General features: G+C 26.0%; 3 protein-coding genes across 6 annotated transcripts; 1 reads left to right on the forward strand and 2 right to left on the reverse strand.

Moving 5' to 3' along the window:
• Nucleotides 1–1,778: 1,778 nt before the first annotated feature.
• LOC129964078 (cysteine protease ATG4A-like) lies at nucleotides 1,779–23,883 on the reverse strand. Of its 2 annotated transcripts, none has more exons than XM_056078753.1 (13): nucleotides 23,844–23,883; nucleotides 19,296–19,397; nucleotides 17,362–17,439; nucleotides 16,068–16,166; nucleotides 11,856–11,954; nucleotides 10,456–10,528; nucleotides 10,193–10,272; nucleotides 8,598–8,803; nucleotides 7,669–7,747; nucleotides 7,063–7,193; nucleotides 6,630–6,686; nucleotides 6,454–6,550; nucleotides 1,779–2,173 (listed from the first exon to the last, which is right to left on the reverse strand). In XM_056078753.1, exons 1-13 carry the CDS (start codon nucleotides 23,866–23,868, stop codon nucleotides 2,112–2,114), a joined length of 1,188 nt encoding a protein of 395 aa, XP_055934728.1. In that variant the 5' UTR covers nucleotides 23,869–23,883; the 3' UTR covers nucleotides 1,779–2,111. The 2 variants fall into 2 exon arrangements, with proteins under 2 accessions (XP_055934728.1, XP_055934729.1); XM_056078754.1 differs by lacking the exon at nucleotides 23,844–23,883 and adding an exon at nucleotides 22,975–23,131.
• A 10,103-nt stretch (nucleotides 23,884–33,986) lies between these two features.
• On the reverse strand, nucleotides 33,987–67,957 carry LOC129963047 (serine/threonine-protein kinase Pak-like). Of its 2 annotated transcripts, XM_056077064.1 has the most exons (15): nucleotides 67,837–67,957; nucleotides 59,013–59,087; nucleotides 57,990–58,072; nucleotides 55,527–55,633; nucleotides 49,254–49,413; nucleotides 46,851–46,877; nucleotides 45,618–45,694; nucleotides 43,478–43,591; nucleotides 42,416–42,651; nucleotides 40,563–40,749; nucleotides 39,678–39,770; nucleotides 39,014–39,113; nucleotides 37,465–37,661; nucleotides 36,282–36,419; nucleotides 33,987–35,656 (listed from the first exon to the last, which is right to left on the reverse strand). In XM_056077064.1, exons 2-15 carry the CDS (start codon nucleotides 59,069–59,071, stop codon nucleotides 35,567–35,569), a joined length of 1,668 nt encoding a protein of 555 aa, XP_055933039.1. In that variant the 5' UTR covers nucleotides 59,072–59,087; nucleotides 67,837–67,957; the 3' UTR covers nucleotides 33,987–35,566. The 2 variants fall into 2 exon arrangements, with proteins under 2 accessions (XP_055933039.1, XP_055933041.1); XM_056077066.1 differs by lacking the exon at nucleotides 46,851–46,877.
• Nucleotides 67,958–68,232: 275 nt separating this feature from the next.
• Nucleotides 68,233–93,085, forward strand: LOC129963085 (UV radiation resistance-associated protein-like). 2 transcript variants are annotated; one of them, XM_056077126.1, is made up of 15 exons: nucleotides 68,233–68,557; nucleotides 69,631–69,764; nucleotides 70,383–70,497; nucleotides 71,600–71,634; nucleotides 71,722–71,785; nucleotides 72,946–73,040; nucleotides 74,746–74,832; nucleotides 75,446–75,543; nucleotides 76,384–76,616; nucleotides 79,371–79,543; nucleotides 86,202–86,265; nucleotides 86,353–86,518; nucleotides 88,086–88,164; nucleotides 88,273–88,364; nucleotides 89,749–93,085. In XM_056077126.1, exons 2-15 carry the CDS (start codon nucleotides 69,693–69,695, stop codon nucleotides 90,431–90,433), a joined length of 2,058 nt encoding a protein of 685 aa, XP_055933101.1. In that variant the 5' UTR covers nucleotides 68,233–68,557; nucleotides 69,631–69,692; the 3' UTR covers nucleotides 90,434–93,085. The 2 variants fall into 2 exon arrangements, with proteins under 2 accessions (XP_055933101.1, XP_055933102.1); XM_056077127.1 differs by having other exon boundaries at nucleotides 69,637–69,764.
• The last annotated feature ends 25,518 nt before the right edge of the window (nucleotides 93,086–118,603 follow it).

A 118,603-nucleotide genomic window follows, 5' to 3' on the forward strand; every position in this document is an offset into this window, starting at 1 on the left:
ACTTTTTTTTTAAAACAAATTACAAATTATCTCTGAAAAATAACTAGAATAAGCAGATAAATGAGCATTTCAATAGAAGATGAATGGCAAAAATTTACTGCATCAGCAGCTGCAAAATTAAAAGAAGTTTTTTTTTTTTTTTTTTAAAGACAGAATAAGAAATAAAACTGGTACCACTGAAAGCTAATTTTTTAATTTTAAAGAGATGTAATAATACATTTTGTATGATGACGTTTTTAAATTGCCAAGAAAATCCTTTGAAGTTTGATCATTTTTTTAAATAAAAATCTAAAATTTTAGAAAAAAAAAGTTATTTATTTAGTAACAGATGCTTTGTATGAGCAAAATTTTGTAATTCTGTGTGTAATAATTTGCCTTACAGAGTGCTTTAAAATGAGTTTTACATCATGAAATTTAAAATGAGTTTTACATCATGAAATTTAAAAACAACAAGATGACCTAAAAATGTCAAAAATTTGTCCAGGTTTGAAATGAATTTTTGAAAAAAAGTAGATGTATAATATGATGGTAGATTTCTTAAAATCGTCTTAGCTCAGCTGTAATTTGAGATACGGCATTTCTTTTCGGGTCTTAACTTATCTTTGATTTTCTTCGCAATATGGTATTTCATTTATCATTGCTTGTATTAATAGATATTGATTTTTTTTACAGAAATGTTCTCATTTATTGTCTGTTTTTCTGCCCTGATTTTTCAGTGCCAAATTTGCCAGTAACTTTCACCAAACGGTTCATGATTCAGCAAACATTCAACAATAATTTTTGTTATTGGCATACTAAAAATTTCTCTTTCTTGATGATATCCAGGACTTTTGATCAATCACATAGTAACAGTAATTTTTAGCTAGTTTTTTTTTTTTTTTTTTTTTTTTTTTGTACGAAGTTCAAAATCCATTGCTATAATTAATTTTTATTTTCTGTCATTAGAAATTATTTTGATAATGTGTTTTTATACTATTGATACTGATTTTGATAAAGATGGAACTAATATAGTACACATGAAGAGAAATTAATACAGTCTACAGCCCTTAATATTCAAACTTCTAAAAATCCATTGATTTTCCTATTTCATGTAGATGAACATAAAAAGAAAGTCATTGAGATTTTCAAATCATGGAAATAACATCTCATAATTTATAATTTATTTTTTGTAATTTTTAAAGTAATTTATAAATTAAAATTAGTATGTCGATTAAATATTTCGAACATTATTTGGTTAGAAATATTTTTCAGTTGTTAAAAGTGAAAATTTTCAAATCATTTTTATGTTTTGTTTTTATGTTTCATTAGTGTTAATCCACAATTTAAAATTTTTTTCATGTATAACTTCCATGGTAAAATAATATATGGTTATTTCTACTGCCTTTTTCTCTGTATAGATTTCAATTCATTTTTCTCATTCAAATGTAAGATAATATTTTAGATAGTAAGCTCAAATGACAGTGATCTTTCTAAACTTTTGCACAGCAAATAAATTGCATACATAGGATAACAAAGTGGATTTTATAAATCACCACCCATATGTAAGAGATGAAAACTAAAAAAATTTTCTATGAGGCAAAAAAAAATCAATATTTCAAAATTAGGATATACATGCAAATCTTATTAATAAAATAAGGAAAAAGTTTTCCAAGAAAAATTATTGTAAGTTTCTTACATTCTTTTAATGTTAGTATTCTGAAAATACTCTTTTTGGTGCTGAAGAATAACCCTGAAAATGAACAGGAAACTTAAACAGTCAAGCTAAATAGTATATCACATAAAAATAAATATATTTTTTATTGATAAAAGGTAAAGTTATCTAACTTTCTAAACATTTTTGTTAGTTAAAATTGAAACAAAAATAATAATAAAATGACTTTAATTTTTAATTAGTGATGAATTTACAATAACTTTAAAGCATAAGATATACAAAAAATTTCACAAATTATAAAACACATGAATGATTTACAAATACTGCACAAGTCGTATATACAATTTCTTATTTCGCCAGTATGTGAAAATTTTTTTATGCAATATTTAATAAAATCTTGTCAAATCCACACTTTAGAAGCTTTGGAAGGCACACTAATTTTGTCACAATTTCTTTGTTCTCACAAAAGTTCAAATTCTTCATCAGAGGTATAGATTCGTTCATTATGGTTTAAAGGAGCATCTATAAAAAATATTTTAAAGTTTACAGCTCAAGTAATATCTATATGAATAATATTTATCAATTTTACATCTCTTAACTTCATTACTGATAATACTCTTTAAAAGAAATATGACAAAGGCTTCCTATTCCTTTGCATATGCAGTGCAAGGGGATATCAGCAATTTTTTTAGAGAAATTAGTAATTCTAGTTATGGCATTTTAAATATATAAAGACCAACTAATATTCTTTTATCCATACTCAGTTAATTTTACATAAATATTCATGTACTCCTATAGAAAATAAAAGCTTCAAAACGTTTTTCCCAATCCTGGTGATATAAAGTTAATAAATCAACAATCTTGCTCAAAATAAATAAAAAATTTTAAAAAATCATTATGTTATATGCATGGGATGAAAACTATAGCATTTACTAGTAGAAATGGCTTTAACTATTAGCTGTATTATGCAGTTTTGCAATCAAGGCAAATCACTGTTCATATTTAAAATAGTATTAAAGTTTATTTTGACAATTATTTCTATTACATACAGAAGAATCTGATCATTAAGATTCAATCAAATTATATTTATCAGGGCTGCCACTCAAATCTGGAAAAAAAAAAGAAAAACTCCCTGTATTTTTTCTGTACGCATATGCAACATAAAGGAGAATGTGCAAACAGCACTTATGTGCTAGTCATATTAGAATAACAATGCTCCATAGTTTTAATGAGTGGGAAAAGGTAAAGTAGCAACAATTTAACATTATTCAAAATAATAGTATATTAAAAGAATGGTTATATTCACATACTATATTATATATATATATATGTATGTATATGTGTACATTATATATATACCATTTATTATCTAGAATTTAGAAAAACAAAGTTTTCATATTAATGGGAGGGGAGATATTTATCACTTCTAATGCTCTTTTAATTGTTAGTCACACAAGATTAAAGACTTAGTTGAAATAAAACTCAACGCTTTCATTATCATGATATAAAATACAAATTATTTAAAGATTACTTAACCAAAAAACATTATAAAGCAAGTTTATATTTCAATTTTTATTAATTTTTGCCAATTTATATATTTGGGCACCAATTTTTGCAGATTTTCCAGTCCTCAGTTTAATTTATTTTCTTTCGTAACAATTTCATTTGCAATGCTGCTTTGCTTTTGTTGAAATCCTTTTCTTTCCCCTGAATTTTTTTCTTTTTTCTACACTTCTAAAGCCTTTTCATACCTTGAACATGCTCATTTAGCATACTGAAGCAAATCTTTGGAAATCGGAAAATTTAAAACACTTCCGTAAAAGTTTATGATATCATACATAGTTCTTGGATTAATTAAAAAATCTTCTTTCAGTTTTTCAACAAGTATATCCATGTTGATATTAAATCCACTTTCCATAGCAATGCTACCATCTGACAACACAAGAATTATTTTTAAAACTTCCCCAAAATCAGGAAATTCTTTATACTTTAAAGTATTAAAATAGAAATCATCTAAATGAATTTTTTCATTAAAGAATCAAGCATTCTTTGTATATATTTTTTTAGTTTTTTTCAGAAAAATCTCAGATTAGATCTTTGCACATTCTGAATATGCCAGGGAAATTTGTGCTTTGAATACAGAAGATGAAGCAAGTCAACCATTCGCTTTTCACATAATAATGCATTGCTCTTCAATAACTACAGATAAACAAGATGCAGTTTTTAAAACAGCAAATTTTTTAGATATGCTTTCAAATACTTTTTTTTATAGTTTTCTTCACAATTATAAAACACCCAACAAAAACAGCCTCTATTTTTCAGTTTCAGTAACTCTACTAGTAACCAAGTAACTTGTAGTCACTATTCTAGTATCACAATTTTTTTTTCTCCATCTTGGATTTTTAGAATCATTAAACTCTATAAAAAGTACAAAGTCTAAAGTTTTTCTCTTTCGATTATGCTTCTTTTAACAATATTTTTCAATAACTGTTTAACAAGACTTAAAAGATTTTCATATAAAAAAGGTACTATTGGTTAAAACTTCTGAAATTTTTTGAGAAATAGCTGAAAACTATTAGCAATATAAATGAAGCTAACTTTAGCCAGAATCAATTTACCCTGACAAGCATTTATCATATTATCACTCAAGGCAGACCCAAGCAAAAGAAATTTTTTTAGTGAAATCTCTATATTTCTTTTCATACTGTCAAAAACTTTTAGAACATGTTCGCAAGCATTAAAATTTTCTGCCCAGTAGATAGAAAATTACTTCAATTTGAATTTCAGAAGAATCTGTAACTTCCAGGAAATTGGCATGTCTGGCAGTATTATTTTTTAAATTATATATTGCTCTCGGAGTAACATCTATCCATCGAATAGATGTCCCTATTGAAACATTCCATGGATTATGTATAGTCAAAAAGTACCTAGATCTAAAATTTTATAACTATTTTTGTGCAAAAGTTCATCTTTGACACATTTTAAAAATTAATTAGTTTAATAATTAATAAATTAATTTTAATTCATAAAAGTAACTATATGTCCAAACATAATACAACTTCTTTAAAATTCTCACACAGTTCTTGAGTAGTGGTATGTCTTAAAAATATTGAATTACAATACCTTGCGAATACTTTTGGTTGATTCTGACCAATAATTTACAAAAAGATCCATTTGGCATTTTTATGAAATGTGGTACAGATTTCTTAAGAGACTGTTGGGAAAAATGAAACTAATCTGTAACAAAAAATATACATTTTTGTAGGACCTATTGTACATTTGTTGGTTATTCCACTAATGAACATATGTGAAAATATTTTCGATATATCATTATCATTTCAACATATTAAAAAATGAATGTAATTCAACAAGTTTTAATGCCCATAAAAGTTCAGCTTTAAATGACTATTCTTGAATTAAAATGTTCAAAATTGGCTTATTTCTGAACATCAAATTTGATGCTTTCGGACTTGTGATGTCATCTCTTGTATTCCTTTCAGACACAAAATTCAATATCAATGATGTTTTTTTGAACTGGCACACAATTTTATATGGTTTCCTTTTGTGACATGGCTAATAAGTGATTTTTTTTTTCGTATTATTTAAGCTTATTATCTTCTGATAAACCAAGCAGTTCATAACCAACGGATTTTGCGGAACTTATTTAAACCGTTCATCGAAGTCAGGATTGATATTTTAATCTATACATCAGTATTAAATCTGGATTTTGAGCAGCTCATTGTTTAAAAAAAATTCCTTATCTACTCTGTACAAGTTCACATTTTTTCAAATAATAAACAATTCAATGAAGTCATATGCGAGAGAATAAATACTTCCTGAGCTATGCTTCCAGAGATTGAATGTTACTCTCTTCCCACCAGAAAAATGTATTCCCTTCTCTCATGTAGTTCTTGCAATCGCACACATCTTCATTAGTTACAATCCGGGAATTTCAAGGAAAGACAACAACAATCTTTGAAATCGAACTTAAACTGATCTATACAGAAAAAAGGAGCAAGAAGAAAAGGGGCAAGTTTCTGCGATTACACGATTATTTCATTTTCAATGCTGTGGCTACGATCTATTATTCTTGTAGTGTTCAGAGAGTGGTATTTTCTAGATTAAAAAAAAAGGAGGAATTAAGGAGCTTAAAATTCTCTGTATTTTCCTGGTTTTTATAGAAATTTTAATATTTCCTTACATTTTCCCTGTTTTTTAGACGATTTTTAAATTCCCTGCATTTTCCTGGTGTTGTGGCAACCCTGTTTATGATTTTAATAAATTATTAATAATTTAAAACTAAATACCAATTAATATCCCATTAAGGACAATTTTCAGCATTTCATTATATATTGAGAATTATCCATCCCCAATATCTGTGGGTGACACAAATATTCACTTACAATTATCAAATTTATTTCCAACTGTCTATGAATACAACATTATAATATGTCATACACTACAGAAATAATGAGAGAAAGAAAGAATTCAGGTAGAAAGAAATAAAAATTCAGTCTTTCCATAAAATAAAAAATTTATATCAAAATAAAGACCGATAAATAAAAATAAGATAAACAGTAATAAATAATAATAAAAAAAACAATAAATAAGAGTAAATAAAAATAAAAACAGTATTTAACAATAATCATTTAAATAAATTAAAAAAAGAGAGATCAATTGTTATGAGTATTAATTACTTGAAGTACCCATTCAACAATATAAATTATTTTTGCAAAAGTTCTGCTTAAATTTGAAATAAGTAGCCATTACAGTTAATAATAAAAGTATTTAAAAATTCTTACATAAATCTTCTTCATCATCAATGTCAACATAAGGCACCATAGGAATGCGCTTTTCTAAGAGTTCGAATATTGCATCTTTTTCCGGTTCCAAAACATCCTATAAAATGGGTCATTTTTTTTAAATTTTAAATACCAGTCTGTAAGAAGTATTAAAATTATTTAAGTAATTCAATTACCTTTCTAACTTTTTCACACCAATCTAGAAAATCAGCATCATTTTCAAAATAAAAACACTGAAAAAAAAATGAACATTATTAATCATTTAATGCAATTCTTCATTACAAAAATTAAAACTTAACCGATTTAGAATTTTAAAAAATTAAGTAAGAAAGCTCTTTCATCACTGTTTAGTTATTTTAACTACAATGGAACAATCATATAATGAGATACCATATTTCAAAATTTCCAGACCAGAGGAATCCCTCCTCCCTAAATATATCGAAGATTACCTGTCTCTCCACATTTTTTTAAAAAAGAAAAATATGCTGCTTCGGTGTATATTGTCTATCAGTATATATAACCATTTTTTTTAACAATCTTGAAATAATAGACATAGATGTGTGACCATATATAACAAATAATCTGGAAGAATTTGGATTTGTATCTTACCAAAGCTGTAGAGGGATCCAAGTCAGAAAATTTCATTCGACTAGGGTTATCACAGTGGTATGTTAGATCATCCATTCCATTTTCTCTATATGGCTGAGTAGTATGAGGATCTAAATTAATTAATTCATTTCCTAAAGGAAATAAAGAAGAATGATAATCAAAATTCAGAAGAGTATCATTCCAGTTTTCTAATAATAAAACAGTAAGGGAATGAATAATTTGAAACAGTATATACAAAGCTTAAGTAATTTTATCACAGTTGAATGATGTTTTTATATAACTCAAGGCTATGAAAAAAAAATACAAGAGATTAAACAACTATTTTTTATTTAAATATTGACACAATGATAAACTCTAACAAACTGATTTCCGGGTTCAATGTGCTAATCTTTGCTACAAAATTCAAAAGTCCATCATATATATATATATTAATTACCCAAAATGAATTTTTCTTCAGGTGACATTGTTATTTTTACAATAGAAAATTAATGTAGAATTTTGGAAAGTATATAAACACAAATTTAGAATAAACTTACATATATTAAAATAATTTTAAAAAATGATACAACATAACCAAAAAGCAGAGGAAATAAGAAAATTTCTTACCGACATAACCAATAAAATAAGATGCATGATTAGTTCGGCCTCCTATCATTCCAATAAACTGCTTCAGTTTAATAACTTCCTAGATAAATAATAATAATAATAATAAAAGATGAAAAATTTGCAGGTAATTCGCAAAACTGAAAACAATTTAGAAATAGTTATTAAAATCTTGTCTTGATTAAAACTTCCAAAGTTTTAAAGAAACATTTAAAGTAGTTAAAATGATAACTACTTTTAAATATATAAAAACTTTTTAATAATTCTAAAAAAAAAAAAAAACACTTTTATGATTTACTTATTTTTTTTATGTGAATGAAAATTATTAATAAGAAAATTAATATTTTTATCTAACAAGACATTCACAAAACCATGTCAAAAGTTAATGAATGGATACAACTGCAGAATTTTCTAAGTAAAAAAACCTTCTTAAAAAAAGTTTAAACCATTGGAATTTTTATTATTATAATTATTTGTTCAATGTTTAGTAAAAGTGATAATTTTTATATGAAAAGTATAACTTTTATAAAAAGTTTTAAAAAGCTCAAGAAATACACATTAAATAAGATCAAGATTTATAAAATTGATCTGTAGCATTTACTTTTATTACTGTAGATCAAATTTTTTTTGTCATTTATTAGATATTTTGATTATGGAAAAAAAAAATTGTCACATTCAAATAAATTTGAAAATATCATCTAGACAATATTTAGTAAATCTCTTCATTTCTTTTTAACATTTACAATCTTTGTTATGCTTATACTCTTTAGATATTACTCAAAATGAGTGATGCTTTGTTTTTAAAACTCAGATCATTCTACATATTTATGTAGATATGATATGGCAATTATTATAAGATCAGGAAAATTAAAAATAAAATGCTAACAATTATATCAAAAATTCAATATTACACTCTGCTGCAATATACTAACCTTCAGTCTATCAAAAAATGATGGTAAAATTTCTGAAAGCCCTAATCTCAATGGAATAGTCAATACAACAGGAGTTTCTTTCTCACTAGATACAAGTTCATTCGAATGCTCCCCTGTGTCGCATTGAGAAATGGAAGAACAAGAATTTTCAGTGCTTTGTGATTCAGGATCATAGCTTCCCGTACTTTTCCTCCTGAATAGTTTTCCTAAAAAGTAAATGTTTCTTTCTTAATTAGCAAAAATTATTAATATATAAATTCATTATAATATCTAAATTTCCTTAATGCTTAATTTATCAAAATATGATGGAATATCTTAGCGATATATAATTAGATCTCATATTTCTAATATACATAGAAATGTTCCGAAATTAATTTTTAATCTTTATAAAAATAAAAAAAAAATGCTTATAAATTCTTTTATTTATAAATCTTCCATAAGTATAACCCTAGTATAAATTCTTTTATTCGTATATCTTCTAGAAGTATTTCCATAGATAAGAATATATTGAAACTTGGCATCTAATTTCATAAAGACTTGCAATAAAATAACTCATCATAATTTTAGAAACTTAAAAAGGGACAAAAATATTGAAATTGCTTATACAACATATTCTAGAAATATGCATTAGTGTGCATGTTTCATTATCAATACATAAATTTTTATATTATTATAAAGTACTATGAAAAATAAGAAGAAGCACTGGAATAGTGATAATTTCTGTTAATGGTTTCTTAATCTTTTTTAAAATTTTTTCCTTTTTATTGAAATAAAACTCCATAATGAATGAAGGACAAAAAAGCATAATTTCTTTTCAAATAGTTTATTATAAAGATTATTTCTATTTTTCCCACAAGTGATTTTCTCTTATCTTTTCAAAAAATTAGTCTTAATAAAATATGAAAATATAATCTCTTCTTATTATCTGAAATAATTTGTGCTAATTTTTTTTTCCAGATATAATATATTTATATTTTAGGATAAAAACTAAGTACATGAATTTAACAAAATATTAAAAATATTTTGGAATATTTTACAATAATAATTTTTAAATCTTTTTCTATCAAAATATAAAATCTAAACTTTAAAACTTTCAGTAATGTCTTAATATTATTAAGGATAAATTTCTAAAAAACTAAAATAAGAAAATTTTCAAATTTGCCTTTAGATTTATTTAGTAAATTGGAAAGTAACTATCCAATTCCTTTAAATAAAATATAATGCAAATAAAAACCAAATTCTTCTAGATATATTTTGTTTAAAAATTAATGTTATAAAAATACGGTTTTATATATATATATATATAGGCAAAAAGCATTTTAGATAGCTTCCTGATTTTAAATTGTAAATACAAGTATAGTCATAAGTTTTGAATAATTCTCAGATTTACTAAAAAGATTAACATCAAAATCAAATTGAGATTTTATGTAATAAATATAACTAAGTAATTAAAAAAAATGAGTTCACTTATTATCTGAATAATTCTACGAAATAATAACTTGAATAAATTAATTAATAAATATTAATTAAAGAATTTCAAATGCTTCCAATATATAACATACTTTTGACTCATTTATGATAAAATTCAAACATACTGATATCACTTTTAATAACCATGTTATCCATGGACACATGCAAAATTATGTCTGTTTCTGGATCATCTTCAATGAGTTTTCTAAAAAATAAGTAGAATAATTTAATGTGAAAATTGATAGAGAATCAAAATATTTAAAACCAGAAAATTAAAATTTCAAGAAGTTTCAGAAATAACAAGTTATGAGATATTCATAAAATACTGAAATTCATATTTAAGAAATATAAAAAAAATTTAATTTTAAATTATAATGCACAACCATACTTTAAAACCTGGACAATAGTATTTGGCCCAAACCATTGTCCAATTCTCTTTTCCATCAAATAGCCCATCATAGCTACAAGAAAGAAATATACACATATTACTACTATTCATATTTACATTTTTTAAAAAGATTTTTAACAGTATCTTAAACATGTTTTCAAAAACAAATACTTAAATACAAATAAATGTTACAAATCGATTTGAAAGTTTTTGATTAAGCATGCAGCTTATTTAATCTTTTTTATTTATCAAATTTCCTTAATAGTTACACAAAAAAGTTGAATGGGGAGAAGAGAGAGGGGGAAAAAAACAAAAAAACACCTGAACTTAAAAAAAAGAAGAAAATCACGAAAAAATTGCCTAAGTTAATGAAAGCCTTTCTACAAATGAATAAATTCATTAAAATTATGATATACTCTGCAACAGCTTTAGAATTCAAAAGTTAGAAATGGATCAAAATAATAAGTGACAAATTGCAAATTTTACCAATAGATGATTGTGCTAATTATGTGCCATTGGCAATATCTGTTAATATGCTTTTTCAACTACTTGAAGCATGTCATGCTTCTGTATTGCTCCTAAGCTGTAAACACTGATATATATTATATTTTGGTGAAGAGGGGTGCAAGAAAAACAATTTTTGGCACTTATTTTGTTTTAATTTCTAGTAATCAAATAATAAAATAAAATGTAAAGCATAAATATTGACTTCTTTTCACAAAATGTTTTGAGTGGTAAATTAAAAGATCTTTTTCGACCTAATGTTAACTTGAATGGTCTTACCTTAATTTTCTGAGTCACTTAATTAAAAGACTTTTTCGATCTAATGTTAACTTGAATGGTCTTACCTTAATTTAACATGTGTTTAATATATAATTAAAACTTGCAGTACAAGGAACAATTCATTTATTTATTTTCAAATGAAAATAATATAAATGCATTTAGGTTATGAGAAAGATCAATCTCAAATTTAAAAAAAAAGCAACTAAGAGTATAAGACTCAAACTCATTCAAATAAGAATCGAGACAAAGTTTACCTCAAAAACTCACCAATTAATTACATTTAAACTAATATTTAGCAATATCCTTTAATTGCTGATTCTTAAAAAAATGAAATGCTACTTGAATGAGTTAATTTTTCTTTTATTGCTAAATGCATACAACTCTTTTATTTCTCATTAAAATCTTGATGCATGAATCTCTGCTAAAAGATCCCTTTTAGAGTAATAAATTGAAGTATGATTAAAACTTTACAAAAAAATCTGCAATTAAAAATAGTAATTCAAAACAAAGTAAATATGTGCTTGAATTTTTATTTAAACAAGATTTTGCTGGAGTTTTTAAAAAGTAAATATTACATCATATACAAATTTACAAAAGAGGCATTAAATACAACTTACCAATTTTGTGAATAGAAAATGGACATTCAGGTGTGTCATTAAATTTGGATAAAATGTTTTTATATATTTCACCAGGATCAGATGGATTCCATCTCCAATCTGTAAAAGAAAAAATTTTTACGACCAAATTTGTTTAACTTGATCTCACATAGTAAAGCAATTTCCAAAAAGGGGATGAAAATGAGTTTATATATATATATATATATATATATAAACCCAATAAGTTCAATAAGCTCACTATACATTGTAAAAAAAAAGAGGAAATTAGTTTAACTTTTATACAACTATAAATTAATCATCAGCAACATATTTTCTAAAACAAAGTATAGAAATCAATATAATTAATCTGTTTGAATACGGAATAATTTTATGTATATTGATTTTAAATGTTGATTAAAAGAAAATAAAAATTGTAATAAAACTGTATCTCTAAAAGAAAGAAAAATATCAAAATAAAAACCATCAATACAATGCTTTTATATGAAAAAAAAATATCATTATAAAATTCATACTACATTACCTAGGAAAAAGTTTTAAAAAAATTATTAATGTAAAGTGGATTAATCAGGAAAATGAACACAAAAATTAAATATGATTTGAAAATATTTATTAACATAGGAAATTAAGGCAAAACATTTAAGTGTAAATAAATTTGCATCAAAGTAAATTCCCCATGATATAGATATTGATACAAGATAATTGAGATAAGATACAAGATTTTTCACACATGAGTCAAACTGATATGTCAGATTCAAATTTTTGATTATTGCAGAAAATTATTCGAAATTAAAACGAGAAACATGTTTTGATGGCTGCATCTGAGTCAAGCTAGTTCATCATAAAATTACTTATACTACACTAATAAAGCACGTCATTAGTGTAGGTCATGTTTAATTATATTATATCTTATATCACAGAAATGGTCATGTTTAATTTTTAAATAAATTGTAGATTTAACCAATATAACTAATAATCTAATCATCTTAATTAATCTCATGAATTGTTTTCTTGTATCTTATCTCATTATATTATATCCTATATCACAGTTCTCAGATATAATCAAATTTTATACTTTTCCCCTGAGTATAAACTTCTATAAAACATTATCTAGTTGTGAATAATATGTTTTGATTGTCTGTCTTACAATAACAATTTATAAAATTGTATGAAAAATAGCTCTATTTCTATATCTTGCAAACGATTCAAAACCTATAAACTTGAAAAGGAGAATCCAGTCGAATTTTCAAAATTCAATAGAAATCAAAATATTTCACAAATTTTCAAGCAATCTTGGTTTGGACACCTCTTCTTCAATCTTTATTCTACTTGCACAGAGATTTTGTGATAAGGCGATAAAATCATCCTTTAAGAGTTCCTGGAACTAGAATGTTACATGCAGTCGCAACTTTCAAACCATATAGAAATATATATGTGTGGCACAAAAAAAATGTTGATGATTCATTATTATAATGCTTTGACATATCTTCTAGTAAATTGTTAATGAAAATATGTTGTTTTTTTCTGACTGATAATACAATGTGATTATTTGACCAATGCTTTTAGTAATTAAAATTCAATCAGTGCCCTGTTCAATAAAAATTTTAAATAAAGATGAACAAACAGACAAAGCAAAAGTCTCCAATTCAGTAATTTTCTCCTCTTTAATTTTTTTTTATAAATTCATATCATTTGATACATACATCTGTACAAAATGACCCAGAAATCAATATATTTATGAATTTATAAATAATATATGAAAATATATAACCATAACTCATTGACTATATGAAATCTAAAATTTTCAACATTTGAATGCACAAAAAATTATTTTCTATGTCCCAGCTGGTTGAAGGATTGATTGTAAGAGAAGATAGAGCAATTTATGTATAACAAATCAGAATCATTGAAAATGCTCAAAGTAAGTTGTTCTTTGTTTGCATATATACAGTGGGTAAAAAAAGTTTCCGTACGTAAGACTAAAATAAAAATAAACTAGCATAATTTCTAATCTTTGCCTTTTATATTTATAAACTACTTATATATTGTTAATGTGAATCTTTAAAAAGGATTTTCATAATAAATTTCTCTTTTTTACAAAACTCAGCAAGTCCGTTAGCAATTTTTAAGATAAATGACAAAGTATCATGCAAAAATAGTTTCCGTACGCAATATGCAAATTTCTCCTGACTTGCTCTACAACTAATCCACAGTAAATATTCGAAGTTTGATGGTTTGTAAGAGTAAAGAATACGACATAACAAAAGTTGTTTAATTCCAATGTTTCGCTGATCGTCTTAAAATGGAAATTCAGAAATCCATTCGAGAGTTAGTGATTCGGTTGTGAAAAAATGGATTATTTATGAAAAAAAATCAGTGAAATGACTTACAAACCAAAGTCTACAGTGCAGTATATTATTGAAAGATACAGTGATGTGTAAAAATTTGAGGATAGAGATCGATCCGGAAGAACTCTGAAGTTAAATAGCTTGCATAAAAGAAATATCATATGTAAGGTGCAAGATAATCTGTCGGATTAGTGCATTTCAACTTGCAATTGATTAAATGGTTAATTAAAACATTAAATTCGCATCTTAAATTGTGAGAAATATCATTTAAAAAAAGGTTATAATGGATGTGGGGCCCCATAAGAAGCCTGTTATAAGTCTCTGCTACAGAAAAAGAGTCTCGAGTTTACAAGAAGCATATATGCAAGCCTCTATCTTTTTGAGAATCGGTCCTTTTTAGTGATGAATCGAAATTTAATATCTGTGAGTCAGATGGTAGAGTTATGATCTGGAGGGAATCAAAACAGCATATATTACGTAAGAACTTATGTGGAATTGTAAAGCACGGTGATGGTTGGAACATGGTATGAGGGTATATAAGTGCTGTTGGTGTCGGAAATTTTTGTTTTATAGATGGAAATATGGATAGGTACATGCATCTTGACATTCTAAAACAAAATGTTTTAACCAATACAGAAAAACTGATACTTTATATGGACTTTACTTTTCAACAGGACAACGATCCTAGGCACACCTCCAAGATTTGTCAAGAGTAATGTCTCTATCATGTTAAAAAACAGCTTCATAGCCCTCCTCAGTCTCCCGATTTAATCCTTATAGGACATTTATTGGAAGAAATCGGTCGTGAACTAAAAATATATGACATAAAGAACAAGACTGAACTCAAAAGGGTCATTCAAGACATTTGGAGTAGTATTTCTCCAGAAACAACAACAACAAAACAAAAAACTGATTAGGATTATGCCAAAAAATTTGAGAGAAGAGAAAAAGGCCAAAGGAAGGCCTACCGATCATTAAATGCAAGTTGGCCAACAAAAAAAAGGTTTTTCATGTAATATGTAAATATCGTACGGAAACTTTTTTGTTCCTTATTAGCGGCATTTTTTTATTCTTTCAATTTAAGTATTTAATTTTCTTCATATTTTTCCCTTTATAATATTCATAAATAATAAATGTAATTGTGTTAAACCAATTTTAAAATTTTCATTTTCGTAACAAAATATTTTGTGCCAAAAATTAAACTTTTATTAACAGTCATAGCTGCGTACGGAAACTTTTTTTACCCACTGTAAATATGGCCATTCCTTATCAGAAATATGTTGCATCATATTCTGTGTTAAGGCATTAAGTTCCAATACAAAATTTTCTTACAACACCTCAGTAATGAGGATATTATTTACATATACTACAATCCTACTTTATTCAGGAGCTTTAGGAAAATGTTATACCACAAGATAATGCCACTCCACAGGACAGTTGCAGTGCATCCCAGTTAACATGATCTGGCATGTTAAAATATGTAAACAAAAAATACATTATATTTAGAACATTTACCGCAATTCTAATTTGTTACAAATGGATTGATCTACATTAATTCATAATTGCAAGAATGTTGATTTTCAGATCATAAATACATATTTGATTATACATACATACATACATACATATACAGATATGCTGTAAATTTTATAATAATAAATTTTTTTAACATATTCCATGGAAGAAGTCCACTATATTTATTAAATATATATGACATATCTAATGAATATATTAGACATGTCATATAGAATCAATTAAACACAGGTTATGAATAAATATACATTCTATTAAAACAGTTTATAGAAACATTTTGTAACAAATGTCAGATAATTTTCATGAGATAACAATTTTTTCAAGAAATACAAACCTCTGCCCAAGTACCGTAAAACAAAGGCTTGTGCAAGGATCATTTGCCCACATCGATGCATACAGCCCCATCCAGAATCAGATGTCCAGGATGTGTCTCCTTAAATGATTTTTATTCTTCATTAAAAAAGTGAATGAATCAAATTGAAAATTGAATTTTTAAAGAAGTAGCAAACTGCAATGTATAATTTTTTAAAAATTCTAATACAAACAAGAAATTTTTTCAATTTTTCAACTCTAATATTCTCTTATAAAATATTAAATAATTTTTTTACGGGAACTTTTATCCAATGCTTTTGACATGATAAAAAATAATGTCAAAAACTTATAATTAACAGCTCAAGGAATTTAATTCTTTAACTATTTTAAATATTCATTCTTTCAATGATGCTTTGTATAATTTTGATCATATGTTTTATGCTTTTATGATAATTTATTTTCTAAGAAACGAAATTGAAAAAAGGATCTAAAGTGTTAAAAAATGTCGCATAAAAGCTGGACTACTGTTATTTCAATATTAAAAGTTGAATTTTTTTACAAAAAGAATACAGATGTTAAAGGAAAAAAAAATGGAAAAAAAAATAAAAATTGATTCAAACTGCAAGTTTTGAAAATCCAAATTATATCTTTCTTTTTAATAAAGCATCAAAAAAAAAAAAAAAAAATGCATAATTAAGTTGCTGGCAGAAGGAAAAATTTAAATGATAATTAGATTGTAAACATTTCGAACATCAGTAATTTTCAAATGATTTAACTACAATAGAATACAAAAATTTGCAACAAGATTACAGATTATATTATGCAGAAATATAATTCATAAAATGATTTTAGATAATATTTTGGACACCTCTTTTTAATATGCATCAATGATTTGACAGTGAATAGAAAACTAAATTTTTTTCAGCAAATAACAAAGAATATCAAGAAATATATAAAATATGACATAAAATAACATGTAATAATATATGTGCCTATTCATATAATGAGTTGAAAACAAAAACGTGCCATTCAAAATACATATACTAATAAAACAATAATCATATAGTTATGCATAAAATTAATTTTCTATAAACTAAATTTTTAATATCTTCATTCATCTTCTAAATTATATTAAGGAATTATAAATTATTTAAAAAATATTAATGAAAAAATGATAATTATCAAATTAATTTTGTTTACTGGAAATGAAATTAATCAAAATTCTAATATTTTCATTACTTTTTTTTATAAATATATTAAATAAGACAACAAAAGAGAGAGAGAGAGAGAATACTAATGAACTGATAACCATTTACCTATAGGAGAAAACTGTTTTCTATATGTAAACCAAATCCGACTTCTAATATCTTCATTCATTTTTTGAAAATCGTCGTCTATAAGAATAAGAATACAGTTTTAAAAATAAGCACTTCTGCTTTATAATGACTGAAAATATTAAAAATATAAGAATCATACATATCATAATATGTTTACAATAGGACAAAAACAACAATGCCATTCATCATATCCTACATAAAATACTTTGAGATTATTACTATATTTACAACTCTTTGTTTTTCAGCAAGCTAAATAAGATACAAAATAAAAAAGTATATTGATTTAGAGGATTAAGTGAAATGTCAAATAATTTTCCAAGTACATGTTAATTTCTTCACCTTCTAATAGTCACTGAAAAGTAAACAAAGTAAAAAAGTATATTTATTTAAAGGACCAAGTGAAAGGTTAAAAAATTTTTTAACTATTAAAAACTATTGCTATCAATCAGTTAAAGTTATAGAACACTTAATTTTAGTATAATATATCAAGCAATAAAAAATTGAAATAAAAATTAAGCATATAAATTATTACAATAATATTGCAAGGAAATTTAACAGATATTATAATTAGAGATTGCTTATAAGATATAAATTCATTTCATGCTACATGCTTAATTTTAGCATTTTGTTCCCAGTTATCATGTATATTAATTTACAGACTTACAATTAATTCTGGTCAAATTTTTTAATGCAAAAATTCAAGATCCCTGTGCATTATTTTAGATTGAATTTACTTTTGTTTTAAAAAAACAAACAAACATGGAATTTGGTGCTTTTAAATATGGAAAAGAAAGGCTTCAGTTGCGGAAAAAAAAAAAATTAAACAGAAATAAATTAAGAGAAATTTATTCTAATAAAGTTAACCAAATTCTAATTAAACAAAAAATGCTCATGAAAAAATTCAAAATATTTTCTGCAAATACAATATTTTGAATCTAATTTTTTATTAAAACTGCCAGTAGCATAATTGAATATTACCAATATACATAGTTGTGCAAGTTTAGCAACATTTCTTAATATCATATAACTGAAACATGAAGATTACAACCCACTTTCTAAAAACCGAAAACATAGCAATCCACTTCACCTCCAGCACAATTTTTTTTTTTTTTAGGTACAGACAATTCTTTCGAAAAGAATTTTATGGGCAAAAATGGAATTTTGGTAATATATATATTTGGAATCTGAACTAACGCAAGTTGCTTGTTTGCATATTGCACTCCCCTTCCCCCACACACTAATTTTACTAACATGTGGATTGATGAAGATCAGAAATTAAGATTATGCTTTCCAAATTGAACAAAGGTACATATACGAACAAGGTCTTGTTGCGATCCACCAAATATTTACTTGAAAATCACAATTTGGAAACCCTTGCACTACAGAGTTCTACAATCTGAATAATTATATTCTAGAGTGTCAAAGGAAGAAATTTAAATATTTAAAAGGACTGCCACTTTTACAGCATAAAGTAGAAGAGTTTCTGCCATCTCTACCAAATGTGAAATGCATAATTTTCGTTACACTCAAAACTCTTCAAATAAGCAATGAGCCTTAAAAATATTAACTAATGGGTGAAAAAAAAAGAATTTCTTTGTTACTTTAGTTTAATAGATATGAGTTACATTTTTCTATTTACATAAAAGTATTTAATTGAGATTTAAAAAAATTAACAAATAAAATTTTAAAAATATTCTCTTTTACAAAAACACTTTTTCCCCCCATATGGAATTAATCTTTCAATAATCAAATAAAATGAAAAATGATTTTTGATCAAATAAATAACTTTAAACTTAATCATGGTAAATTATGATCATAATATAAAGTTATAATATGACAGCTATGCATTTTCATATATATACTACACTTATTGAAAGTAGATAACTAAGGAAAAAATTAAAGATAAATCTTACCATCATCTTGAATATTGTATTCTTTACCTAATATCCACACAGGTTCTTTGACTTTTTTGAACTCTGAGTAGTCAAGTAAACATGGTTCGTAAGCAATACATGCTGGAAAAATAAAAGAACAAATAAAAGAACAAAATATTTTCTTTTCTTTTTTTCGTATCATAATAGATTACACTGCACATAATATAGTCAGAACATTTTATCAGAACTCCAAAACAAATAAACAGTGAGGTCTCATTTCATGCATATTTTTTTCAAAATATAAAGGTCAAGCAATAGATGTATGGATCTATTCCTACAGAAAAAATTAATTTGGGACCAAAAATTAATTTTTTTTTTGTAAGAATTTCAACTTGGGTCAATCAGGTCATTCTGCATCTCATAACAATTCACTCACCATATTATATATTATTTAATATTGTTAGTACTGATAGGTAAAATAAAAATTGCAAATCACGATATAAAAAAAGATGTTTTAATACAAATGACTGGATGATATGATTAACAATGATTGATAAAACTCGAAATTATAGCTTCAGCAGCAAAAATCTAAAAGCACATTTTTTTTTTTTCTCTTCTTAGGGTGACGATTCCCGATAATTTATAGTTTTAAAAAGTTATATTAACACAAAAATAAACAAATAATCTTGTCTTGAATAAGTAAATGTGTAAAAATGCTTAAAGTAAATTATACTTTTTACAGGAAATTCAAAATATACTGATGAAGCATGATCTTCTTAAATTTCAGATCTAGCCTATAAATGCAATATTAAACATGCATCTAAAAGATATATTGCATTTATTTTCATTTCTTATCACTTAAGAACATGAAATTTTTTTAAAGAATAAGTTACAAGATTTATTAAGTATAGCATTTCCTAAATATGCATAAAGAAATCTGAAGACATGCAATTCAATTTCTCCCTTCTCTTCAACCAATACAATTGCATTACAAATCAGTCTCTATTAGCATAAGACACAATTTTCGTTGGAATACCTTGTTAAATATCAAATTGCATCTTTCTCAGATACTAAGTCGCTAAGGATAATTCTAATCAACTTCGCTAAGGATTATACAATTCTTTAATTATAAAATTAATATTTATAAAATTTTATTATTTTCCAAGGAAATATTAAAAAAATATTTGTTCCCTTGATTTTTGTTGAGTAATTTGATAACACTACCTATCAATTTTCTATTAGAATAAAAATAGAAAATTCTATGAATTATTTAACATTTTCATCTACTTTGAAACCGTGTTTTCATTTTTTTTTTCATTAGTAGCTATCTGATTCACCTTAAATATCAGCTGCTTTCAATTATAAGCAAATTTTTCATACAAACTGCGATAGCCATGATTTACTCAACTGAGCCCGATTTAAACTTCAATTTGAAGTAGCTGACGATTTAAATGTAGCTTTTTAATTTTTTAATTCTGAAACTTTATACTTGTTCAGTTCATTGTAATTATGACTCTCCACAATAAAGTCAAATTAAATGATAATCAAAATTATATAAAGACAATGTGCACTTCACAACATTTTCTTTTCCCACATATAAAATACGTAGCAAATACCAAATATTAAAATAGCATGCAACATTTTACTTGTAATATGCATTACATATTTGACTGAATATTAGTTCATTTACGACAAATAGCAAGTCTAATTATTTAATATATTAAAGATAATGTGCATATTTTATGGTTTTGCTTATCAAATACATAAAAAAAATGATAAAATAAGAAAGAAAAATTACATTAGTACAATGCCAAAAAAATATGAAAATATATTATAAAATGTTCATTTTTTTTAAAGCTTTTAACAAGGAAGAACAAATACTTAAATATTAGACAAAACAATAGTGATAGTTTACCTTTCCTTTTATAACAATGAAAGCATTCTTGTAAATTATACGTAAAAATATTTTTAAAAATCTATCAAAATTAAAGAAAAAGTTATACAATTAAATTGTTATCAATTATTATTTTTAATTTTAAAATAGTATTAAAATTTTACAGAATAATAATTTCAAAAATTAGTTTTTAAAAAAGTCAATATCTTGTTTTTTCAATTAAAATTATAATTATATATATATATGAAAGTATATATTTGCATTCATCAAAGTATATTTGTAAAAAAAATTAACTGCTCAAGGTGAAATAGTCTGCACAGTACAATGCCAACAGATACACATATTTTCCTTTATTATTAAGAAAGATAAAAAAAATATAACAGGATGTGGAATACTACAAATGGGAAAATCTTTGTACACTATAAGGCAATTATATATATATAACTGTACTTTCTAAGAACAAACTTTGATACATAAAAAATATCTTGTCTTCATTATATTTATATAAATTTATCCCATAAAAATTCAAAAGGAAATATTTATTCATTCACAAGAAATCAAATGCATCATTATCAAAAACAAGGACGGGACAGAAATAATGTAAAATTAATGATTTTGATCTTTAGCTTCATGCTAAGCTATGTAAATCTGGAAAACTATGAACTTTATTAGGTATTTTGCAGAAATGCTATCAGTACTTTTACACTTCTTATGCATTAACTTTATTTTTCTTATGCTGTAGGTTTTGAGCTGATAATTCGTTTCAATTCAAAAATTTTCTATTGGACTAATATTAAACATGGATATGATTTATGCAATTGTAACTCTTTATATAGCAGCAATAAATAGCAGTCCATGCTGCATGGTTAGGTTCATTACCATGCTAAAAGATGAAATGCAATATTATGGAGAATTGATACATTAAAGAATATTTTATTTTTTGTTGAAGGAAAGCAGTAGAAGTGAATCAGCAGCAAAAGCATGATTGCAAATTAATTCAAATTTTGAGACACTTTAAAAATTTAAATTTCCTTACATGATTATTTTCCTGTCTTTATCGTTAATTATTCTACAAATTTTTAAAAAAAAAAATTTCCTCATATAATCATTTTTCTTTCTGAAAAATTTTGTACCATTTCAAATGGTTCGAGTTCATTTTTAACTTAAGGGCAATAAAAAGAAAAATAATAAGTACAGTTACAATTTTATTTATAATCTCTTTTTTAAGGAGCAAATAAAAAAAATGCTGCTAAATAATCTTTCTATTACAGTTATATGGTATATATCTTTACTATTGCAAATATAAAAAATATTGAATAACATTTTTTAGATAACTATAAAAAATAAGAAAAACAACCTTATGGTCCAAAGACTTAAAGAATAGAATCTGACATTTATAGTCAAAATGAAAAAAATTGAATCTGACATTTATAGTCAAAATGAAAAAAACTGAATCTGACAATTATAATAGTCAAAATGAAAAAATAGAATTTGGCTAAATTAGTCAAAATAGAAAAAAAAAAAATGAAATTTAACAGTTGAACTGAAATCCATTTAAAGTAAGTTCATAAAATTACAGTATAAGAAATGCCACTTTAATTATTTTACGTAATATGGAACAATATACTACTTTGATTCAAGGTGAAATTATTCCACTTTCCACCACAATAAAAAACTGTATCATACTTCTCCCCCCAAAAATAGGGGGCAAGTTTGAAAATCTGAAAACGATTAACCCAGATGTGATTGTCATATTAATAAACTTAGTTCCTTTCTTACCAGAATAATAAACATATTTATAAGTCAATGCACAAGAAAGCTCACCGAAAATTTCTTCCATCCTGTATTCTGAGTAAACTTGAATGAATATAGTTTTCAATGAATAATGATATAAATATAAAAAAAATTTCAACTAAGATTCCAAATCACATAACGATGACCAATATGTAAACAGATACGAAAACAAAAAGTGTAGCACATCATTATTTCAGTTCAATTCATTTTTTTTGCAATTTTGATAAATAAACTTTACTAACAAATAAAGTCAAAATTTTTTATGATTTCAAACCCGAAAAAAAAAGAACAGCAACAGTGTTTTAATTCAAATCATTAGAATTAGTTGTAGACTTAGGATTTATTTGTAGGTTTTTAAAGCAAGTACTTTTTTTCAGTTGTAATTTCTCCAAAGCTGTTTAGGAAACGAACTGCAAAATCGATGAACATAGAAGTCGATACTACAAAGTACAAACTTCGATTTTTCTGTACATCGAAAATGTAGTTAATCTTTCATGTTTTTTTTTTTTATTATTATTTATTACCAAAGTATAACAATTTGATGACCAGTAATGTGAACAGATTCGCAGCGAAAAGAAATGAGGATGGGTTAATGAATTAAATAATTTCATAAACAGCACAAATATGAATCAAATTACAAAAAAAAAAAAGTAATTCGTTGATTTGATATTTTTTTAAATCTTTCATTTCAAAGAAAAATATTACTTTAAAAGATTCTCATTCTCAAGAATTTGTCATTGAAAAACAGTGCTAACGAAACCACATTAAGAAAATGACAAACGAAAAGCATCTTTTTAAAATGCAATGCATTTTATATTCAGTTTATTTATTTATTTTGAAAAAGAATTTTTTGCGAACTTGCTGTATTACTTAATTTTGTCTATTTTCAATCATCTTACCGTAAGCATCATACATTGTCTGCATCTTTGCTAATTGAGGAGGCAATGGCTTTTACTTTCTTCAGTTCCTGATTTGTAAACAAAAAGTTAAAATGAGAATGTAAACACTATGTGCATCTTTCACGACCATGAAATAGTATCCAATTTATATTTCAAATATATTCGGTGTGAAAGCTTCCCTTGCGGCATCTTAAAAACATTAACAAGAGAGATATTTTTCAATTGAATTTTCGCAAAGTGAATGACAAATATCTAAACAAATATCAAAGCATCTTCTTCTCATTTTAAACGCAAATTAGAGTAAATTCAATTACTTTTGAAAATACATGAAAGCAGGGGATGTCAACGGACATGCTTCTTTTTCAAATCAAATGAAAAATAAAATATCGATTCGCCAAACCTCCACTTCATATTAACATGACTATTAGCACAAGATGATATTATGTGACGATACCTTGAATGTCATACAATACCATGAATATATCAGAAAAGTATTGTTGCTCATTTACTTACAGGGAAGGATATTCAATCCCCACTTATATAAATGTCAGATCATAATGGAATCAGGCTTGAAATAAATTGTTTCCGACAACTTCGGGTAATTAATATCTCAAAAGACAGAAAATAATGCAGCAAAATGGTGGTTTAATAATGATCTGAAAATTATGTAAAATATATTGGAGCATTTTCGCATAGATTAGAATGTCATCAATTGCTATTCTTTTCTGTGCTATCTTGGAAGTATCAAAGCCGTCTTTTTACACCGAGCTTCCATTACATCGATTCCATTTATTCACCAAATTAAATTGCGTGCGAACAATAAGTTTTCCCAAAATAATCATATTAGACTTGTAACTCTCCGAAATACAAACTTTACGCAATTATTAAACAAAACCAATAATAGACGGTCTGGGGTATTTCCGTACAGGCGTTGTAGACGGTCGCCTTATGACGCGAGAGTTGGGTGGGGGGGGGCTCAAAATCTATATCGTAATGCTGAATTGGCAGTAATTTTTTTCCTTGCAGATTTTTACACAATATCCCCCCTTCCTTTACTCAGAAAAAGAAAAGGAAAAGAAAAGAAAAAAGATTTTCAATAAAAATGAAGAATCAAACGAAACATAGGAGGAAATAACTATGAATGAAAAAAACAATAAATAAATAAATAATTTCAAAAGTAGTGATATTCGGGAAATTTCTAAGATATAAAAACTATAAAATATTCGGAAAAAACTCGAAATATCAAAACCATTTGTTCCAAATAAATTGCAATATGATTAGCAAAATCATATGACTTGAATATTATTAACAACTGAAGGATATATGGCCTACCGGAACGATCTAAATGCCTTTTTTTTTTCGGAAATAAATAAGAAATTGTGTTTTATTTATTTGATTTGAATCTGTCAAATTTCACAATATTTCTCTTAGAATTTATTTATTTCAAATACCATCTTTCTTTCGTTGAGATCCATCTTTTCTTTTCGTTGGCCAATTGACTAAAAAGTCAACAATTCACAGCTAACATAAGATAAAGGGGGGGGGGTCCCTTTTTACAAGAACTATCAATGCCACCGACACCCTGCACCAACAAAAGGGTGTGACATTGACCTCACCCTTGACCTTAAGCCAAGGGGATGACATTGTTTTGTAGTGATTTCTGTGTATTTTCGTTTCCTGTCATGTAGGAAAACAAATGCAGTTTTTAAAAATTAAGAAACAATTTTTCTCAGCTATTATAAATACTTATTTATTGCTATTTTTGAACGATTCAAAGAGAATTCCTTCTATAGGTTCTGTATGTGCCAATTAAATAAACAAAAGATTGAACGTAATTTATAAAAAAATAAAATGGCTATTTTAATTTTTTGGCTTTTCATTTTTTTTTTATTAATTTAATATTTTCAAGTAAAAGAAAACATTTATAAATTCTTATTTAAGTATTTTCCAAAGTAAATAAGGGATATATAATTATTCGAGTTCTCACAGTTGAAATTTTCTGAAAACGTACTTAACAAAAAAAGAAATGCTTGATAATTATAAGATGAAGGCAAATGTGGGGGGGGAAACCCCACACATTACGAAGATTGTAGTACGGAAGATCTTGTACATAGGTGAAAGAGAAAACTAAGAACAAAATTGTCAGATATGTTACATCCAGAACTTTCGTAGCGTTTCTTAGCGTATTTTAAAGTTTGTTCAATATTTGGTTAATTTTCGAAAAAGAACGAACATCAAAATAAAGTATCTGCTCAAAAATTTAAAGAACATTATTTATAGAATATCGGATCTGAATTTGCTGATGGTACATTTTAAATTCTACATGTCGCAACTTCTCGATATAAACGAAGAAAAAATAGTACCTGCAAAGAATTCTTATGAACTGATTTATGGTAATATGGTACAATCAAATTTCCCGAATGTAATGGCTGTGTTGAAAATTTACAAATGCTTAAAGGTCAAACATGCACAAAACTAAAGCTGCTAAAAAGTTATTATAGTTTGTCGATAATTCAAGAATGTCTGAAATTTCTAGCTATCATGGCCAATAAATATGATATGTGAAAAACTTTGATTTCCAAGATTTAAAGAATACGTGAAATACGTTTAAAAGAATACGTGAAAAACAAACTGAGGTAGGTTACAACATGTGAGATTGTGTTTAGTATAATAATAAAAGATATAAATATAAAATATGAATTGTTTTATAATTCTATCATGTAATGTTTTAAATTTCAAAGTTTTGATACCTTTTTACTAAATAATATATTTCGATTTTGGCACCTTTACTAAAAGATACAGTTTTGCACCTTTACTAAAATAAAATATTTCAATTTATTCTAACATTTTTTTTTTTTTTTTTGCTTAAAAATTCTTAATGAAAAATTTTTGAGTCAACAATTTTTAAATAGCTTTAAATTATTATTTTAATAAATTTAATAACTTAATTTTAAACTTTAGTATTAATTAATTAAAGTAAGATAATAATACTAATTTAATTATTTCAATATGCATTTTCACTTAAAAATATTTAGATACAAATATACAGTTGAATGAAAAACTGAATATATATATATATATATATATATATATATATTCCTCTCCATGTGCGCTCTGTAAATATTGTAATGAATTTGATGAATCAAAAAAAAATGTCAATAGAGAAGGAAATCTTTTATTCGAAGATAATTTCCTCCATAAATTATGTTTTTAGTTTAAGGTGACCATTCGTACCGATTTTACCAGTACAGTACTGGTTTTCAGGGCATAAGTCCTGGTTAGTCATTAAAGAAAAACCAGTACACGAAAAGTACTGGTTTTAGATTAGAAAATATTAAAACAAAAAAAGTAATAAAATAAAAATAATAAAATTAGAACTGGCAATTCTGATAATTCCATGTGATATCGTCAGGTGTCGCATAAGCAGGACCGCCACGAGTAGGTGGATTGAAATTTTTAAAGCCTTTAAAGAAAATGATGTGTCCAATAATATTGGCAAATTGGTAGAGTATTGCCTGTGTATGCCAGGAACTAATGCACCGACCGAACGGGATTTTCCTTTATTAAACAACATCTGGACTAGTAAGAAAACCCAACTGAAGTGGAAACTTTGAAATCCTTGTTGATTGTCAAAAATAATTTAAATGCAACCTGTATGGAATTCTATGAAAATATATAGGAAAACAAAAATTTGTTAAAAGCAATTCATTCCTCAGAAAAATATATAAAAAAAAAACTAAATTAAATAATTCCTTATGTTTTATTATGTTATTATATTAGGTATGGCTTATCATGTTATGTTATGTTTATTATGTTTTATTTTTATATTGTAAAATCATATTTTAGTTTTCACATTTCTTGTGTTTAAATAAACGCAACATTTTTTGATATCTATAAGTTTTTTATTTACTTAGGTATACAGGTTGGCCGTTGGGTGAATTTTTGAAAAAAATTTATAAAATTTGGGCGTGGCTGGTCAAAATTCATATTGTCCTGGTTCCAGGTTAAAAAAAAAAAATGGTCACCTTATTTTAGTTTCGACAGGGGCACAGCATCCCCGATAAGGAACTTTACCCCTTCTGAAATACCGTCCCTCCTATACTCCCTATGCAATGTATCCCTTTATATTCAAGCTTCGATATCATCACAACATAAAAATAGTTATTGTATTTCAGTACACAAAAGAAATTTGGTGGAATCGAGCACGAAACTGCGATGCGTTGAGTATGTAATTTGTATTCTGCAAGCTTTAGATGATCCAAATATCACGCTTATTTTAGGTAATGAATAAAAAATTATTGCGAAAGTATTTTAAAACTTTCGATGATAATTGGTGCGTTTACACTGCATTTTTTTTTGAGTGAAGACCCTGATAATTATCTAGATTTCGGGAACTCGGCATCAATTTTCGTGTTTTTCTGAAAAAATTTGTTTTTCGTATATTCTTCGTGGAATTCCTACATTGCCTAGGTTTATCAAATAACTTCTGACTTTAACTGCGGACTTTAAACCATATCTTAATGTATTCTGGTAAAGCAGTGCAAAGAATTATTACGAGGGCAGAGGAAGGTTCATGAGTAGAATTAGACTTAACAATAAAAAATTAAATTCTTTATCATTATTATGCTGTAGTTTATTAGACAATTGTACCAGCCGAGTTTGAGCTGAATATAGAAGATTAAGAATATATATGTGGCATTTTACCAAATAACATTGGTAAGAAATGGGGTTTCAATTTTTTTTTTTTTTTTTTTTTTTGTCTAGTTTTAAGAATTGGAATGAGTACACGGGGTCCAATGTTGTCAAGACAACTTTCCCTTATCTTGTGAACTTTATATTCGGAATGTTTTTGTGTCTATTGATACGTTGCTTAATATTGCTTTGAATAAGGAATGATGAATCTGTTCGAATTTTAGAGATATATATATATATGTCGTGCACAATTATATGTGGATCATTTCATATTACCTTTGGATATACTTTCATATTACCTATCTAGATAATAAGTTCGTTAGTGGATTTTCACTTTAAAAAATTGCCTTTTGAGTGAGGATGCACATTGACGTTGTAGCACCTTGCATTACTGAAAAAACAGAAAATTTTGAATGAATTGAGTTCAACTGTATAAAAATTAAACAGCTTCAATAAATAAAAAAAGAATTAAGAATGATATATATATATTACAGAATGAGCACTCTAATCGGGATCCAACACTTAATTTGTAATTAGTTAGAATTAGACACATAATATATCTAATAGGAAGAATGGTCTAAATGAAACACAGAATATTTTATGTGGGTGTGATGGGTTTTAATGCATCAGTCCACTTGGATTAGTTTAATCTTTTTATTCTTGATTAACAAATGAGAATTCAATGATGAAGGGATTTATATTACATGAAGATGGACAGTTGATGTTCAAAGGATCTTTCCCACTTACGCGTGGTACACTGGCATTCCAGTTTCGGCCTTTTTTTAGAGTATCATGTCTTCTCGATTTCCGGTCGCACCCTTCTCGGCAAACGTCCGTTCTCTCCTCTCGGCTAGTGAACTCTGCCCTCTGACTATCACCGAAAGAACGCAGAGCGCCCTCTCGTGGAGTTAACTTACCACATTTATGCATTTTGAGTCTCTACATGTTCTGATGAATTTTATATTTTGGTACAAACTCTCGGTTCTATGAATCATATTTAGTAAAATATTCTTGTGTTACTAAAAATCTAAATCAAAAGAAAGAAAAACTTTAATGCGACTAAAAGTAAAAAAAAAAAAAAAAAAAAAAAAAAATTTTTTTGAATATTGCCATATTCTGAAAACGCACGATTTTAGAAAATTCCAGTGATGGTTTCGAGAAAGATACGTACACCAGCGCTCGAGTTTCTCTAAGACTGACAAACTTAAAATAATGTGAATGTTAATTCTTCAAAAATACTAATATTCAAAACTTCATAACTCGGTCAGATTTGATAGGTGAAGATTGAAACGTTTTTTTTTTGGGGGGGGGTTAAAACTTGGAGTATCAAGAACCTTTTTCTGAATATGATTCTTTAGACCAAAGCACTGTATAAAATTTAGACTTCCTTTTAAAAGTATAACTGTAAATTTAATTTTACGACAAATTGATAATCTTATGAATTAATAATTCTTGGAGATATTGCATAAATTTAATAAAAATTAATTCACATAAAACTTTAATGCTGATTGATTTAATGCCTCATAACTCGTACGGCTGAATCATAATTTCCTGTACTAATAAAAAATTGGTTTGATTACATCAAAAACGTTTCTGCATTAATAAGCTTAACTACTTAACGCCTAAACCCGAGTACGATTCGGGTACGAATCACTGGCAACTTTGTGCAATCACGAGTTCAGCTCGGGTACCTAAAATTTTATGGTTCCACTTCTATGCAGCAACGAACGTAGCTCGGACATATACGTAAAATATAGAATCTGTAATAAATTATTAAGTTTTCATGAAAAAAAAATGCACGTTAATGAACAGAATGGCACAAGGCTTCTGTAATCGTATAAATTATATACCTGTCAAAATTCGGAGCTTAAAAATATTATTACTGAGCATTCATCCCATCGAATCACTTGGTCACCAAAAGTCGGCTAGTGTTTAATAAATTCCTATTTAAATAAAACAGGATTTTCGGGGGAAAAAAAAAAAGAAAAGAATTATAGGTTTTTTTTTTTTTTTTTTTTTTTTTTACAGAAAAATGACACAATAGACTATTAACTTGTCATGTACTTTTAATAACAGAAATTATAAATTAAGAACATTCATGTCATTAAATAAATACAGCATACAAAAATTAATCTCAAATCATATATATATTATACATTTTACTATACATGCCAGGAAAAAAACACACACAGCAATAATGGAGCTTATTTCAACCAACCCACAGTTTCTAAATTACATAATCTAATTATACACAACTTTGAAGGCTGTTTATTTCGGAACATTCTCTTTTTTGAATTTGCAGACAAGTTTTAAAGCAAATTACCTGATGATAATAAAATATATTTAAATACATTGAAGGACAACACAAATTAACAAACAAACAAAAAAATCTTTTGCTAGAAAATATGATTGCATTCCCCCACTCGAGAAATTAGGGGGAAAAAAAGGTGAGGGGGTGGCTGCAGAAAATTAATTAGCAATGAGTCTCAATAATGGAGAGGGAGAATTAAAAATATAACTGTCAAGATTTGATACTGAGGATTAAAATATAATTGTAAAAGTTAGGGATTGATATGAAGCAAAGAATCCAAAAATTTAAATAAATAAATAAATAAAAAATTGCATATATTAGGGTGTGTGCATATTATAAATATATATATACACAAAATTCAAATGTTAGATAATTAATCATGGAGAAACTGGATATTTTTAATTGGAATGAGTTCCATTTTACCTATAATTCAATAATATTGTTACAGAAATTTTCCAATTCATTCTAAAAATCAATGTCATTTTGATTGATTTTTATTTTTAGTCACAATTACTACAGTTATTTCATTGAATTCACTGGCAAGAAATATCTGAAACAAAACCTATATTTTGATTAGCATTTCTAAACAATGCATTTCAAAATTATTAGTTATATTTGATTGAATTACACTGACACTATTCTTTATATCAGAAATGATCTTTTCCTATTTCTCTTCAAAATTTAAACTTACTACTGAATGTAATTTTGAATTAAAAGAGTTATTTCAATATAATAATAGTTTTAGTTAACCTTTACATGAAGTTCAGAAATACAAATTGGGCAACTAACTTCACTAAAAAACTGTCGCTAATAAATTCAACATTAAGACAGAAAAACAGTCACAATGAATTTTCGATGGGGGAAGAGGGAAATCATCTTTTTTTTTTTTTTTAAGTTCGAAAATTATTTGTTAAATATCTCAAGACACAATATCTAGCACAAATACTGCATAAAATCAAGAATGTGATACATTCATATCAGTAATAAAATTTATATTTGCTTTATTTCTACAAATCTAAAGAAAAAAGTGATATATAAAAAAAATTGCAACATCTACACAGTTAATGCAGTTTACGCATATTCTTTTCCTTACAAGTAAAGAATATACGTAAGATTAAATTTATTTAATGGTCATTTGTGAACAGAATGATACTAAGAAAAGTAGAAATATCTAATGATATTTCTGAATGACAATAGCACCTTTGCTTAAAGCATCAAGTATATATTTTTTTGTTCTTTAGAAAGAAAAGTTACTTATTTTCAGACATATACTCATTGCAAAAGAATGAAGAAGAAAAATTTGGCTATAAAATGTTTGCATCAAATAACATTCTAATATTAAATACATAAGTGTCTATTTTTCAAAAAATCTATTACAACATTGGAGTAAAATCAAAATTTACAATCATATTATTGTAAAAAAGTTAAGTAGTATGCATGATTTATCTAACATCTAACCAAATAAATGAAAAATTATAGAAATCTGATTTACTGATAACAATTTCAAATGAATATGTCCACCACTAAGCTGGAAAAAAAATGTTTAAAAAATGACACTAACAAAAATACATTTTAGATTACCTTATACATTTCCCCCTTAAAATTGCATTTAAAATTTAATATGCCCTTTTCAAAAGTTTAATTAATAAAATTAGAAATGTTATTCATCTTACTTATGCAAAGTACATAAATACTGATAATGCAAGATAATAAAATGCTTCACATGACATATGATCAAACTCTGAAAGCTATATATTTTGCAAAAGTTATCTTTGTTGGCGTTTCTTTGAGACATAAATAGTGTCTTTACATATCACATTACATAGTTAAATTCATTATGTCAGGTATGATTTACATTTCACTTTATCAAACAGCTAAAAATAATTTCTTCTGCTGACATATTTACAAAACAGTAAATGATCTCAATATTCTAAACGTACAGATTGGAAGTTTGCAACTTTGAATACTAATTTGATCAGAATTTGCCATGCAATTAAGGGTTAGTTATTTTTATTTTTCACTCTTGTAAATTAAAAAGGTTTGGAGAATGGAGTGCCAACTCAGGTTTTCATTAGCACAGAATGAAAAGAATATAAATTAAAATAAGAATTATAACCATGATAATTTGTTTTTCTTTTCTATATTAAAGTATTAAACTATTTCATCAAAGATGTAAAAAACAAAGATAATAAAAATTTTAATGTTTATTTTTAAATATGTCACCTCTAAATTTTCAATATCCTTTTCAACCAATTTAAAAATATTAGATAAAAATATATTAAACATTTTCAATATAAGAGAAAATATACATTATTTCTTTCTTAAGCAAGAAAATGTTCTTATGATGGCACATTAACAAATTTTGAATTGACATGGCAATTGAGGAAGGGAGGGGAGAAGCTTTCACAAAGGTATGCCAAAATAATTTTACATAGCTATCACAATACACACATTGTACATACATACATACATAGAAACATCTTAAGTGTTATATAGGATTTTATGATTTTGCAAGTGAACATATAGAGCGAACAGATATGTCCTTACATCACATATATTTAAATAAAATTAAATTGATGAAATATTTAATTAATTCATAAATATTTTTCACAGAGCCATTTAACAAAAATATTATTAAAATGCTATAAAAAAAAGACAATATGTGAACACAATAACAAAAATGAGCTCATGCTAAACAAAAGTATAATTAGTACAAAAATGATACAATATGTGATCATTCAAAATAGTAATCACATCTTTTGAATAAAAATTTAGATACCACTGAAATCACTTATTGTAAAGGGGAAAAAAAAAGCTGCATTTTTATTTAATGCAAATAGCTAATTTCGAAAATGAAACAATAAATCTACTGTAACAGTACATTAATAAAATATAGAGGATAACATTAGTACACTAGAACAGCTTGTGCCAGATTTAGTAAATCTGAGTCTGCAATTCAAACTGATATAAAAAAATATTTTCTTATCATGCATTCTATGCTAGATAAGATCATCTACAATTTAAAATACTTTTAAAACCAAAATAGAATTTCATTAAAAAATCATTCATAAATGCAATTCTTAGTTAGATTAAATGTTTTACAAGTCAATGAAAAGATGAAATTATTCATACTAAATTGCCTTGAAGGAATAAAATTCTCATCATAAATTCAAGACAGTTAAATGAGTGATACAATAATAATATTTTCTGAGCTAAAATCAGTCAGATAAAACACCTGATAGTAACTCATTTTCAATGGAAGGGCTTGATTCTGTTATTTTAATTCCCTTTAAATTTACATGGTGGGTTTTTTCTCTAAAAATGAATTCCTTTTTCAATACACAAATGAAAGTGCTTATCAAAACTTTCTATAATGCAATCTATCAAGTAACATCTTTGAAAATCTTTTTAAAATGTGTGTGGAATAAATCTAAAATAATAGGTGTTTAAATCATTAGTGAACGATTCTGGTAATTATTTCAATACAATTTAGAGGACATAACTTGGAAAAGGATATAAATATCTTTGTAAATTATATGTAATCACAATATACATAAACTATACAGTATCCACAGACTAAATTTTCAATAGTTCCACTGCTTTAAAAAATTAAACAATAAATAAGGAACATGTGCAGAAAATTATGATTTTTATTTAAAAAGGTTAACACTGGCCATACTTGTCAGTACTTATAAGTACATAAAATCTTCAAAAATGGAAATCAAAGTTTTTATAGATATAATACAAAGCAGGAAAGACTTTTATAAATAAAAAGGAATTAATAAAATCATGCAATGAATGAAATAAACTTTCTTTTCAATAAGTAAAAAGGATTTAAAAATTTTAAACAATCACATGCATTATTTTTAATTATCATAACTTAAGAAAAAAAAATTAGAAGAATAAAAAGTCACACCAACTGAACTTATACAAATTAAATATCAATTTATTTTTGAATCAAATTTATAACATAACCAACACTCAAACAAGCAGTGAAATATACTAAAAATTTCTTCTATCTTGCATTTAAACAATTAAATTAGAACCAGTAACTACTACCTTCACTTTGAAAGGATATCCATTGACAAAAATGTGATGGTGTTAAAAATAAAAAATTGCACTGTGAACTGATTTACACTAAGCCCAAGATGAACTAGTGTACCACAAAAAAATTAAACATGCTTAAGACAACGTGATAACAATCATTTGCAAACACTATTTATTCCCTTGGTATTTAGAGGACCGTGGAATGTTTCAAGCTCCTATTTGCAAGATTTTTATGCTGATTTTGAGTGTCCAAAACATGATATATTTACATAAAACTACAATAAACCACTGTCTGATTGTGTAGAACTGGAAGTCTCTTGTCACACTCTAAAACTAAATGGGAAGTAACACAAATTAAAAAACATTTCTTCATTATAATCCTGGGTTGGCATTCACGCCTCGAGACCATTCACACTTTTTTTAAAATATATCTTACAAGCTGTCTTGATGCGACTTACACATTCTGCCAGAAGATTCCTCTTGTTAAATATATCACAAAAGTCTTTTGTTATGGCCACAGACCAGCCACAGCTTTAGCTGTAGGGTTTCCCTTAGTTGATGCCTAAGGTGAGTGGCAATTAGTTAAGAGTGAAGCTTGCTTCCGAACGAAGGGCTATTATAAAAATGTACTTTAACCCTGAGGCACAGTAGTTTGAGTGATGGGCAACTTATTTTATTTATATTTACACCTTACGGCCTCTTTTGCAGCCATTATGAGGTCATAAAGACTTGCTAAGGGTTGAGCCAACTTCAGGAAGGGGTGCTGAAAAATGATAACGGAAGAAGTAAGCATTATGCTAGCAATATTTTCAATGAATGAATATGATAAATAAAAGTCAACAAAACAATTCATTATCTTTACAAAGCACTTTCAACAAATAAAAGAAATTACAATTAAATAAACATATTATAAACATAATCTAAATATAAATTTGAGATTCAAGTAACAATCTCACTATTAATATGATTATTGGGATGAATATGAAAATACATAATAAAGAGAAAATTTTAAATATAAATAAAAATACAAGATTTTTTTTTAAAGCAAAATAAGCACATAACATTGACAACTATGGAATAATACTAAATTTAATTATCATATTATGGAGCACCCAATTACTATCATTAATCAAACAGTTCTCTATACTTAATGTAACTTTTCAAAAATGTAGACTTGTATGTATTTTTTAAAATTTTGCAAAGAAAAATAAACAAATAATTAAAATTTATCTTGCTATTGCAATTTTTTATTAAGTTTAAGTCCTAGTTCCATATTTAATGCCGAATGTTGATTTTTATTGTTTAACAGGCAAATACACATTTTGTGAGCAACAACAATACATTGACAAGGCTAAAAATAAAGCTAATAGAGAGAAAATGTAACTAACTTTGAGTAACTCATCAGCAGTGCTACGATTGTCTACATCCACCTCTAGGCACTTGTCAAGGAAGTCCTGGAAAATTGGAGAGATTTTGTCTTTCTCCTTAAGCTGGGGCTTGCCATTAGTGGCAATCAGATACAAGGCCTAAAAAAAGTATAAGAATTCATACAATTAGATCAAAACTAATTTAAAGTATTCAAAAGCTCAATGTTTGAGATGTGTATTATAATGACAACCACAAAAACTATTTTCTTAATATGAATCTTAAATTAAGCAATTTTTAATTTAAGATAAAGGAGAGAGATCTCAATGATTTATTATTCTTCGAAAAGAAATTTGTGATTATTACTTAGATAATATATATATATTTCAATTTTACAGAATAAGTAGTTTTTTGAATAAGATAATGATGGATGTATAATATTAACTACAAAAATAAAGAATACAAAATTGATCATTTCATGTCAAAAAAAAAAAAAAAAATACACATATGAATCTAAAATCTATCAAATGATCACAAGACCTACTTGTAATAATGAAAATTACAAGCAGCAGATGGTTAACAACAATTAAAAATACAGTTAAGATTTCCTTTATGCTTTTTGGTATTTAATACAATTAATACAAAAACTATTTAAAATTTTTGATATAAACATAAGGAATGGATTTCATGCTACATCTTCTTACATGTTTGCACTACTGCATAATCCAGAAAGAACAACTACTCTATTAAATACTATCACATATCTGTTAAAAAAAAACTTGTTACTCTTTGGAGTAACCTTCTGTTGTTTCAGATTCACTAAATGCACATTTCACTTACATGTTTAACTATGATAATGTCTTACAAGAAAAAAATAGTATGTGATTATGTTTAAGTAAGTGACAAGGCAAGTTTAAGATGAAATTTCAGAACTGTTAAAATTCTTTCAGCAATTTTTAAAAAATATAAAACTTTAAACTAGAAGCAGAAACATCTTAAATTATTAATATATCATAGCTGGAACATTAATTTGCTAAAAAAGAAGTTACAAATTAAAGCATATTAACAAGCAAGCTCATTATAAAATAGGGGAAAAAAAAAAACCCATTGATTTATAATTCTATTAAATACATATTCTTATGAAATATTTGTACAGACTCAGGTAACAGAATACAAGAGCATCTTAGAAAAATAAATTTAACTAACTCTGAGTGGGCTTTCATGCATGTAGGGAGGGTCTCCTTCTATCATTTCAATAGCCATTATTCCTAATGACCAGATGTCCACCTTTGGTCCATACTGTTTTCTAGTAACAATTTCAGGAGCCATCCAATAAGGAGTTCCTACCATAGTTGTTCTCTTGCTCTGCTCTGGAGAAATCTGAGCACAGAATCCAAAATCAGCTGCAAAGAAAAAAAATATATATAACTGTATCATTATATTAAAGAAAAACAAGGCAATTTTGAAAACAGAATAAGATTTATTTTTGACTTGAATTTTTCTAAAAGCCACCCACTAAAGAGAAATTCATACAACTTTTGGTTATGAAAACAGTCGTGAAAAAATAAATACATGGAACACTACATATCAAAATACTATATATTTAACAAATAAGTATGTAATAAAAATGCAGGGGAAAAAAGTTCCACAATAATAGTAATAAGATAAAATTTTGAAAATTTAGCATTAGTCAAGATTTTGAAAATTATTTAACATAATGGAAAATCAAATTCAAAGATTCTTACATCCATAAGCAAAAAAAGCTCAATTACTAATATAATTTACAATATTTAGATAAAAAATGCTTCAATAAAATAAATGCATTTTCAATAACTGAATACAATGCAGCAATAAAATACAGTTGAATAATTCATTGTTACAATTTAGAGATGGATTTCTCATCATAGAAATCTATACAATGAAAATCACATTAAAAAAAAAATCATTGTCATTTGAAAGGAAGGAAAACAATTACGTAAAAATAGAAATAAAATAGACAATTATATATAGATATATATATTCATTTTAATAGACAATAATTTCTTTAAAAAATGCAAAAAAGTAAAAAAAAAACCAAGGCAAATTGAGGAAGGAAATGAGGAAAACTGAGAGAAGTAGCTAGACTAATGAAATAGGTGACATCCCAAAAAGGATTATTACTGCCAAACAATATGAAACTTAACTTTTATCCCTGAATATTTCCTCTCACCTATGATGTAACATTTTATTTAATAAAATCATTGTTGTTTCAAAAAAAAAAAAAAAAAAAAAAAACCCTAGGCAAACTTAAGTATTAACTTTTATCAGATGCTAGATTTTTATTGATGATTTAAATGACAAACTACTTCTATAACTTGAGAGGCAGAATACAATTATTGTAAGTTAAAAGTCTATCACTAATCTAACTTTTATTAATAACTCCATTTTAAAACATATTAATTCATTAAATAATATTTAATAAAATGATATCTTTATTTGCTAAAAAGTATTAAATATCAAAAAAAAAAAAGTAAAATATTTTTTTCTTGAAATATATATTAAAGATTTAACAATATTTTTGAAAATTGAAATCTATATTCTTCACAATTATCATTCTATTAATTCAAAGAATGCAACAAATGCATTATTACAATGAATTACTTTTCCATGAATTTTTTCAACATATAACAAATTAAATAATTCATTCTAAAAAGTTTATTAAAATATTCTATTCATTAATAAGATTTCATACAAATAATAATCTACAATAACTTACTAAGTTTTATGCTTCCATCCAATCCTAGCAAAATATTGTCACTTTTAATATCTCTATGTATAATTTGATTATAATGTAGAAATTGAAGTGCCTGAAGAACCTAAAAAATGTAAGAAAGATTTGAGAATCAATAGTGAAAAGAAAAATAAGTTGGAGGAGGGTGCTAACAATTCTAAATTAACATTATTAAATGTTACAAAAAAAAAAAAAAAGACCATATTAATGAATTAGAAGGAAAGAAAGAAACCCAGATATGAATAACTTAAATAGCACCTGGTAATAATAAATTTTTGAAAATGTTACTATAATTTTAAAATATTTAACTTAAAAATATGTTTATGGATTTTGAATGGTAGTTTTATCTAGGAATGCAATAAGACTGTTTCATTGATAGAATACAAATTTAATCAAATAATATTTTTTATTGATTTATTTTTTCAACAATTCAAATTAATGTGAAATTTGACATTTTAAAGTAATATTACAAAGATCATTTATTAATTCCAAACATTTTTCAATTTAATACTTGGCATTTATTTTAAATTCAGCAAAATCAAAATGACATTTTAATATAAATGTGAAGATTTAAATGGCTTAAAAAAGTTCATAATACAAAGTAAAACTTGCAAATGAAAGAAAATATTTTCAAATAATATGGAACTACCTCTCTACAGACTGCAGCTATCTGGCCTTCTGCCATACATGTTTCTGTTACTACATCTGTCAAAGAACCACCTGGCAAATACTCCATTATTACCTGTAATATTACATTTAAAACACAATTAAAAATGAGTAATATTTAGTAAAGGCATATTTCATCTTAATTCTTCCCCAGCAATCCTGTACATAAATAAAGATTTAAATAGATAAAAATTTCAAAATCAAGAATTAAGATATCAGATAAAGCCATAGGAAATGTGTAATAAAAACAAAAGAAAAAAAATGCACTTGTGGATGCTTAAAGCAATTGACTTTAGTTTAGGTGTAATTTTAAGTCTTGGTATATAGTTACAGAATCTTCAAGTTTCAATAAAAAATTATCAAAACACAATATCAAACAGCCTAGAAAGACATTTAATATGGCTTTTAATAAATTTTTATCAACAACGTTACAACTGCATATTTCAATTTCATTAATGTATGAGCATAATTTTTAATGAAAATTATAAACGATTTGGAATACACAACAATGAATTAAAGATAAAAAGTATTCATGGAAAATAAAAATTCTGCAATAATTTGGTAAAAGTATAAGGAAAAATATTTTCTTTTTTTGATTGCTCATTTTATATTTTCACTACCGGATAGAACTTCAGCAATAAAAAGATATTCTTTTAAATTATGCAAGCACAGTAAAGAAAATATAAATGGATCTTAAAATCTTAGATAGCTGGTAAATTGCAAACACCAATCAAAATGGTTTACAAAATTTTCATTTAAATAATGATAAAAAGAATATGAGATATATGTATTAAAATAAATATAATACAATAGTACAATAATTTTTCTTGCTTTTAGGAGATTATTGATAATAAAACATAGTTCATACCCATAATTCTTCCCCAACTATATAGCTGTCAAGGTAATTGACAATATTAGGATGTTTGTTCTCTCTCATAACTAAAATTTCATTCACTATGAGCTCCTTTTTGGGTTGTTGAGGCAAATTCATTTGCTTAATAGCAACTTCCATTCCTGTTGCAGATTCAATGGCAGTATACACAGTGCCTGACGCCCTGAAACATAAAATTTCCACATATAAAAACTTTCCGGAAATATATATATATATATATATATATATTGCATTGTTTTTTTTTTCATTATTTTTAAAACATTAAAACAAATTATTTCTGTATTTCCAGAAAACTTTTTTTTCTAGCCAAAGTAAAATATTTAATTAAAAAAAAAAAAAAAGACAAAGAAATTAACAACAATGAAGATGTTTCGTAAAGTTTTGCAGTTCAACCTATAATGACTTCAAAGACACATAACTTAGCAATAGATTAATTAAGAAGACACAACTCAAATCAAGAAATACAATTATAAATAAGCATAGGTAGTAATGCATAAAAGCAAAAAATCTGTTAAAAATAAAGGAGAATGTGTCTGATATACTATAAACAGATAACTTGTTTAAAACTATCAATATAGACACAGACTGACATTTTTTTTTTTTTTTTTGAAATTTTGATTTGATTTTTGGTGGTGTTTTTTTATAACTTCAGACAATATAATTGCACAATTTAATGTGCAATTTCTAACCAAACTTAATTTTTTTAAGAATGTTTGTGTATATCTTTTTCATTTGCAATGAATTTCAAACTGCTTTCATCATTTCATCAAATATCTGATGAAACTATTTTACTTTTATGAACAATTTATCTGATGAAACTATTTTACTTTTATGAACTATTTATCTGATGAAACTATTTTTTATTTTACTTTTATGAACTATTTATCTGATGAAACTATTTTATTTTTTTATTTTACTTTTATGAACTATTTATCTGATGAAACTATTTTATTTTTTTATTTTACTTTTATGAACTATTTATCTGATGAAACTATTTTATTTTTTTTATTTTACTTTTAAACACTTTTATAAATTTAAAAAAAAATCTTGCTTATATTTCCATATTTTTTTACTAATGCTATAATGAATCTTTGCATATTGATTTTTATCTTACTCTTTTTTTGGTGAAATCGAAAAACATATTTCAAAGTATGTGAAGAAATAAATCTGGTATGTTGAATGACTGCACTTTCAGTTTTAATACAGCATGTTTTAAAACAGCTAATATGGTAATGGACAAGCTCAAATAACATACATAAATTGTATCACACCAATTAAAATAGGAATCGACAGCATGAAAAATAAGAAAGTAAAGTTAAAGTACTTTAAAACAACTTTTAATCAGATGTTAGACAATACAGACAGTGCGAAGTTTGACACATAATTCCACTAAGAAGGTTCACGGACATAAAGAGCATAGGTGTAAGGCAACAAAATAGCATTATTTAATTTTTTTTGTTACAATTTCAAGTTTAAAAATTTTCTACAAAAGGAAAATTAAAGAATTTATTGAAATCAAATACAACCAATACTTCAGGTAAACAAATAGTTCACCAAAGATAGTATATAATTAAAAATGGGAGAAATGATCAAATTACATTTTTTTTCAACAAATCAGTATTTGATGATTTCTATTGATATAGTCATAAAAAGCAATCTAAAATATTTTCAGATTCCATTTCTGAAAAACAGTATTCTATTGAAACAACTGAAATACAATACAACAAAAGCTAAACTTTTAAATATCTCATAGAATCTGTATAAATAAGATTCTAAATATTAATTTAAAAACAAAAATAATTCAAACAATAAAAAAATTAATTTCTTACCCAACTCCTATTCTTTCCATTTTTGTATAACGTCTGTTAGGATCTCCCACAGATACAATGCTCCTAATTTTGTCCATAATTTCATCTTCAGTCAATTTCTTTTTTCTAGTCTTCACAGTACTTGTTGTTGTGGGAGCAGGTGTCATTGTTGCTGGAGCATTGTTATTATTTGCAATATCTCGTTTATCATATGCTAAGGCTTCATTCTTAACTTCTTCATCAATAGGTTTTGTATACTGAAATAATAACATGATTTTTTAAATTTATATCTGAAAAATAAAATTAAATCAAAATTGAAATTAAAACAATGTCAAATAAAGATGTAAATCCGTAATGGGCAAGAGTTATGATATTTGACTTTAATTTGAAGTTGTAATTGAATTGGTGGATTTGAGTAAGATTGAAATAAGGCAAGGTCAAATTTAAGGTTGAAAACTTTTAGCCTATTCCAAAGTCTAATATCAAGACAATAAATGAATAAATAAATAAAGAGTTTATTTACTACTCATTTCTAAATGAGTAATCAGATAAGAAATAATAACTTCAGTCTCAATAATTTTATTTTTATTATTTGCAAATGGGACACAATATAATATCAAGACACACACAAAGCATCTTCCACACAGCAGTCCTCTCTTTTTCTGTCATGTTTCCCCTCTCATTTCCCATCCTTGTCCGGTGACTAATTTTCTCACCAGGCTCTCAGAAGGTTTGTCAATGCCTTACAACGAGAATGATATTCTCAATATATCTGATTTTAAAATCACATCTTAAAGGATATAAAATTTTTTCAAACCATACAGTTTAGAAAAATACATAAACAATTTTTCTTAGTAAAATTATTTAGCAAAGTCTTGAGGTAAAATACTTTTTACAAGAAGTATTTTAATTTGTATAAGTTCAAGCTACTTTTTTTAAAAATTTTTTAGAAGTTATTTAAAAAATAATTCTAATTATAATCTTTAAAACAAGTACATTTCTCACTTGTTTTTAAAATAAAAATATTTTTAAAAACATTTAGTTTGTCTAAGAATATAAAGTTTACTTCAAATATGAACTTACAATTGACTTTGTTTTTTCAGGTCTAGCTGCTACTGGAGGTGGAGGGGCTTCTGGTTCATCTTCTTCCTCATCTTCCGGTGTTGTTGGTGGAGTAGGTTCTGGTTTCCTTGTAGGCTACATAAAAGGCAGACAAGGAGAATAAGAGAGATTTACTATTATTTTTACAAGTTCATTGACAAAAATTTTATAATATATAAAAATGACCCATTTTTAGTTTAAATAAGCAAGTTTAATTCATATAGTCAAAATACCACTTTTTGTTATATATTACAATTTATTTTTTTTATCTGTGACATTTAATATACCTGGAAAATCTTTTAAATATTGTAATGTTTAAAAGCAACAAGTATACGAGGATTCACTCATTCCATTATTTTTACAATAACAGATTTATAATTAAATGTAAATGAGAACAACAGCTTTTCCATAAATATAAAATTTATTATTTATAACATCATAGCCTTATTAAAAAATTAGAAAATAACTTCTTGACTTTATATGTAAACATATTCAATTAAAATACTATTAAAATCCAATTGTTTTTAAAGTATTTTTTAAGTTTTAATGCAAAACATTCTCCATTAATAGAATATTTCTTGCAACAATAAAAAATTGGTGGGTATATACCTTAAGAAATTCATGGATAAAAGAATTCATGTTAAAGATGCAATGGTATCTGATTATTCTGAACAACAGTAAGATTATTGAATGGTCATCATTTTTACTGTTTTCATGTATCTAAAATCTTCAGAATGATCTCGCTTCATATTCTTTCTCTTATTTATTACATAGTATGCTCTTAACAATATATGAAATATATTTCTGCTAAAGTAGAATAAAAAAAATTTTAATACTGAGAAAAAAAAGTTTTCATTTATTAGGCTTCAGATAAGCTTCATTCTTTTAAAGATTTTTTTTTTTTTTTTTGAAAATATACTAATTAACACATGTACACACGCAAATACGCACAAGCACACACACATGTCAGTAGAAGATATGTGCTTATTTAGATGAGTTTTTAGACCATCAATCATACAGTTGATTGTCACAGATTTACTCATGAAAGTAGAGCAAAATCCGATGCACAGTAGCAGAGTGTTTAAGAATTAAATAATGTTACCTTCAAAAGGATTCACCCCTGTTCATACTAATTATCATAAAATTAAAACTGAACAATAATTCCACTAACAGAAAAATAAAGCATTTAAAATCACAAATGAAAAATGGCTGACATAACAAATAAAAGGAATACTAAAAGAAACAGTAACGGCAAAATTGCATTAACAACACACCAAGCATGGTGGGAAAAAAAAAAGTGTCTGCATAATAGCAGAATGCTTAACTATTTTGTAGCATATAGAGAAAAGTGGCCTTTACTACCAAATTTTTTCTTTAATGAATAAAAAGAAAAGAATTTCATAAATTTTAGGAGCAATTGATTTCAAATTCTTTAAAACATATGAGAAAAATATTATGATTATAATTTTTATAAAAAGTTACACCAAAAATATATATCTTTAATACATCAATTAATAAATTTAACTTAATTTATTGTGTTTGGTTACCTTAAAATTCAGAAGCATTTTTTTATTAAAAGGGGGAGATATACAAAATAAATAAATACACGAATAAAAATGTTTAAAAAATGGCAATATTGTCCATCTGATACTTTGAAAATCCCATAATTTAGCAAAAGATCCATATTTTTAACAAAATCAATGTTGCAGAGCAATTAACAAAAAGATGAATGATCTCTTTCACATTTGATTGTTTCAAATTTTTCAATAAATTTACATATGTAAATCATGAATCCATGGCACAATCCCTCATTACATTCATTGACAATATAGCTGTTTACTGCAACATAGCTTTAAATACTATGTCTATATTTCTTCTTTAATCAAATTGAGTAGATATTTATTGAACTAATGGGGAAAATTTAAGTTCTATGAACTACTTGTGTGCCCCTTTTAAAAAATAAACAGTATTTTATTTTTAAAAAATAGCATTAACAATTATATTTTGTCTGTGTCTTCTAGTGTAGGTACATGGCAGTGAATTAAACTCACAAAAGATATTTCAAACCATAACCCATGCACACACTGAAAGAAAGAGACAGAAATTTTAGTTCCATACTTACAGACACAGGAAGTGGAGAAACAACTGCATTTATGGCATATTTGTCGGCTAAATAGCTAGGTCTTGGAGATGGGTCCCCTTAAATTAAATAGAAGTTAATATTTACTAAAAAAAGTATTTATTAAGTATGTAGCAATTATAATTATAAGTATTTTAATTGTAAAAAGAAATACCAATAAAATGCAAGATTTCTGTAAAATAATAAAAAGGTAGAAATTTAATTGAGGCAATTAATCATTAGAACATTGGTACTAGCTTGAAACCTTTACAATCACTTAATGTTGTTGTCAGTGTTGTGTATAACTTGTTCCCAGAGAAAAGGAAATTAACAAAATCTCAACAAAAGAAAGAAATCTCAATTCTGCATTAGTGTGATTTGCCCTTTTTAAAAATTATGGAGCATTTTAGATGCAAAATGGCTTCTTTATATCTTTAGATTTATATCATATCAAAAAGGCTTAAACCTGAACAGAGGAGGAAGGGGGGGGGGAAACCCTTGATACTTTATTAAATTATTCCAGATATTTTTGTAGATAGATTTCTTTATCACAGCCATCAGAAGAACTGGTACAGCTTCACGTATTTTACAACTTCCTGATTGTTGGAATAAGTAATTCAGAATGTTATTAATTACATCAAGGAGTTATAAATATTTTGAATTAAAAATTTTATCAGCTGTAATCACATGATTGTCTCTAATAAACTTCCAACTCTTATAGTATATTAAAGTTGCTGAAACTCCAACTGAATTTTTGTTTGGTATCTTTTTATAAAACAAGCCAATTTCTTTTAGATTAAAAAAAAAAAAAATAGAGTTGCACCAATCTATATTTTTTGAAATAATAAACAAACTTTCAAATTACATATTAGTAATAAATCCTTAGTAATCATTGTTTCAACAAAAATAATCTTGCCCTTCCTTATACTAAGATAAAGATTTTATTAAAAATACATCTGTCCACCATAAAATATCCTACATAAGATCTGGAAGCCTTAATAAATTAATTTTTCTCTCCAAACATTAAACTTATTCTCACTAAAGATCTTTATTTAAAAAAAAGTAATTAAAATTATTATGATCATATTCTTTTACATGTATTTTAATAAGTCTTACAACTTAAAGACAGTTCAGAAAGAAAATCATATAAGATATAATAGACAGAAATTTATTTATGTACTTAATTAAAAAAAAAAATAGCTTCTAAATTATAATTTTTAAAAATGTGACACCTACTTGGCTGCCATATTGTTGCTATGTCAGCTTGAAAATGAATTATTTTTATTAATTATTATTAATAATTATAAATACATAAATTTATGTAAAACATTAAAATTTAAACCAATCAGAGAAAATTTCACTAATGAAGATAAGCACAATTTTTAGAAAATAAATTTGTAGATACTTTAAATAATACATTAAAAAAAAATTATCACAGTGAAAACAGCATTAAATAAAAACTGTAGATATAAGCAATAAAGAAAACAATATATCCAATGTTGTACTTCTAAATCTAATAAGTAATTTAAACAAAGTAATATGTTCCTTTAAATTTATTTAATAAGACACTCATTACATAGATAATACAAATTAATGAAATTTAAATTGAAACTACATATTGAAAGAAAAACATAGAAAGTTTGAAATATATTTGAATACCTGCAGCAGAAATAATTATGCGTAACAGTCCATCAAAAAAGTATCTACACACTGTTTGTTATTCTGAAACTGTTCATTATACAATAAAACTGTGCATACCTGTAGCAGTAAAAATTTATTCTCTATAAATATATGAAATATTTTTTTTTCATACAAGAGAATATTCTCATATCTATATAAACTCAAACTACCCCCCCCCTCCTCCAATAGTATCAACTAATTTCAAATACATATCCATACCTTCCAGATTAAAATAGCTTGAAAGCAAAGGATATTTTATAATTTTCAGACACATGGGTATGAGCAAGAAACAAATGAAATTTTCAGTTTCTAATAATAATTGTGAATCCCTATTTTAATTCAAATATTTCAAGATACAGAAGAATCTCGCTTAATGAGCATAATTTGGGAATAAATTGTATTGTGAAGCAAAAGTCAAGTGAAACCACTTTTTCATTGATTCAATGTAAAAAGGATAATGTGCTTCATTTTGACAAAAATACACAAACAAATTTATAATATAATTTTTTATTTACAATATATGCTTCTTCGAAAGAAAGAAGCATATATAGTTAGAAGACATATTTAATAAGACATAGCATTATCATCAAATAAATTTGCAGCATGTATAGTTATTGCTAGAATTGGATCACATTTTATATGCAATTTAGAATTCTTTATTCTTTCATCATTCCCCGACCCTTTCTTTTCAGTGAAATGCTGATACTATATCAAGGCAGGTATCTCCTCCTCTCCTAGCAAAATTATCCCCCCAACTTTGTGCTGTAATACAGAATGCAGCTATGTGTTATACTTGTGCTTAGATATTTAAATATTTATCTTTAATATCACATTTTAAAACTATGATGCTTACAAAGGCGTCTTGCATTTTTTAAAACAATTATTTATATATTATACAGTTCACTTTTAATACTGAAAATGAAAAAATTGTCAATAAACAAACAAATACTTAGTACTATCAGAACAATGCCAACATTCAGGATAACTCAATAAATTGGCAACTCCGATTTCACATATATCTAAGGCTCTAAATGGGAATTTTAACATTGGTGACATTGAATCTTATTTGATGTCATCAATATGGTTGCAATAGTACATAAGTAGCCAAACCTCAAATACAGACTGATAGCTGAAACATGCAGAATTCTGCATTTTATTTATTTAACATTCTTTTTTAATTATGTTTCATCATTCATTATTGTGAACATTGTGAACTTTTTCTTAAAAAAAATCTTTTCTAAAGCAAAATTAAAGCATTAACAACTGAAATAAAAAATGGAATGAAAGAAAGAATATAGTGAGAATAGAGTGAAAGAATATAGTGTTATGTTAGCATATATTGAAACAGCACCTAAATCTTTTTTTTTTTTTGTATATTCCAGTTATTTCAAACCACTTTGTCTAAAATTTCATATCTAGGAATTTTTTATTATTTAAAACCATTTAAAAGATGAAAAAATGGGGACTGCTTTTGTAGAAAATTTAAAGATTATGCATATATCAATAAGTGAATGGCTCCTTCTCTGAATATATTACACATTTTAATACATTTTTTTGCATATTTTTAAAGAGGGCTTACATCCAAGGTGAATTACGTATTTTCTTGAATCTAAATTTTATATATAATAAGCAATATGAAATGACCAGACACTTTTTTAATGGATTGCATGGCAAAATTCCAATTAGAAGAAATAAGTTTTTTCACAGGTATTTTTTAATTATAAAATGGCACATAATGACAAAATACAGTGAAAACTGCCAACAGAAACATACAATTGTAAGAAGACAATTTTAATGCATACACAATAAGTATTTAAGTAAGATGTATGAAGTAAAAAAATAAAAATAAAAAAACCCGAAATTCAGTTTAAAAGTTACTGTTGTGCCTTATGAACTAATGAACAATAATTATCTAGCTTATTTCATAAAAAAAATCAAATAAGATACTCATTTTCTTACCAAATGTTTTATTCATGGTCATATATTTGGACTCCTGTTTCTCTTTGGTACTAGCATCATACCAATTCAGAACATCCAAAACTGCTTGTGGATTTTGCTTCTGCTCTGATTTGGTAATGTTAGAACTCTGCAATAATCTGGCCCATGATTCTGGCATGCCCTGAAAAATAAAAACTCTTTCATAAGACTTGCCAAAAGATGTTTAACATAATCATTACAATCGACAGCATTTCATTTATTTAAACTTGTACTATATTTTTTAATAAGAAACATTTGCTTCATTTGTCTTTTCAAAGTCTAATAATTCAATGAGAATAATCAAAGCTTTGAAAATAGATTACATAAAAATAAGGTAGCTAGCTTAATTCAAATATAAAAAAATATAAGCAACAGCTACGTCTAATTTTAACAAAGAAAAGCTCAATAAAAAACTAATTAATTTAAAAACTAAAACTATATTCGTACAAATAAGCAACAAAAAAGTGGCAAAAAAAGATGTAATGATAAGTAATCCCCACTGTTTGAGTAAATATGTAATATTTAAAGTAAATTTGTGAGTAAAAAAAAAAAATCATATAGATGAGGAAAAATAAATATAGAAATTAGATTCCTTCTTAATATTTTCAGGCAAATTAACATAAATTAGCATTAAACAGGGATAAGTTAATAAATTAAAGATTATATATTAAGCAGAAATATAGAAACATTTCACATGCACTAACTGAAACAGATTTATTATCTGTAGAGAAATATTCTTTGCACATAGATATAGTAATTAATTGCAGAAAAATAATTTATTTTCATAGCTTTCCTCCATGAATTAAGAAGTCTTATTACATCTTCTTGCTATTTATATAAATATCTAATACACTTCTTTTCTCAAGCATCTATCAATATTTTGATTATTGACCAAAATCTCTAAATAAGCTATTCTTATTTTTTGTGATTAAATTCAAAATATATAATTTTATACCAAATTACAAATTTCTTACAAGCATAAAACACGGATAATTCCAAAAAGACATTTTTCACAGATATTAAACTGGAGATTTTGAATATAATTTAGAAAGTACAAAGGTAATAAAAATAATGAGGATTTAGGCATGCAAAATGGTATGACAACAAATAACATTGGAAAGAAATGTGCTGTATTAAGGAGGAAACTACTTCACAAAATGAAGATTATGTTCAGATGATGCTCACCTGTAGCTGTGAATTTAATACAGATGCCAGACACATGAAAGAAAAAGACATTATTATAATGCCTGGTCATAGCTTAAAAATGTAAACATATCTCATACACAGTGGTTATTTTGGGAGAAAAGGATCAACAGTTAAGATGATAAATCCTTTCTTATGATAGTGATCAACTGATAAACAAGGAAAAATGCATTTCTTATTTTATTTTCTAAAATGAATTTAATCATTTTCTATTTGAAAATGGGAAATGCACAATGACTTTATTTTTGGTTGTTTTTATTAGGAAAATGAATCAGCCAAGTATTTTCTTGAAAACCGGAAAGGGAGTATCATAATAACTATCATTATAGAGATAAATAAAAAAACAAAAACAAATAGAATGTATCAACAAGAATGCAAAATGCATGGCATCACTATTATATTACATCAAAAAATTAAAAAAGAAATTAATCACACAAAGATTTACTTTTATCTGTATATTGTTTCAAAAAAATTATTTCATTTAATAAGAAAATTTTAGTAATAAAACCCCTATTACTTAAATTTTATAAAATGCATTTAGTATAGACTTCTTTAAAAAATTTAATTTAAAATAATGCTTTTATTTAAAACAGGATTAGATAGTCTTGAAAATCATGTCTTTTTGAATTAACCCCACACACACACACAGAGAAATGTGTATTATACTGTTTAAAATAGAATACAAAATAATTAATTAACTTACTGAAGAGTTGATATAAAAGAATTTAACTTGAAACAACAATCCATTTATTATAGTCATGTAAAAATATTTAATTATGCATGTCAGAATAATTACATTTAAAAATTATGAATCACAGTGGTGTTAACACTCTGAATTCTCTGCTTATAATGTCAATTAGTTTCAAAAATTTTCTGTTAATTATATTTTCTAGGCAATTACTTTGTTTTATTTTTAAAATCATATAAAAAAGAAAGAGGACTTCTAACACATTACTTGACAAATTAATCAGTAATGCAACATGAGCAAAAGCAGTATAGTTGCCAATTCTTTTGTTTTTATTTAATTTGTATGTCTCTCCATAAATCTGTTTACAAAATGATGCAAAATAATATGGAGGTATTTACTTCATAAATCCTAGCTCTAAGAAATAAATATGCCCTCATTAAAAAAAAAAATTTACAAAAATTTTAGTCATTTAATTTAAGGTCTCTAAAAGAATGCATAGTGAGAACTAATGAAAAAATTAAACACTTTTAAGCATCTTATGGAAAATAATAATAAATAAATAAGTAAAAAAATAAATAAATAAACACCCTTCCATGCATATGTAGATCCATATACTTTCTAAGCAGAGGGTGTTTTCTGCCTTTTTTTCTAACAATACATAATTTTAATTTAAAAATTTTAAATAGTTAATCGATTAATTTTAATATCAATTTATAACTCAATCTACTCCTTTTTGAAAGTGCCAAACATTTTAAAATAATACATTGATAAAATGGTGATGAAACCAAAACAGCACAATATGTAAATAATATACACAATATTGTTTTAGAAATTGAAGATTTTTGCTTCACTGAGCAAAAAACCTTGATGATTATATCAATTGCATATTGTCATACACAGTAAAATATTTCAGAGTATATAAAGGGCACTATTGATTTAAGAAGGAAGGGTACTATTAAGGAAACAATCATCAAAACAAGATCTTCTACAATAAGAAATTCCAAGCAAGAAAACCAATGTGAGTATCAAGTCACAAGGGGTCAATACGACAAAAGTCAAACCCTCACAGAGAAAAATCCTTGCCTGCGGGTAACCCTTGATAAAATCTTCAGGCTGGATTCCTCATTTCCTAATTTTTATTCCATTTAATCCTTTTTTTCTTTTCAATTTAACTTAATATTTATTTCCAATTCCATGTATAGATATATAATATGTATGATTCCACAATTATTATTAGCAACATCTAAAGCACTGGCATTTATATGAAGATAATTAAGTGTTTAAGTAAGTAAGCTTAGAATGTATTTTTTAGCACTATTAATCAATTTGGGTCTCAAATCTTCACCAAGATTAAATGTTTTTGCTATTTTATTAGGGAATCGACACTAAGATTTGTCTGATCTGGGGAATTGGAAAGAGAATAGTATGGATCTTAGTATCTAGAAAATGGATTTTAAAAATTCTTATTGAAGTAAATATCCCACATTCAACAACAAAATTCATTCTTAGTGAACCTCTAATACCAAGAAGCAGGCTCTTGCTAAATGACATGTTCCTAACTTCAGTAGTTTAGCAGTGCTTTGTCAACTGAGACAAACAATTATATATATATAGAAGAGATTTCACTGGGGGGAGGGGGGAAGCAAAAACCGCTAAAAAAACTATAGAATCTGAAACTTGAAGAGTAAAAGTCAAGTAAAATTTTATTTCTTTCAAATTTTAAGAACTAATAGAACTTTTTAAAGTTAAAACTAAAATTTGGCAAGACTCTCCCAACAAATAATAAATTTTAAAAAGACAAGAGATATTAATAAAAGCACACCATTAAAGAAATTAGGATAACTGAGAACTGACAAAACTGATTTGAAGTTAAAATTTCTTATATTTTGAATTTATGCAAAACTAGCTTAATTACAAACCATAACGAGTTATAATTAAGTTATATTGGTAGTAAGTAATTCATTAAGTAGGTCATTCACGGAATTATTCTAAAACAGCATATTAATGGGAACAATTGAATGTAATGCATCAAAAAGGCTTCACTATAATATGAATAAAAGTGTTTGATTGTCCTAGATATTTATTATGTGTGTTTTAAGAGCATTTCTTCCCTATTTAATATATGTATCTCTTTTGTGCTCCAAATACATCTTGCTTTATTTTTATTTTCATATCCAATCAGTGCATTTGTTTTTAACAACCCATAAAAGGTTAAATATTCAATTGCAAATTGTAACTAAAATAAATTCTTCATCTAAAACACTAAAAATTAAAACGTTTGAATATTTCTCAAGATAAATATTTCATATTCCCATATTTCATATGCTCCTTTGAAATAACTATTCCAATATTTTAATATAAGATGGTGTCCAATATTGAAGAAAGAAGGAGCAGGAAAAAGGTTTTCTTTGCACTTCTCAAGAAAATTAAACATTTTGAAGGACCCCCCCCCCCAAATAAGATACTTAAAAATGGTTTTCAAATTTAAGCTTTTTTCGTGATGCTACAACTCTGATAAATAAAACTACAATTAATAAAGAAATTTTTTAATCAAATTCATTTAGACTACACAATGTGTTTTATTTTAAATCAACTATTTATTTTTAAAAACAAATACTGGATTTTTTTAGTTACCAACAAAATTGTTAAAAGCCATATCTAATAACTCAACCAAGACATCAAAACTTCTAAATAGTAATCCATTAATTTTTTTTAAATACTGAAAAAATTATATACAGAATGAATATATAAAAGCATATTTATAAAAACAATGAATAACTAAAAAAAAATTTATAAGGTAATATCATTTAACATGGAAACCATTATAATTTTCACTAAAATTTTCACTCCTATATTTTGCAAATGTTATAGCATATTGTTAATTCAATGGATTTTACCGGGTCTTATTTTTTAGCCAACATATTTCATTAAAAATTATAATATATATAAAAGAAAATGAACATTTTGATACGATTTTTTTATTGTCACAGTGATAAAAATGTTATATAAGCTGGAAAAGATTTTATGAAATGTGTGCAGAAAATGCACTATCATATGATCAGTGGCAAAATTGTTTTGTAAAATTTCACTCTGACAATTTCAATATTTAAGATTGCTAAATTTTACAAGGCTAGTTAAAAATCTAGTTAAAACTGCTGAACAAGAACTTAAGGAATCATTCTAATATTGAATTTTTTAAAATTATTTTACTTAATCGTTTATGATCATGTAAAGCAACATGGTTTCATTTCAAAGTTCAATATTTGGGTTCTGCAAATTATTATAGACAAGAAATTTTCTTTGTTGCATTGCCATCTGTGATTTGCTATTCAAATGTGAAAACAACAACACCTATATTACAGATGTGCATTTTTGAAGCAAATCATATGAGAAGTGAAAAGCAGACAATTATCAACAATATAGAACATAAATGATTGTAGAACACAAGTGAATGAGTCTGCTCAAAAGTTATTCATTTTTAAAAAAAATGATGGTTGGATTTCAAAGGAATTGTTTATTTTGATATTCAATTATATAATTGAATAAATAAATGAATAAAATCAAATGAATAAAATAAGTGAATCTATCAAAGACCTGATGAGATCAATGTTCATTAACAGAAAAGATATAATGTATCAACACGACAATGTGAAACCTATACAAGTTGAAAACTTGCTAAGAGCTATTACTGTCTGGATAGGTTAATTTGTTGCACCCACCAGCAGATAATAAAGTTTTTTATTATCGTCTTGCAGAATTTTTTTTAGATGGCAAAATTTTTAGGTTCAGATGCAAATGTCAAAACTTGATGCAGTTTTTTACAAGCAAAAGAAAACACTATTACGAAAGAGGAATTATGCAACTATAAAAAAAAGGAAAATTATATTTAACCAACTACAATAGTTACTACATCTTAAGAAACTCTTATTTTCATGAACAGAAAATGAATTTGATGGGAAAAAAGTGTTCAGATAAGAGTATTTAATAAGTAAACAACTGAAATTTGGCACTTTTTTCTTTCCTTCACCTCTTTTTATAAACAGTTGTAAGAATTTTTATTCTTAACATTTCATGTACAATAAATATATAATGAACATTTTGCATTTATATTATACAGCCCTATTTAAAGAGTATTTATAAAGACAATGAGTTTATTAAAATATAACTCATTGTGATTTAACTACTTTACAATTTTATAGAAACTTTCATTTAATTAAATAAAGGATTTACTTAATTAAAAAAGAATTATACCAAATTTAATTAATAATCTCATGATAGAAAATTAGCTCAATTATAGTACAGTTGCATCTATTTTGTAAGATTTAAAAAGGACCAAAATATATAAATAAAATTTTCCAACATACAGTGAACTCTCCAGTGATTGCATCAAAACCAACATGAACAGTGTGCTCAAAATTTGTAGGAGGTGATATAATAGGCTTTTCCATTTCCTTTCTTTCCTTCTTTGTACCTAAGAAAGCATTGTAAAAATTTAATGAATTATGATAACAAGACAGATTCAACATTAAATTTATGAATAAAAATCTAATATCCTGAGTAAATAAATATACTAAAAAAACAAAAACAATAGACATAAAAGACCAGCTCAGTATAAATAAACACATACAATATTTAAATGAATAACAATTTTTAAAAAGTAAAATAAACTAGATGGGGATAAAAAAATACACATCATTTTTTATATTATATACTTATTACAGACTGTAACATTTAAAATATCCAGATAGTTTTTGAATACCTACACAGCTTTTGAGTTTCAAAAAGAATGAAAAATTAAATAATTTTAAATTTCAGAAAGAATGAGAATTGAAATCATTTTGCTCTTATGGTTTTAAATAAGCTCACTATAATTTTTTAAAAATTTTAAATGATAAAATTTTATTTAAAAAATTATGTTCTAAATAATATACTTTCTGTAATAATGTAAATGATAATTTCTGCAAACTTTTAAAATTAATTATTTTTAATAAGAGGATATATCTCATTTCTTCATTTTTACAGGGGAAAATTTTGGCATAATTTATAAAATAAAATTTTAAGAATTTAAATATTGAGTATTTTTAAATATAGATTTTTCTAGTTTCGAGAATCGAAACAATGAATATATATATATATATTATATATTTATATATAAAATGATATTTTAAACTCTAATTTCAATTTAATTAATTTCCAAGGTTTTATCTTAATTTAACCCATAGTAACTTCAATCTAAATTATTCACTTATTTCTTGATCCAATTCCACTGCCTCTACTTAATTAAATCAAGAGAAGCTTCATAAAATTGCTGAATTGGCTAAACGGCGACACATTCACACACTCCACGTGAAGGGATAGAAAAATGTCCAGTAAGCACATCCTTTTTAAAAGATCCCTGTGTTTCCCTTACTTATGATTAACATGCGTCAGAAATCCCTATCAGAATCTTAATAATATATTAGCACTGTAAAAAAATATTTTCCCTATCCATATCTCATGTTATATAAGACGAGAGATAATTTATTTCATTCTTCTTTCTGCTTCTGTGCTGCAATGTGGCAGACGTGCCTGGTCAGCGCATTCCTGTACATAAATCATGCCTGCCTCCTGCGAGAGAATAAAACGAACTTAAAAATACGAAGTCTCTTCACTGTCTTCAAAACTGCATCCTGCTTCACATAAAATAATGATTTTATGCACATGATTTATGCACAAGCAGAACTGATGAGCACATCAACACAGAACAACATCAGAGCAAAATGAGGAAAAACTAATGAAATATTTAACCCTGTGATTATACTGCAAGATTTCGATAGGGATTTCTTTGCATGGTTAATTTTGGTAAGGGAATTATAGGGATCTTTTAAAAGAATGTCTTTACTTGACAATTTCTTATCTCTTTACTCTGAGTGTGGGAATAAGTTCATATCAGCAATGTTAGAACTCATGTTGAATTAATTAAATAAAAAAGATGAAATTGAATCAGGAAGTTAGAGAACATTTTAGAGTGAAGTTAATATGGGCTAAATTAAGCTAAAAATTAGGAAATGAATCAAGTTTAAATTAGATTTTAAAATATCATTACACACACACACACACACACACATATATATATATATATATATATATATATATTGCAACTTGGCAGAGATTATGTAAAATAAATAAATAAATGAAAGTTTTATTCATATAAAGCAGCCTATATGAATTGAACTCTTTCAAAGTATGAAGTTGCCTATGATCCAAGTAAAATTTTAAAGAAGCATAAAATATATATATATATATATATATATATATATATATATATATATATATATATATATATATATATATATATATATATATATATAAATGGACATGACAAATTATAAAATTTATCTGGCCCTTTCAATTTCTTTTTAAAATAAAAACACTATGTACAGTTCAAATTTCTTTATTTGAAAAGTCCAAACTAAAAATCATAAAATATTGTTTTATTGCTGCAGTGTTTTTATTGTGAATATAAGTGAATATCAGTCAGAGTTCTTAATTTACTAAAGGACTTCTACTGTACAGCCTATTCAATAAAAAAAAGCAATTAAAGATTTTCGAAATTGTTAAAAATTATGATATACTATCAATTTATTAAAATTCAAACAAGCAAAAATCTTTATTACAATTTCTAGTTTTAAAGTTGTCCTTTTCTTACTATAATAATTTTTAAATCCAGTTTTTATAATTTGAATTTTTGAATAAATTTTTAATGAGGTCCCATCAGTTTAGTTTAGTGTAAGACAAAGTTCTATTGCACAATAAAAAAGTATTTTTATAGCTTTTCTATTACTTACTTTTGGAAGGTTTTAGCTTTACTTTCTTTTCACTTTCTGGTTCCTTAGGCAAAGGTCTCATATCAACAGCCACAGTTGAATCCCTAATTAAAGCAAGATGACAATGAAAAAAAAAGATAATAAAAATTAATTTGATAACAAAAATATTATCAGAAGAATTATAGAAAAATTATATTTTTCTCACAGATAAAAAGCAAATAATTTAAAAAAATCTTCCTTAAATTAATCTAATTTAATAAAAATACATATATTATATGAAAATAAAATCTTAAATTTGACATTTAATTGCTATTCAAAAATAAAATAGGTCAACAATTAAGAGCTAGCTCAAATCTTTGAAATTCAAATCTGAAGAATACTAATTTTATTTCAGGACAAAATACTATATAAAAAATATATCATTGAGAAAATATAAGGCACAAAGATTAACTAAGTAACAACTAAAGATTTTTATACTTTAAAATTAAGCACTCGTCAGTTGTAATGGTCGCCAAAAAATGCCAAGAAAAAATTTCAGCAATTTGGCGATTTCAATTGGCACAACCAATCATGTGATTTGATCTATATTTATGCACATATTTACTATATATATATATTTATGCATTGAAGTATATTTTTATAATTTGGCGAAACTTTTTCTTGACACTTTGTGGTTGTTATTAACACTAACAAGTACCTAAAATTATATAAAAGAAACTATTGACACTGGGTTTTCAAAATATCCTTCTTAGAAATAGTTACTTTACTCTATTGTAGATAAATGCCAATAGTTTTAAGGATCCTTTCAAATGTAAACTCTTCTGGATTGTCAGAATAAGAATTAAAAAACACAATTACAAAATCATATTTTCCTTAAAATTTAAGCTCATGATAATGAGTATCAAATGTAGATTTTCTTAATAATAATAAACTTTAGGGAAAAAATGCCTTAAAAATATTTTATTCAAATTAACAAAATTTTTAGAAACATTTACTATAAAATTAGAATATTTGACAATAATAATAGTTAATTATGAAACAAACCTTGTACTTGTAAGGCGTACAGGAGGAGCAGGAGGTTTTTCTTCTGAGCTATCACCCATTTTATTACCAACAAATCTGTAAAAATGAATAACCATAAACTATCAGAATGTCTCAGAATTTACTACTTTTAGGATGCTTCTATATAAAAAGATACATTTATATTTTCAAAAATAATTTCACCTAAAAATAATAACATAAAAGAAAAGGATTAAATTAAATTTTTAAAAAAATTCCTTTCTTGTTTCAACTAAGAAATTACACGTTCTCATTTCTTTTTAAAAATGCCTTTTATTTTTAAAAGTAATATTCTTTAATATTATTCTTCTTATTAAAAGTAATAATGGAAATTTTCCATATAAAATGAAATTAGATTAAATAACCTGTTAACCTCTAACTTAATTTGAAGCATAAATTTCAGAAAATCTAAATTATGTTAAAAGATTAAAATAATGTGAAGTAAAATTAAATTCCCCAAAAAATTTATTATTGTTTTTCATAAAAAATTATAGGAAAATGAATAAAAATTACTCTAAAAAATATGGCAAAATATAAAAAAACAAAGACTGTTTTAATTACCTCATTACTATAAAAATAGTACTAAAAAACCCACTAATAATAAATTAAATAATTCATTGACTTCAAAATCCAGACAAAAATTGTTAAGGAACTAGAGAATACATATTGGCTTCTCAGACAAAGCAAAAAAGAAAAAATGGAATGCAAGTAATTTAATAAAACAGATGAAATGTAATTGTCTTATAAATAGAACACTGGGTTAAGGTGTATAAAATTAAGAAATATAGCTAAGATAATAAGAGAATCATTAAGAAATAAGGTTTTATTAAATGTAGAAAGACGAAAATTATTTTACCTTTTGCCTACAAAATTAATGATTTCCTATAAATTTTATATTTATTTTCTAATATATTTAACAAAGAATGTTATAATTAATAAATGACATTAAATAAACAAAACTGGTAAAATTTATTTTTTAATTTCAATGTTCTGATTGCATATATAGTTCTTTAAATTTTACTCATAATCAAAATAATACATCCTGCTTCTTTTAGTTTTAAGACATCAATCACCCATAAATTTTATGTTTATATATATATATATATATATATATATATATATATATATATATATATATATATATATATATATATATATATACAAAAGTATTAGAATCAAGTTAATAGGAAAAATAAAAATTAAACCAAAAAAACTGTTTTGTTTCGTTTTCATTTTAGTTTCGTTTTCAAACTTTTTCTTACTTTAGATTGGTTATATATATATATATATATATATAAATATGTATTTTCCCCTTTTTGTGAAAAGAAAATCTGATAATCAGAAAATTGAAAACACTTCAATATAATAAAAAGTTTTTATTAAATTGAAAACAGAAAATTAAAGAATTTTAAGTAAATTACATCCTAGATAATGTTAAATGCGTCTAATAAATAAATAAAAATAATTAATTTAAAATCTATACACATTTACATAATTTTGCATCAATTGAAATTTCTTTTGCACATTTTTATAATTATAAATTCTATAAAAGCAAAACTTTTTCAAAAAAAAGCAGCAAGTTTTTGAATAGCACCAAGTTTGAATTTTCTTATTTAGAATAAAAACTAACTGAAGTACTTAAACATGAATATTGGCGATATGGCTAATAGTTTTTTTACAAATAAGGAATTTCATTTGATTTTAGTAAAGAATCTGTAGAAGATGCAAAAAGAAAGGACACGTAAGATGCCTAAACGGGAGGTGATAAAATGCAATTTGCCTACTTTTATCTGCAGAAAATCATGATATATTTGAATTTATGATGAACCCACATTACCAATTCTTATACATGAAGGCAACAGAATAAGTGTCAAAATTTTCCCCTTTAATAGATTTATTACAAGATTTTGAAAGGGGTTTCTGACAGGCAAGGAAATCTTAGATATCTTTGAACAAGATGCATAAATGTTAAAGATTTTCCCTTCCTTCATGGCATGGGAACCAATGGAGTCAGCAATTTTTTTAGAACATGTGTTAGAAAAAAAAAAGGGGGGGGGGATTTGGATCAGGAAATAAGTGGAAATTTTAGAATGATTTCAATTAAGCTAAGATATGTCATTACACATATGCATACAAATGAGCTTCTACAATTAACAGAAAACACCAAATCTTATCAATTATTTTGTTATTTGAGTTGCAACAACAAAGATCTTTTAAATAACTTTATTATTGACTTGGGTCATAAAAATATATAGGAATTTAAGCCTTAAGTGTTTACATAATTTATATAATATTAAAAAGAGAACAAATTTATCTATATAAAAGATATATGGAAATTATTTAGCAGATCTAACAAATATGTAGGGTATGCTAATAAATAAGTCAGAATGCTTTTCTAAAAATGTATTATGAAATTCAGTAATTTTTCCAATAAGATTTCCTATTTCTCCATCTAAATCATGTGCAAAAGAATGGTTACAGAATGGTCAAGAAAATAATTTTCATGATAAACTGAGTGCAAACAATAGGAATTATGTAAAAACAATCTGAACAACAATTATGCTTATATCAATCACCAAAAGAAGATATTTGAAAATACATGATCATTTCCATGTTTTGCTTAAATACCAAATGAGTAACACAGCAATGTTTAATTTAGATACAACTGAATTTACACTCTGATTAATTCAGCACCATTAATAACAATACTTTGTAAATATTGTAGTTATGGAATTCTAACCAATTTCATAGTATCAGCTTCAAATTCTGAAATTGAATTATTATAATTTGAATTATATAAATAATTATTATAATTTAGGATTTCTAATCTTTTAGATAATTTGATTAAAAATATGATCAGACAATTATCAGTTTACAATTAATTTTAAATATTTTTTTGGCATTGTTTTTGGAAGATGTGTTTCTTTTTCAGGAAATTTCATTTAGTTTTTCAGAGTATTATATTATTCCAATAATTTTTATTTCCATCTGTAATGAAATGCAAGTTTTGTTCTTTTCTTACCAGTTAATTTTAATATGATTGTGTCTATAGACCATCATTTCTTTAATAGTAAGGATTCACAAAGAAAGTTTTTTTTAAATTTTAATTAATTTAAAAAAAAATGAAAATTTTAATGTTTTTTTTATCTAGATAACTTTGGGGCATATTATTATACTAAAACATTTTTATATCACCTTAAAATTTAAAAAATAAGCTTTTCACTAAAATAATTTTATCACAGTATAATTTTTTTTTTTTTTTTTAAATTTTAATATTTTTTTACAACAAAACTTTTCAACACGTTATTACATCTCAGAGTTGCAACTCATATCTGGGGAAAAAAAAAAAAAAAAATCTTTGTACTTTGTCTGTACATAAATGCAATATAAAGAAAAATGTGTGAACAGCAGTTCATGTATTAGTTACAATGGAATAACAATATTCAATAGTTTTGATGCCTTTTCCACTTCATAGTTTCAATGAGTAGAAAAGGCAAGAAAAGGAAGCAATAATTTAACATACTCAAGATAATAGTATCTTAAAAGAAAGTTCACATTTACATATATAAAGAAACCATTTTTCTTTATTTATTACCAAGGCAAAATTTATATATTAAGCAGGGGGTATCAACCACTTCTCATGCTATTTAATTGGAAGTCATGCAAAATTTAGGATCAGGTAAATAAAACACAAAACATTTAATATTTAACAAAAAACAAAAAAAAAAAGGTCCAATTTATTTATTTTTGCCAATTCATATATTTGGGCATCAATTTCTGCAGTTTTTTTAATGTTACACTTTTTATTTTTGTAACAATTTCCTTTACTTTTGTTGCTTTGTTTTTGTCGGACTTTTTGTCTTTTCCCTCAACATTTTTCTGCTTTTTCTAAGGTTTCATAATATCTAGTACAAGCGAATTTAGCATACCAAAGCAAATCTTCTGAAATTGGGACATTAAAAACACCTCCAAAAAAGTTTGTGACATTATACACAATTTTTAGATTGATTAAAAAATCTTCTTTCAGATTTTCCACATGCATATCCTTGTAAATACAAATCCACTTTCCATAGCCACATTGCCATGTGATAACACAAGAATTATTTTTACAACTTCTCCAAAATCAGGAAATTTTTTTGCACATCAAAATATAAGAATAGAAATTATCTAAATGTATTTTTTCATTAAATGAATCTAGCTGTTCTTTGTAATAACTTCTTAATTTTTCATGAAATTTTAAAACTTAATCTTTACATATTCTGTACATGGTGGGGAAATTTTTGCAAAATTGAAGCAAATTAGACATTTGTTTTTTACATAATAATGCAATGGTTCTTCAATTTATGTGGATTTAAACAAGATACAGCTTTTAAAATAGCAAAATTTATGGACATGCATTCAAATATTTTTATAGTATTCTTCACAAATACAAACACTCTGCTAAAAAGCCCCTCTTTTTAGCTTCAGTAGCTCATTAGTAATCAAGTAACTTGTAGTTCTATCAAAAATAAGCTGCTTCAAAAAGAATATTAAAAATGTGTTGCTGCTTAAAAATTTCTTAAAGAGTTTGTTGAAAAAAAAAAAAAAAAAAATGGAGCTCACCTATAACAAACAACATTTTTGTACAACCTAATGTAGATTGTTTAACTATTTCATTATCAACGAGCATATGTGAAAATATTTCCAATATATCACAGACGGATGAATGTGACGGATGAAGGAAGGATAAATGTGAAGGATTGAAGGATGAATAATAAGATTTGATGCCCATAAAAGTTCAGTTTTAAATTATTGTTCTTTAACTAAAGTTCCAAAATTGGCTTATTTTCAAATTTGATATTTTCGGACTTGACATATCGTCTTTTCCTGTATTCCATTTAATCCAATATCAATGATGACTATTTTGAACTAGCACATAATTTTTTATGTTTTCCTCCTTTGGTATGAATAGTAGGTACCTGTTTTTCCATATCATTTAAGCTTATTGTCTTCTTACAATGCAGTACGAAGCAAAGGGATTTCTTAGAGTTCTTTAATCAATTCAGCAAAGTTAGAAATCATATTTTTATTTGTCCAATTCATATAAAACAGGAATTTTTAGCAGATCATTGCTTTAAAAAATAATTAATCTACTTTCACAATTTCTCAAATAATGAACTAACCATTAAATAAATTCATGTGTGAATGACTAAACATCCTCATGAGGCTTCTTCAGATTGAATGTTGCTATTTTTGACAGATAAATTTATTCTATTCTCCTGAACATTTTTCTGTCTATTCTCCTGAAATAATAGCAGTCTATTGCATGCTCATTAGCTGTAATCTGAGAATCACATGAGAAGAAAACTGTCTTTCAAAACTTAATTAGATTAATCTATACAGTAAAAAACGGAAGCAGGTGGAAAAGGAGTGTTTTCACAATTGCAAAGCAATGAATGGTGGTGTTCCATTTTTGGAGCTATGGCCACAATCTTTTATTCTTGCAATGCTCAGATATTTTTTAAGATGTGGGGGGAAAAAACCTAATAAACTTTCCTATTTTGTATGAAAACCTGTTATTTCCCAGTTTTTATGGAATTTTTCACATTTCCATGCATTTTCTCTATTTTTAAACAATTTTTAAATTCCCTGTATTTTTCTGGTGACATGGAAATCCAGCATCTTTTACTGCAATGAACTATAGATATTTTCACTTATCACTTCTTTTTTCCCAGAAATTCTTTTTTATACGATGGATTCTGTGTTTTAAGTTATGTCTAAAATGACTTCATTTTAGGGAAAACTGTAAGTATATTTTCTTTCAAACCCTTGATAATTAAAAATACAATGGTAAAAGAAATTCAATATGAACCAAATAAAAATAAAAAAAGACCTTTCATATTTAAGGGGAGGGGCAAACTACATGTGAACATGACCATACTTGAACTCCATCTCTCTCAATGCTCACTAAAAAAGACCCTTTAATAATGCTGAACAAAAAGATCTCATCTAGATTCGTAATTGCTTCTAGGGGACGATTTGCGAGTCATCTAGCACACAGAAATGGAAAGATGGAACAAAAGATGTTTTTTAAAAATATAGGAGTTTCAAAAAATTGCACATAAAATGGTTGAAATGACATACAGATCAAAAGCAAAAATTTTTGTACTCTTTGCTTTATTTTTAAAGGTGGAGAAGAGCAATACAACATATATATAAAAAAAAGACTTATCCTGTAAATGGGGGATGTGTTTCATTAAAATTCATAAACCACATATGATTTGCCAAATTTGAATATCTTAATATTCGATTCCATTGGCATATGATTAAAAGGCAGCATTTCCTTCGGTTTAAAAGATAGATGCATATTCTAATTTATCATTACTGTAGATTAATTTTTTTTCCAGTATGTTTTTCCTGATTACTAAAAGTCGTAAGAAAGGAAATCTTTTGCATTTTTAACATAAATTTCTTAGAAAGATATAATCTTTGTTCTATTTTTAATTCAGTTACAATGAAAATCATGTACAAACTATATACTTTTAAGCAATAGTCTATTAAAATCATTTATATTTCTTAAATAATTAATTTTAAACTTCTTAAACTTTTTATATACACTAAATTCTAAATTAATGTAGTATTTTTATTTCTCTATAATCTAAATTCAAACATTTTAAAGAAAATTTTACATTAAAAAAAATTTTAAAGATAAAAAGGTAATTTCATTTCTTAGAACTTCTTTTAAAGATTTAGAACTTAACCAATTTATTACAAATAAAAAAGACAGTTTCCATTTATGTAAGATCACTTTGCATCAATTTAAAAATTAATGTTGCACTAACAAAATACATTTTTTTTTCATGTTATTCTCACATTTAATTCGATAAGTCATCTTATTGAAGTATCAATTTTGGATTTGAATAAGGAAGTTAAAGCTTTAAATACTATTGATACTTAACACTAATAATTATATTATATCCATAGCTCAAATATAAATTCAATAACATTTTGATCTTCTCTATCATTAGAAAATGATACTTAATTTAATAGTTATGTTTAAATAAATTTTCAAATGTCATAGACAACAACAAAAATTATGGCAAATATATATATATACATGAAAACAAATCATTTGCTAACTTATGATATATAAAATTCTATTCAATCAACTGGAGTAGTCTCTTTAAAACTTTCTTGCATACTGTCTTATAAAGGTGTTATCTAACACCTAGTCCAAAATACATTTTAGACCTTATATATGGTACATAACACTTTACATGGCATCCAATATTTACAAAATATTAAGCTTTGTTATGAATTAAGTATTTTTATTAAATTTATTGTATAATCCTTGCCGATTAATCACTGGTATATGGTAACAGTAGTTCAAAAATCGAATTTGTGTTTTAGATGCGTTTTTCCAAACTAAGTGAAACCAAAATTTGACACAGAGCTACATCTGTAATCACAAAGTCATATACTAAATTTGATAAATTAAAATTATTATGTTTTTGAGTTATTGCATTTACATGCTTCTGGCAGTACAGCATGTAAATGGACAAACGGTCAATTGCCCTTAGATTTCGTTCAAAATCTTAAAATTTATCTACACTACAGATGTCAAATCTCTGACTGAATTTTATTTATCTAGCTCACTTTGTTATGATCTTCTTGCATTAACTTATATTTGAATAATTGGACAGACAGATTATCTTAAAATAGATTTTGCTCAAAATTTGATCAAAACTTACAAATTTGGTGTAAAGAATATAAACTAAACTGCATCCATTTAGTACAAATCAATTTGGAGTTATCTTTGTCATAGAAAAACATAATGTCGAACATATCACTTTTAAACTCAAGGAGGTTTAAAACATGAAGATTCATTGAAAGCTCGAGTTTGAATTTTTTGATGTAACAATATTTTCTCTAACTTGGTATAAGAGAAAATAAAAAGATGGCTTTATTACAAAATTTAAATTAAAATTTTATTTAGTTAATTTAATAGAACATATTTTCATGCATCCTTTAAATATCTTATAATTGATACATAAATTACTCTGCATGGATGATGCATAACAAATTTCAATATACTGAAAAATGAAATATACCTTTTGCCGATAAGAGGGAGCTTAAGAGGGGGAAATAAAGATTTTGCAACAAATTGAGCTTGGAAACAAAAATTAATCATCTAAAATATGATAAAGCCTTATACTGATAATCGCAGGTAGAAAAATTTTTTACTACATCATATCTGAATACAGTTAAAATAGAGTAAAAGCATATTTGTATGATATTTTAATATAATACAAATTATTATAACCATAAATGCACTTTTTTCCTCATTAATTAAAAAATATAATAACAAGATCGAATTTTTTAGCAATACTATTCAAAAGATACAATATGCAATCTGAAAAAAAAAAAAAAAGAGTGAGTTTCATGAAATAAATTCAAATGTATTTTTTTACACATTCTTCAAGTAATAAATATGAATTCAGATTCAAGAAGAATATGTAAGGGATAGCTGTTTTCGGTATCTAAACATCATGTATTAAAAGTAAAATAAAAATTCTTAATAATAGAATAGTCATTGCTGTATATGATATCTCACTCACTTCGAACTTTAATGTTTATAAGAATTTCATTAGGAATACAAAGTATTAAAGATTTATATTAAGAATATAAATAAATTAAGACTGTACTACCAATTTAAAAAGCACATTCACATGAAGATATATAAAGAGATTGCTTAAAGTAGTTTAAGGTACTTGTTAATGAAATGAATTTCATAGTAAAATAATCAAAACTTGACTAAAAGAAAACGCACCTGTATGGCTTAAAAAATACAAAATATCTTCTGGTAATTTTTTTTGTAATTACGCCCTCAACATTATGGTAAATTTAATTGAAAAAAAATCAACATCGCTCCTCACCCGGTAAACAGGCACACAGAGGAGAATTATGTTCTGCTATTGCCAAAATGAAGTGAAATATACTTTTTTGGGGTATGCATTTATCTCTCATTACTACAGAAATTAAAAAAGAATATAGGCAATAGCAAGTTTTAAATGAATTTCAAATATTGATTTATTTAAGGTATCTAAACATCATGAAAATAAAGCAGTATCAAAATTAAAAACACGAAATTGAAAAGAAATCCATTTTTCCATGTAAAATCTTAATGTAATGGCAACACAGGAAAACCTTCTGCTCAGTTTTTATTTTCGAGAACGAAGGGTGTTTCGTATCTTACAGTATAAAAATTCTGATAAAGTTGCTTGTTTATCTTAATGCTTCAAAGTTTCTGAAGTGGTTTTGTTGAAATTATAAAATGCATATCACTATTTTATTTCTTCAGCTTGATCCATATACCAATTATTGAGCGACAGTGTAAAATTTAAAGGATTCCTAAACGATCATTTCATTTGTTTTGAAATTTTTTTCGGTCATCTAAATTATAGAAATGAAGTTTGAATGATGAACAATAAATTTTTTCTCTTAAATGTTGATGTGACAGTTACAGAAAGCGATTATGCAGGAGACATGAGGTGTGTATTTATAACATTTATGCATCTTCAAAAGTTGAGCATGTTTCTGTGAATTATCCATAATATTAAATAATCATTTTTTCTAAATTCTTGTTAACAATCTAATTAACGTATGTCTTTAAAATATACGTACAAACGTAAATTTAATTCAAAATCTTGTCGGTACATTCTCACTATATAAATATATTTATTAAGTTTTTGATGCAATTCCCCGCTATTAAACATTTACGTATTTAAAATAAAGTATTTTTTATGCATGTATAATTTACTTATTTAGATTTTATTTGGAATAAGACGTATTAATAATAATTAAAATGTAGAATTTTTTTAAAGTGATGACATGCTTTCTAAATAAGTAGCCGTGTAAACAAAAAATGCATGCAAATAAATATGAATATTATTTGAATGCTCAGTTTCAATCCATATATTGGGGTACAATAATGAAAGTCTGCATTAAACTTTCCTATTTGAAAATTGCACTATCATATGATCGAACGATTTTAATTTTTTGTTATATCTATCTTTATATTATATAATTGCATTATTACATTTTTAAGTGCTGCCTAATACAATAATTGTTTGATTTTATACTTAATTATTTTATAAACTTGAAAAAGTAATGTACAAAGTAGGAATGAAAGTAAGTTTCTAAAAATAAATTAGAAGTTAGTTGGGCAGTAAATTTATGTTCTTAATGGAAATTCAAAATTTAAATCTATCACTGCCATAATAATAAAAGTTGAAGTTTTGAAAAAATTAAAATTGAAACAGATTTCATAAAACATTAATAATTATAATGAAGTTTCAGCATATATTATCCTTAAAGCATTAATCAAAACACTTTTTGGACAACATTGTTTATTTTGATAACATTCAAACATGATAGTATTGCATATATAATATTAAATTTGATAGTATTTTTACAAGTTTTTGCAGTAAAAAAAAATCTTAAATTTAATCAGACCTTTTATCCTCATGTAATCTTAATAATTTCATTCCTCCTTGATTTTATATATTTCATGTTTCTGTTTTGAAATTTTATCTTTATATTTGATAATTTTACTTTTTTTTAGTTTCAGATGTTTGTAGATTTAAGCTTTGATGTGAGCTATAGTTTTGAAGTTGGCATTTTGCAATGATGGCAGTTTCTGAGTATCATCTAGATACCAGAATACGTAGACGGCATATACCACTTGTAACGCAACAAGTATGTCTTTGTCATTAATATTTTAAATAACTACATTAGTAAGATTTATTTTCTTTTTCTGACTACTAACAATTTATTTTTGTGAAGGAAAGTAATATTGTTTTATTAAATGATTTACATAGCCAATTTCAGAAATCCTATAAAACATCTTATTTAAATAAACAATTTTAGAATGAAAATTTGGGCAAAAATCTTAAAATCAGTGATGTTTATTATATTTCAGAAAAGGCAGTATTGCATTTTTAAAACACTCTTTGACTTTAAACATAAATAAAGTGCATTAATAAATTGATTTTAGTTAATTTAAATAAATTGTATATTTTTGTTTATTACTCGGTATATTTTTGTTATTTTTATTTATATTTTTGTATATATATTGTATATTTTTATTATTACATTTTAAACTAATCAAATTTATACTCCAGTTTCTTAAAATTAATATTTTTCCTGTTTTTTATTTTTTTTATTTTGTAAAATTGGTTTTTAATAGGATGCTTATAATTAATTTTTTTAATTTTAAAAGTATTCTTAAATTAAGTATTTGAAATTAAGTTATATTCTTTATGTAATGTCTTAAATGTATTCAGTTTATTTAAGAACAATGTATTTCTTCCAAAGCGACGACTACGACATTTAAGAAGCATATCAGCAAGGAATATTACATTTCAAAATAAGAATGGTTGCAGTGAATTAAATGTGGCATTTACTTTACACAGTAAATTGGATTCACCAGGTATGAATTTCACCCTTTCTTTTTTTCCTCAATAATTTACCATTTTAATTGTTCATAAAATTGCAGATAATTTTCAGTCAGTTAAAAGTTATGCTATGAGAATACCTTATTTTCTCAATAAATATGCAAATATTTTCATTATTCCTCAATCAATAATAATGTTTAATTTTTAACTTAATCATATGTATGTGCTATAATTACTTTCAAATTTCATAAAATTCATGCTATAAAAACATAATTTATGCATATTTTAAATGATTAGAAGCTTTTATAAATTAAAAAAATGTATGTCAGATATTTTAACCTAAAATAAATCTCATTTCTTTAGGATATTGATAAAAATGATGTTGATAAAAATGAAAGTTTCTTTGAGAAAATTATAAAAATGTAAAATATCTTATTTTTGATTATAATTCACTTGACGATGAAACATGAGTGATTGTTTACTTTATTATCTCATACAAAGTCAACAATTGATATTGTTCTATAGATAAGTGAGGCGATAAATAATTTGTCACCAAAATATTTTTAAATGTTACATTTCTATGTAACTCATTAAGCAAATTAAAGTATTATTTCTATTTGAAAATATTTTATCTAACTAGTTTTTTTTTTTTTTTTTTTTTTTTTAAATTTTGTGCCATTTATACTTATTTTAAATTTAATTTCTGTGGTCACTTATTTTATCAAAGATTCTTATTGTTTTCAGTATAATGTGTGTGTGTTTTTTTTTATCAATGTTAAAACACTATTACTATTACTATTAGAAAATCTGAATTTTTTTTTAAAGAACATTTCTTCAGTATAGCATGTAAATAATTTTTGCTAGATGATGTAATGATTCTCAATTGTTAGATATATTGTTGTTTTTATACAAACCATACTATTTTTATTCTTGATCCTTCTTTGTAAAGTTGGTGTAATTGTTTATTATTTTATTAAATTTAATCCCTTGTTTGTTGAATATATAGCAATTTAATTAAATGTAGAATTATTTCTTAAGTTTACTTCATTATTCATTCTTTGAATTATTTGTTTTTGAGAAATATTTTAATAAATTTTAAAAACAAATCTCACCTCTTTTTTTAATTTGAAATTTTAGCTTTTTACACCAGTGAAATCATATCGGATGGCCTGGTAAGTACAAAAAGAAGGTGAAAAAATCTTTTATTTGCTATTGTTTAATTTCCTTATAATTTAATTAAAATTATTAATATTCTTTAGAATCCATCATGGAAGGATTTTGAGAGTAGCAATTTTCCAGAAGATGTGGATTCTGCTTCTTCGTGTATCCTTAATGATCATGTTAAATTAGAAATTGGTTATTCCAACACATTAAAAAATTATGAAAAAATACTTTACAATTCACTATCTCTATTTCATAGCACTTGTTATTCGTATTTTTTTACTTTTATCTGATATTTTCAACATTCTCAATTTAAAAGATAATTTTTTTTATGTACAAGGTAAACTAGGGGTAACTGTAATATATAACAAAATTTTGCTTACATTTTCAACTTATTCTTTCAAGTAATTGGCATTTTGTTTTGATTATATCAAAATCAAAATAGGCTGGCTGTTGTATTTAAAAATTGAAGTCATTTTATGGGGTGGTGCAATAATTTTTATCAAGTTTTTAATATTGTAAAAATTAAAAATATATGTGATTTTAATTATTATTTTATTTCTTCATTAATTCTTTTCTTTCTTTTTCAATTCTTCATCAAAGGTGTTTTTCAGAACTTAACTCTAGATATGATATATATAGAGAGAGTAGTGAAATTTAGATTTATGTTGAGCATAATTACAGCTTGAAGTATACACTCTTTTTGAGGCTCCATCATATTAATTAAACTTAATTGGAATGTATTCTAATGCATGGGTTTGATCAACATAAAATTTCACCACACTTAATTCTTAAAGAGCCAGTATTAATCAACTGGTATTCTAACTTTGCCATTAACATTTAAAGAGTAGTTGGATTTTTTTTATTGACTAATTTAAATAAAAGTTGCATAATGCACTAAATTACATGGAACATTCTAAAGAGACATATCTTTTGTTAATATACTTAAAAAGATATAAAGTAGAATTACTGCAGGACATAAAGGATTTGAATATGGAGATAATATCTTCAATTTGAATATAATCTCATTCCAAAGTAAATAAAAATAATAAGTTATTTTAAAAGAGAAAAAAATGATTTAATAAATTTTAATCAGTTTCCAGAAAAGCATCAGTGCTCTTGAGGAATCAATTTTTTTTCTACTCTCTTTCAAACAATACTATTATTTTCATTTTATGTGGAATAAAAATGATAGAAATTATCAAAATGTCCCTACATTTTTTGCATTCATATTAAAGCAAAATTAGTATATGCTATATTTTCTTTTTAAATTTTTCTTATATCATTGTGTAGAAATGTTATATCCTTACATTTTTAAACAGATGTCATTGTTAGAGTTTGGAACATGACAGGTGATAAGCAGCTGCTGTTAGAATGGCTGGTGTTTTTCACCGGTCTTGTCTATGTTGGTGAACAGGTGCAGTGAATTTGCATTCTAAAATGGAATTCATCTGAAATGTTTAATTTTTTATTGAATATAATAAATTTAAAGTGTATTTTTTACTATTATTTTTTATTTTTAAAAATTTAAATGATTATTTTAATTGACTGATTTGATATATCTTTTAGTGAGATTCTTTACTAATTTTTATATCTTTTAAATTCATTATTTTTTTGCATCATTTAGAATTATGTTAAGGAAAAATGTTTTTGATACATTGTTTATATATTTTATTCTATGAAGCTGTTTCCTTGATGTACATTTTTCAACCTTGCAATAACATAAGAAAGTGAAATAGCATTCTCATCTGAAGGGGAGAGAGAGATGTTAGTGAATATTATGTTATGGTGACTACAAAATTTTGATAATCCCATTGGTTTTTATTTCCCTTTTAATCAAAATTTTAGAAAAACCAAAGTTAGATTTTAAACTATGCAAAAATTATATCATAATTCTAATAGAACAAGAAGATATTCCTATCTTAGTAAGCTATTACTATGTTACCATATCTCTGATTTGGTTGTTTCAGATTAACTAATGCAAGTTGTAAGAGAAATTATATATGGACAGAGTACATATTAATAATACACTCGAGATGTTAATATGAAAATATTTGAAGTTTTGTTCACTTGTAGCGAGATTGATTGCTAACAATAAAGTTCATAAGCACTCAAATAAAAATTAATCACTAAAATTAGATTATTAATTATTTCAATCTATTAATAGAAATTGTTAGATTCCGATGTAAATAAATATATATAAAATATGAGGTTTATAATCCTTTATAACTTATTTTTATTCATACAAGTTTATTCGAACACCAATAAATCAGTCACTTTAACATTAAAAGTTGCTTGACACCAAAACTAAGGTATCTGATAATAATGCAGATCAAAGAAGCCAAGATATTTTTAACTCCACTCAGTGTTTTAGATTTTGATGGTTGATGGATTATCTTAAGAATATGTACATGTGCATGGAGTATTAAGTTAATGCGATGTCGGATGCTTAGTCTGGGTGTCTAAAGACTTATGTTATAGCAAAACTTGCTTAATTAATGGAATCTTTGTATATATTTAAAAGATGATGAAAAGCTATAAATCAATATATTTTGAGCTCAAAGCATAATGGATTAAAAATGAATTTGCTTTTCAAATATTAATTTTGGGGTTTGCCTAGCCATTATCATTTGAAAGAAACTTGGACTTCACCATTGAAAATCTGAAAGCAGAAAGAGTGAAAGGGAGAATTGGTATTGATATCTATTGCAGTAATATTATCCATCCTTTGATGATTATCCTTCAGTGTGTCTACAAGCATAGTATAAATGACTGATTTAAGATGAAAAATAAATATATGTTATAATTTAGAGTTTGGTTAGATTTGAAATCAAACAATGAGCCCCATATTTTCAACTCGTTTTCTGTGAAGCATCAAAAGTGTTTTTGCATTTAATCGAAAAAAATGCTATCATCTATTCAGATACATATCCAATGTTTGTCAGCATTTGTAAAAATCTAATATTGCAATTCCTTTTGTTTTCATTCAGATCTCTTTTATGAATCATTGAATTAAGATATATTGAAATGAAGCATTGATTGATGTCCAATTCTTTTAATAAATTTCACTAACTTGCTTTTGTATAATTCTTGTAACAATGCATATTTGATTATCTTTTCAGATACCAAAAGAGGGAAAGAATTTCAAACCAAATTCATTAATCTTTGGTATGTCTGAAGGATATTATGGGTGTAAAGATAGTTATCAGGTAATGACCAAAATAATACTAAAACCCATTTAATATTCTATTTCTCAATGATTTGCACTACATGTACATATTTAATACTTGATAATATATTTTGTATATCCAATATATGTGTTGTATTCACAATTGTTTACTGAACTATAATGTCATTTACTGTTAAAAATAGCACTGGAATTTAATGGCATTTAAATATCATTTTTCAAAAAGATATGTGGTTATAAAAGTTGTACTATGAATTTTCAATTCATTCTCATTCTTTTATCTTAAAAATAAACCTAAATTAAGATTACTTAGATTTAGTGTGTTAAGTAAGTTTGTGCAATATTCTATAAAATGCTAAGTTATAAAATATTAATATATAAATAAATAAATATAAATGATGCATCAGTGTTAATTAAAGTATTTGTTACATGCTAAATTATCTCTGGTAGACTGATGTAGTTTATTATCCATGAAAAATGAGATGCCTATTTAAAATAAACCTTAATGTATTTTGAGGCAAAAGCACATGAAAGATTTCTAATTTGTTATATTTAGTTTTGAAGAAGAAGAAAATGTGTGTGTGTTGATTCAGTCAATGATACTATTTCTTATTCTGTCAAATTTTTCCTTTTAGTATTCAGCAGGGAATGCTAATGACTCTACTGTGAAAGACTCAATAGATGCTGATGTAGCAAGTTTGCGTACTTCATATACTCTAAGTACTTTGTCTAGGTAATTCTTTTTCTATTAAAATTAATTAAAGCTATTTTGAATTTTTGTCTTCATATTCTATTGCTAATTTAACTTATAAGTTTTTAATATATTTTAAGTGATTTGTCATGTATGTATTTAGAGCTATTTTCTCTACTAATTATAACTGAAAGAAAGTTACTAAAGATTTCAAATAAAATATAATTATTTATTTTGAGTAAATGTTATTTTAGTTACTAAATTTTCTTATATTAAATAAATATTTATATTAGAATCATACTTACTTTTATACATATATTATGTTTTTCTCATTAGTGATAAAACACTAAAATGTGAATTTATAATGTTTTATAATTCTATTTGTATATGATTATTCTGATTAATTTTCTCATTTGGAATTTGTTACTGGAACAAATCTAATAATAAATATAAGTAGAATTATATACTGTGTGATATTAAAAACCTTTTTTTAATATCGCACCTATTTTTACCTTTTTTTAAAAAAATAAATACAGTACATTACTTTAATATTTCTTATAGATTATATTGTTTGACATTAAATAAATTATTAAGAAACTGAAAAGGAATTGAAATTGTTAAAAAGAAAAACATTGATTTTACTTACTTCTAAATATTGTTCTTTTTGTAAATGTTTTTTTCTTAATTACTGTTTTTTTCTTAATTACTAAAAAAAAGCTTATAAATTATTTTTATAGGCAAATTTTCATGTAACATATTTTTATTAAATTTATTTTTCAGATCATTATTTTTTTAATTTTCATTTTTTGAGGGATTAAACAAATAAATCTAAAAAAACCTTAATAGAATTTTCTAAGCTATTTAAAATGCTTTCTATTATAGGATAAAAACAGTTGAGAGAGCTATAAAACAAACTCAGGCTGCTGTCCAAAGGCGGAAGAATAGCATCAGCAATAAACTTCAGAGTAGTCAAGATTTACATAGTATCCGTGCTCAGCAGGAATTGCTAAGAATAAAAATATCTGTGTTAAAAACTGAATTACAGTTTCAGCAAAGGAGCTCAGATGCTCTAGAAGTTGAGTTAGAAGTACGTCAAAATGAATTAGCTAAAAAAAGTAAGTGATATTACCATCATTATTTCTTATTGAGTTATTATATTGGGTCAAATGCTCATGTTTTTAGTCTGCATTGTGAAATAAGCTGATCCTGTATTCAGAAATTAATATTTCATTCCTAATTCTATTAAAAAAATTTTTAATTTAATATTTTTAGAGGTATAAATATTTTTTTATTATGTTGAAAAATTCAGAAGAAAAAAAAAATCACGTTTATAATTTTTTCGACATTTTGTTATATTTCAAGTGAGTTAAAATTTTAAGTAATTATTTTGAAGTGCAAATTTCCAAGATAAAAGTATGCCTAAAATGAGTATTCACCTTTTTATTTGTATTTTAATTAATTTAATTTGTATAAATACTCTCATTGTGTTCTAAACATATTATATAAAAGAATATACTGAATGTAAGTGGACTATAAGGAAAAATATTAGAAAAATAAGAGCTCTTGCAACCTTTTAACTTTATAACTATAAAAAATAAATTTCTCTATGTTTTTATGATGCACTTTGAAATATTAATACTTTTTAATTGCAATGAGTAACAGTGCATATATAGATTTTTTTAAAAAATGGGTTATTTTAAATAAATTGAAGGAAATTTGGAGTTGGTCTTAGTTTCTATCACAAATTATCTATCATTTTAAAATGAACAAACAATTGTTTGCAATTTTTCTTATATAATTAAATTGTGGTTAAAATATATATCTGAATTAAAGTCAGATTCAGTGTTTGAATTATCCAAACTATGTTTCTATGCTTTTTGATCATGCAAACGATTTTACATATTCTTGTTTTTGTCTATAGTATTATCCTTATTCATCAAATATCTCAGTGTTGAATTTTTCAATAATATTATATTTATTTGAACTTATTTGTTCCATTGGATATCTAACAATTTCTTTTTCTACTGTGAATTCACCTGAATATGCTGAAAGTTCATTTTAGTTTCAGCAGATACAACTTGTGTACTTAAAATGTGCAAAGCCACTTTGTTATAATATTATTGGAATACTAATTCTTCTAAAAAATATTGAATTCCTACTCTCTAATCCTTCCCATAATACTCTTCTCTGTAGCTATCTTAAAATGAATGCTATCATTTGCTGCTTACAAAAATTCATAAATAAACGTTAAATCATCAAGGTTAGGTGACTTCAAATAATTTCCTTATCATTAGATTATCAGGAGGGAAATAACATCCTTTTCTGATTGATTGATTTTTATACTTCACAAAATCTGTTATCATTTATTTGTAGCTATTTGTCTTAAACAATGCTGACCATAAACAATGCAAAATATCAAATGTTGGTCTTCTGCCCTGGAAAATCATCTTGATACCTACTGTTCTATTCTGAATACATACCTCTTTATCATACATTGAATGCACTTTAAAGGTTGTCACATAGTTAAGTGAATTGGCTATATATGAATTATACTTCTTGATTATTCTGTTATAACCTTAAAAGACGATACTTCTGTCACTACTTCAGTTAAAGCAATGCCGCATGCTGACCACCTTTTATATGGATATACCTTATATATATTCATATTATTTTATTTATTTTTATTATTATTTTTTATTATTTATATTATTTATTTTTATTATTATTTTATATAGATATACCTTATATATATATATATATATATTATTTTATCCAATTTTTGGGTATTTATCCAAGTTTGTAAAAAATACCCCAAAAATGTTTTTGGGATGCCCATTACTTACCCACACTGCATCATTAATTATAATGCTACTAATTATAATTAATGATGCACCATGGTACCACATAAGTATCATTACTTGATTGATGGTACTACTCTTTTCTTCTTCCTTTATTATATTTATTATTATTATATAAGAAATCTTAGTAATGTCAAATCCATTTTGATTTTTTATTTGCATTTAAGAATGTATTTTTGTTCATATTTTAGCTTTTACGTAGAGTAATTGTATTGTCTGTACCTCTATCTGTTGTCTGTATCTATTAATGATATTAAGATATTATGATTATAGTTAAGTTTTTATTGAATTCTTTTCTGTAAAAACTTTTCTCAGCCTTGATCTCCTGATATATATTTATATTTTTATAATTTCTTTTAAAATAAGTTTCCATTAAGAATAATTTGAAAACAGTTTATTTAAATTTCTACTTGGTACACTCAAATTTGATTTTTAATTAGTACATTTATTGGAAAAAGTTTCTAGAATAGAAAGACAAGTTTATTTGATCTAAATCTTATTGATTTTGTCTCAAATTATTGCATTTTTATTAGTAAAAATATTCTTTTGATTAATTGTTTTATAGTCATTAAAAATGCTTCTGACTTATCAGTTATTTTTATTCTTTGATGTTTATCAGCTAATAATCCTTTTGTTTCACATCTTTTATTTGAGTTCATGTATTTTTAATTTTCTATTGAAGGAAAAGTTTAACATTAAATTTTAAACACTAATATGTAAGTTTACTGTTTATGTAAGAAGAAATCAGGCTAATCTTTTTCTGCTTGAAAATAAATGTATTAATTTACTATAATATTTATATTATATACTCAATAAAATGTATTGTCATAGAAACTGCATTGAATGAGTATAGACATTTTTTTTTACCATTGATATGTGTGGGAAATATATTTGAATGAAATGCAGATTCTTTGAAATTCAATAAAATGTTTGAAAGCCTTTTAAAATTTGTTTATTATTCCAAAAAAATGATATATTTATAACAGCTATATATATATATATATTTATCAGGAAGTGAAATGAACAAAAAAATAGCAGAGCATAAAAAATTAGTGGAAAAATGTGTTGAAATGTCCAAGGTTTATAATGAATATCGAGAAACGCTTCTTAAAACTGAAGCACAGCTGAATTTTCGAAGGAAAGCGCTTATATCTGAATTAAGCTGCATCTATCCAATTGTCGAAGTGAGTAATTCATATTTTGATTGAAATATATCCAGTTTTATTCTTTCTCTCTAACTGTTACACTTCAGAACAAATTTAACTATAAAAATTTTTGGTTATGAATATACACTGTCGGAAATAAAAAATCCCAATACCAAGAAATACTTGTGTTACATAAACAAAATTTGGTAGGTGCATTTATGCGTCTGAAAGATGACATCAATTCAAATTTTGCTCTTAAGCGAGTGCCACTCACAACTTGCAAATCAGGTTTGCTTTAAATGCATGCTGTAAAGTTTGTGAGCATTATTTATCTTTGAAATTTGACGTATTGAGTTGATGTTAGCCAAGAATGTCTTTAAGAAGACGAAGAAGCTGTTATCAACAGCTCACCGAGTTTGAACGAAGTTGTGTAATAGGGCTACAAGAAAGTGGATTTTCTTTCCACGATATTCCAGAAAGACTTAGCCATGATTGTTGGGAGCAGTGGTCGAGGGATGGTACTGAAGACCGGATTCCAGGTTGTCACATGGCACTACTGACAGGGAAGACTGCCGCATTCGGCGTACAGTTGTCGCGCATTCTACTGCGTCTGTGGCAGAGATTCAAGCTGCAGTTGGTACTACAGTGATACAATGAACTGTTAGAAATCGGTAACTTCAAGGACAGCTCCGAGCCAGGCATCCTGTAGCATGCATTCCACTAGCACCAAGCTATTGCTGTGGTTGTGGCCAGTGGTGTCAAGCCAAAGCTCATTGAAGGAAAGAGTGGAGTGGATTTTCTGATGAAAGCTGGTTCTGCCTGGTGCCTGTGATGGCCGTATGTTGGTCAGAAGAAGGCCTGGGGAATGCCTGCAACCAAATTGTCTGCAGTCTAGTCATACTGGACATATACCTGGTGTCATGATCTAGTGAGCAATTTCCTATGACAGCACTCTTGTAGTTATCCCAAGCACACTGACTGTAAATTTGTGCGTCAATCTTGTAATTCAAAGTGTAGTGCACATTCATGAACAGCATTCAAGGGGGAAGTTTCCAACAAGATAATGCCCACCCTCCTATCGCTATTGTGACTCAATGTGCTCTACACAGTGTCGATATGTTTGTTACCTTGGCCTGTGAGATCACCAGATCTGTCTCTAATTGAGCATGTGTGGGATATCATTAAATGACAACTTCAGCATCATCTACAGCAGCACTGATCATTCCAGTATTGACAAAACAAATACAACAAGCATGGAACTCCATACCACAAAGTGCCATTTGGCACCTGTATGACACGTTTGCAGGCTTGCAATCAAAATTCTGGAGGTTACAATGGCTATTAATGTAACAGCATTTCACATTCAAAATGCATTTTCTTGAGCTTAAATTAACCTGTGATCTTGAAAATTTAATCAATTAAACATGTTAACTGAACAAATGCACTTTCCAAATTTCATTACTCTACGATAATTTTATCTTGGTGTTGGGATTTTTTTTTTCCGTCAGTTTATTATATATTTTTTTATAGTCTACTATTGGTGTGCATTTTCTGTTATAGATAAAGGAAGTGAGTTATTAGTTTTAGCTCATTTGTGTCATATTATTTAATTGAAAATCATAAAATTTATATAATTATACTGTGTTGTATATTGTTTTAGTAACACTAATTTATGTTCTTTCAAATGAAAGTCGTGTATCATAATCATAAATGTATCTATTCCTTAGAATTTTTTTAAAAGGTTATTAGCAAAACTTGGAATTGAAAAATATTAGTATGAATTAATGGAGAAAATATTTCATCCATCCATCCTCTCTCATCTTAAATGATTGAAAAAATTTTATTTCCTTACTGGAATACTTATTACTATAGGATTTGCCATATCAGTAAGAGAATTGGGAAAACACATGGAATCTAAATATCAATGAAACAGGGAATTTTGAAATTTTTCTTCAAACTGAGAAAATGCAGGGAATTTTATTTCCCCTTCTAAAAAAGATTTATCTCTTTAAACATTACAAAAATAAAATATTATTGTCAAAGCTAAAAAAAATTAAACTATACTATTCGCAGAATCACGTGCTTTTCATCTGTTTAGATTAGTATAATTTTCAAGACTGTGAAAAATATTGTTATTGGAATAGTGGCTATAGCTTCTTGAATATTAGTGTTTAATATTTGTGAAGATTATTACAAAAAAATTGAATGCATGTCCAAAAATTTTGTTTATTTTATAAGCAGTTTCTTATTTAAATACATATTTCTTGAAAAGCAGTGCAGTGTTATATGAAAAGCAAATGATTGATTTACTTCTTAATTCCTAAGCACTATGTGCAATGTTCAGAATGTGTAGAGATCCAGCTTGAAATTTTCCTGAAAAAATTTAAAAGAATAGTTTGATGAATTTAATCGAGAAATTCATTGCAATGACTTTCATGATTTAATGTTTTGAGATCATAAGAACTTTCTGATTTTTGAGAAGTCAAAAAATAATTCTTGTGTTGTCACATAGTAGTGCAACTGTGGAAAATGGATTTGAATATCAACAAGCATATATTTAATAAAACTTTAACCCATTCAGGACCGGGAAAAGGAGAAAGAAGCATTCCCCCAGGCCTGCATGCTCCGAGAGTGTACACACTCCCACTAGCAGGCAATTTTTCCCGCTACGCCTAATTTTAATTAAAAATTCATATAAAATCATTATTGCAAATAAGTACGCTGAAATTTATAGTTTATTATGATTGATAGTATCTGAATTTACTGTAATAAAATTGTTACGATATTTGCAAAAACAATTGCAAAATTTAAAGTAAATAAAAGAAACATTTTTATTAGAATAACATTTTAATAAATGATGTATAATATATACTTTCCGAAAATGATATATATTTGCTTATTAATATTCAAAACATGGAAAATATTAGAAAACTTAATGTCAAAAAATTACTTAATTATGTCTAAAATATTTGAAGTTTATGATACATTACAAAATGTATTTTGGGACAAAGTCCTAGCTTGAAAGTTTTGCATTTACAATATGATAACTTTCGTTTTTATTCTTTTAAATAACTAACTGATTCATTTATCCATTTAGAAACCTCTCTCACTTAAATATTTTGCTCTTTTCGCCATGGAGACTAAAATAAAACTGACCCAAAATATACAAAAAGAAAAAAAAAACTATCTATCTCACTCCAAATGCAAACAATAAATCTACACCCACATAAACCAATAAGTAATATTTTATCCATCTTTGTAAAAATATAAATGTAAACCCAGAGCACAGGCAGTCAAGGTCCTTTAACTGCCCAACTTCTTGAGAGAGCCAAAAAAGTGTAATTGCTTATATGTTTAAATACCCAGATCAAATAAAAAAACAAACTCGGAAAGAAATGAGCATATTGAAGGTCAGTGTTCTGTGAAACATTATTCAAAATTATAATGAACTTCAACTGCCCTAGTGCCATTTAAAAATTTAAATAAAATGTTCCAAATTGAAATCAATGCGCGATCATGCTCCTGGAGTGGGAAAGGCTGATCACATGTACGAGATCCTGATCCCTGAAGTGAGACTCGCATGATCACGGTACTCAACAAGTTAAAAGAAAATTCTTTGATTGATCTAAGAACTATGTATGATGTCATAAACCTTCATGGAGATATCTTAAATGTTTCTATCTGAAGAGATTTTGCTACATTATCAAAATTAGTGCATGTGAGGTATTATAAGGTTTTAGAAAAAGCAGAAAAAATTTTAGAAAAAAAAAATGTATCCAATAAATACAGAAGGCATTTCAAAGTGAATTGTTCAAAAGAAAAAAAAGAGGGCGGGGATTGATGATTAAAAAATCAATAAATGTTTCAGATATTGATGTTCAAATATATATGAGTTGGTGCAAAAGAATGAAATAAAATAAAATAAAACTTTGTAATGCATTTTGTTAAGTAATCATTAAATACTTTATATCATAATAGCAAAAATATTAGTTTTCTTTTAGTTTTTTTTTTTCTGTCCTTAATTTTGTGTGATTTTAAATTACAGAATAAAAGGTAAATTATCAGTTTTTTCCCCCTTAATATGGGAATTTGCCTTGCAAAATAATTTGAGGGTTGAATATTTTTTCTACAATACAAATATTTCATTTAATATTCTATTATTTCAGACATTGTTTGCTTTTTCTGACAAAAACAAGATAGCCATTATTATTCTATTGTAACTATTTTACGAGTACTATTTGCATGCTTCCTTTTATACTGTGTATGAATGCAAGGAAAACACAGATCCCCCCCCCAGATTTAGGTGGAAACCTTGTTTTAGGGGCCATTATTTTAAATTTACATTCAGTTCATTATGTTTTTCTTAGAAAACTGGAGAGCAAATGAAAACTTCATTAACTACATTCAAATTTATATACAAGAACAATGAGATGTTTAATTCTGAATAATTCTTCATATCTACTTCACAAAGTAAATTTGAATTCATTTAGAGCATTGTATTTGCTTCAAAACATGTCTTATGTAAATTCTTTATTAAAATCAATGCTATTTTTTTTTCCAATTTAAATTAGGTACATCTTATTCCTTTATAATGCTGAGGACAATGGATTCATTCTAGAACCAATAATTTTTAATAATCTTTTACAGTTGAATAAAAATGTTGCACCATTGAATAATAGATTTCACATTTTGTTTAAAAATAAATATTAAAATTTTCTTTTTATGGTTTTCTGCATTTTGAGAAACATACATAATTTCACTAAAATTTTTGTACAAAATTTTTTTAACCCAATTTTATTTAAAATGTGTTTTTGGTCCCAATATGATTTATTTTAAGATATAATTCCCATTTGCATTTATTTGTTAAAGAATTTTTGAAAGCGGAATTCAAAGTCTTTTTAAAAATGCAGTGAGAATACAAGAATACTGCTACTCTTCATTGGGTTGTTCGGAAAGTAATTTCGTTTTTCCCCAATAGAGGATTCAATTGTATTTTTTCACATCCAACTGTAAATGTACACTGCTCCAACCTGCATTATCATTATATGTTTTGAGTACTAATATAGCAAGACTTGCTTGTAAAAAAAAAGTCTTGTTTATTCTACGCAGTAGTTTTCGGTTGATGGTCTTTCAAATATAAATGGTGAAAAACAGCATTTTCGGCATATCTTACTTTTTTACTATCAAAAAGGTAAAAATGCTGTTCAAGCAAGAAAAAAATTAGCTGATGTGTACAGAGAAGGTGTATTAATAGTATGCCAGTCCCAAAACTGGTTTGCAAAATTTCGATCCAATGTTTTTGAGGTTGAAGATGCATCATGTTCTTGAAGGCCAATTAAGGTAAGACACAGTAAAGGCAGTAATTAATGCAAACTGATGAATAACAACTCATGACATTGCTAGAGAGGTTAAATTTGTTGAATTCAACTGTTCTTGATCACTTGAAAGGCCTAGATTTACCGCAAAGTTGAAATGTGGGTTCCTCATTTTCTCACGGAAGGAAATTTGTGTTGTCACATTGACATCTTTGATTTGCTTCTCAAACTTTAAGAAAATTATCCATTTTTGAAGCACATCATCACTGTGGATTAGAAATGGGTTGTCTATAACAATGTCAAATGCAAGAGATCATGGAGTAAAATAGATGAACTGCCTCAAAGCATTTCAAAAGCCAATATTCATTTTAAAAAAAAGTGATGCTATCACTTTGGTGGAATTTAAAAGGAATCTTTAGTTTTTACTGGACAACACAACAATTAATTCTGAAGTGTATTGTCACCAACTTTACAAACTGAATGATTCACTTAAACAGAAAAGATCAACTGAAAAGGTGTAGTGTTCTACCGAGATAATGCAAGACTCCATACATATTTGGAAACTCACCAAATGCCAAATGCTCACCAAAATTTACAGCTTGAATGGGATATACTACCACACCTACGATATTCTACAGACCTGGCACCTTCTGATTATTATTTGTTCTGGTCACTACAAAATTTTTTAGACAGTAAAACCTTTACTTCAAAAAATTGGGTCAAAAAGTCACCTGGATCAGTTTTTTGGCCAGCAAGGAACAAAAATTTTATGAGCATGGAATCATGCTTCTGCCAGAAAGATGACAAAAAGTATTGGACCAGAATAGACAATGTATAATTTAATAAAATATTTATTCACTATATGAAAATTGTTTTTCATTTTCACACACACCAAAAAAGAAAGAAAAAAAATTACTTTTTGAACAACCCAATAAATACTTACTGCAAGGATAAGTGTAATACTTCAAATAATTAACAAATACATGCTTATTAATCCCCAATAACATTTGCATAGGAAACAGTTAATCTTCAAATATATCCAGACTCAAAAAAAAAAAAAAAAAAAAGGATAAGAACAGATACTTCCACATTACCTCAAAGCATATTTTTCAGATTTCTTTTTTTTTTATTCTCGATAATAAATACAATTTGGGATCAGATTTATAATGGACATGTATTGTAGCATGTAGCCTTTTTTTTCTTTGTAATCTCACAGATTTTAATTGCATATTATTTTCTTAAAATAATTACTCTCCTTAAAAATATTAAAAAAATAATCACCTGCACTTTATCATATCTTACAGTGTTTTATTACAACATATTATGATTGTCTTATATTACGATGATTATATTATATAAAAGCATAATTGTTCTTTTCACAGTTACCTGATGGTAAGGGTTATAGTATCCATAATGCTCATCTTCCCAATTCGGAAAATCTTACAGGTATAGCTTTTAATTAAATTTGCTGATTATTGCTAAAGAAATTTTCTGCAAATAGTACTCATGTTATTTTTTCCTTCTTTTTTGCAGAGCGCACTGATCAGATGTCAGCTGTTGCTTTAGGTTATGTGTGCCATATTGTTTTAATGATTTCCCAGTTCCTAAATGTTCCCTTAAGATACCCTATCAACTTCTATGGATCAACCTCCTCAATTATAGATCATATATCAAGCTCATTACCGGACAAAACAAGAGAGTAATATATGCTATTATTGTTATGCATTTGGATTATTTTTGTATTTACTACCATTTATTTTAAGCAATGCAATCAACTAACAGCTAGCCATAAGGTATTTCATGTTATTTTTAGTTTTTCCTATTGAATTTAAAGTGACATTAGATTCTAAAAGTAGAAACCTGGTAACAAATATGCTAAAAAATGCTTTGACTGTGAAATTTTAACTTTTTTTTGTGTGTGTATGTTTAAGAAAAAAAGATTCACATAAAATATTACTTTTTTAATTTACAAAAACTGGCCTTTGATAAGTTTATTATCAAAAAACTCATGCTGAAATTAATTGGGAATGTGTTTTACATTTCAATCCTATCTTTAAATCGAATAATAATAATATTTAATTGAATAATAATTCTAATATAATAATAATAATAATAATTAATTGAAGAATAATTCTAGGTATGTCGATTTTTGAATAATTCAGAGACAGTATAAATAATGTATTGATTTTGTTTACAGATAATAGTTAATAGTATCCAAAATACTTTGAGAATAAAGACCAATTAAATTTTTTTTCTTTCATATATTGCATCAAAATATTAGTAAGTGGCTATTTTTTTTTGTATAACTTTTTATTAGAATTTACATTTTTACAAGCTTTTTTATAGTTTCTGAAAAATCTATTCCTTTTAAAGGTTTGTAAACATTGCACTCATATGCTTTGTATTTGAAAGGCAACTCTTTAAAAAGATAATGAAAAAGGTTTCTCAACTGAAACCTTGTATTTTATCATTCAAACATCCATTTCAAAAATTCAGGTCTAATCCCAAAGGAAACTAATGTTCATTGTTTTAATTCTCAATTCCATATAATTTTAGAAATAGTGGGAATTGAAGAAATAGAATAAACTGGAATTATAGCTTTCTATGTATCAAAAGAATGTACTACGTGCATATATATAAAATATTAACTTCTCTCAAATCAATTAAATTTAGATTCTTCTCATAGTATTGTGAAGTTTCATAAGAAAATATTATTTCCTTCATAATTATAAATTTCTAATTTCTTCTAATTTTGTCTCAGTATTAATTAATAGAATATAGTAAAAATTTAAAAATTTTCCTGCATATTTTATGTTGATATTGTAAGAATTATTCTTATTTCCCATGTAAATTTTAATTACAAATCTAAATGATGCACTTTTGTTGCCTTCTGTGAATAAATATCTTAAAAATCAGAATTTCTCTATATTAAAAATTAATTCACATCTTTTTTTGAAAATGTTTATTGATAAAATATGACAGCCCTGAATCCCTTAAGTATGAAGTCTCAGCATATTTCACGCATTGAACAATGATATTTTTCAACGAATAAACTAAAATTCATTCACAGGTTGTCATTCTGTTATAAATTGTAGGGAATTTGCTAGCTTCTAAAGTGTTTTATGGAATATGACAATATTAAGTTGACAAGCAATATGATATCTTTTCAAAACAGATGATGGAATATAATTGTATTACAATAAAAACTTACAGTTAAGGAATTAAAAGCTCTTTCATATATGATAATCTTATTTGTAATTTTGTAGGTTTCAGCTTTTTGTGAAAAATAAAGAACGGCGATGTTTTGAATATGGCGTTTTTTTACTAAACAAAAATATTGCACAAGTATGTTTCTTATCAGTCATCCTTTAAATTTCTCTTATTTCATCATTCATTCTATGTATTTATATATAATAATAAGAAATAAAAATGAAACTAATTTTTCTTTTGTAGCTTCGAATTCATTGTCGTATGTCTACTCGTGACCTAAGTGCCACTCTTCCCAACCTCAGCTCACTTATAGAACTCAAGCTGTCTACTGTTAGGTATGTTACTTTTCCTTTTAAATTTCCTTTCATGTTCAGCCACATATTTCCCTGTATTTTTGCAAAGTGGTATTTAATGTTTAAAGATTTAGGATTGTTTTTCCTCCACAAATTTATCATTTGATATTTCAAACTTATTATAATTATTCTTTTGTTCTGTCTTACATTGAAAATAAATGAAATAATAATTTATAATTATATTTCATTTTGAAACCTGTTTATTGATATTCCTTTTTTACTTTCCCCCAGCTGATGTTGTCCGTGATTGATATGTAATATGATAGCTGAATGCAACAGAAGGTGTGAAGATCTGCTTATTATTTCCAATTTGTTTCTAATATATACAGTTTTATTTTAGTTCAATTAACATTTAATTGTATAAGGAATGTACAAATTGTAATGCTTTTTAAAATTTTGTTATAAAATCACAGTATGCAAGATGCCAAACATTTTGACGCATTTTTTTTAACTTGTATACAAAGTATAGAAAAAATATTGTAATCATAAAAAAAAATTCACACTTAAAATTTTGAAGAATCTCCATATTTTAGACCTCTCTGAGTTCGAAAAATACGTTTAAAAAAAAAAGTCTGTCTATCCATTTGTGACAAGGATAACTCAAAAACACTTTAAACTAGACGGATGAAACTGGTATACGATCTTTACACCTAATTTGTAGATTTCTATCAAATTTTGTATGAAATCCATTCTCAGGAGATCTGATTGACTTTTCTAATATAAATTAACATGGTAACTCTAAATGAAGAGAGCTATATAGATAAAATTCAGTACACCTATTTAAAACCTATAGTGTAAACATTTATCAAATTTTGAGCCAAATCCAGTGACTGGTTGACTTTCTGGTGGTCTGTACTTTCAGAAACATGTAATATGAGAATCCAAAATCACAGTGACTTAAATATATTAAATTTGGTATCTGATTTTTGTGATTACAAGTATTTGTTCCATATCAAATTTTGATTTCAATCAGTTTGGAAGAATATATCCGAAACATAAATTCAATTTTCGGATACAATTAACTGCATGCCAGTTATTAATCGCCAAATATCTTGCCAAGGATAGCACAATAAATTTAGTGAAAATGCTAAATTCATGCCAAAGGTTATTGTTTCATAATTATTGTATTCTAGTGCCATGGAAGGTGTTCTCTGGGATAACGCTTATGTTAGAGAGTATATGAAAAAGTTTTTGGAGACCACTTGCTTTTTTTTTTTTTTTTTTTAAATTTAAACTAGTTTTTGAAACTAAATTGAATGTTACATAAAAATTCTGAATGGTAATTTTTCTCATTTTCATTAATGGCCCTTTAAATTATGCCTCATTAGTAGATTTTGTTAATAAAAGATATTATCTTTCTTTTCAGAGATTCAAATGTTGGGTTTTTGCATAAAGAGTTGAAACCTCCCTTGCCAGTTACTCAAAATGGTGTATCAGAATTCTCCCAATCACAATCTTTAAACTTGAACAGAACATATGATCCTCAGATGGAGCAATTAAAGTTAGAGATGGAAGCTATGATTCCTGGAACTGTTCCAATGCAAAATCTGGAAATCCCTGTATTAGGCAAAGATAATTCATCCGCAACTCGTTGTGATTCCTTGGATCGTGGTTTGGACCGAAAGAACTTTGAAGAAACGGATGGTCATGTTCCTACTAACAATTCAATCCAAGCAGCTCTTTTGAGGCAAACCTTTCACCATTCCAGTTCTCCTAATCTAAATTCACCACCTACAGTGAACGAACTCCCAGTAACTGCTCAGAAGGATGGCAAGAATAAAGCCAAAGACAAGACAAAAAAATCAAAGAAATCTCCAGTTTTGAATGATTCTATTTTTTACATTCCATCAATGCAGGATGAAGATAGTGCAAGGGGCAGTGACTCCCTTACTGAAGAAAGACAGGATGAGATCAATAGAGTTGTTGTCAGTGATGATTTTTCTGCAGATTTGTCTCTTCGAACAGAACAGTTAGCTAATAGAAAGTCGAGTTTTCAGATGCAGAGGTTACGATCTTCGTCTACAGAGGAAGAACAGTCACCTCATATATGATGGTTATTTTCTTAACCTTAATAGTTTCTTAAAGAAATTCCCTAATGTCCAATTAAAAGCAAAAGAATTTCATTATTAGCATTGGAATTTCTATACTGTATGATATTTTTTTAATGCATAATTGTTAAGATTGAAATTTCTTTGAAATATATATGTGCAATTATTCTATGATATCTGAAGTTTATTCAAAATATTTTCATCGTTCACATATATGTTTTTCTTTAAAATCTTTTTTCATTGTTTTGAATTGACATGTGAAATTTTTCTTTCGTAATTTTTATGCACATATCAGAAAAAAAAATAATAAAAGTTGTAAACATGATTTTAAACAATTGCTTTTGCTTTCATCTATGATGGAATAATGTTAAAACTATGTTTTGAGGAAAAATTCTTAATCATTATTTTATATAATATATGTTGTTATCAAAATGCGACTCATAATTTAATATTAATAATATTGGTAAATTACTGCAGTTTCAAGTTTAATTATTTTGAAAGTATTTGTTTTTTCACTTAAAAAATCAATCCAGGTTTATGTTAGTAAATATTTATGGTATTTGCTGTATACCTTTTGTGCCTTTTTACCTGGAGAAATAGCTCCGAATACTTATGCCAAATGGAAAGTTTCAATTTAGCAAATTTTATTATGATGGACATTTTGTAATTGTAATTTAAACTTTTCTTCCTAAGAAAGCCTTTCCTTTTTCTCTTTTTTTTATTGTTGCATATAGTTAATTATGTATTTCTCTTATGTCATCACAAAATTGTGCTGAATTTTTAATTGGTTTTATGAAATTCACTTTTGTTTTTCACACAATTTAACTTAAATGTCTGGAATTGGTGTATTAGGAATTAAATTTTGGGGCAATCTTTGTATAATTACCCTTTATATTACAGGTTTTTTTTAAACAAAAGATGGGATTATAAGAGTTTTTATTTATGAGAACATTTAATATTTATCTAAAAAATTGCATTAATTACTTGAAGTTATCAAATCTCCAATCAGCTATTGCAAAAATATATATTTGTACTCTAGAAATTGTTTAAAAAAAATCAAATTTCTTGTTTAGTTATTTGATACTGAACAATTTGATTTATGCAAGTTATTATTGCATTTTTAGTATTAAATTATTACTTAAATTATTTGTATTTTCATAGGGAAGAGAAATTATTAACTGATGTAAATTAATTAGAATAGTTAAACTTATAATGAGTTACCAAAAGGGATTAATTCCTGAAATTACTCAGATTTTGTAGTTGAGAGATGAGATTTGACCCAAGATGACAGATATGCTCAAAATTTTTTACTTACTGAAGTTTGAGTTAGATTTGTTTGATATTTTATCAGAAAAGGAAGGCTTTTTCTGGAGAAAAATATAGTACTTGTAGCATTTTCTATGTTACTGCCAGATGGCAAAACTTAAATAATTGTACTATTATTATTTTCTTTTGCTTCTTTAAAACATCCCTTCTAATATATATTCTTATAGAAGAATTTCTATTTGACTATTTTGTTTTTGTAAATAGATTAGGTTCTGTTATATAAATCATAAGATTATTTTAGTTATAAATTTAATATATTCATAAAACCTTTATGTTTTATTAAAATATAAAGAACAAATATGTCAAGGTAAGAGATAAATATATTTTTCTTTATTGTGTTGTATTTGTATATATTGTTATATTCAAGGAATAAGATAGCATGTAACGTAAAGTAGTAATAATTGTTCCTTGTTTTGTAATAATTTTTTTGAAGTTTAATTACATTTTAGTGTCATTATTCTGAAGTTACATTACAAAAACTTTAAAAAACATCTACCTGAAAAGCTAAATTAATGAAATTATTTAGTAAAAACTAAGTTTGTCAGAATTGCTAATGACATCTTCTGGTTCATGAATTATTATTTTAAGTGAAATTCATTTATCTGTATTTCTTTTTTGCTCATTATTCAGAAAAAGTTAATATTCATTAGAGTATGGATTTAATAATATATTTTGCTGCTTTAATCTCAAAATTCTTTTAAGATAAGTTTCAAAAATAGTTCCAGTTATATTGAGAAACATAAAGTATCCTAATGATTTTAATTATATTGAAATTTTTTTTACAATGTTTCTATCATTTGCCATATTACATTGTTTAGTAATTTTTACTTTAATTAATAGTAATTGACAAGTACTGCTGATGTTTCCATTAGGCAGTGCTATTTCACTATTGTTTTCAACCTTTAAGACAGTTATATAGTTATTGAATTTGATATATTTAGTACATTGGCAGTAGACTGACAAACTTTATTTTCTTCTTGAACTTCACTTTATTAAATTTTATACTTTTTTGTTTTGCTACCAGCTTATGTAGGTGTAAATTTGAGTTTTATTATATGTACACAAATCTTTAATTTTGTAAGCTGATGTGTAAAAAAATTAAGTATTATTTAAATGTTAAAGATATATTTTTCTACTCGAGTATGTTCAGAATTTTTTTAAAATTTGGTATAAACATGCATGAGAGTTTTCTTGTGTTAAAAGAAATTTAAGTTATCTAGTTGTAAAAGTTTAATGATAACAAACCTGATTTTATTTTTAGTGAAGACATATTCTCTGTGATATTAATGAAAATGAAATATATGTATATAATAAAGAATAATTTGCTTATATTTTTTTATGATTTTTTTCAATCGTGAATGTATAGCAAATGAAATGAAGTCACATATTCCAAATGAAACATGCACTATTTTGTAAAATTCTTATATAATACAGGGTGCTCTAAAGAAATGGAACAAGTATTTATTTCCGGAAATATTGTATCTGGACATATACTTCCAATTGCAAAGTTTCATTAAATAAGTTGAAAAATTATTATTAAAGTTTTAGACTTCTCTCTACAAGATTCGAAATATGAAAATGAACTTAATAATAAAACACTATAAAGAATACTAATTTTATTTATTTAAATTTACTTTTTTTTGTTATAAAAATTAGTTTGCAATTGTAGTTGAGTTCTGAAAACAGTCACAGCTGGCAACTTTCATGCAACGAGTAAAATCTTGTCTGGATTTTTATGAATTTTCCATAGTAACACATCAATATATGTGCGGAATATTGCAATAACAATAAAAAAAATTAACCAATTAGTTGACATGCCTTTACATTTAATTTATAAATTAAAATTTATTCACAATGTTATTTATCCGATGTCACTATTGCAGACAATTTTAATGACCATACTGTAAACATCAAGAGTTCTAAGGTTTAATTGAATAAAAGCAGCAAAATATTAACACAATTATAGTAAAACTCCTTTATTGTTACTATAAATTGTTGATATCAAAACAATTTATAATAAGTCTTTCGCTATTCTGATCTCTTTGATAATATTTCTGCATAATTTCCAATTTTTTATTCCCCTCCCCCACACACACACACACATTTCTACCAATGACTTTTCGTTAACAATTGCAATATGCAAGTACCGAGTATTATTCATTATTTAAAAATCCCATTGAGATAGATAGCAAAAGTGAATAATTTCGTTTTTTCCTCATATTCGGAATGTGCACCGTCTGGAAATCTTTTCATTGTGCATTCTGCCGTTATAGGCCACATGTTGTATTGCGTGGAATAACTTAACAGCATTCTTTCAAAAGTCTGTCAAAATGATTTAGTGAGTTAAAGTAGAAGATATGTCACTTACTTTTCTGAAATCTGCTTTGTCAATAATTTGTGTTATGGACATGATAGTAATTTGATTGTAAGACAAAAACAAAGCTTGCAATTTTAATAATGGCTTTTATCAGTAACTTTGGTGTTCTTCCAGAATTCTTATGTTTTTGTATTAATATTTGAGGGGCGTTTAATGCTTGTTTAGAATTCCTATGATTCTTGTTGGAAAATATACAAATTTTTGAAAGCTGATTAAATATAGAAAAGTATTTATACGCAAAAAATTGGTTTGTTTCTATTTTTGTTTTGTTTTTTCTTATTAACTTGTATTTGGACAACCGAACAGACATACTTCTTCTGAATAGATTTCGTTCAAAATTTGATAGAAATATATAAATTTGGTGTAAATACCATAATACTAAATTTAATCCTTCTTCTGAAAGCATATTTCAGTTATCGTGTTCAGCGACAGGTAAACGCAATTCCGCAAATGTATTTTTCTGTCTCGGCGAGTGTTAAAACGTAGAGATTCGTCAAAATCGGGATTTTTTAAATTTTTTATTTATTTATTTTTAGATTACAATATCTCCTCACTGTCTACTACGTATATAAGAAAGTAACAATTTCCAAAATTCAGAAGAAAAAAAAATGTGCACAACTATGAAATTGGTATAATTAAAAAGGTAATTTTTTTTTAGTTTTATGATATATAAAAATTGGTTTGTATTGTAATATTTTTGGGAGTTTTTACGGATAAGCATTAAAATTTTATTTAATTCATTAATTAAAATTTCAAAAATTAAATTAAATTTGGAATTTTTTAATTAAATTTTCTCTGAAATGCATATTTTCAAATATATAATTCTAGGTCTAATTATCTATTGCACATGTAGGCATACACATTCATCTTCATTATTAATAGAGATATGTTACTGACCACTTACAGAATCCAGCTTATTCAGTCGAAATATTGACTATCTGATTGTTAAAAAAGTAATAAGAAATGTATTTTACCTTAGATGTTTTATAAAAATGAAAAATGTCAGTGAAATTATAATTTAAATCGATACAAAATTGATGTGAATTTTCCTTGTTTGTTCAAAAATAAATAAAGCATTTAAATATTAAGTATTAAACTAAGTATTGAAACTAAATGTCTAAGTCTGACCACAGTGGGTCGTATAAGTAAATAATAACAAATGAGAAAGTTGTCACAGAAAGTCTTAAATTATGATGGATATCAAAGCAATATTATCTTAATAGCCTTATACCTGTTCTATTCATTGTCCATATGAACTATCCTAATAGAGTTAAGTGTTATGAGATCATAGCGGTTAAATATGTAACTGTCCATTAGGCAGACTCTTTTTGCCTTAGCGTTCAACAATGAAAGAAAATCAAACAATTGGATGTTTGATGAAACATAGAAAATGGTTTAAATTTCAAAACATAATATAATGTCAAAATTATTCAAAAAAATATTTTTATTAAAAATTCGTAATTCATAACAAAATTGTATGATTGTTAAACATCGTTAAGAATACTTTTTATGCTGTAATAAATTCAAGGGTTATCCCAAAAAAAGTAAACTTTTAATCTAATTTTTAATTAATTAAATTTTTTGTAAAAAATTACTCAGAGATTTTATTCCCGCTCTTCAAAGTATATCCGTGCCAAATTTGAATTTGGAATCTCTAACTCTAAAGATGTGACCTGTAGAACGCCAAATACCCAAACATTCACCTTTATTATTAATATACATATATATTTTCAGTGGAAAAAAATGCTCTAAATGACGTAAATATTTTTTTTTTAAAATTTTGTTTCAGACAATAAATCTTTTTCTTAAAAAAATGAAGTCTAAATTTTACACAGTTCATCGGTCCTATGTATAATATTGAATTAAATATTCTTGACACTACATTTTAAATTAATTTTTTTTAAATTTTAAAATGACGCAAAAATTAATTTCATACTGTAACAATGGCACAAGAAATTATTTTGGAAAAACGCCAAAATTTCGTTTAATTTTTAACTAATTGAAACAATCTCGCCTAAATTCATAGTTATAAATTTCAAAATATATACATATATGGCAAGTTTGGAGACCTAGGTCACACGGTTTGGCCGATATAGAGCGCCAACACTCGTACATTATTAGATGTAGTAGAGATGAAAGCTTGGCAAAGCATCGAACTGAGAATGCTCAATTCTTGGCGACAAACAGAAAATCTTCACCTGTTGGCGAAACCACTCAACGAGAAAAAAAACTCCACATGATTTTTGCTGCTGCCGTTAATATTTTTTAAAGAAATAGCTTTTAGTTTCACATGACTGACAATTCTCTTTCTGATAAAGACAAATTATGGTAGAAAGGCTCCTCACTAAGGCCTTTAGTAGATTACAAAAACATGATGGGCGGGGCGGTTGAATTCCTTTGCCACAGGATACGCCCTAATACTAAGCAATTAACCAATCAGAGTTGTTTATCATTCTGAAATAAAACTTAAATAAAATAAAGTAAGCTTTAAATAAAACCTTTTTTAATGACAATTTTTCCCTCTTCATATTAGCCGTACAAGTTCAAAATATGGCGGGTATGGTCAATGCTCCTTTATTTATTTATTTTCGGTTGAAGGAGTATTAATAAGGATTCTCATCTAGTCCAAATTTGTTTAGTAGGATCAAGACGTGTAATAATCATCCGTGTGATTATACTTGTTATTATTTAATCTCTTTTATTTTTAAACCGTAGAATAAGGGATAAAACAGAGCGAATATTTCCCAAAGTTTCTTATTCATTGCTAGTTTGAAAAGTTTGGTACATTAATTATTTGTGATTCCAAACAAAGGAAAACAGTATTTTATTTATTAGTATGACATCGATTTCAGACTATTAAATTCAAATCTATCAGAAATTAAATACTCCACAGTAATACTTTTACCTGTTAATTTTTAGAAGATAAAATAGCCTTTTTTTTCATTCAGATGCATGCATTTTTTTATGCAAAAGAAAACAAATAAGAATTAACTTTTTTTTTTTTCCTGAAGATTTGAATATTAAGACATGAAAAAACACTATATAATTGAAAACTAAAAATGGTAAATGATATACCATTAAAAAAATTGAATGCCGTTTTTTATGTGAGAATATTGAATGGGTAATCCTTTATAATGTGTTAAATATGAAATGTGCCTTGTATTTCTATAAACAGTTAAAAAAAAGAATGTGTGAAGACGTTCCCAGTTCTACAAGCATAAGAGTAATTTTTTTTTAAGGATTTTCCAATATTTTCGATTTATTAACTATAAACATTTTTTTGTCCTCATTCATATTAAAATTTTATGACATATTGTATCTAAATCCCGCTATGCATCTAAATCATGACTAGTCAGGTTTGCATCTTTAACTTGAGCAAACAGAAACTAGGATTTGTTTACATTCACAACATTTTACCCCAGAAAATTTCTTGTTGGGAAGAAATTCTATCTTTTTATCTAATCCCAGAGTATGCCCATTGGATTAAAAAAAAATATTTGGTTCGCATGGTAAATAGCAAACATTGACAACACTTTTCATTGATGCACTTCTAAAAATTAACAGGTAAAAGTATTACTGTGGAGTATTTAATTTCTGATAGATTTGAATTTAATAGTCTGAAATCGATGTCATACTAATAAATAAAATACTGTTTTCCTTTGTTTGGAATCACAAATAATTAATGTACCAAACTTTTCAAACTAGCAATGAATAAGAAACTTTGGGAAATATTCGCTCTGTTTTATCCCTTATTCTACGGTTTAAAAATAAAAGAGATTAAATAATAACAAGTATAATCACACGGATGATTATTACACGTCTTGATCCTAAAAAATTGATGCTTACCAGATAATACTGTTTTAAACTGATTATCAATACTCGGTAAGAAAGTATTCCTTTTTTTTCCTGTGTTTTTGATAATCATAATCTTTCTTGAAACGACTCTCATATCGTCTTTCTGAAAAAAATTTTTATCTAATTGATCAAAGCTTAAAAAATTTGGCGCCAACTATTTATTTTTTTGTTTTAAACTGGTTATCAATACTCGCTAAGAATGTATTCCCTTTTTTTTTTTTTTTTTCTGCGTTTTTGATTCTCATAATCTTTGAAAACGTCCCTCATATCACCTTTCTAAACAGAAGTTTTATCTAACTGATCAATGCTTAAAAAATTTGCCACCGTAAGTATTCGGTCTGAAGCAATGAAAGTACTCAAGACGTGCTTTTTCACTAAAAGCAGGTTCCCCATAAATATTTGAGAGTATTCGATGTACCTTAGCCTCAGTTTTCTTCAAATGGATGAAGAAAACCAAAACTTCCAGCACAAGACGAGAATTTGGCTTGAAAATTGACATTTCCACTTGAGAATAAATTTAGGATGCAAACGTAAATTCACTAATGTTTCACTAATTTCAACCAGCATTTACCGCTTCAGTCAACCATCAAAAATGGCAGAAGTAAAAACTATACACCTGATATAATTTTAATTAATTAAAAATTAAGCTGAATTTTGGTATTTTTCCCGAGATAATTTCTGAAGATATTATTGCACAAAAATTAATTTTACACCGTTTCGATATTTAAAAAAAAAATGTCTTTTAATAGTTGTGCACATTTCTTTTGCATTTTGAAATTTTTATTTATTTATTTTGTCTGATTTCCAAATATAGATTACTTTGTTACTCTGAAATTCAAACAATTGTTTTATCAAATATTTAATCACGGATATTCTTCACTTGTTGAAATTTATAATAGAAAGATTCCTTTTAATATCTGTGTAACTTAATTAAAAAAACGCGAAGTTACAGTACTGAGAAAATGTGGAGGTAAATGAATCAGACATTTATGTTTTGAATAGCGCTATGATGTCATGAGAATGGACCCCATGTACACAATAAGCAAAACTTAAGTAAGACAATTAAAATAAAACGACTTCAATACCAGACAACCTGGAGGAATCATGGACATGAAGCTGCATCTAAACAATTTATATACAATCAAATATAAACAATATATAGATTATCCATCTAGTCGCCTGAGGTGACTAATTTCCAATTAAGTAAATAAAACCGCAGTGCATCGAAATAAGTTTTCCCAATGAAAACCTTAAACTGATTTTTAAAAAAAGCAAATTTATGATAAAGAGCGCATAAATTATAATTTAGCAATAAAGTACGCGAAGAAATAATAGAGCTATAAAGATCTTTGACATGTGAATGAACTGAGAAGTGTCCAAAATGTAGAGAAGTATGAATGACTGCACTCATAAAGCGAATGACAGGAAACTCAGGCCAAAATGAATAGAGATCCAAATAATCAGAAATCAGGTGTGCAGTTTAAATCTAAATATTTCGTAAGATATAAGTATTATCTTAACTATCGAAATTCACTTCTTGCTAACCAGATTGCTGACACATACACTGAAACTCAGGTGCGGATTAAAGGCTAGGCGAATTAGGTGCTCGAAATGTTTTGAAAGCCAGGAGAGGATTTCGAAACGAAGCTTTCTTATATATTCTTTTTTTTTTTTTTCCCTAAAACACTGTTCACACATCCAGGTTTAATCGGCAAGCTAATCCCTTCAATAACAATAATGCTGATTCTAGAGTAAAATTAAAATCATGTTACAAGCACCAGAAATCGATGTATGGTATAAAAGATTTTACACAAAATTTATTCTTTTAGTAGCAATTCTTTTTAATCTTATTGCTTAGATGATATTGTTATTTTAATAATATTCTCTTTTTTAATATTTTTTAATGATTTTTAAATTTAATAAGCTTTCTGAATTTCTCAGCTTTTGATATTATTTATTGAGCTGAATTTTCTCAGTGGTTATTTTTCTCGCTCCATTGGATATATATATATATATATATATATATATATATATATATATATATATATATATATATATATATATATATATATGTAAATAAGGTTGTAATGCAGAAGACACAACTCTGCGTTGTATGTTGAATAGATTTGGAGGGCCCATATGTCCCATTTGTTGAAGATCTATATTCACAAGTGTGATATATTTTTTTGTGATCGTTTGAAAACTACTTCTTCTTCCATTGTGCAATAAGAGCAATACGAAAAAATGTATTTAATATATCTTTGTAGATTTGGATAAAGTTTGACGGAAAAGATTTCATGGAATTACTTTTAAGAAATAAATCGTACAAATTTCCTAAAAATTCTAATGCAGAAGACACAACTCTGCGTTGTATGTTGAATAGATTGGGAGGGCCCATAGGTCTCATTTGTTGAAGATCTATATTCACAAGTGTGATATATTTTTTTGTGATCGTTTGAAAACTAATTCTTCTTTCATTGTGCAATAAGAGCAATACGAAAAAATGTATTTAATATATCTTTGTAGATTTGGATAAAGTTTGACGGAAAAGATTTCATAGAATTACTTTTTTTATAATTGCACAATGCTCACTGAGCTCCAAAAAAGAAATAAATTGTACAAATTTCCTAAAAATTCTAAATATATATAAATTTAGCACTATATTCATTATTTTATTAAATAAATGGCAGTATAATAGTTCCGTTGCTTTCATTTAAATCCAATTTTAAAAAATTCTTTATTATTGAAGGTAAAAAGAAAATGCTTTAATCTCCATGTTTAATTTTCAGTTGTGTCTTTTTTTATTAGCAGCAATCTGACGTCAGATTATTGAATGATTTCCATAGATTTAATGAGAATAATTCGATAATTCTACTGAAAACAAAGCACCATGTATATTTCTTTCAATAAGCCATATACTAAGAAGAAACCGAAAATATAATTTTCAGAAAGTGTCTGAATAAAAAAAAAGATTTAAACCAAAAATTAATTTAAATTCTACATTATAAACAACTAATTGTAATTGGAAAAAAAAATCTGGTTTTTCATAAGATTTTTGCATTACTTTAGTTCCATAAATAAATAAAATCAAAAAGTTATCTCTGATTTGTTAAATATTTATTAATATATTAAATAATACATAACGATAAATATTTATAACTATAATATTTATTTAAGCGATAAATTTAAATAAACGATAAATGTTTATTTAAATTTCAGTTTCTTATTATGACATAAAATTAAAACTTTTTTAAAATAAACATAAAATTTAAAAGATTCTTAAAAAATATGCTTTGATAGTTGAATATTATTTAAGAATGGATCTTTGATATTAAATTATGAATAAAGTCCTTCTTTAGTAACTCAATTATGCAACATTCAATATTTATTGTAAATCATTTTTAAATAATGAAAAACCAGAGCAAATAGCAAATAAAAACAATATCATACTTTTTTAATGGTTATTTTGTTAGTTGATGTATATTTTATCATTAATGAACTTTAACAATGTACTTCTTACATGACAATATGTATGATTTCTTTATGTGTCATTATCTATACTTATAATAAAGCTCAATGTGTGTGTGTGTGTGTGTGTTGGCGCTCTACAGGCCAGGTCATTTGACATAAAGCTACCAAATTTAGTACATGTATACCTTAGAGGTCGGGAATGTGCACCTGGGTGCCCTTTTTTTGAAATTTTAATTAGAATTTTAATTATTAATTAAAAACTAACTTTCCCGCCAAAAAAATCTTCCATTTTCCCCACCGCCAAATGAGTAAGGCTTTGGGTTTTTTTTTCTCCCAACAGTAATAAGGCTAGGGTTAACATTTTACGGCGGATTATTTCAAACGATTCTGTTTATTTTTTTAATGTTTTATGCATTTAAAATTAAACATTGTTAATGAATCCATGTTTCAGATTCATTCTGAAATACTTTTGAATTAAAATAACACAGAATAAAGGAAATTAAAAATGTATAATCTGCATAGCATTACCCCAACTGGCGTAGAAAAATTCACGCATTTGCGTTACCGTAATTGGCGAAGAAAATTCACGCATGCGCATTCTGTTCCGATTGTTACCATGACAAACATTATCAACGGACGATTTAAATTATTTTTAGGTTAGTTGCATGCTTTTGTAAGTAAATTGTATTTATGTTAGTTATATATTTTTTGTATATGCTTATAGTTTTAAGTACATCGTTTTTTAAGTAGTTTTTTAACCTGTTTTCAATGATTTAAATTATTTTTAGGTTAGTTGCATGCTTTTGTAATTAAATTGTATTTATGTTAGTTATATATATTTTTTGTATATGCTTATAGTTTTAAGTACATCGTTTTTTAAGTAGTTTTTTTAAACCTGTTTTCGACCGATTATTTTAAACGATTCATTTTATTTTCTTAGTGTTTGATACATTTAAAATGAAACATTGTTAATGAATCGATCTGTTCATGATGAATCTGAGAAAATTTTGTTGACAAATTCTTGAGATAATACATAAATTAAGAAAGATATTCTTTAGTTTATATAAGTTTAAACGCTCAGTGCTTTTATCAGTAATCATATTATTAAAAAAAATGCTTTGTTTCAGTAAAAAATATTATTATATTAATTGCAGATTAATCATTTACACTTTAATTTAATTTAAAGCATAAATTCTACGGGAGCTAACAGAAAATTAGAGAGATACAGATTACGTTATGACTGAAGGTCTTTATAATATTATGAGTGAATTGAAATTTTAAATTTTGAAATATTTTAATGAAGAAGCTATTAAAGTAGGAATTACATAAAATATTTAACTATTAAAATTTTAACGAGCATTAAGATTGGCGAACCGGCTGGTCGCCAAAGGCGGCTAGTATATAATAATACGAAGTTAAATGTTATGTTTTGGTCATATGTAGAAATAAGTAATTTATATAATAAATTTAGGAAATAGAAATAATTTTGAATAATCGACTACAATTGATCAGATTTTCACTTTTTTAACTTGAAGTAGAAAATCGACATGTGTAAAATGTTCTCTTAATATAATCTTAATAAATATAGTAAAAAACGCATTTCTATTTTAAAGATTTCTGTTGTTATTAGTAAAACAGATTCAGTATACAAACTTATCTGTATCTAGATATCTACCAGCATTTAGTTAGCCATTCCGGGTGGTCTAAGAGAGCCTATTTCCATCTGTTTTCAACTTATACCTTGATTGAAAGTTTCTATGTTAATATTATAAATTCACAATATATTAATTTGAAAAATTAATTTCAAAAATAAAAAAACATAGCAATTTTTAAAAACAATTTTATTAATAAAAACGTATCAGCATTGATTACAAAAATGTGATATTATTATTCTACAAGCATTTACTTAGTTGAATTATCAATACTGAATAATTAAATTAATAAAAAAGTTCTGTTCCAAAATAAAATCCTATTTTTAATGGACAATACTTGAATAATAATACGTACAGCAAAAAATTGAAATTAATTAATTTTATTTAAGGAAATTTTAAATGTAATGAGCAATAAAATACAGTGAATTAAAATTTTTGAGGTATCTCAGATGGAATATTAAAATCCATCCGTTATATTCATAATTAAAATCTCAAAATTACCCATGAGATAGATCTTAAAGTTTTACCATATGCAATTACATCATTATAACAAAAATTTCCTTTTTAAATGTTATACTTACAAAATATGTGAATTACACAATACACATATACAAAAAATATGTGAGTACGAATACATATATAATACAAAACAGCTTTCATACAGAAATGTAAACTTTACTAAATGATCTATATACAAAAAAAAAAAAAAAAAAAAAAAAAAAGTTTTGAGATTTTATGCACAAATACCAAGTATGATTATATTTCATTAATGTAATGAATCAGAAAAAAGAATAAAGTTATAATTAATTCAGAATAAAGTTATAATTAATTAAAATCTCAAAACCTGAAAGTTCTACAAAACCAGAAGATTTGATATACAAAATTTTCTTTAAAAAAATACAATCAACTGTAGTTAAAAGAAAAATGAAGTGCAGAAAATTCTGCAATAAAAGTGATAAGAAAGTAAAACTCAATACCATAAGTGATATTTTAACTCGATGAACTTTTAAATTGTGGCACTAATTTTAAAACCTCAGTGATTTTTATTAATATTTTTCTGTTCTACTTTCCATAAAATTACTTAAATTCGAGAATGTCTCTTTAATATGAAATTGTGATCTTGATTTGAAAATCAAAATAATTTAAAAGCATGATATATTTTTATTTATTTATTTTATTTTATTTTTTTTTATTTTTATTTATTTTATTTATTTTTTTTGCACATCGAAGGACAGTGCAATTTTTTTTTTTTTTTTTTTTTTTGCCTTTTTTTTTAAAGAAATGATTGATCAGAATAGAATCAAATTTAGGAAACTAAGCAAATGAGTTTCAAAATTTTAGAAACTGTGTTTGAATGTGTTTGCCTACATGGTTAAACTTTTTGGCTCTTTGGATGTTTGAAAAGTCTTTCATAATCAAGCAGATGAATCAACAACAGATAGTTTTAGAATTCAATCAATTTTAAGAGCGACACCGGAAAATAAACCATACGTAGAAATCTAAAATATCTGTAACATATATATCACTGAACAAATTTTCTTCAAAATTTTTGCATAATTTTGAAATTTAAATTATTTAAATGTTAATTTGTTTTTGGAAGTTTCAAGGTGCAATGGTAAACTATTGTACTATTTTCATGGGTATCTCGTTCTTACCTAAAGAAGGGAGCCCCTGAGGTAAACAAATTTAAGGCACAGTAACACTTAAAATATAAAATAAAATTATTACATGTTTAATAGCGTCTTTCATAGTTTTTATACTTAAAAAATGCCCTACTACATTATTTCTTTTATAATTGTCTTGGAAGAATCTATTTTTTTGTATATTGTTTCCCATTTCTAAACAAACTAAAGAATATTGGCATTCACATAGAATCGGTTTAACTGTTTCTGTCAATATTCTTAATAATATAAAATACTCCTCAGGAGCATTTTCAATTGTTGAATTAATTAGTTTCTCTGTTGTAACTGCAACATACTGCATAGCAATGAACGTTTCCACAAACACATTTTTTGCCTAAAAATAAATTAAAAAAATTAGTCAGAAAATAAGTAAATAAATAACATGTTCATATACAGTAACATTTTTAACCTATACGTTAATTTATTTATTAACTGTCTCGATATAAAGAGCAATAAAAATGATGAATATCAACATTTAAGAATTGAAAAGTATGATACAAAGCACTTTTTTTTTAATGTTGGATAAACATATTATTCAACGGTTTTAACGGGTTTTCCCGTGATGACACTATTCGTGCCGGGTAGCAAAATTACAGATTTGTAACAATATTTTTCTAAAAAGGTGTATTTTAAAGGTTTGATGGGTTAGGTGTATAGTAAAGTCACGAAAACGAAGGAAGTGAGCAAAATAAAGAAGATTTTGCTCACCTCCTTCGCATTAATTTCTGCAATTTAAATACAGACAAACATGTAGCTCATCTCTAATGCTAATTAATTCCCATCAAATCAAATGTAAAGGTATTAAGTAATTTTAAATCTAAAAATTTTTCTAATCCATGATTTTTTTTTTTTTTTTTACGCAGATGCCATGTAATTGTTAAATTGAATGAAGAGCTTTCATATTTAATGAATTTTAAATACTTGGATAGCCATTATTATAAATTATAAATATTATATATATTATTATAAATTATTTTGATAGATAATAATCAATTTTCAGACAGAAACACTAGCAAGCATTTAGGGCAAACCCCTTTGTCTAGAATGAAAAATCAGTAACTACAGGTATCCTCTCCCCTTTCGTTTAAAGTCTATCGTGTAATTAAAAAATACTCTTAATAGTGTCCTCTAATTCTTTTTATAATAATATCTATTTTATCATCAAAAATGATTTTGATTTCCACAAAACCAGTTTAGAAAAACCAAAATAAGATTATCTTTGATACAACGAATTTGAAATCCTTTCGATATTGATAATGAAAAAAATATATATGCAAAGTTAAAAGTGCAGTTAAAAGTATTATTTCATTTACCAACAATGAATAACCAAATTAATAATAAGATTTGAATAAACGTTTACCGTTAATTAAAATACCATCCTGGCTTCACCTGCGATATTCAACAAAATAAGTATAAATTCATAATCTATACACTAGTATAAGTATAGATTCATCATCTACGCATTTTTTAATCTGCAGTAAACGAATTCAATTCATCTGTTTCAATCGGATTTCTTCGGGTTAATACCAAGTGACTTAAAAAAAGTAATGTTCTTACATGATAACTTAAAATAGATAGCAGATTTCAATTTTTTAAAATTTATTTGCAGAGCCTCCCTACGTGAGAATCGTGTGCTTTGCAATGTAGTAAGAAAATTGCTTGTTCATCAACCGCATGCCATTGACGAACAGTAGTTATGAATATAGAATTTATTAGAGGGCCACCTTAGGGGCTAAATCGCGAATATGAGCTTAATGCATAAGTATCAGAAAATCAGTACTACTGTATCAGTTTACTGTAGACATTTTTTAACAGATTCAATGTGCAGTAAAATCCTGCAAACAAGATGGATTTTCTGTGTAATAGGATCCGATATACTCGAATTAGAAAGACGCGAAATTTTTCTATGAAATCCCAATACCATGCTGGAAAATTATAGACTGGAATCCATATTGCGTCTACTTGGCTCCGATTGGGAGAAAAAAAATAATTACTAGAGCCAATAATATTTAATACTTAAATTTTACATTTGTTTTACAAAGCATATAAACTATATTGAACATAATTTAAACATTAAATATTCAAATGATTTATTAGATATATATCAGCAACTGAAGTGAGTTATTACCATGTATTTTGCTTTGCTATTTGGGTAGAGAAAAACAGAATAAATAAATAAATAACTTACAAATTTGGGTGAATTACCAAAAACAGGAACTAAGTATGATGACAATGATTCTTCATTCACGTAGGGAAAATGTTTTTTCTGAAAAAGAACGCAACTGATTAAAGTTTGAAATATATATTCTTTCTATATTACTAATATACTTCTAAACTTCTAAATTTAATTTTACAAAATGTAAAATAAAATGTCTGGGCTTTATGAATGTATCATCTGAAATTATATTAAATACAATCACAAACAATACGAATATTTATCTAAATGAAGTCTCGAGTTGCTATAGAGAATGATATATTTCTCTGCCTGTATATAATAAAGGAAAAAAACATAAATTTTTTTTTGTAAATCTAAAAAAAAATTTCAACCTATAAATAAAAAAGGTGCTTTATAATCCTTATCTAAGATTAAAATAATTATTATATAAGTAGATAATTAAAAGAAACTGCACATGAAAATGAAAAGCAATAGAACAATTGAACTTCTAAGTTTCAATGCATCTTTCGGATCAGAATTTACACTGATTTATCAATTGTTAACCGAATTTGAAAACTATTAAGTTTAATGTAAAAAGGAAAAAATGATGAATCTGGCCTGAAGACTTTTTCATGCGTCATCCTCAGGCAGGGATTCAAACTAAGGATTTATTCTGTGAGGGGTCTGGCTTTCGTACAAAAATATTGATCCCTCGTGACCCGAAAATCCCCAGAAAGCTTTGAGAAAGTCTTCAGGCCGGATTCATCATTTCTTTCTTTTTACATTAAACTTATTTTTAAAATTTGGTTAAGTTCATCTGTGTTTTAGTAGTAGCAGCATTAGCGCTCACTAAATACAATGCATCTTTTATTTGTTTGGTTTAGAATGGGTTTAATTTTAATTGAATTTCATTATGAATGCATTTTTTGATTCATTTCGTATCAATTGTTACATATTATTTTTCTTTTACTCTGTCGCAAAAAAAAGTTCAAATGAAAGTACTCCAATAGTACTTTAAAATCAACCAAAGAATATTTAAACTGATTTTAAAATAGTTAATAATCGCAATAAAAAAAAGACAAATCATATATAGATGTTATATCCATTTAAAATATGTTTCTATCCATAAAATGATAGGGCCATCATCTACATTTAGTAATAAAGATGAATGTGTGTGTGTGTGTGTGTGTGTGTGTGTGTGTGTGTGTGTGTGTGTGTGTGTGTGTGTGTGTGTGTGTGTGTGTGTGTGTGTGTGTGTGTGTGTGTAATTTCTCTTTAAAGGCCAGACCTTTTGACCTAAAGAAATTAAATCTGGTGTCACCTTGAAGAAAGGGAATGCGCATTTTGGAGCCATATAATTAATTAAAAATGTAACTGAATTTTGGCGTGAACACTGGCGAGAGCTATTGTTGACTCCTAAAGCCCTTCACCGGCCACGGCACAACCCTTTCCGTGATGTCCCGCCATCGATAGGAAGTAGCCGCCACCACCATTTCTGTACTTACCAGGGTGGTGTGAACCAACTACCATACTGGAAGCATCTCATCCTCACTTCTGAAATGCCCCCCCCCTACGGTATACGTCATTTACAAGGGAAATCAAACATTAAGCTATGCTAGGTGAAAGCTCACATAGGTATTAAACGAAATTAATTTGCTGATACTTTAATAAAAGGAGTATTAAAATTCAACATTGATCACCATCTTAAATATCCTAAAAAAATAGCTTTAAAAAATCTTTTTCACCAGTCTTTAATAAACAGATGACAAAAATAGATGAAAGACGACACTGAAATCTAGATTTCTTTTTTCGGGCTTATTCCTAATGTATCTATTACACAGTGGTATAGAGACTAACTTAATCAGATTTTAACAAAAATGTGATAGCTGTCAAGATAATGGAATTATTTTCCATTACATCTATGGATGTTCTAACCACAGGACTATTAGAAAAAAAAAATTCTTTAACAATTTTCATCTTTTTGGAACAAAGGATATGAAGGGACAAGGAAAATCTAAACTAGAACTTCGGAAGAGTGCCCATAAAATTTCAGAAAAAATTCTTTCTCTTGAATTTCATTTTTCTTTTTCTTTTCTCTAGTTGAACTATTTTACCTTTATTACTCACTGTCTTACTGTTAATTATTTTTGCTTTTTATTCTTCATATATTTTCGCCTTATAATTACATTTTTGCTTGTAAATATTTTCTAAATTTGTTATACTTTCATACTACATTTTCATTTTATTTTCTAATTTATTCTTTTCCTCTCCATTTTCATTAATTAAAATTTTGTACAAATTCTTCTTGCTTTAAATGTTATCTATTTATTATATTTTTTATAGAATTTTGTATATTTTATATTTTTGTATAGAAACAATTGACGATGGCCGAGTTCGATGGATTTATATGAGGTATGCTGTCACTTGTACTAGTCATAAGTTCTTCTTTATTCCTTGGCTGATCCGAATAAATACTTTGTGAGTTAGATACTAAAAGGTTTATGCATACAATGAAACTAAAATAAGGTGATTAAAACAATACGGCTTTAATGGCTCTACGGAAGCATGGACATGAAATTATATGAAAATGATTTAACTGAAATTAACTATAGCCACTGACCCCGGTGAAGTAGCTGGTTGCTAACGGCGACTAATCCAGTTTAAAAATTAGTTTATTTTAATAAAACTGAAGAAAAAGAGAATATTTAAACTGGTTTCAAAATTTCAAACAAATTTTAAATTCTTTTGTTTTAAAACAAAAATTTAAAATAATATTATTAAAATAAAACTTTAAACTTATGCTTAAAGATAATCATTTCATTTTTAAATTTATAATAAACACTTTATTTATAAATAATTAAAAATTTTCCATAGGAAGATAAATAAAGCTTAACTCGCCTAGAAAAATAAAATAAAATGAAGAATTTAAACTATCATAACTATGAAAATCATCGCGAAAACGATTGGGGGTAAAAAAGAAAAATGAATTCAGTTCTTACAACAGTTTATTAAATCTGTCTTTTTTTAAAATTTATTTTCAATGATAAATTTACTTTTATATATTTGAAAATAATGGGGAGCGTCCAGTATTCTCACCCACAATGCTTGTGCAAGTGTATCTTCTTGTTTGAAGCATATAAGAGTTAAATTGGAAGAATCGCGTAATTATGAACAGTAGTCAGATGCGAGGCCGACGGCTGGGCCTATTTCCAAAATACCACACTATACAATCGGGAGATTTAATAGGATCCATGTTAAAGCTCATATAAACGATGAATCTCCGATGAAATCGATTTTCAAATCTTAAAATTCCTCGATCCCAAAATTGAAACTTTACCAACAACCCCCTCAGCTTCCCCCAACGCTTTTCTTGTTTAACAGAATTCAATTTTAACTACTATAACAAATTATTAATTTTATTTATTTATTTATTTATTTGCAAATATTCTAACAACATTCTCTTTACAAAAAGGGAATTGAAATAGATTATCATACACTCGCTTTAAGAAAATTTTTTGTTATTCATAGTGATATAATTGAAAGTGAATTCAAAAATCAAATATCGCTTTAGAATAAAAGATGAGATAAATATGTAAAGAATTTATTTCCTTACCAGAAGCTCATGGATACCGTCTATCTGATCGAAAACTTTTTTTGTTCCATGAAATGTCTTGAAATATATGGGAGTATCAATATTATTCCAGCACATTTTCAATGATGTTCCTTCCATCGGCCCCAGAAATCCACACGGATTTTCATCTTCCTGAACGGGGGGTGCATATACAATAAGAATGCAGCACAAAAATGTACCTACAAACAAAAGGATATCTATAAAACCTATAAAACAAACATCTGCCTTAAAAAATTAATTTGATATTTCAGTTGTTTGTATTAAGAAAAAACGATTTGTAACTTGAATTAATCTAATACAATTCTTTACAAAGTCATATAAATTTAAAAAGAAAGAAAAAATGGTAGAATTTTTATGGCAGAATTTAATTCATATACCAGTTCAATTATTTAGATTTTTAAATTAAACATTGTCCCATCGTCATTCTCGTGTACTTTCATGGTATGAAGTAGTATGAGTTGAATCTGTAGTGAAAAAAAAAAGAAAAAGAAAAAAAAAAAAACCTTTTTTTTTGGAACAGTATCACTTCTTTAATATTTTCTTTTTTTGTAGAAGAAAAAGAAAGCATAATAATCCCATTGATTGATAGGATCCGAAGTTTGACACAGATTTATAAATTTGCAGTCAAGAATTGGTTAGACAAAATTTATTTTATAAACGCCTCTAAATTTATTTACAATTCGTTTTGTTTAAACTATATGTCTTAATACTTGTATTAGATTCAGTATCTAAATATCCGTCGGAGTCAGCTAACCAAAATTTAATTAGAGTCGTTTTAATTCAAACCGAATCGTTAAAATATCCTAATTACATTCAGTTTCTCAATATTAATGGTAGACCATTAATGAGGGATAATTAAAATTTATTCAAACTAGATTGTTAAAATATACATCTGAATATTTGTGTATGAGTCAGTGCCGTTATAATTTCTAATAATTAGTGATTTATTTATTTACATAATTTCATCCCTAAGTACATAATTAAAAAAAGATTTGTTGAACTAAATGTTCAATCATAAATGAAATCTCTAAAGGTGTCGTAGACGGCAACGGCAACGTCGGATGTTTCGGAGTCCCACAGTGTGACAAAGTGGTCACGAGCACCTCCATATCATAATTTGGAATAATAACTTTAATTTGCAAGTTTAGAGAAAGTTAAATATAATTGAACTAATTCGGACGAGACAAATAAAGCTCTAACGTCATGAAATTTGGTGGAATTATTAGATTTCAACTTTTAAGATATAATTATTAATTTAAAATAATATTTAGATTATATATGGGGTAAAAAGAACTTTAATGGAATTATGTTGCACGTGCCTTTTTCTATGGAGACTGAACTATTATTATTATTTTACTATTTATTTTCGAAAAATTGCAGAAATTTTTTTCGCGCGTATAGCTTTGTCGTAGCTATCTAAGGCCAAAACAGAAATAATTTTGAGAATTTCAATCCACCAGATTGATAACAAATTCTCAGCCTTTTTACAGCTGGGAAATTAATGTAAACATTATCTGTTGTAGCCCTAGGTCTTTTCCTAGAGCTGGCAAAGCAGGATCGTAAATTGATAGCTGTAGTACTCGTTTACTCGTTACGAATCTGGGGTAATTTTTCGAAGAACTTCATTGATGTTTTTTTGATAAATTCCGAAACGGGTTTAATTTGGAGGTCGTCATGAATTATTTTTGCTCTGACGTACCACGGTGCATTAACCATTTTCCTCATGTGCTTGTTTTGAAAAACTTGAAACTTCTTAATGTTTCCAGCGGATTTGGCCCCCCAAATTTGAGAGTCGTACATCAGTACTTCGTAGAGCAGAAGCTTGAGCCTAAACAAGAGCTTACACCATGGAGAAATTAAGCTGTCGAGTTTAATAAATATTCATACCTGTAGCTTTGACGAGGGGACTAGTAAAGCTTAATTTACCCTCTAAAATCAAACCCTACCCAACCGCAATTCATTTACAAAGGAACGGGCAAGCCGAAAATTTGGATAGGGGCTAGATCGGGCATTACCAATTTTTTAGTAAACTAGAGGCGAGTGTCGTAGATGATTATCGGAAGATTGAGAAAATCACATACTGAATTGATTATTCCATTTCAAAGTTAATAATGAAAAATATTTCGCATTGTTTAACAAAAAATTCAGTGTTTGATTTTGAGAAATGATTAGTAGATGCCATGTGGATGGCACAACTGAATATAATGCAAATATTGATTATATATATATAATTTTTAACGGTTTTGGGGAAATAGGTAACGAAAAACTGGAATTAAAAATCAAATTAAAACAAAAAAGGTTTGAGATCAAATAAAATTTTCTGAACCAGGCTTTTACTACAAAAGATGGATCTGTCTCTGAACGTGAGATTAAAAAAAATAATATAATAATCTAAGTATTCAAATAGAAACATAAAATATACCACAAACATCCAAGAATATCTTCTCAATTTTAAACGAGCTATAGATCCGAATACAAATAAGAATCGGTTCTCAAAATCCGATATGAATAAGAACGGATCCGATCTAGCCAATAAGCAGACTTAAAGCGAAGTCTATATTGGCAAAGAAATCCTCCAACGGAAGAAAACTATCATTTATTTTTAATTTTTTATTTCAGTTAATTTTTATGAGTTGAAGAGAAATAGCTATGCCTTTTATAAATAACAACTTTTTTCTTTTTAAGCGAATAAATAACTGAATAACACGCTTCGCTTTCATAATAATTGCAAGGCAATATGGGCGGATTTATCCATCGCCAACATCAACTCCACTCCCTCCGCTTATAGGGTTGCACCTAAATAGTGTTCGATTGGTCAAACATATTCTCCGCCCAACCTAACATTAAATTCATTGTAATCGAATAAATAAACGTTTGCTTGTCAATAAGTAATAGATGAAACTTATTATCATAATTACGTATAGTCTTCAGCTATATTTTACTAAAATATTATCTCTCAAAAATAATTTCAACACCATCTTAAAATTAAAAAAAAAAAATTGTAATTCTAATTATACTAATTTTTAGTGCAAATAAGATTTTTAGTTCGTAGTATATACTTTTTACAAATTGCGAAGTAGCTTGATTCCTTTTTACAAATTGTAGTAGTTTGATTTCATAAATTCATATTTTCCTGTCTTATCAATTAATAAGGTAAGAATACATGCATTCCATATTAATAGTTACAGCTAGGAAAACCAATGTTTCTGAAAAATAAGGTTATTGCCAAAGGCGGCTGATATAGTTAGTTATATAAGCAGATAAAATTTAACTACAAATTTGCCTAATTTGGAATAGATCAGAAAATATTTATAGTAGAAAATATTTATTTTCCGTTTATCGAAAATAAAATGGGCAAAAGCAATAAAATACATAGAATACAAGACAATTAAAGGTCATTAAAGCGATTAAATTCTAGTTGAAAAAGAGTTCTAGTTGAAAGAGAAAATTTATTGTATAGTTTCTGTAATATGTATGAAACAAATAAGCGAAGTAGAAATAATACAATACATAAAATATTTATAGTAGATTATAGTTTTCGTCTATCGAAAATAGAATGGGTAAAAGCAATAAAATACATGCAATATAAAACATAAAAAAGAGCAAAAACTAATTGTATGGTTTCTGTAGTATGTATGAAATAAACAAAGTAGAAATAATGCAATACATAAAATATTTATAATAGAGTATAGTTTTCGTCTATCGAAAATAGAATGGGCAAAAGCAATAAAATACATAGAAAACAATTAAAGGACATTAAAGTCAATAAAAGCTCATTCAAAAAGAGCAAAAAGTGATTGCATGATTTCTACAGTATATATTAAACAAACAAACGAATTAATAATAATACAATATATAAAATGTTTTATTTGGATTCATAGATTGTGTGCTGGAGCATATTTGAGAATCAAATATTTTTGCTGAAAAAAAAAAACTATTTGTCCAGTTTGGAAAATTAATTTCTTTACTAAGATATTTTGGACATATTATCTTTGCTTTAGTTTTCAAATTTTTATTATTTTCTTTCGCAACATAAACTATAAATAAATTCTATGATTATAATTACTTTTCTATCACTGTGAATTAAATTCACCTCCTAAATCACTCGAGTCAGGTCCTTGTCGAACGGGGCGAGTTAGAATTTATAGGGTTAAAAAGTGTTTAGATAGCCAAAATAAAACACTTTTTTCTATAAGTTTTTTAGCTTTCAAGCTACATTAGCCGTTTTTAACAATCAGATTGGGATTTCGGTTTCCTTAACGATACTATCAATATAAAATGCATTTATTTAAAATCTTGCTTTGTTATTTGATGATACTGAATAATATGAAGTTTATTTAATCAGGCTATTACAAATTACTTCTCAGATTGTAAAACGTACATAATACGAAATAAAAGCGAAAATAAAAGAAAATCTGTCTCGAAATTTATTTAAAGAAAGCAATCTAGTTCCAACTTTGGAACAAATATACGGTTGACCACTAACTTTTTTTTGTCTTATATATATTTTTATATATATTTTATAAATATATATAAAAATCTAAAGTATACGTCCTTCGATTTTTATATATATTTATAAAATAATAATAAATATAGTAATTTCTATGTTACGAGTATATATTATAAAAAGAAAATTTAACACACAAATAAATATTCATCATGGTGTATTAAAATGAAACTAATCTTTAAATTATTTAAATAAATTTATTTTAGTAAACTGAAACAAAAGATTTCCTGTCTAAAACCTACACATTTTTAAGAGTTTCGTGGCCGAAGAGGGAAGGCTCTTTGAAATTTAAGAACTTCGCTTTATTCCATCGCAGGAGGCATAATTTATATACAAAAAACGAGGACAAAATTGACGTCCCTTTCACAAGCGATACAAGAGCAGAAGAGAGCGAAATTTTCCTTTCGGAAGTTTATACAATGAAATTTTCACAGGGATTCTTCGATGTCGTTTTAGGTAAGGGGAATTTAGACATCTTTTTAAAGAATTCGCTTAGCTCGACAGATTTTTATCTCCTCACTCAAGAGTGTGAGAACTTACTAATTTCAGCAGTTTTACAGAGCTCGTGTAACATAAATGAAATAAAAAGGTAGAATTGGATCAAGAAATAAGAGAACGTTTTAGAATGAAGTTAATATAGGTTAAATTTAGATAAAAATTTAATAAATTAAATTAATTAAATTAGATTTAAAAATATGATTACACATACACATATATAAATAATTATAATTATTTTTTCCCGAATTTCAGCCGCGTAGAACTTTTTTTTTAAATTTCACAAACCACGCTGTGCCATAAGTTGCTTATTTTACGGTTCAAATTTTTAAGAACATTATAAAGATTAAGTTATAATAAGGATCAATATACACTGCAGCCTAAATAAGACAACATTTATATGTAATTTTATAATTCATAATTTTTTAATTCATTTATATATAATTTTATAATTTAAAATATTTAAACCATAATTATGAAGTGTGTGTAGACACTTGTAAATAAGAATGGTCATAAAAAGGGATTCGAAATAAATAAAATTCCAGAATTAAAGCAAATTAACAATACATACATGATACGGTGAGAAACGACATGTTTTCTATATGCATATGGTCCACTCAGACGAATTAAACCGACGAATTAGGAGCTCACTTACAAAAATTTGTGAAGACTATAGTTTAGTAACATGAATATTTATAGTGAACATGGAAATTATCATAAACTGTACTGACCATTCACGATCGAGAATTCCCTTTTCCATTTTAATAGATTTGACCTTTTATGTAGTAAGATAATCTAGCTGAGATAGGGAATTTTAAATATATAGTAAAAATATCAGTTAGTAATAAAGATAAAGATATTTTGATAAGAAAATTATTTCTTAAAGAGAGTTTGGCGGGTTGTATGATTTTTCCACGCGGGAAATTTCCGTGGTCATAAAACTGTCAATCAATTGTCTTGCTTACAAACGGGTTGTGCTATTGATAAGAACTCTGCTCTATAAGAAGTTACAATATTTTAAACGTTATCTAAAAATATCAGATTTGGCGAAATTTAACATGAAGTTTAACGCAATTTTGAATATTTAATGACATGTTCTTTAATACAATTTCATGCGTTTTAATGTAATCTGAATACTTTTTACTTTGGCTCATCTGAAAGATGAAATGCTTTTCAATTAATTTATTCAAAAATGTATGGTAAAAATCAAAGACGAATGATATTTTTTCTCATATAAATACTGTATTAGAAACAATAATCATTCCTTCTATATTTTAGATAGTAAATGCATTACTTTACATAAATATAATGGTTTTTCATTAAAGGAAAAGGTTTGGGTTTCATTAATTTTTGCTTTATTTCTTCTTGATTCGTTTGTTCAATAAGTTCGAATACTGAAATATCTTATTTAAATATAGGCACTTCAAAAAAAAAAAAAAATGTTTCTTAAGTTTGAAGTACAATTAAATGAGATTAATGGTACTGGAAGGATTTCTAAGATGGTAATAGTTGCAAAAGCAATTCTTGAAATACCATAAGTAGTAAGAAAAACTTCCAAATACTATGCTACATTTCCATGAGATGGCATGTTATATCAGTTTTAAATAATCAATTTCCAAAGTAAAAATGCTGTTATAAATTTAAACCTTTCTGGTTATCAATGTGGATTTAATTTCAATGTTGTAGCATTTTTTTAAAAATTTGTATTCTGATAAGGATAAATTAATTGCTCGTTATATAACTTTTCATTTCGTATATGATATATTGCAAGTACAGAGTGCATAAAATGACAGAGTTTATTGATAGAGAAATATATTAATAATTCGCTAAATAATCACATGCTATTGCGAAAATCTGTAAGAGATGTTAGCTGAATTCAAACTTAATTTTCTTTTAGATGCATTATTAAATGATAACCGAATTCTACTGTAGAAAAATAAAACAAAAAAAAATTGATTCATTCATTAATATATGTAATATATATTCTTCAGGAATTTAAATTTTTTGAAAGATTATTCTTGCATGTAAAATAAGTCTTAAAACTCGTGATGAATGAAGCTCTGATAATGCACTCTTCAATATCTACACTTTTATTATACGTTTTTACTCATAAACTACGTTTTTCCTCAAGGCCTACAAAACAAGAGATCTGATGGATTTACACTAAATTTAATCACTCGCTTTCAAACGATATGATTATTTCCAATTTCAGAAGAATTCAGGACATAATTAAATCTTCCAGGGGCCTGAGGAATGTCCCTCTATGCCCCTTTTTTCTCTACAAATTTTTAAAATCCAATATTTTTATTGATTTTACTATAATTTTTATTCAGCAATTTTAAGTAGCAAATTCTGACGAACTGCAATCGCAAGTCCCTTTCTAAAAAGTCGATTTCAGTATTTTACGTATAAAAAAGTGTACATCTAATATTTGAAAGTAATTTTAAACAAAATAAAAAAAACAGCCTTTTTTTTATACTCTCTAAATAATATTATAAAAGGAGGAAACATTTTTTTAAATTAAAAAACATCTAATTTTTCAGAGTTATAAAATAACGTAATAAATAATTTGTAAATGGTAATTAGGAATATCACTAGCATAAAGTTCCAAAATTATTTATACAATATTTGATTTTTATTTGAATAAGTTCAATTGCACGGCTTCAATATTAAATGAAAGTATAAAATTAAATAATTTTCAAAATAACGCTAAAAATTTTTGGCAGCTTAGGGGTTTTTTGGCAATTGCAACTTTACCTATTTATTAATTCACCTCCGCTTTCCCTCTCGATTAAAATGATTTAAATAATCTCTTTGGTCTGTTGACATAAATGTTCCCGTATTGTAGATTCAAATCTCCTGGAAATTTAATTATATTTATTAGAAATGGCTTTAAGAACACATTTCTATGTGCCCATTGATTCGAATGTTCTTAAGCAATTCTTTTTTGTGAAAACTATATGAAGACATTTGTTGCAGACATTTTTCTAGGGAGAAAGTCTAGTTGGCTACACAATGAGCC

Source organism: Argiope bruennichi, chromosome 3 (genome assembly GCF_947563725.1).
Source record: "Argiope bruennichi chromosome 3, qqArgBrue1.1, whole genome shotgun sequence".
Taxonomy (NCBI): Eukaryota; Metazoa; Arthropoda; class Arachnida; order Araneae; family Araneidae; genus Argiope; species Argiope bruennichi.

What these genes read in the sequence shown, in the direction of transcription:
- LOC129963085 (XM_056077126.1), top strand. Translation starts at nt 69,693, where the DNA reads ATGATGGCAGTTTCTGAGTATCATCTAGATACCAGAATACGTAGACGG. An exon ending in TACCACTTGTAACGCAACAA is followed by an intron (nt 69,765 to 70,382) that starts GTATGTCTTTGT and finishes TTTCTTCCAAAG; the next exon opens with CGACGACTACGACATTTAAG. An exon ending in CAATTCGGAAAATCTTACAG is followed by an intron (nt 86,266 to 86,352) that starts GTATAGCTTTTA and finishes TCTTTTTTGCAG; the next exon opens with AGCGCACTGATCAGATGTCA.
- LOC129964078 (XM_056078753.1), bottom strand. Translation starts at nt 23,868, where the DNA reads ATGCAGACAATGTATGATGCTTACG. An exon ending in AAAACAGTTTTCTCCTATAG is followed by an intron (nt 16,167 to 17,361) that starts GTAAATGGTTAT and finishes AAATCATTTAAG; the next exon opens with GAGACACATCCTGGACATCT. An exon ending in TTATTTTATTGGTTATGTCG is followed by an intron (nt 7,194 to 7,668) that starts GTAAGAAATTTT and finishes TATTTCCTTTAG; the next exon opens with GAAATGAATTAATTAATTTA.
- LOC129963047 (XM_056077064.1), bottom strand. Translation starts at nt 59,071, where the DNA reads ATGGGTGATAGCTCAGAAGAAAAACCTCCTGCTCCTCCTGTACGCCTT. An exon ending in AGCAACAATATGGCAGCCAA is followed by an intron (nt 45,695 to 46,850) that starts GTAGGTGTCACA and finishes ATTTAATTTAAG; the next exon opens with GGGACCCATCTCCAAGACCT. An exon ending in TAGCTGCAGTCTGTAGAGAG is followed by an intron (nt 39,114 to 39,677) that starts GTAGTTCCATAT and finishes TACATTTTTTAG; the next exon opens with GTTCTTCAGGCACTTCAATT.